The 144,179-nt window shown below is 44.3% G+C and overlaps 2 protein-coding genes and 1 pseudogene across 5 annotated transcripts; 1 reads left to right on the forward strand and 2 right to left on the reverse strand.

Moving 5' to 3' along the window:
• The first annotated feature begins 18,283 nt into the window (after positions 1–18,283).
• LOC143764417 (nicotinamide N-methyltransferase-like) lies at positions 18,284–114,820 on the forward strand. 4 transcript variants are annotated; one of them, XM_077249951.1, is made up of 5 exons: positions 18,325–18,396; positions 20,137–20,244; positions 102,677–102,847; positions 110,483–110,690; positions 113,209–114,820. In XM_077249951.1, the coding sequence occupies exons 3-5, from the start codon at positions 102,691–102,693 to the stop codon at positions 113,627–113,629; spliced, it is 786 nt and encodes a 261-aa protein (XP_077106066.1). In that variant the 5' UTR covers positions 18,325–18,396; positions 20,137–20,244; positions 102,677–102,690; the 3' UTR covers positions 113,630–114,820. The 4 variants fall into 4 exon arrangements, with proteins under 4 accessions (XP_077106067.1, XP_077106066.1, XP_077106065.1 ...); XM_077249952.1 differs by lacking the exon at positions 20,137–20,244 and having other exon boundaries at positions 18,284–18,396; XM_077249950.1 differs by lacking the exons at positions 18,325–18,396; positions 20,137–20,244 and adding an exon at positions 102,355–102,450.
• LOC143766991 (indolethylamine N-methyltransferase pseudogene) lies at positions 22,869–28,230 on the reverse strand (annotated as a pseudogene).
• LOC143764416 (indolethylamine N-methyltransferase-like) lies at positions 41,431–45,269 on the reverse strand. Its single transcript, XM_077249949.1, has 3 exons — positions 45,076–45,269; positions 43,411–43,618; positions 41,431–42,180 (listed from the first exon to the last, which is right to left on the reverse strand). The coding sequence occupies exons 1-3, from the start codon at positions 45,227–45,229 to the stop codon at positions 41,742–41,744; spliced, it is 801 nt and encodes a 266-aa protein (XP_077106064.1). The 5' UTR covers positions 45,230–45,269; the 3' UTR covers positions 41,431–41,741.
• Positions 114,821–144,179: the final 29,359 nt, after the last annotated feature.

Consider the following 144,179-nt stretch of genomic DNA (forward strand, 5'->3'; position numbering starts at 1 on the left):
TACCTGGCAGGTCCAAGCCTTTCGATAAGCTCATCAACGCGGGGCATGGGATAAGCGTCACACTTGGAGACCTCATTCAACTTCCGATAGTCGTTGCAAAACCTCCACTCTCCATCAGGTTTTGGGACCAGGACAATTGGGCTCGACCAACCACTCTTGGATTCCTCAATGACTCCAAGCTTCAACATACGCTCCACTTCCTTGGAGATAACTTCTCGTCGAGCCTCAGGAATACGATAGGGCTTCACGTTCACCCGCACATGTGGCTCTGTTAGGACCTCGTGCGCTATGACCTTCGTGTGTCCTGGCAACTCTGAAAACAGGTCCCTGTTTTTCTGGAGTAACTCCCGGCACTGTTGTTTCTGGGTCTTCGATAGTGTCTCCGCTATAGTAACCGCTCCAACCTCACCTTCTGGGTTGCTTAACAACGATGGAGTTACTGTCGGCTCTCTATCTTGCCACGGCTTGATGAGGTTGACATGGTATACTTGGAATGGTTTCCGTCTTCCTGGTTGGTGAATTTTATAATTTACTTCACCAAGTTTCTCGACAACCTCATATGGCCCTTGCCATTTGGCCAAGAACTTGCTTTCCACCGTCGGAACTAACACAAGAACTCGGTCTCCCGGATTGAACTGCCTCACTCTTGCAGACCGGTTGTAGATTCTGGCCTGAGCTTCTTGTGCCTGGAGGAGGTGTTCTTTCACGATAGGCATCACCTTTGCAATCCTCTGCTGCATCAGGGCCACATGCTCAATGATGCTTCTGTGGGGCGTGGCTTCGGCTTCCCAGGTTTCCTTGGCTACATCCAGGAGTCCTCGCGGATGTCGGCCATATAGAAGCTCAAACGGTGAGAACCCTGTGGAGGCCTGTGGAATTTCATGAATGGAAAACATCAGATAGGGTAAGAGACAATCCCAGTCTCTACCATCTTTCTCTATAGCCTTTCTCAGCATGCTCTTCAGTGTCTTGTTAAATCTCTCAACAAGACCATCTGACTGGGGATGGTACACCGAGGTCCTCAAATGGGAGATTTTCAGGGCTTTGCATAACTCCCTCATCACCTTGCTCATGAAAGGTGTCCCCTGGTCAGTCAGGATCTCTTTCAGCAGACCTGTCCGGGAAAAGACATGGACCAACTTGCAGGCTATACTCTTCGAGGAAGAATTTCTCAAGGGAATTGCCTCAGGATAGCGTGTGGCATAGTCCAGGATGACTAATATATACTGATGTCCCCGGGCTGATTTAACTAAGGGACCAACCAAGTCCATGGCAATTCTCTCGAACGGTACCTCAATAATGGGCAGTGGCACAAGGGGGTTCCGGAAATGAGGCGTGGGAGCAGTTAGCTGACATGTAGGGCAGGACCTGCAATAGTTCACTATTTCTCGGTGACACCCAGGCCAATAGAATCTCTGCACAACCCGTTCCTGCGTTTTTTCCACCCCTAGGTGTCCACCCAAGATGTGTGAATGGGCCATGTCCAACACCTTCCGTCTATATGGACCCGGTACTACCAACTGCTCTACCAACTCCTCCCTTATTTTCGTGACCCGGTACAACAACTCCCCACTCATCAGAAAATGGGGAAACCTTGTGTCTGCCCCCGGCTCCTGTACCACCCCGTCAATAACTGTGACATTATTAAAGGCTTCCCTCAGAGTGGGGTCCCTATGTTGGGCAGTCCCAAAATTTTCACCGGTTACCTCCAACTCCATAGTGTCAGATGCAGGAGACACTTCCTCCTCATCCCCAACCATTACACAAAAAGGAAACCTGTCTGTCTCTGGGTGTGGTGACACCCTTCCAGGGTTCACTGGTTCCCTACTCTTGCTAGGGAGCTCAGAACCTTTTCCCCACAAATCCCAAAACAAACAGAAATCCCGGCCAATAATTATAGGGTGCAACAAGTCCTGCACGACGCCGACTATGTGGGACTCAGTGCCACATGCCGTTTCAATGTCCACCCTAGCCACAGGGTAGTCCTTTGCATCACCATGGATGCACCGCACTCCGACCTTCTTTCCCGGGAGTAGGTGGAGAGGAAAAGTGGCCCTCACCAGGGTCACTAGGCTCCCCGAGTCTAACAGTGCCGTTACTGCTCGACTGTTCACCTTTACGGGACACGCTTGAGGTCCCTCGTTGGGCGGAGAGTTCCCACAGCAGGCTGGATACGCATAGTATGAACAACGGCGTCCCATGCTGCAGTCCATCTGCTCAGTGGTCTGGGAACAATGGGCAGCTATATGTCCTGGCCCGTGGCACCTCCAACAAATAATATCACCAGTAGGGACCTTGGGCACCACCTCCCCCGCCCTTTGTGACCTTGGACGCACCACCCCTTTTTGGGACTCCACTCTCTTCTGGGACCCCCAGAACGGCATGGGTTGTCTCCCGGAGGAGCCTTCCAACCCTTGGTATCTCTCGACCAGTCCGATCAGTTCGTCGGCATTCTGGGGATCACCCTTGGCCACCCAAGTCTGTATGGACCTCGGGAGGGAAAACACAAACCGATCCATCATCACTCGTTCTACCATCTGTGCAGGCGTAGAGGACTCTGGCTGCAGCCATTTCTGGAACAGGTGCAACAGGTCAAACATTTTTGAGCGAGGCGGTTTGTCCCGGTGATAAGCCCAGGAGTGAACTCGCTGTGCCCTAACAGTCAGTGTCACCCCCAAACATGTGAGAACCTCGGCTTTCAATTTGTCATACTCCTTGGCATCCTGCAAGGTCAAATCATAGTATGCCGTCTGAGGTTCCCATCAGGTAAGGTGCCAACACCTCTGCCCACTGCTCTGGCGGAAGTTTTTTCCTCTCAGCGACCCTCTCAAACACCGTCAGGAAGGCCTCAACATCATCCCCGGGAGTCATTTTCTGTAATGCGCATCTTACCGTCTTCCGGACGTGGGTGTCATCAGGCAAACCTGGGGTTGGGGCGCACGTCTTGCCCTGGATGGCGGTTGCCAGAAGCTGCATCTGCTGCCGTTGCTCCTGCTGGCTCTGCCGTTGCTCCTGCTGGCTCTGTTGTATCTGCTGCATCAACAGCCTGTTGGTCTCTTGCTGCTGTGACTGCAACAGCCTGTTGGTCTCTTGCTGTACCTGCTGCCGTTGCTCCTGCTGTGACTGCAACTGGACCAAGTGTTTCAGCAGTTCCTCCATTTTCCCCGGCTGGCTTACAACAGACTTGACCCAGGACATTCAATAACAGACTTTTCGTCTCCGCTGGAAACACTGCCCGCACGTCTACCACCAATTGTAGGGGTTTCACTCACTCAGGTGCGATGGCTGACACTTCAGGAGGCACGTTCCTTTAAAAAGTTCATAGGTTTATTACATCATAAACCATGTGGCAAAATAACAGCAAACAAATAGCCTTTAGTTCAGGAAAAGGAAAAACAAAGTGTCCAGTCCACCAGGCTCAGACCTGGAACTTTAACACACTCAGGAGCCTAGCAGCTCCACACATATCCACTGTGTTAAGTATTAGGCTTTCTTTTATAGGTCTAACCACACCCAGAACCCATCACATGATCAGGCATGTGGTTGTGACATCACCACAGGTCCTGACAGACATATAGGTAGCTATGGCTACATCACAGCGGCAAGCCATCTATGCGACACATATCTCCCGTCGATTAGACACCCTTTAGCCATGCTACAATAGATATATAGATATATATACACTGCTAAAAAAATAAAGGGAACACTTAATAAACAACAGAACATAACTCCAAGTAAATCAAACTTCTGTGAAATCAAACTGTCCACTTAGGAAGCAACACTGATTGACAATCAATTTCACATGCTGTTGTGCAAATGGAATAGACAATAGATGGAAATTATTGGCAATTATTAAGACATCCTCAATAAAGGAGTGGTTCTGCAGGTTAGACCACATATCAGTACCAATGCTTTCTGGCTGATGTTTTGGTCACTTTTGAATGTTGGTTGTGCTTTCACACTCGTGGTAGCATGAGACGGACTCTACAACCTACACAAGTGGCTCAGGTAGTGCAGCTCATCCAGGATGGCACATCAACGTGATCTGTGGCAAAAAAGTTTTCTGTGTCTATCAGCGTATTGTCCAGAGGCTGGAGGCGCTACCAGGAGACAGGCCAGTACACCAGGAGACGTGGAGGAGGCCGTAGGAGGGCTACAACCCAGCAGCAGGACCGCTACCTCAGCCTTTGTGCAAGGAGGAACAGGAGGAGCACTGCCAGAGCCCCACAAAATGACCTGCAGCAGGCCACAAATGTGTGTCGGGGTCGTAACGACAATATACCCTCATTCACCAGTCATTCCAAATTAAACTATCAGCATGTGGTACCGGGTAAGAATGAGTCAGACAGGTAGCTGGTTCAATCTCAGTGCATGCTCGTGCATCCACACACATGTGTGGAACAGTCACAGCAACTGACTTTTATTTTAGAATACACAATACTATATTGAGTGTTAGGGGAAGGCGTGCATTTGGCGGGGTTTAAGCTAGCATTCAGTCTTTCTGATTTGTTCTGACATCTTCTGGTGGATCCTCCTTTTCTTCACATTCCTTAAGTTTCGATTTCAAAAGAAATGAAACTTAACCCTTCAAACTCTAACCTAAAGTGAAGAATGAACACTGGCAGCCATCTTTAATACAGTTACATTTGCATTAGCAAGGGAAAACTTATTGTTTCACAGTATAAGATATATAAAAGTACAAAAGGTATATAAGAAAATATATTTTCACCTTGACAATCCCCCCTAAACACTAAGTTTTTCCCTTAAAGAAAGATCCTTTGAGACTGTCCATGTGATGGGAAAAGGGGAGGTGGATTTCTTCATCCAGACACCTCAGAAACTCTCCCCTAGCGAGAGGCCTCCAGGCAGCTGAACCCTTCACTAACCTCACATGGAGTTCTCCCACTGTCCCTAAACTAAATCTCTTGGCATCATCTGAGAATGGGGGGTTTTGTCTATTCTCTTGAGAGGAATATACTTCGGGATCTCCCCTGGATCAGTACCATTGTACTCTGGTGGATCTATTTCTTGATTGAGGAAGGCGCCAGTCGGAGTTGCTTTGGCAATAACCTTTTTATACAAGGGAATAACACAACAGAGAATTATCGATCCAACTATAAGGAGGGCAATTAGTACCAAACAAACTTATTGAAGGAATCCCTTGATCCCACCTAACCAATTGGAGAAGAAAGATGTGTCCACTCCAGCATACATGACACGTCATTTTATTGTCCTAATTTGTTCAACTTCTTTAGAAACCTTCAGGTCTTTCGGATCTACATTTCGCCATTCAGGTCTGGCTGTCTATATTTCGTCTCGTAAGTCTTTGGTCATACCGTCAATGAATGTATTTACCAATACTCTAACATCAAGTGGGTTTATGGGACTGTACTCCATGTCTTCCCATTTCAGCTATAACCGTCCAAAGTATAGCTCTACACTCTCTCCTTTGTCACATCTGTAGAAAATCTTAATTTGCGTCCTAGCACGTCACCTGTTTTTGTGCTCACTAACTACCTAGGCCTGCCTAGGTGCACTTATACGTCCATCATATGATCATTATTTGTCTGTAGAATGAGAAAGGTTGGTTCTCAGGGTCAGCCAATTATTTTGCATAGCTAGCTAGTCAGAGGGCCTCCAGGGATAATACTCCTGTATCTGTCTTACCCTACCTGATGTGGTTGGTTCTCTAGTGGTGGGGGCGTGACATGACATGCTGGTCTACAGCTCCTTCCCAAAAGGATTACTGTCAGCCTACTCCTAAAAGTTAATGTCCCCACTATCCACCAACCACAATCCTGTGTCAGCTTCTTATATCACTACATGTGATCTTGTCTGGACAGGATTCAGTGTAATTCTCTTAGGTCGGATTGCAGCACGGGTCATACAAGTGTTAGGGCTCAAACCCTCAACTATATCCTGAAAGGCATCTTGGCTAAAATTGACGAACCTTTGTTCCCTGTAATATATATAATTGATCCATTCAACATTTTTATTAATCTGCACCTGTGGGATTATAGAAGCAATGCCGGCATAAATCTGGTTCTGGGCTTTAAACTGGTCAGGCACCCCCCTTGGCACTCCAATGGCATCAATATATACTAGTGGATCTTCTTCATAACTCATATGGAGCTGATCAAGGCTTCTCCTCTTTCTGGTGGGTTCATCAGGTATCTTTGGATCCCAGGGTAAAATCTTGAACTGCATGGCTAGTTTAACAAGGGTGCATTGACCTGTCCAGGCATTAGGCAACCTGGGACGGAGCTTACCATCTCCACATAACCAATAAATATCGTACATACATTGTGTATGTTTGATTAGCAAGTCAATATCTAGAGAACTGTTCTCTTTGCAGAAACCTGTCTCGGAGATCTCTACTGGTGTACCTGTGGTGTCGTGGGAATTATAGCAGATGTAGTTGTCAGCTAATACGGTAACTTCTCCTGGGACCTTTAGTTTGGGTTTCTCATGAATTAGTGGGACGTAATCTGGGCAGTCAGTGGGCTTCAAACCTTTCAACAGATTCATGACACAGGCAGTGGTGTTGTCATCAGGAAAAAGCAATGCATGTGTGTAGAGATGTGTATTCGCAGCAGCACAAGCAATACATCCTACAGAGATATTCTGGACTCTTACATTGTATCTCACCCATTCTAACCATAGGTTTTTCCTTGGGGCTGTTTGTGTTTCTATGGAGAAAACTTCTCGCCAACTGAGACCTGGAATGGGGATCACTTCATTAACTACATTTCGCAAACGCTCACCTGGGCCTGTTTTAGGTGTACTGGTAACAGGGGCCTTGGTTGGTCTGAAACTAATATCCTGGAGCTGTATATGGCCTAAATTCTCATGATATCCACTACTAAATACATAATTAAAATGCCTTCCTAGTACAAACGTCTGCAGATCAGCAGATTGGGGGTTTTCAAGATTCAGGAGGAGGGGGTGACAACTTCTACCCCATTTACAGCCTCTAGGTGGTTGCGGAAAAGCTGTTAGATGCATTCTCCCACGATGACTCCTACCCGTCCCATCCTTAGGGAACGTGGCTTCGCTAGGTTTATATCCCCAATCATCTCCCGTATTCCAGGCAGCATCTGACCAATAATAACAGTTATTGTTGTCATTTCTGGTAACACATATATAAAACTGGATGATTCCCTCTACCACCCGTTCAGTCTCAAGGCCCTTGACTACATCACAGAAATCAAATCGCCAGATATTCACCAGGGCTGTCAGATTTACCCAGAGAATAGTGGGACCTTAGTATTTTCATTTACATTAGGGGCCGAAGAGGTAGGGGCGAGGATGGCCCCTATTTCCAGGATCAAAAAAACAGCAACATTTCCCTTCAGTCACTACTGTGACTAAACACTGGTTTGGTCTCTTTACAATATGAGGCGTGGATCCAGATGCTCTTTCCTTCAAGTTTTACTGCAGTGGGGGGTGACCAGGATCACTGTGTGAAGTCCTTCAAATCTCGGCTGGAGACAATCTCTGCGCACAAACTTTTTCACATACACCAGGTCTCCTGGCACAAAGGGATAGTGTCCAGGATCCTTGTCTGGGTCTGGAAGAGAACTGAAGACAGTTAAATGCACTTTGGCAAGGTGTCCATGTAAGGCCTGCACATAGCTAGTCAAGTCCTGGTACTTGAGTTGCAACTGTTGTGGAAACAAACATTCAAAATTGGGGCTCCTGCCAAACAGAATCTCATACGGTGACAGTCCTGTCTTCCTGTTTGGGGTATATCTTACTGAAAACAAAGCTAGAGGAAGGCATTCTGTCTATGGTTTACCAGTCTCTGTCATTGCCTTCTGGATTTTAAGCTTAAGAGTTCCATTTAGTCTCTCCACTTTTCCACTGTTCTGCGGATGGAGTATGCAATGCTTGACTTACCCCCAGTGCTGCCATTACCTCTGACATGATCTCTCCAGTAAAATGGGAACTCCGATCGCTTTCAATGACTTCAGGAACTCCATACCTGCATATGATCTCAGCCATCAGTTTCTTCGCTGTTGTCTTAGCCGTAGCTTTGGCAACTGGGTAGGCTTCTGGCCAACCTGAAAATAAATCAATGCAGACCAACACATACTCATACGTCCCTACCCTGGGTAACTGAATATAATCAATCTGCAGTCTCTGGAATTGGTTAAAGGGCCGGGGAGTGTGCTTGGATGGGGTTTTCACTGTCCTACTCTGATTATGTGTAGCACATATCATGCAGCTCTGTACCTGCCTTTCTGCGCAGGTGGAAAACCCCGGGGGCAATCCATTGTTTCTGTAGGGTGTCACACATGGCCGTCTTCGAGTGGTGCACATTCCCGTGCAGAACCTGTGCCATCATTGGGTACAGTACCTGTGGTAGGCAGACCTTTTCACCCCTCCCCCATAGTCCAGTGACGGTATCAGAGCAAGCCCCTATCTTTTGCCACCTATTTTTCTCCTCCTTACTTGCCTGTTCTTGTAACCGGGCTAAGATGTCTTTCAACACAAGTGGAGATGGTGGGGTGTCTAGGTGATGTACTCTAGAGGCTACAGGAGTGCTTGCTGCTTTCTTGGCAGCCTGGTCTGCCAGTGCGTTACCCTTTGTCCGTCCATCAGTGCCTTTGGTATGTGCCTTTACCTTTATGATGCCTGCTTGGGTGGGAAACTGTAGTGCATTCATAAGTTGCTGGACTGCCTCAGCATGTTTAAAGGGGTGGCCATTTGCTGTCAAGAAAGCCCTGGCTCTCCAGATAGGCCCATAACCGTGTGCAATGCCAAAAGCATACCTAGAATCAGTGTAGATATTTACAGTCTTACCTTCTGCTAGTTTGCACGCTTCTGTAAGCGCCTTGAGCTCTGCTTCTTGTGCAGACATATGAGCTGGCATTGACTCTGCCTTGATTACCTCATGTTCTGAGACCACAGCATATCTGGTACAGTAGCATCCTCGGTCATCTTGGTGATGGGATCCATCTACAAAAAGCTCAAAATCAGCATTAGAATAGGCACACTAGAGACCAGCCGTTTCCTGAGACATCAATTCTAGACAATCATATGGTTTGGAAACCTAATCTTGTTCCTCTGGATCCATTCTAGAAAGAAAAAGAGTGTCCTTGCTCATGTCACCTATTCCTCCCCCCTTTGGATCCAGGGGAACTAGGAGAAGAGTAGCGGGGTTTAGGACAGTGCACCTTTTCAAAGTCACATTAGTAGGCATGAGAATAGCACACTGAAGTCGCAGCTGTCCAGCCATGGACATGTGGCTAGATTGTACCTGGTCAAAGATACTATGTACATCGTGTGGGGTGTGGACCATCAGTGGGTAATCCAAAACAATCTCTGAAGATTTGTGTAGCAACAGCTGGACAGACAACACAGTCCAAACACATAAGGGACTTCCTCTTGCCACTGTATCCAGGCGGCCACTGTAATAAGCAACAGGTCTCTGTTTGTCTCCATAAAACTAAATCAGCACACCTGTAGCATGTCCTGCATAGGTGAGCTCTGTCTGCAAGGCAGTCTGCAATACTGTACGGCAGTGCTCGGGTGTCTTGGAATCATATACGGGGCCTGCAGTGTGTAACACTATATCACAGGGCAAATTCCCTCTTTGGGTGGACATAGCGTCTCCTGGATGCAAGGGGCCATAAGCGGCAAGGTAGGCCTGACACTCTTGGGCTATGGCTGGGCTTCCCTTTTCTAGCTATCTGCTGGGCCAAACCACCTCTATGTGACAGGGTAAAATTAGCTGGGTTCACTATGGCTCCTATCTGGTGGGTAATTATGTCCCCATACCCCACTGAGAAAAGAACCTGGGATTCCTGAGGTGTGATATAGTAGCGTGAATGACAGGGAACCAAACTTCAGATTCCTGGAAAATCTGGCCTTGTAAGTGTGAAGGTTTCACGGGAAGAGGAGATGTAGGAGCCTTTCCGGGCTGGGGGGTCTGCCATTTACACCGATTAAAACAAACTCTTAATCTGAAAATTGACATAACGACGCTAGGGAGGGACCATATTATCCAACAGGGAGCCCCCCTGTTGATCTTCAATTTGCTATATATAAGCAGGTAAATCTTTTACCAATCTTTCAATTACTTACAAGTTTTCCTCTAAGACTAGGCACAGGTCTATTTCACTTCCAATTTCATACAGTACTTATTGCTTTAAACATAAATCTCTCAGTGTGTACTAAACCAAGGACAGAGAAAACTTAGAATGCAATACATGGCCCCCCTTCCCTCTAGCCCACAGCACCGAGGGGAAACATTTCAAGCAGGTCGCGCAGGGATTCACTCACCCCCTCCCATCTAGTAACACGGAGATAAGAAAAATCACTGCATTCCACAGCGCACAAGGGAGAATACAAAAGCCCAGCTCTTTGCCCCCCTTTCTCTAAGTTCGTAGCACAGATGAGGAAAGAGGAGAAACCTCACAGCGGTCCGCTCCCTCCTCCCCTCTACTACACAGCACTGATACAAGGCTCCGTATCTTCTACACAGTCACAAATTGCAGCAGTTTTCAGACTTAATTTCTACAAAACTTTCCTATGATCCTCCGTGGTCTGGGCGGAGCCCCAAGGACGGCCCGTACACGCACACGCGGCAGGTCTCCACCCAGGTTGGATTCTGCACAACACAAACAGGACGCACCTACGCTTCTGGAAAGCTCATCCCGCCGCCATTACAGGGCGGTGGCTGGGACTGCATTCTCATCACCAGTGGCAGGCGGCCATTTTACAATCTGTAAAATCACAGTTCAAAGGCATTTTATAACCAAACACGGGTTCTACATTGTCTGATCCTCCCTCTCCATCAACCTATTTTCATCCTAATGAGACCCCTCCAGCAAAATATAGGTGGTCCCCTCACGGAACGTCTTAAGTTACCTATCTGGACAGGTGGTCCCCTCTCGGAACGCCTTAGTTACCTGTCAGCACAGGTGGTCCCCTCTCGGAACGTCTTAGTTACCTGTCAGCACAGGTGGTCCCCTCTCGGAACGTCTTAGTAACCTGTCAGCACAATATCACAGAGGCTGCGTCTCCTATCCCTTTCTCTAAGCTGCCCCACAATCTACAACTAGCTCAATCTTTCACTCCACTTCACTACTAGACAATAGTCACGGGTAGGGTGGTTGAACGGAGTACAATGACCGGTGGAGGAGGTGTGGTGTACATGAGGACGCGCCGGATGCGACGTCTCTCAGTTCCTGGTTCAGAGCGTGGCACACGATCGCATTCGATCTCACCACTCAACCGGTCACCTCCCGGACCCAAGGAGACCACAGACAAACCAATAACGGCTGAGACACTAGCAAGTGTGACATATACAGTGTATATGATCGCCACTTACCGTGTGCGGAGGGTGATCAGTCCTCGAGGTCAGCCACTACGGGTATCATCCACAGACATCCAGGCATGGGTCCAGGGGGTCTCGGATCGCTGTCCACGCCCCCTGTTGGGCTCCAAATTGTCGGGGTCGTAATGACAATATACCCTCATTCACCAGTCATTCCAAATTAAACTATAAGCATGTGGTACCGGGTAAGAATGAGTCAGACAGGTAGCTGGTTCAATCTCAGTGCATGCTCGTGCATCCACACACATGTGTGGAACGGTCACAGCAACTGACTTTTATTTTAGAATACACAATACTATATTGAGTGTTAGGGGAAGGCGTGCATTTGGCGGGGTTTAAGCTAGCATTCAGTCTTTCTGATTTGTTCTGACATCTTCTGGTGGATCCTCCTTTTCTTCACATTCCTTAAGTTTCGATTTCAAAAGAAATGAAACTTAACCCTTCAAACTCTAACCTAAAGTGAAGAATGAACACTGGCAGCCATCTTTAATACAGTTACATTTGCATTAGCAAGGGAAAACTTATTGTTTCACAGTATAAGATATATAAAAGTACAAAAGGTATATAAGAAAATATATTTTCACCTTGACATGTGCATGTGTCTGCACAAATTGTTAGAAACCGACTCCATGAGGATAGTTTGAGTGACCGACGTCCACAGATGGGGTTGCGCTCACAGCCCAACACCGTGAAGGATGCTTGGCATTTGCCACAGAACACCAGGATTGGCAAATTCACCACTGGTGCCCTGTGCTCTTCACAGATGAAAGCAGGTTCACACTGAGCACATGTGACAGACGTGACAGAGTGTGGAGACGCCGTGGAGAGCGATCTGCTGCCTGTAACATCCTTCAACATGAACGGTTTCGCTGTGGGTCAGTAATAGTGTAGGGTGGCATTTCTTTGGAGGGCCGCACAGCCCTCCATGTGCTCGCCACAGGTAGCCTGACTGCCATTAGGTACCGAGATGAGATCTTTAGACCCCTTGTGAGACCATATGCTGGTGTTTCGAGGTTTGCCAGATGCAGGAGTGCGTTTCGAAGTACGGCAGTCAAGGCAGCGCGTTTTGTGGTCCGGCAGCCGTGGCGGCATGTTTCTAGGTCTGACAGCCGCAGCAGCACATTTTGAGGTCCGGCAGGCGCGGTGGTGCGTTTTGAAGTTCGGCAGATGTAGTGGTGCGTTTCAAGGTTCGGCAGCAGCGGGGGTGCATTTCGAGGTCCGGCAGCCGCGGTGGCGCGTTTTGAGATTCGGCAGCCGCAGGCATGCGTTTTGATGTTTGGTAGACGCAGGGGTGCGTTTTGAGGTCCGGCAGCTGTGGCTGTGCGTTTCGAGGTCTGGCAGACGCGGGGGTGCATTTCGAGGTCCAGCAGACGCAGGGGTGCATTTCGAGGTACGACAGCCAAAAGGGCACATTTCGAGATTTGGCACACACGTGGGTGCATTTTGAGGTCCGGCAGCTGCGGTGGCACGTTTCTAGATTCGGCAGCCACAGGCATGCGTTTTGATGTTTAGCAGATGCAGGGGTGCGTTTTGAGGTCCGGCAGCTGCGGCTGTGCGTTTCGAGGTCTGGCAGACGTGGGGGTGTGTTTCGATGTTCAGCAGGCGCAGGGGTGCATTTCGAGGTACGACAGCCAAAAGGGCACGTTTCGAGATTTGGCACACACGTGGGTGCATTTTGAGGTCCGGCAGCTGTGGTGCATTTCGAGGTCTGGCGGCCGCGACGCGTTTTGAGTTTCAGCAGCCGCTGCAATGCGTTTCGAGGTTCGGCAGACGTAGGGGTGCGTTTCAAGGTTCAGCAGCAACAGGGGCGTGTTTCAAGCTTCGGCAGCCGCGGCGGCGCATTTCGAAGTCCGGCAGACGCGGAGGCGCGTATTGAGGTTCGGCAGCCGCGGGGGTGATTTTCAAGGTTAGGCAGCCACGGGGGTGATTTTTGAGGTTCTACAGCTGGGGGGATACGTTTCGAGGTTCGGCAGATGCAGGGGTGCATTTTGATGTATGACAGCCAAGGCGGCGCGTTTGGAGGTCCAGCAGCCGCCGCGGTGTGTTTCGAGGTCCGGGAGTCATGGCAGCGCATTTCTAGGTCCAGCAGCCACTGAGGCTCATTTCAAGGTCTGGCAGCAGTGGGGGCGCGTTTCAAGGTTCGGCAGCCACGGGGATGCTTTTCAAGGTTCAGCAGCCACGAGGGCGCATTTCAAGGTTCGGCATCCGCAGGTTGCGTTTTGAGGTTCAGCAGCCGTGGTATAGCATTGTGAGGTCTGGCAGCCGCGGTGGCACGTTTTGAGGTCCGGCATCCGTTGTGGCGCGCTTTAAGGTTTGGCAGCCTCGGAGACGCGCTTTAAGGTTCGGCAGCCGCGGAGGCGCGTTTTCAGGTTCAGCAGCCGCTGCAGTGCGTTTTGAGGTCGGGCAGACGTAGGGGTGTGTTTCCAGGTTCGGCAGCTACAGGGGTGTGTTTTGAGGTTCGGCAACTGCTGCGGTGCGTTTTGAGGTCCGGCAGACGGAGGGGTGCGTTTCGAGGTTTGGCAGCCACGGGGGTGGATTTCGAGGTTCGTCAACCTTGAGAGTGCATTTCGAGATTCGGCAGCTGCAGGGGTGCGTTTCAAGGTACTGCAGCCGCGGGCACGCGTTTTGAGGTCTGTCAGCTGCGGCGGTGCATTTTGAGGTTCGGCAGCCGCAGGGGCGTATTTCGAGGTTCGGCAGCCACTGGGCTATGTTTCGAAGTCCGGCAGCCATGGGGGTGCGTTTCAAGGTTTGGCAGCCGCAGTGGGGCATTTTGAGGTCAGGCAGCTGCGGGAGTGAGTTTCGAAATCTGTCAGTTGAGGGGGTGCGTTTTGAGGTACTGCAGCCGCAGGCACGCGTTTCGTGGTCCGTCAGCCGCGGTGGTGCATTTCGAGGTTCGGCAGCCACCGGGGCGTGTTTCGAAGTTTGGCAGCCACTGGGCTATGTTTCGAAGTCCGGCAGCTGGGGGGGCACGTTTTGAGGTCCGTCAGCCACAATGACGCGTTTCGAGGTCAGGCATCCGCGGAGATGCGTTTCGAGGCCCGGCGGCTGCGGGGGCATGTTTTGAGGTCCGTCAGTCGTGGTGATGCATTTCGAGGTCCGGCAGCCAAGGCGGCGTGTTTTGAGATGCAGCCATGGGGGTGCGTTTCGAGGTTTGGCAGCCACTGTGGGGCGTTTTGAGGTCCGGCCGCTGCAGAGGTGCGTTTCTAGGTGCGGCATCCTCTGCGGCGCATTTGGAGGTCTGGCATCCGCGAAGGGGGATGCGTTTCGAGGTCTGGCAGCCACGGGAGTGCGCTTCGAGGTTCGGCAGACACAGGGTTGCAATTCGAGGTCTGACAGCCAAGGAGGCCCGGCAACCGCGGGAATGCTTTTTAAGGTCCAACAGCAAATGCCGCGCATTTCGAGGTCCATCAGGAGCGGCGGCGTGTTTCGAGATCCGGCAGCCGCGTTGGCGCCTTTTGAGGTTTGGCAGCCGCAGAGGTGCATTTCGAGGTTCGCAGCCATGGGGGTGCGTTTCGAGGTTCGGCAGCCGGGGGGGCGCGTTTCGAGGTTCGGAAGCAGCGGGGGTGCGTTTCGAGGTCTGGCAGCCGCGGGGGTGAGTTTCGAGTTATGGCAGCTGCGACGGCGCATTTTGAGGTATGGCAGCCACAGCGGTGTGTTTCGAGGTCTGGCAGCCACAGCGGTGTGTTTCGAGGTCTGGCAGCCACGGCGGTGCGTTTCGAGGTCGGGAGGCACTTCGGTGCGTTTCAAGGTCAGGCAGCTGCGGGTGCACGTTTCAAGGTTCATCAGCCGCGAAGGCTCGTTTCGAGGTTTGGCAGCCATGGGGGTGAATTTTGAGGTTCAGCACACGCAGGGGTGCATTTCAAGGTCTAGCAGCCGCGGGGGTGCATTTTGAGGTTCGGCAGCCTTGGGGGTGCATTTTGAAGTTTGTCAGCCACTGGGCTACGTTTCGAAGTCCGGCAGCTGCGGGGGCACGTTTTGAGGTCCGTCAGCTGCAGCGACGTGTTTTCGAGGTCAGGCATCCGCGGAGATGCGTTTCGAGGCCCGGCAGCTGCGGGGGCACGTTTTGAGGTCGGTCAGCCAAGGCGGCGTGTTTTGAGATTCGGCAGCCATGGGGGTGCCTTTCGGGGTTCGGCAGCCAAGGCGGCGTGTTTTGAGATTCGGCAGCCGTGGGGGTGCGTTTCGAGGTTCGGCTGCCACTGTGGGGCGTTTTGAGGTCCGGCAGCCGCAGCAGCACGTTTCTAGGTCCGGCATTCTCGGTGGCGCATTTGAAGGTCTGGCATCTGCGGAGGTGCGTTTCGAGGTCTGGCAGCCACGGGGGTGCGCTTCAAAGTTCGGCAGACGCAGGGTTGCAATTCAAGGTCTGACAGCCAAGGAGGCCCGGCAGCCGTGGGAATGCTTTTTAAGGTCCAATAGCAGCATGTTTCGATATCCGGCAGCCGCGGTGGCGCCTTTCGAGGTTTGGCAGCTGCAGAGGTGCATTTCGAGGTTCGGCAGCCATGGGGGTGCGTTTTGATGTTCGGCAGCCACGGGGGGCGATTTGAGGTTCGGAAGCAGAGGGGGTGAGTTTCAAGGTATGGCAGCTGCGATGGCGCATTTCGAGGTACGGCAGCCGTGGGGGCACGTTTCGAGGTCTGGCAGCCACAGCGGTGTGTTTCGAGGTCCGGCAGCCACGGCGGTGCGTTTCGAGGTCGGGAGGCACTTCGGCGCGTTTTGAGGTCGGGCAGCTGCAGGTGCACGTTTCGAGGTTCGTCAGCTGCAAAGGCTCGTTTCGAGGTTTGGCAGCCATGGGGGTGTGTTTCGAGGTTCAGCACACGCAGGGGCGCGTTTCTAAGTCCGGCAGCCGCGGTGCGTTTCGAGGTCCAGCAGCCGCGGGGTGCATTTCGAGTTTTGGCAGCCGTGGGGGTGCGTTTTGAAGTCCAGCAGCCGCGGCAGCACGTTTTGAAGTCCGGCAGCCGTGGGGATGCGTTTTGAAGTCCGGCAGCCGTGGCGGTGTATTTCGAGGTTCGGCAGCCTCCTGGGTGCATTTCGAGTTCCGGCAGCCGCATCGGCGCGTTTCAAAGCTGTGGCTGCACGTTTCAAGGTCAGGCAGCCTCGGGGGTGCGTTTTGAGATCCGGCAGCCGCGGAGGCACGTTTTGAGGTCCGGCAGCCACGACGGAGCATTTCATGGTCTGGCAGCCGCGGCGGCACATTTTAGGTCCCGCAGCCGTTGGAGTGCGTTTTGAGGTTCGGCAGCCGGGGGGCCACGTTTTGAGGTTCATCAGCATTGGGGTCTGGCAGCTGCGAAGGTGTATTTCGAGGTCTGTCAGCTGCGGCATTGCGTTTTGAGGTCTGGCAGCCGCACACATGCGTTTCGAGGTCCGTCAGCCGCGGAGGTGCATTTCGAGGTCCGACAGCCGCGGTGGTGCGTTTCGAGGTCCAGCAGCCGCGGAGGTGCGCTTCGAGGTTCGGCAGCTGCTGAGGTGCGTTTCGAGGTCTGACAGCCACTGAGGTGCGTTTCGAGGTTCGTCAGCCCTGGAGGTGCATTTCGAGGACTGGCAGCCGCGGAGTGCAATGCTGGCACACTGATTTATTGCTGCCGTAGCTTCTGTGAAGAATACTTCAGCAGAGGACAGAGATAGAAGTAGTGAGTGATACCGCAGCCTCCCCCGGGTGATGAATTGGGCGGCAATGCAAGAAACTCTGCAACACTGCCCCATGTGATGTTTTGTTCCAGGAGGGTGGAAGGACGCTGCTGGGAGTACAGCCCCAGCTTCCTGTGTCATCACGCTTGAGACTTGTTTCAAATGAAATGTTATAGGAAGTACAATAAAAATACAAACACATTTACAGATTAGCTAGAAAGAGAAAAGTGTAAGGTGTTGTGAAATAGAGCAAATTACATAAGTGGTTAGGGTGTAAGGATAGATAGCTAGAAGATATATTTTAGTTGCTGAACCACCCCTTTAACTGCAATCAGTCACTATGTTTTCATCATCTAATCTTAGAGCAGCATGTGGAGACAGATAACCTGATTCCAGTGATGAGTCACTTCCTGGGCTCCTTCCTGCAATTTTGAATAAATTACAGTTTAATCTCCTGAAGATTTTCCATTTCTCTGAATACTGAGCCCCCATCACTGATTGGCAGTTTTCTGCCTATGAGTTCAGGCATAAGCCTTACTTTAATAAGAAATACATTTTCTAATAATTGTCGTATCTTACTAATTGACCCACTATTGAGGGAATTAGTTCTAAGGCCTAAGATTACATACATACAGCCCAAAGTAATATATTCCAATTCAAAAGGTAATACAAAATACTATGCTCTAACTCAACACGTTCACCATTAATAGGTTCATCAGGAGAGCATACAAAGGGATATATCCTTATAATAAGATGTCTACTTAGCTTTCAATATACTCAGAAGTGCCACTAGACAAAATGCATGTGCAGTATCCAAAGTGCTGCCATAGATCAGTGCAACTGTCACGCTGCTGCTATGCAGGTAGATGCAGCTCCACTAGATGGCAATAGAGTGGAGAGAGTACTGCACACAGCAGGAACAGACCTGCAGCACAGCAGTGAGGCCACCACCAGGTGGCAGCAGAATAGTAAACAAGCCGGGTCGATATTAGTCTGTAGTGCAGAACCAAAGGAATAATCAAGCACAGAGTCAGAAACAAGCCAAATGGGTCAATCAAGGCCGCCATCAGGGCATTACAGCCGTTACTACTGTATGGGGCCCGGTGATGAGGAGCAAAAAGGGGGGCCCGAAAACGCTGGCAGCTTGGGCCCCCCCATTTGCTTCTCCTCATCGAGCCCCTGGACGTTCTGTTCAAGGCTTCCAACCCCCTATGCATAACAGCACTGTGGTGTTTTAAAGATACACCTACAGTGCTGTTAATGCATCCGGCGAAAGGAAAGTGGCACTGTACCTTTAAAAGCTGCTGCCGGCCCAGGTGCATCATGGTCCTGCCTGATGTCACACTCTGCTCCACTTCCTCATCCCTGAGCAGAGAGAGCAGCGTGCTGTGTGTCACGCGGGGGCGGACTGCAGATGACGGACGAGCAGGGTGAGTCTCTCCGGTGATCCCATCTGCTGAGTTGCATCTAATCCTCTCCTATGTGATACTGTCTGCTGAGCTGTGTATCCATTCCTCTCCTGTGTGATACTGTCTGCTGAGCTGTGTATCCATTCCTCTCCTGTGTGATACTGTCTGCTAGGCTGTGTATCTAATCCTATCCTGTGTGATACTGACTACTGAGCCGTGTATCTAATCCTACCCTGTGTGATACTGTCTGCTGAGCCGTGTATCTAATCCTCTCCTGTGCGATACTGACTGCTGAGCCGTGTATCTAATCCTATCCTGTGATACCATCTGCTGAGCTGTGTATCTAATCCTATCCTGTGTGATACAGTCTGCTGAGCCGTGTATCTAATCCTATCCTGTGATACCATCTGCTGAGCTGTGTATCTAATCCTATCCTGTGTGATACAGTCTGCTGAGCCGTGTATCTAATCCTATCCTGTGATACCATCTGCTGAGCCGTGTATCTAATCCTATCCTGTGTGATACAGTCTGCTGAGCCGTGTATCTAATCCTATCCTGTGATACCATCTGCTGAGCCGTGTATCTAATCCTATCCTGTGTGATACCATCTGCTGATCTGTGTATCTAATCCTATCCTGTGTGATACTGACTGCTGAGCCGTGTATCTAATCTTATACGGTGTGATACTGACTACTGAGCCGTGTATCTAATCCTATGTGTTTCTGTCTGCTGAGTTGTATCTAATCCTCTCCTGTGTAATACTGTCTGCTGAGCTGTGTATATAATCCTATCCTGTGTGATACTGTCTGCTGAGCTGTATCTAATCCTCTCTTGTGTGATACTATCTGCTGAGCTGTGTATCTAATCCTATCCTGTGTGATACTGTCTGCTGAGCTGTGTATCTAATCCTATCCTGTGATACCATCTGCTGAGCTGTGTATCTAATCCTATCCTGTGATACCATCTGCTGAGCCGTGTATCTAATCCTATCCTGTGTGATACAGTCTGCTGAGCCGTGTATCTAATCCTATCCTGTGATACCATCTGCTGAGCCGTGTATCTAATCCTATCCTGTGTGATACCATCTGCTGATCTGTGTATCTAATCCTATCCTGTGTGATAATGACTGCTGAGCCGTGTATCTAATCTTATACGGTGTGATACTGACTACTGAGCCGTGTATCTAATCCTATGTGTTTCTGTCTGCTGAGTTGTATCTAATCCTCTCCTGTGTAATACTGTCTGCTGAGCTGTGTATATAATCCTATCCTGTGTGATACTGTCTGCTGAGCTGTATCTAATCCTCTCTTGTGTGATACTATCTGCTGAGCTGTGTATCTAATCCTATCCTGTGTGATACTGTCTGCTGAGCCGTGTATCTAATCCTATCCTGTGTGATAATTGTCTGCTGAGCTGTGTATCTAATCCTCTCCTGTGACACCTTCTGCTGATCTGTGTCTATTCCTATCCTGTGATACTGACTACTGAGCCGTGTATCTAATCCTATCCTGTGTGATACTGACTACTGAGACGTTTATCTAATCCTATCCTGTGATACTGACTACTGAGCCGTGTATCTAATCCTATCCTGTGTGATCCCGTCTGCTGAGATGTATCTAATCCTATCCTGTGTAATACTGTCTGCTGAGCTGTGCATCTAATCCTCTCCCGTGCAATCCCATGTGCTTAGCTGTATCTCATTCTCCCCTGTGTGACCCCATAAGGTGGGCACTGTGGTATAACCCCTTCTCGCTGTTTCAGGTTGGGTGGTCTTGGAGTTCTTCACTTCTGCAGTTCTGTTCTTCTGACTGGGGGCGGATAACGGACGAGCAGGTGGAGGGCAGATCAGGCAGAGAGCGGGAGAGCAGGGTGAGTCTCTCTAGTGAAAAGAGGCTTCAGGTGGCTCACAGTGGCTGTGTCTGTACTGGTATCATGTGGCTGATGAGGGAAGGCGAGTGGTGACTGGGGCCGCATCCAACAGGGTCCAGGGGGAGGCTAGTGGTGACTGGGGCCGCATCCAACAGGGTCCAGGGGGAGGCTAGTGGTGACTGGGGCCGCATCCAACAGGGTCCAGGGGGAGGCTAGTGGTGACTGGGGCCGCATCCAACAGGGTCCAGGGGGAGGCTAGTGGTGACTGGGGCTGCATCCAACAGGGTCCTGGGGAGGCTAGTGGGGACTGGGGCAGCATCCAACAGGGTCCAGGGGGAGGCTAGTGGGGACTGGGGGTCGCATCCAACAGGGTCCATGGGGGAGGCTAGTGGAATGTATAAGATGCTGGATGATCCAGAGCTGCTACAAAACCAAATGCCCAACTATAACATCAGGCAGCATCTCTGGATCATGCAGTAACTTATACGTTTTGGTTAAGGTTTGGAAAGGGGTGGGGAATTACTGAAGCAAGTTGGTATATATGATCGGAAACATCTTTATTATTATGACAGTGTAATTTTTGAAAGGGGGCTATCAGTCTGTGCTCCCACAGCAGTCCACGGACTGGGCGCCGATCTCCTGACCAGCATCCTCATACATGCTATGAGGCTGCAAATTTCAGATCTGGAGACCCGCGGCCGGTCCATGCACCACGGTCCAAGTGCAGACCGATATTCACCAGAAGTGGAGCTTTTCCAAGAGAGGGCGGAGGAGCTGTGGAGGGTTCGAGGGGTGGAGGTGTAACTGGGGGTGGAGCCTGGGCAGAGTTTCAAGGGGGCCCAAAAATTTTGACAGTATGGGGACCTGAAATTCCTAGTGGCAGCCCTGGGGTCAATACCGGTCAGAAGCAGAAATGCCAAAGACAAAAAGCAAAACAGCAGGTCAGAGTCCAAGCCAAGTCGGGTACCAGGGAATCCAAACAAGAAAAGGGGAACACAGAATGGGAACAGGAAGAGGGGAATAAACAGACACGGGTACAGGCTGAAAGCAGCAGGACGAATTAGGGTACGCAGAGTCAGCTACAAACGCCGTAGGCAGAAACTATAACTGACACTGCCTGCATGATGCAGCGGAGCTAAATAGCAAACCTGAACCCCGAATGAGGCAGAGCAAAGTTAACCATTGAAATGATCAGACCGGGAAAGAGATACAGGATACAAAACCACGCCTGGATCATGACAGCAATGTTATGCAATTTATGTAGTTGTGGTCCCATCAGACAGCATTTGGTCTTTTATATTGGCCATTCTATTAGAAAATACCACTTACACAGAATAACAGGGTTCTATTGGGCCAGTCTGCATTGAGTGGGGTTACCACTTGTGTTTTTTAGAGTGCCAACCTCCGGAGCTAGGTAGGCCTCAGAATAGAGGTGAATAGAGCAGTATCCCTTTGAAATGATATCCCACTCAGGCCTACACGACCCTACTTGTATCTGTTATCATTATTATATCTCTTTTTTGTTTAACAATGTGAGGTCTTTTTTGATCATTGGCCTTCTATTTTAACTGAACTAATAAAAATTATGTTTTATGTAGTGTAACTTCTGTGAACTAATTTGATATACTGTATTTGGACACTCTGCAGGTATCTGTCTAATGGGTCAAATTATGCTTGATCAACGAGAAAAACATGTTTTGTAATTATGTCTGGAAGTGCATTAGGGAGTGACGCTGCAGTTCTAGCTTCTCAGCCTTAGGCTGCCGTCACACGTTCAGTATTTGGTCAGTATTTTACATCAGTATTTGTAAGCCAAACCCAGGAGTGGGTGATAAATGCAGAAGTGGTGCATATGTTTCTATTATACTTTTCCTCTAATTGTTCCACTCCTGGTTTTGGCGTACAAATACTTATGTAAAATACTGACCAAATACTGTTTGTGTGATGGCAGCCTTACTCTGTATTTCTTACCTTACAGCACTCTTCTCTGGCTAATTGTCAGGTTGTTTGCCCTAGAACATGTCCAATGTCCTGTCAACCATCCAAAGCAGGGTTGTGCTTGATGAGAAATACATCATGAGGCTGAGAAGCTGTAAGTGCATCGTCACACCCCATACCCCATTGCACCTCCAGACACAACTGCAAAACCAGATTTCTTGCTACTGGATCAGTGCTTTGGGACAATAAAGGGATCAGCTGGCTCATTTCTAAAAAGGGTTACACAATCATATTAATGCTATAGGGGTTAAAAGTTTCTGAATGGTTCCCGTTAACATTTTCTGACATACTTTTATTAACAAAAAAATAAGTTTCATAAAGATGCATGCATTATTTGGGATCAGTAATAGATATAGATGCATGGTACAAAATAGTAATTTGCTTTTCTTAGTTCTTGTAAGATATGTGTAATTAGAAATGTGCATTTTATCTGTCTGTTAAAAGCCCTTTACTTGCTACTAAGCTTTGCTGCATTGGAATGAATGATTCTGAGCTGCTATACCACTTACAACCTGTGGTGGCGCTGTTTTTAGAGGAAAGTGACTATGCTTCTCTAATCATGTGTGTCAGTGAAAGTCTTTGCCCTGTGACTGATAATGTTATCTTAAAGGGGGGTTGTCTAAAGGGGGTTGTCTAAAAAAAAATGTCTACTTTAACAAACGTGTTGGAAGACATGTCTTTGTGGCACTTACTAAAATTTAGTTTTACAGATTCTCCTCTTCCTTCCTGAGAGGTTGCACAGCTCTTCTCTTCTCAAGTGGAGGAGGAACTTGTGATCAAACATGCCCATCAGTCTCCTTCATTAGAAAAATAGCTTCCTTATGTGAAGAGTTTTTCATTTGGACGAGGCTGATAAGCACGTATGGTCACATGTTTATGCTCTGCATACTATCATACAGGCGCTGAACACTACAGTAGAGGCACTGCTCAGTGCCGTAAAGTCTCCGTACACTGCAGTAGAGGCACTGCACATTGCCGTACTGTCTCCGCAAACTGCAGTAGAGGCACTGCACATTGCTGATTAGTTTCCGCACACTGCAGTAGAGGACTACCATACAGGCTCTAAGCTTTGGAGCCCTGAAGATGGTCAAACTTGTGATTCCCCCACATGCATGAGCACTTGAGTTTTCGATGGAGAGGGAGGAAAAATAATCTGCCACGTATCTCTGGTAGCAGATTATTTTCGCAGTCCGGTCCTTTTTTATCCATCAGCTGCAGGGAGAGAGTTTGAAGACCCATACACATCAGATAGTCTCATCTTATGTATATAAGAACCTTGGTCGGTGAAAACAAGTTATCATCTCTCCACAGAATTGATAACCTCTTGATCATTGGTGGTCTGACCGAACATCAGTGTATGTGTGACCACCGCACCACTCATTTTTTAATGAGCTGCCAGAAAAAGTTGAATGCAGAGCTCAGTAGCCCAATAGTGAATGAATGGAGCAGCAGTGTTTCATGTGCTCCACCCTAGTGGAGGTGAAAGTACCCCATTCTGCCAATTGGTAGGGGTCTTAGCAGTCGGTGCCCCATAAAAAGTTACTTTTTTTTACTTGACAACACCTTTAAGTTTTTCCTGTTTGAAAATTACATGTTTCAAGTTTGTAAATTTCCATAACTAAGCATCGATTAGAAATAAGCGAATATTCATAGGTCAGACTTTTTCTCTCTCCCCGACTCCCACTAAGGAGTTTTAACTTTACGAGCCAGAACAAACAAGCTGGAGTCGTGGTTGCCCAGCTCGTACTGGTCCTTGTCGTACTTTCTGGGGATGACTTCCAGATCTACGATCACGTATGCCGTCTCTGTGATAGCACTTCTCATAAATTCCTCTGTCAGCACCAGACAGGAGAACCTCTTACCCCCGGATAAGTACGTGCTGCAGTTAAGAATCTCCATTATAATTAAATGACCCCCTGGTTTTAACAAAGAAGAGACATTTTTAAGGACATTTCGATAAGTGTCCAGATCACTGCAGGCGCACTCCAAACAGCCGAGAGACATCACACAATCAACCTGGGGCAGCATCAGCGGTTCTAGTGGGTTGTCATTGAGGACATCACATTTCAGAGTTTTCTTTACGGTATCTCTAAGCTTTTTCTTCTTCTCTTCTACTGACATCCTGAAACGGAATCACAGATAATCTTAAAATCAATGATTTAATATCCTGTGACATGTCCCATTTTTGAAGAAGAATCATTTAAGTTAGGACACAATAGGTTTTAAGTCCAGAGTGTCATGACCCCCCTCACTGGAGCTAATAAGACGTGTGGGTATGATGGGGGTAATTACTACAAGACCACCTAATCTGTCTACAATGTTTACAGCCCCCCAATGTACAACTGATACTTACAAATAATCACTCACAATTGGCACCACTAAAATTTGGTTCAAGAACTAAAACTTCTCGGAAGCCTTCATGGATTAGTTTAAGAACGCAAGACAGAACTTATTAAAAGTAGTTTAACATGATGAAAGCAGTCACAGTGCCTAATAAATGCAAACAAAGAAGATAAAAAGAACACAAAAAAGTCTCTTAAAATAAATGGAAACAAACCAGAAACCTAACACTCATGTTTTGTGTATAGGACCCAGCGCCTGGAGAAGTCAGATATCGGGACAGCTCTTTCATTTGATTGACCCCCCAAAAATGCCCAACATCCAAAGTCTTACATTTTTAAAACCTGGTCTTTCTCGCTCATTCCCCTGTTGTGAATTTGGATTCTGGGCTCCCCCGGTGGCTACTGGTGGAATTGAACTGGTGTCTTCATCTTCTCTGTTCACCTGTTCCCATCAAGATGTGGGAGTCGCTATATAACCTTGCTGCTCTGTTAGTTGCTTGCCGGTCAACAATGTTATCAGAAGCCTCTCTGTGCTTGTTCCTGCTCCTAGACAACTACTAGATAAGTTGGACTCTTGTCCATGTTTGTTTTTGCATTTTTGTTCCAGTTCACAGCTGTAGTTTCGTTACTGTGTCTGGAAAGCTCTTGTGAACAGGAATTGCCACTCTGGTGTTATGAGTTAATGCCAGAGTTTTAAAGTAATTTCTGGATGGTGTTTTGATAGGGTTTTTAGCTGACCATGAAAGTGTCCTTTCTGTCTTCTGCTATGTAGTAAGTGGACCTCAAATTTGCTAAACCTATTTTCATACTACGTTTGTTATTTCATCTTGATTCACCGCCAATACATGTGGGGGGCCTCTGTCTCCTTTCGGGGTATTTCTCTAGAGGTGAGCTAGGACTAATATTTTCCTCTGCTAGCTTTATTTAGTCCTCCGGCTGGTGCTGGGCATCTAGAATCAACGTAGGCATGCTACCCGGCCACTGCTAGTTGTGCGTTAGGTTTAGTTCATGGTCAGCTCAGTTTCCATCTTCCAAGAGCTAGTTCCTATATATGCTGATGCTATGATCTCTTGCCATTGAGATCATGACATTCCCCCTTTCTTTGATATCACCTCCAGTCCTGGGTCAGTATAATTGCATTTTATGACTCTTATTGATGCCATCGTCATCTTCTCTTGGTTTTAATGGGTAACCTCAGAGACATGCAAATTACCCAACCCAATGGGATAAAAAGCAAACAAGCCGTCCACACTGGAAACTTTCACAATAAACCTATGACTTACAGTTAAACAACATTTTTATGACACCCATGTAATTTTTTACCTCTCACCTTCAACCAACTTTTAAAGACTAGAGTCATAAAATAAAGTCTAGACTTATAAAATAATGACACATGTATCACATTGGTCCAGTCGAACGTTCCAGCTTCATTTCTCAGGCCTCTTTCATAGTATTCTCGGTTGCGATCTGTGTAGTCGGCACCGATGATCTCATCAAAAGATTCACAAGCTGAGAGGTCCTGATAAATGGTCGGTCCATGGCCGATGTCAATCAGGGTTTTCCCCCTAACACCTCCTTTAAGGCAAAAAGGGTTTATACATGTTAATTCATTGAAGTTAGTAGTCCCAACCCGAACTGGTCGGACAAAAAGTATTTCAACACAGGAGAATATTGAAAGGGGTTGTTCAGGATTGGAAAAGGGGTCTAACGTGAACCATACACAGAACTTTTGTCCATGAGAGCCTGTAATTACAGCTCATCTCTGTTCTAGTCTTAGCACAACCCATGGATACAAGTGGTGCTTTTGGAATGAAAAATAGATCTTTTTTTCTAATTCTGGGCAGTGTTAAAAAATACAGTGACAACATAATCTGTAACTTTTTTGGATATAAATGGGCGATGATATCGGGCATCTTAGCACTTCCCACACGCCTAAGCAGTGTGCCAAGAGATTTCCTATACCATGTCTGTTAACATGGACTCCACTGACCCCGGGATTACTCCCACCCACTCGTTTTAACTCTTTTTGGTAATAACCATCTAGATGGATATAAAGTGAGAAATCATACCATCCTGCTTCCTCATTAGATATAGACTTTCTCAAAGGAAACCATTTGGTATTTGCTTAGATTGGGGAAAAGATAAAGGGGGTATTGTAGCCAAAACTAATATCAGTGATAAATATTTAATAATCGTTAGATTTGTGTCGGTCCCATAATGCCAGAACTAGGTTGTCCGATAATATTTGATTTCACGAAATCTTTAGATCGATGAAGAAATCCAGGAGCTGAAATGTGTAAGTAAAAGTTTAGATGTTTAAGCATAGTCAATATATTTGCATTAAAGATAAAATCTCGTTCTCTCCAAGTGTTGTGCAATTGACTGCATGATAAAACTCCCAGTCCGAAGTTTGTTCCCAGTCTGCTGCCAAATTCTCTATCCCTGCTGGCAAAGTACTAATAAATGATTGCTGTACTTGCAAAACAAATCAAAACGGGAAAACTGCAAATATTGAAAATAAAGAAAAATTATTTTTTAATTTTCACTTTTATTATTCAGCAAAGAATTCATATAAAGAGGAAACAACAAAGTGATATAATGCAATATCCTTGAGCTCAAAGTCAATGAAAACCATAAGGCTAGGGTCACATTGCGTTCTGTGACCGTGTTTAACGGACTACTTTACACCGCTGCATAACACGGTGTAACGTAGTTCGTTAACGCTGCCATTGCCTGTAATGGTGAACGCATAGCTAGTGCACGCCCACATTGGGCGTGCGCTAGCGATGTGCCATCATTTGAGTGACGGACCGCGAACGCTGCAAGCAGCATTCGCGGTCCGTTCCTCGCTAGCGCAGATCGGGGATCTGCGCTAGCGCAGATCGGGGATCTGCGCTAGCGGGATCGGCTAACGCGATCCCTTTTGGGACATTGCGTTAGTGCAGTCCGTAGCGCTAAACGGACTGCCCTAACGCAATGTGACCCTAGCCTAAGTTTACTAAATCAAGTGTCTTTCAGCTGCCAAATCTGTGTACGAGGGTTTAAAAGCACGAAAGGAATGGGATCCGTTAAGTATAATATGTCCATGGGAGAAAATATTCAGTGCTGCCATGTTACTACTCCTGTCACAACTGCAGTAGTTTGCACCTCCCGGTCTTGTCAGTGGCAGCACATCATTCGCCTTGGCTTTGATGCTTGATAGGTGGGAAAAAGCAGATCTGTAAATCAGGACTATCGCAATAGGTACATTTGAGTCACAAAACTTCCCTGCTTAAATAAGCTCTTATGTGACCTGAAACATTCAAATGTTTCCCCCTCTCAGTATGGCATCAATGGATGACTTTCACCACCACCACATGTGTGGATTCATGACCTGAACTACCAAAGCATGCAACAATGTCATAAAGGGAATCTGTCAGTAGGGTCAACCCTCCTACGCAGTCTAAATGGGCATGCAGGTCATAGAAAATTGAATAAAATGACACCTTCATATCTGTGATCTGATGTCTTATTTCAGAGTAATCTACATTTTTCTTAATATGTATATGAACTGTTCAGAACTACGTGCTGGACATAGATTTCCCTGAGACTTCACCTCCAGGGCTTATTATAAATTAATGAAGGCGTTACCAGTAGTGTTGAGCATTCCGATACCGCAAGTATCGGGTATCGGCCGATACTTGCGGGTATCGGAATTCCGATACCGAGATCCGATACTTTTGTGGTATCGGGTATCGGTATCGAAACAACATTAATGTGTAAAAGAAAGAATTAAAATAAAAAATATTGCTATACTCAACTCTCCGACGCAGCCTGGACCTCACCGAGGGAACCGGCAGCGTTCTTTTCTTAAAATGCGCGCTTTTCCTTCCTTCCGTGACGTCACGGCTTCTGATTGGTCGCGTGCCGCCCATGTGGCCGCGACGCGACCAATCACAGCAAGCCTTGACGTAATTTTCAGGTCCTTCTAGGCATTCAGTATTTTAAAATTACGTTCCGGCGTTGTGATTGGTCGCGTCGCGGTCACATGGGCGACGCGACCAATCACAAGCCGTGACGTCACGGGAGGCAGGAGACGCGCGCATTTTAAAATGCGCGCGTGTCCAGCCTCCCGTGACGTCACGGCTTGTGATTGGTCGCGTCGCGGTCACATGGGCGACGCGACCAATCACAACGCCGGAACGTAATTTTAAAATCCTGAAGGACCTGAAATTACGTCACGGCTTGCTGTGATTGGTTGCGTCGCGGCCACATGGGCGACGCGACCAATCACAAGCCGTGACGTCACGGGAGGCTGGACACGCGCGCATTTTAAAATGCGCGCGTGTCCAGCCTACCGTGACGTCACGGCTTGTGATTGGTCGCGTCGCCCATGTGACCGCGACGCGACCAATCACAACGCCGGAACGTAATTTTAAAATCCTGAAGGACCTGAAATTACGTCACGGCTTGCTGTGATTGGTCGCGTCACGGCCACATGGGCGGCGCGCGACCAATCACAAGCCGGGACTTCACGTAAGGAAGTTAAAGCGCGAATTTTAAACAAACAACGCTGCCGGTTCTCTCGGTGAGGTGCAGGCTGCGTCGGAGAGGTGAGTATAGCAATATTTTTTATTTTAATTCTTTATTTTACACATTAATATGGTTCCCAGGGCCTGAAGGAGAGTTTCCTCTCCTTCAGACCCTGGGAACCATCAGGAATACCGTCCGATACATGAGTCCCATTGACTTGTATTGGTATCGGATATCGGTATCGGATTAGAACCGATACTTTGCCGGTATCGGCCGATACTTTCCGATACCGATACTTTCAAGTATCGGACGGTATCGCTCAACACTAGTTACCAGTGGAGACATGTAATGAATGACATTCTGCTCTCCTGATCTACATGCCTCACACTGACAAAGGCTAACGCCGAAACGTGCGTTGGGGTAAGCATTATGTTGTCCAGGGTCCCCCTACCAGTAAGTTCTATCTGCACCATTGTTCTATCATTTTTCATTTTTTCCTTTGCACCTACTTGAGGTATACAAGTGAGTTACATAAAGTAGTATAGATTTACATCACATGTTGTGACGCCCGGGAGACCGAGGTACCCAGCACCAGATCAATGAGGTCCGTCTCTTGAGGGGGATGTCACTAGTGGCTTGACCCGGTGCTGTGGCCTCAGGCGATGCACAGTATAAGGGGTATCATGAAGGAACAGACACTTACTTGATCAGCAGCAGGTCCTCTCAGCTGTGATGACCCCGATCCTGGATTGATGGCTATTGTCCAAATGAAAGACTGAGGCGCTGAAACACTTAACAAGTTTACTTCAACAAAAAGGGATTTGTGACCAACACTGTCACCGGAGTCTGTATAAGAACTCTGAAATTACTTTGACCCTGTTAGGATTTCCACCTCCTATTATGCGCAGTTTCTGTATGGCCCTGCTGCTGTTTGTGAACTGGCTGCCGGAGCAATCTGTCTCTTCTATGCTCTGGTTCGACGGACAACCCGAGTCCTTTTTGTCGGCTTACCCCCTCTGGGAGTACCACTGAACTCTGTGTCTGTTGCTGCATCTTACCCTGGTGAAGCTGATATCACCTCACTTCCTTCCGGTTGCTGTATTATATATAATGAATATAGCTACGGATCCGGTATCCGTCTCTGCGCCTATTCTGGGTAGAGGTTATTGCTACCCGGTTCTCACAATGTCCTTTTTCTCTATTCCTCTTTTCCTACTATGGGTATTACGGGCCTATAATCCGTCATAGGGCTGTTAGGAGTTCAGTTATACGACCTCTCACTTTCAGCTCCTTAACCCAACTGCCAGTCTTTTTCTCAGACCAGAATAGATCAAGGGGAGTCTCTGGAGCTCCCCCTTCTGGCCGGAGATGGTAGTGCAGTCTTGCTATTCTAGTATTTGTATTTGGTGTCAATAACTATTTTTGTGGCAAATACCCCTAGGGGCGCCACATGTAACATACAGTATGTGCTGCATTTATCCTCTTGACTGTACAACGCAGTGTATATTGATAGCAAATATAATGTTTGTCTATTCTATGCAGCATTTGCAAACATGTATGGATTAATATCTATTTGTTATGGGATTCTCTTCTTTTATGGCTTTAAAATAAATTTATATTCACTGATACAATTTAGTATGTGTGCCTCTGCTTTGTTGTATGTTTGTTATCTTCTTGGTTCGCAAAAAAATACAATTTTAATATTTATATTTTGATTCTAGACTTTCCTTTTTCCTCCTTTTTGTCAGTTATTTTGCCAACTGACTAGCTTGCCGTCACTATCCCTCATAGCTTATCGTTTGACATATTTTATTCTAGCCACACAAGTGTGTTGTAATGACTATGTACACTGCTCAAAAAAATAAAGGGAACACTTAAACAGCAGAATATAACTCAGAGTAAATCAAACTTCTGTGAAATCAAACTGTCCACTTAGGAAGCAACACTGACAATTAATTTCACATGCTGTTGTGCAAATGGAATAGACAACAGATGGAAATTATTGGCAATTATCAAGACACCCTCAATAAAGAAGTGGTTCTGCAGGTGGGGACCACAGACCACATCTCAGTACCAATGCTTTCTGGCTGATGTTTTGGTCACTTTTGAATGTTTGTTGTGCTTTCACACTCGTGGTAGCATGAGACGGACTCTACAACCCACACAAGTGGCTCAGGTAGTGCAGCTCATCCAGGATGACACATCAATGCGAGCTGCAGCAAGAAGATTTGCTGTATCTGTCAGCGTAGTGTCCAGAGGCTGGAGGTACTACCAGGAGACAGGCCAGTACACCAGGAGACGTGGAGGGGGCCATAGGAGGGCAACAACCCAGCAGCAGGACCGCTACCTCAGCCGTTGTGCAAAAGAGGAAAAGGAGGAGCACTGCCAGAACCCTGCAAAATGACCTCCAGCAGGCCACAAATGTGCATGTGTCTGCACAAACGGTTAGAAACCGACTCCATGAGGATGGTCTGAGGGCCCGACATCCACAGATGGGGGTTGTGCTCACAGCCCAAAACCGTCCAGGACGCTTGGCATTTGCCACAGAACACCAGGATTGGCAAATTTGCCACTGGCGCCCTGTGCTATTCACAGATGAAAGCAGGTTCACACTGAACACATGTGACGTAACAGTATGGAGATGCTGTGGAGAGTGATCTGCTGCCTGCAACATCCTTGAGCATGACCGGTTTGGCAGTGGGTCAGTAATGGTGTGGGGTGGCATTTCTTTGGAGGGCAGCACAGCCCTCCGTGTGCTCGCCAGAGGTAGCCTGACTGCCATTAGGTACCGAGATGTGATCCTCTGACCCCTTGTAAGACCATATGCTGGTGTTGTTGGCCCTGGGTTCCTCCTAATACAGGACAATGCCAGACCTCATGTGGCTGGAGTGTGTCAGCAGTTCCCACAAGATGAAGGCATTGAAGCTATGGACTGGCCCGCCCGTTTCCCAGACCTGAATCCGATAGAACACATCTGGGACATCATGTCTCGCACCATCCACCAAAGTCACGTTGCACCACAGACTGTCCAGGAGTAGGAGGATGCTTTAGTCCAGGTCTGGGAGGAGATCCCTCAGGAGACCATCCGCCGCCTCATCAGGAGCATGCCCAGGCATTGTACAGTAGGGAGGTCATACAGGCACATGGAGGCCACACACAATACTGAGCATCTTTTCCTTGTCATGCCCCATTTCCACTGAAGTTGGATTAGCCTGTAATTTGATTTTCCACTTTGATTTTGAGTATCATTCCAAATCCAAACCTCCATGGGATATTAATTTTGATTTGCATTGATAATTGTTATGTTTTATTGTTCTGAACACATTCCACTATGCAATGAATAAAAATTTGCAACTGGAATATTTCATTCAGAGATATCCAGGATGTAGTATTTTAGTGTTCCCTTTATTTTTTTGAGCAGTGTATATTTTTATGCAATACTCCTTTGTGTTCCCTTGGTCTGAATTTATGTCTCACCCTAGTAACACCACCTTTCATGTGCAATATGTTCTGGAGGCAGATTCTTCGGGAGACCTATGTCCGGCCCATAGATCTGAGCATCTCTATTACGTTTTAAGAAAATCAAGGTATCATTTTATTCCATTTTCTATGACCTACATAACCATATAGACCATATAGGGATGATCCTACTGACAGATTTTCTTTAAGACATTGAGGTAAAATTTCGTAGTGTAGGTTGTGAATCCTCACATGGGGTAATGGGGAAAGTCATCCATTGGTGCCATGCGGGAGAAGGCAACATTTGAATGCTCTAAGTCCGATGGAAGCTAAACCAGGCAGGGGCATTTTGTAACTCCGATAAACCCATGACAGACTTGATATAAGGACACTGTTTTAGTAATTTTATTGTGCATGCACAGTATTGTATCATCGTTAAATAGTGTGCTGACACTGACCAGGCTGGGAGGTCCCAATTAGTTGTGACGGTAGTAAAAAAAAAAAAAGATATAAGGGAGCTGTGATTGGAGCTAAGTAGTGATGAGCGAGTGTACTCGTTGCTCGGGTTTTCCCGAGCACGCTCGGGTGGTCTCCAAGTATTTGTAAGTGCTCAGAGATTTAGTTTTTGTCGCTGCAGCTGAATGATTTACAGTTGATAGACAGACTGAATACATGTGGGGATTCCCTAGCAACCAGGCATCCCCCACATGTACTCAGGCTGGCTAGCAGACGTAAATCATGCAGCTGCGTCAACAAAAACTAAATCTCCGAGCAGTTATAAACACTCGGAGACCACCAGAGCATGCTCAGGAAAACTTAAGGCAACGAGAACATTCGCTCATCACTAGAGCTGAGGCATCCAGTCTTGTAAGCTGCAAGTAGGATCCTAGGGTGGAGGTGCCAGCCTTAAGGAGATACTGCTCAACATCCCTATAACAAGAAAGCACATTAGTAGTGCTGCTCTGCAATATGAAACTAAAATTGGAACCATTAGTCTTAAAGGGTACCTGTCAGCAGTATTATTCTCAGTAACGTACAGTCTGTGTCAGATTGGCGCCGTTATACTGATTACAATGATACCTTGGTTGATGAAATCCACCTTGTGGTTATTGGGTAATCTTTATTTGTAGTTTTCAGTTAATGAGATTCCTGTGCTTTGGGGCCGTCTGTGGGCGGGGCTCTGGGTGGGTCTGTGGGCAGCCTATGGGCGGGGCTTTATGTGGTGCTCTACTTACATATGCATCTGGCTTATGACAGGTCACTGATCCCTTATTGACCTGCCCCATATTTTACATACTGAATATATGTTTTGAAAAAAAAAAATACACATTTCACAGACAGCCGCTGGCGCTCCAGCATGGTCACATCTATAATGTCCATTTAATTATTTTATTTTGTGACATAAATTTATTCAGAAAAAAATTCTCTCTCTAAATGGTGCATGGTGCGCCGGCGCAGTAGTATCTATCGGCGATCTGATAGATGCTACTGCGTAGGTGCCACCAGTGCCATCTTGGTGTAGACAATTTTTTTTTCTTCTAGGAAAATGGCGCTGGCAGCGATAGATGCTACTGCACAGTTGCTTCCAGGCGGCCGGTGACATTTTGAGACATCATTTTTTTTGCTTCTGAATAAATTTATATAATCAAATAAAATAATTAAATGGACATTATAGATGCTATCATGTTACAGCACAGGCACCGCCGCCGGTGCCTTCATGATGAAATTCATCCGGAATTATTCAGTAATTGTGAAACCCCTTACTGACATGACAAAGAAGGGGTTTGACTTTTCCAAATGGTCGAACGCTGCCCTGCAGGATTTTCCTCCATAAAGGGCTGTTTCGCCACTTCTACTATTCTTAGTCAACCCGAAGTTTCCCAACATTTTGTAGTTATGGTTGACGAGTCAGAGGCAGGGGTTGGGGATGTGTTGTCTCATGGTCCGTCCCCTTGTAAATGGCGTCCATGCTCCTTTTTTTTCGTAAAAATTTTCTTCGGCTGAGAGAAATTATGACGTGGGTAATAGGGATCTTTTGTCAATCAAGTTGGCATTTGAAGAATGGCAACATTGGTTGGAGGGGGATGTCCATCCTATTGCTGTTATCACTGACCATAAGAACTTATATCTTCAATTGGCTAAACGCTCAACCTTAGGCAAGCTAAATGGTCCCTGTTTTTTACTAGGTTCCATTTTGTGGTCACTGTAATGTCCACACTTTGTAAGTAATCCACACTAGTAAATCTTCATTATCTTTATTTCTCTTTAGCAGGTTGCATAAGCTTGTCTCTGCATGCATGACAAAGTGCAAGTAACTTCTCCCCCTCCTCTCTGTAACTACCCACAATTCTCTACATCTCATCTTTCTTAAAGAGACAAGGTACAAGATTTAATTAATGCATATTACAACATCCCCCTTTTTTTTTTTTTTTAAACGAATAAAGCTAAAATAAAATAACATGAACTAATGATGCAACAAGAAAAATGTCCAAGAAAACGTATGTCCATTTTGCCCTGTTAAAGAAAAGAAGTCACGCTTCTTCAATAAGTCTGGATGGAGCCCTTCTCTCTCTTGATGGATAACGTCTGGGCTCAGCGATGGTGTCCATTAATGAAGAACTTGTTGCCTCCTGGTGATTCTCTCCACTGTTGAGTGCCGAATCTTCCCCCAGAGAATGTCCATTGTCATTATTTTGAGGAATAATTTTGAAATGTGAAGAGTTTCGAGTTATGAAGTGTCCATCCCTCTCAGCCGTGACCATGCTGCCTTTCTTGTCAATAACGTTATATTTTGCGGGACAATATGCAGCTGAAGTCTTGTTGGTTGGTCTCTGACGCACCACAACGACGTCACCTCTTTTGATAGCATTTGGCTGTGCCCTTCGCCTTCTGTCTGCATAGTGTTTCATGGTTTGTTTGTTGGAAGAGTCTGCTAAGCGCACAGAGGAGTCACTTGGTACAGGACGACTGACTATGTCAGGGATTCGTATATGCAGAGTTCTGCCAAACATTAGATGCGCTGGAGCAGCATTGGTAGTAGAATGTGGCGTATTGCGGTAATTGCGCATGAATTTGTACAATGACTGTTTCAGTGGGGTGTGCTCCAGGCTAGCTGCCTTGATTCGTTTCCCCATGGTGCGCATGAAGCGTTCGACTATTCCATTTGCTTGCGGCCAGCACGGTGTGATTTTTCTGTGACTGAACCCCAAGTATTCAGCAAATTGTGTGAACACGTGTCCATTGAATGGAGGTCCATTGTCCGTTTTGACCACTCTTGGAATGCCATATGCTGAAAATATGTTATCCAGTTCTGGTATCACACTAGTAGCAGATGTTGAAGAGATAAAAGAAATGACAGGGTATCTGGAATATTCGTCAATTGTTACTAGAATGTATTGGCCATTTGGTAACGGTCCATATATATCGACTGCCACCTCCTCCCAGACAGCAGTGGGTAGAGGTGACATTTGTAAAGGCTCCAGCTGTGATGATGGAGTGATAACTTGGCAGGTGGAACAGTGTTTAACCTTCTCTTCCACCAATTGATCCATGTTTGGGAACCACACTTTTTCTCTGAGTAATTTCTTTGTGCCAACAATTCCCAGATGACCTTCATGCGCTATCTGTATTACTAAGCTGCGCAGAGTCTTAGGTACAACCAATTTGGTACCTCGAAGGATGAGGCATTCCTCAGTGACAGATAGTTCATACCGTACACTTGAGAATAGTTTTAATTCTGTCAGATCAATCTCAGGATCGGGAAATTTTTCTCTTTGAATTTCATGCCACCTTCGATTTCGGATGATTTGTATTAAAGCACGTAGTGTCTTGTCACTTGTTGTGGCGTTCACAAAGTGATCAATGGAAAGAGCTTTTGGTACTGCATGGGCTGTAATGAAGCATATGTATTCTTCAATGGCGGAATGCTCAGGTAGATCATCAGTCATCGGATGTCTTGACAGATAGTCAGCGGGATTGCTGAATTTTCCAGGCTTGTGGACAATTTTGTAGTTGTAGTCCTGTAGACGTAGACCCCACCGTTCTATGCGTGCAGGCATTTTAGCTCTGGGATTTCCAAAGATCGTAAGGAGTGCTTGATGATCTGTGACAACAGTGAAGGGAGCTCCATACAGAAATAAGTGAAAATGTTCGCATCCCCAGACAACTGCCAAGCTTTCTTTTTCAGGTTGTGAATATTTCCGTTCCGTGCTTGTTAAGCTTTTACTTGCATAAGAAATAATCTGAGGATTTTGATTGTTATCTTTATATTGTGCTAAGATGGCACCCAGCCCCACGGGACTGGCGTCCACAATTAGCTCAGTTTGGAGAGCTGGATCAAAATAGGCCATTGTGGTTGTTGAGCAAAGTTCAGTTTTAATTGTTTCAAATGCATTTTGACAGTCTGGAGACCATTGAAAAACACAACTCTGTTTTGTAAGTTCCCTTAATGGACTGTTAATTGTTGAGAAGTTTGGAATGTATCTAGCACAATAACTGGCCATTCCAAGAAACGAGCGTACTTCACTGGCATCTTGTGGAATTGAGGCTGATTTAATGGATTCCACTTTCTTGGGATCAGGTTGTACCCCTTTTGCCGAAAAAATATGACCGTAAAACTCTAATGAATTTTTATCAAATTCACATTTTTCCTTGTTTAAGGTGAGTCCAGCAGAGAGGAGGCATTCAAAGACGGCATATAGAGCACGATTGTGTTCAGCTTGAGTTTTGCCAAACACCAGTATGTCATCACTGTAATTAAAGGCATTTGGAATGTTCTGAATAACGCCCCTTATTGCATCCTGAAAAATTTCCGCTGCAGAGCAGACCCCAAAAGTCAATCTTTTATATCTTCTGAGGCCCACATGTGTGGAAAATGTTGTCAAATATCTGGATTCTGGACTCAGCTCTAACTGGTGATAGCCCTTATTGAGATCGAGTTTTGAAAAGACGGTCGCTCCATTTAACACATGAATGATGTCATCAATTGTGGGTGAGATATGTCTTTCTCTCTGAATGGCAGTGTTGGGTAGGCGCATGTCAACACACAATCTCACCTGGTCAGGAGCCTTTGGTTTAGGAACTACCACCAGTGGTGAGACCCAGGGAGTGGGCCCAGTAACGGTTTCGATAACGTCCTCGTCCATGAGGAATTGGAGTTCTTTTTCTACTTTCCTTCTCAGGTGAAATGGAATGCGCCTATGTGACTGGGCCACTGGGCGAACACTATCGTCCACATGAAGATGTACTTGAGAGTCTTTTAGTTTCCCCAAGCCACTAAATAGGGAGGGAAAATTATTCACCATGGTTTGTATATCCATGTCCGCAGGATCAGTTATGGTATGGATAATTTGGATGAGACCTAGCTTCAAGGCAGTGTGATAGCTGAGAAGACAGCCTCCTGATCCTTGTAACGCATGAAAGGTAGTTTTCTGCTTATTGTCTTTATAGCTCAGTTCAACATCAAACTGCCCTCTGGTAGTTAGAGGTATTTTAGATCCATATGGGAAGATTTTAGTATGTACTTGCTGCAAAACTGGCTTTGTCTTCAATTGCTCATAGGTAGTGCTGTCTATGATGTCCACTGACGCTCCCGTATCTATTGTAAACGTGATATTGGTGTCGCAGATTGGGAGTGTGATACAGGGGGACTGTACAGAGCCAGTGGCAGAGGTGGTGAACACATAGTTTTCTGCTCCAGATGCTTCTTCTGTATCCTGATTTACCATTTTTACATCTGCAGGCCGTGTCATAGGCAGAGAAGGCTTGTATTGTGCTGATCTGCAGACAGCTGCCAAATGGTTCCCTTTTCCACACTTATTGCATGTCTGTCCTATAGCTGGACATCTGTCCAGGCGGTGAGGGAACTCCTGTCCACATCTATAGCATTTTTTCTGTTTCGGGGTTTGCTTGTCTTGTGTATTTTTATGCACGAGATTATGTACCTGTGACTTTTCCCCATTCTCCATTGTAGTAGCCTGATGATCTGCTATTTCCGTAGCACGGGCTATTTTGAGTAATTCATGTAAAGAGAGATCTTGCTGCAGAGCTTTGCGCCTTATTTTGTTAGATGAGCAGGTGACGATTACCTGAGTTAGGATTTCATCATCTATATCTGTGAATGCACATCCATGTGCCAGCTCCCTCAGTCGTGTGACATAGGTGTCTATGGATTCTTCGGGAAGCTGCTTAGCAATTCTGAATTTGTATCTCTCATATCTGATGTTTTGTTTGGGATTGAAGTAATCAGTGAGAGCTTTGCTGCAATCGCTGTATGTATCTGTCTCAGATGCAGGTAATGTGCAGTAGATATCATAGACTCCTGTGCCTGCACAATGTAAAAGTAATGCTTTCTTTCTTTTCTCCTCTTTTATATCTATGGCTTCTAGAAAGTTCTCAAATCTGCTCAACCATTTTCTCCAGTTATGGGAGAGATTAGTGACATCAGTCATATCAAACTGTGGGAAACTGTGTAAGTATTCAGCCATGATGAAGTTTTTCAGTGGTGCAGCCGTGTGGATCAGTAAAATAGGGATTAGTACTCACTGCAGCAGAAGATTTTCGATCCCATCCTCGTCGCCAGTTGTAATGTCCACACTTTGTAAGTAATCCACACTAGTAAATCTTCATTATCTTTATTTCTCTTTAGCAGGTTGCATAAGCTTGTCTCTGCATGCATGACAAAGTGCAAGTAACTTCTCCCCCTCCTCTCTGTAACTACCCACAATTCTCTACATCTCATCTTTCTTAAAGAGACAAGGTACAAGATTTAATTAATGCATATTACAGTCACTTTCTGTCCAGGGGTCAAAAATGTCCCAGAGTTTCCCTGGTGGTGGTGACCATGAGGACCCTGCCCTGATTTTGCAGAAGGGGGGTACGGCTTTGTATCCTGAGTTGGAGGGTGAGGTGTTGGAGGCCCAGGGGGATGTCCCTGCCTCCTGCTTCAGGAAGGTTATTTGTACCACCAAATCTGCACCGCAAAGTAATAAGGGAACATCAAAACTTTGCGCTTGCTGGTCATTCAGTTGGTAAGGCAATCGTGGACCTCCTTTCTCATCGTTTTGTCCATGGATTTTATTACTGTCCTCCTGATGTCTGCAGACAAGACTGTGGTTATGGTGGTTGTAGATAGGTTCAGTAAAATGGTTCATTTTATTGCATTACAGGCACTTCCGAATGCTGAGACTCTTGCTCAGGTGTTTATAAATGAGATCATGAAGTTTCCTCCGATGAGGTATCAGATTGGGGGACCCAATTTGTTTCCAAGTTCTGGAGGGCTTTCTGTTCTTGACTGGCGGTGCAGCAGTCCTTTTCCTATACCTTCCATCCCCAGTCGAATAGACAGACCGAGTGTGTTAACTAGAATTTGGAGACCAACCTTAGGTGTTTTGTCGCCAAAAAATCAGGAGGATTGGGTATCCTACTTACCGCTGGCAGAATTTGCTATCAATAATCACTGCCAGGAATTTACTGGCAGGTCATCATTCTTTGGTGCACGCGGCTACCATTCACAGTTTGGTACTTTTAGTGGGAGAAGGGTTTTGGGAATTCCGGAGGAGGAACGCTTTGCTTTGTTTCTCTCCTCAGTGTGGTGGGGGGTTCTGAGTAATTTGAAGGTTATGGGAGACAGGTACAAACGTATTGCCGACAGAAAACGCGTGCCAGGTCCGGATCTGAGTGTGAATGACTTTGTGTGCTTGTCTACCAAGAATATCGGGTTGAAGGTTCCTTCCTGGAAGTTGGGACCTACATTCACTGGTCCCTATAAAATAATTGCCATAATTAGTCCAACAGTGTTTCGTCTTGAGCTACCTCAGGCTCTTAAAATCCACAATGTCTTCCACAGGTCTTTGCTCAAGAAATATGTGGAACCTCTTGAACCCTCACCCCTACCACCTTCCCCAATAATGGTTGATGGAAATCTGGAGCTTCAGATTTTGAGGATTGTAGATTCTCGCCTCCAACGTCGTTCCCTACAATACTTGGTGCATTGGAAGGGTTATGGCCCAAAGGAAAGGATGTGGGTATCGGCATCAGAGGTGAATGCCCCCAGGCTGGTTCATTCATTTCACACCTCTAGTCCCGAGAAGCGTAGTCCTGAGTGTCCGGAGGCCACTCGTAAAAGGGGGGTACTGTCATGGGTGTGTCAGAGGCTGCTGACACTGTGTTTTGGGGTACTGCCCTAACACTTTGCACTGACGAGGGGCAGTACCTCGAAACACAGTGTCTGCAAATTGAGATTCTGGTTTTGGCTTTTATCCTAAATCATGTGACAAGACTCGTTAAAGGGTCGACATTTAGGATTGCTACTTCCTATAGGTGGCACTAGAGTTCTAGTCCTCTTCTTCTCTGAAGAGATAATTTGCATATTTCCCAGAGGAGCATTGAGGCTTTAAATCTCCTCATCTCAGCATGCTTAACGTGTCACTCTCCACAAGGAGAAATGTTACCCCTTGGCTACAAGGAAAATAAATTTCTGTCTAGACAAATATAAAAGCTAGCTTTGAGGAAACATGTCAGTACTGTTTTATATATGAAAGAAGCGTTACAGCTGTATAGACTCTCGTTTCCGGATGAAAATTTTTTATCGAGAGCCGATGTGTCAGTCATAAGACGTATAGCATGGAAGTCATGTGCAAATCAGGCTGGAAGTGCATTGGAGCGTGCCAATGCACATAGGAGAACCCATCCAAGTGCACTTCCAGTGGCTTTCTCAAGATTTTTCATGCCAAAGACATTGGATCTCTGAAAAAAAAAAAGATAGTTTTTAGTTAGGGGCTGAGGTGAGGGTGAGCTTTTATACAGTCATACCACTACTGCCCTAAAAACTTGCTGAAATAATTAATGGTAATAGTGTTAAAGACCCTATAATTCTATGCGTGGAGTCTTTTTAATAAGCTTCAAAATAAAACTACAAACATCCCATAAAATCCATTTAGTGATATAAGCAATATCACTTGACAATTACAAAGAAAGAAAAATATATTTTATTGATTTTCAAATTTAATAACATAAAATGAGAGATTTATCACTTTTAAATTATACTTTTAAAACTTCTTCTAAATTTAAGGTTTGAATTTAGGCATCATAAGCATTGTGCTGATGCCCCCTACTGGTACTTGGGCAGTAATACATGCACTATTTTGAGTATTATACTGCCTAGGTATTTATAGAATTTTACTCATTTTACACATCTTTGACTTTTCTTGCCAGGATAAAAATGCCAGAGGTGTGATTGCAGATATCAAACATGGGCTTATCAAATTCTCGAGGGAGAACTTCCAAGTCTTCAATGACAAATCCTGTATCTGTTATGACTTTTCTAAGGAATTGATCGCTAAGGTTAATGAGAGAGAATTGCTTGTTTCCACATCGGAAAATGGTGCTCCCTAATATGCTACCAATGATCAAGTGACCCCCCACTTTCAGCAAGGAAGAGAGATTTTTGATGACATTGCCATAAGACGCTTCATCTTTGGAGGCGCATTCAAGGCAGCCTACGGTCAGGACACAATCGGCTTTGGGTAAGACGAGCGGGTGAAGAGGATTGCTCTTGGTGACGTCACATGGCACCACTCTTTTCAGTGTCTTCCTCAGTTTATCTTCCTTCTCGGCTATTTTACCGCTGAAACAGAAATAGAAAGTCTTAAAATTTATTTTTTTAATTGAAATCTTCACTGTGTTTCCATTTAAAGAGATCTTTCAATACTATTTTGCTAATCAAACTTTTGGTATGGCTGTATAGGTCGTAGAACAACATTAAAAACGATACCTGTCTTGTAGCAATCCGATATCCTAGTGCTGAGAAATGGAGCATAGAAGCCACATGAAAATTAGCCAGGAAGTATATTGACATGCAACCAGGCTAATTTGCATGTGGTTTCAAAGCTCAATTTCTCCGCTCTAGAACATCAGATTACTACAAGACAAGTATCATTTTTATTATGTTATTTAGATCTATACAGCCATACCAATAGTTTTTACAGTAAAATCATAATGATAACTTTCCCTTTAGGCTATGTGCACACGTTCAGGATTTATTGCAGAAAATTCCTGAGAAAAACCTGAAATTTTCTGCAAAAAATCTGCATGCGTTTTTGCGCATTTTTTCTGCGTTTTTGGTGCGTTTTTTTCCAGACATTTCCCAATGCATTTTATAGTGGGAAATCCGCAAAAAAAACCCCGCAAAATTAATGAACATGCTGCGTTTTTTACCGCAATGCGTTTTTTTCGCGGGAAAAAAACGCATCATGTGCACAAAAATTGCGGAATTAATTCTAAATGATGGGATGCTTAATGTATGGTTTTTTTTGCGGTTTTATAGCGTTTTTATAGCAAAAAAAACACAAAAAAAACGCGAAAAATCAGCAACGTGTGCACACAGCCTTAAGGTTCTACCCTTTGGGCATGATTCACCATTTGAGACTGTTCTTTCTTCCAAATTCTTCAAAACGGCACACCAAGTTCATGAATTTTGCGCAAACTAATAACTGTTCTTTATTTTTGTCTTTTACCTTTTTCAGAGCAAAAAGTTGTGAGAGCCTTTAAAACTTCACACACAACTCTAACATTTGTACAACTGAGTGCAAAAAAAACCAAAACACAATAGTATATTTAAATAAAAATGTTGCCACTTTTTTTAAAAAGTTGCAAATAAAGAATCGGCACCAAACATGTGGATTATAATAAAAAAAAAAAACAATCCTAGAATGACGAACGGAGAAAAAAGAAAGATGAACAAGTGGAAAATAGACTTCAGAATTGGAGCAAATTTAAAGAAAAATTTGTCAAAAAAGAGGTGCAACTGCGATAACGAAGGGGACCCTTTGTCTATATTTGAGGTTTTAGCTCTGACCTACGGCCTTCTAAGTCGCAGACTAATTTTAGAGAAGGTGTCCAGTCAAACAATCCAGGTTCGTTCCTTCTCCATTTCTCCAGATATTCCCTGTTCCGATCTGTAAAATCTGCAGCAGTAATTTCCTTGAAGGCCTCACATGCCGACAATTCCTGATATATGGCAGGACCAGGGCCGATGTCAATCAGCAAGTCTCCTTTTACGCCCCCTAATAAAATAGAACACAGGTGCAAATGTAACACAGCATTAATATAACATCATCAACCCCAATGTTACACTTCACCATCCATTTCTGTCATTGCACCTTGTGCTGCTGTCATCGCACCTTGTGCTACTGTCATCACACGGGTCCAACACGCGGCAGAAATCAGAAATAGATGGTCAACATTAATATTGAGGTCCCGAGTCATTTTGAAGATGGTTCAAAATATTTGGATTTGTTTCTTATCCTTGTGGATCGGATCAGTTTTTGTTTTTTGGGGGCAGAAATATGGAGTTTTGATTTTTGTGACACATGTTGCAGCACTTTCTAGCTCCACATTCTCTTCATCCAGACATCGTTATATTTCTGGAATTGGCAAATATGTTTACAAGGGTGTCCCCCATACAATGGCTTGATCAGACATTGAATTAGCTATGGTACGTGCCGGGATAGTATGTAAAAAAAAAAAAAACAGACCGATTTTCATCAGTGTGATGGATCTGATTTTGATACATGCATCCATTTTTCCATCCTTGTGTCAACCATTTTTGTTTAATGAAGAAATTTAACAAAACTCAAACATGTCTAATTTTTTCTCCAAACTATCAGCGTGGAGAGAAAAAATAGATGCATGAAAAATGCCATAAAATATCATTTCTGTGTTATTTGATAAAAAAAGGATAGATAGATAGATAGATAGTAGATAACAGATAGATAGATAATGGATGATAGATAGATAACAGATAGATGATAAATAGATAGATAATAGATGATAGATAATAGCTGATATATAGATAGATAATTGATAAATAATAGACAGATAAATGATAGATAGAAGATAGATGATCGATAGATAATAGATAGATGATAGATAGATGACAGATAATACATGGATGAATAGATAATAGATAGATAGAAGATAGATGATCGATAAATGATCGATAGATAATAGATGATAGATAGATAACACATAGATTAATAGGTAATAGATAGATAGATAGATGATAGATAGATAAATAGATAGATGATAGATAATACATAGATTAATAGATAATAGATAGATGGATAGATAATAGATAGATGATATATAATAGATGGATAGATAATAGATAGATGATAGATGGATAATAGATCGATAAATAATAGATAGATAGATAATAGATAGATAGATAACAGATAGATGATAGATAATAGGATAGATAGATAATAGAAAGATAATATATGGATAGATAATAGATGGATAGATAGATAATAGATTGATAAATGATTAATAAATAATAGATAGATATATGATAGATAATATATGAGATAGATAATAGATAATAATAGATAGATAATAGATAGTTAATAGATAGATAATATATAAATAATAGATAGATAGAAAGATAATAGATCGTCAACAGATAGAGACAGTCCATCATTTATAAATCTCTGCATTATTAGATTTGTTCTCGGGCTGTTACCTGATGTAAAAGCTTTGTGCAGCTTCTTCAGGATGAAGTCTAGATATCCATCCTTAATGAAGACTCCAGTCACAGCCCCATAATATGTATCTAGATAAATCTGGGGATCAAAATTATCTTGGTAGACCTTTGGGACAGTGAAAGTAGTTGCCATCTTGGTTGTCCTGTCCTGTATGTGACACCGGGACGCATCCAGCCCCGCCTCCACCCCAAGAACCTTCCACAGTCCCACATTAACAGTTCCCATCGATCACCATATCACATACATAGCCATCAGCTTTTATTATGGCCAAAAGAATTTTCTAAGCCGCCACCATGACAATGTAGACAATTTTGTTCGGGCCCTACTCTACTCTATCCTATGAAACATTCCTTAAAATATCCAATACTCTTTTTAGGTATATTTTTATTTATTTTTATTTAAGGGAATGTGTCACATACATTTTTTTTTTTAAATGACCAATAATACCACATATAAGGGACAAATATGTCACACTATGACTAGACCTCATATTACCACCACATAGTGATGGAACAATACCACAAACAATGGACAAATACTCTCACCATGACCAGATCACATATTACCACTCTTTAGTGACGAATAATACCATATACAAGGACCAAATACCGCCACATCATGACCAAACCATATAGTGACCGAATACTACAATACAGAGCATGAATTAAAAAACACAATGCTAATATTACCATAAGTGCCATTATACACAGGAGCTCTGAACATAGTATACAGTGTATAATGTCAGTGTACAGGTAATAAAGTGATCACCAGTGATATTATACACAAGAGCTCTGTATATAGTGTACAGGTAATACAGGGATCACCAGTGACATTATACACAGGAGCTCTGTATAGTGTGTCAGTATACAGGTAATACGGTGGTCACCAGTGACATTATACACAGGAGCTCTGTATATAGTGTCAGTGTACAGGTAATACAGTGATCACCAGATACATTATAAGCAGGAGCTCTGTATGTAGTGTCAGTGTACAGGTAATACAGTGATCACCAGTGACATTATACACAGGAGATCTGTATATAGTGTTCAGCTACTACAGTGATCACCAGTGACATTATACACAGGAGCTCTGTATATAGTGTACAGGTACTACAGTGATCACCATTGATATTATACACAGGAGCTCTGTATATAGTGTACAGGTCATACAGTAATCACCTGTGAAATTATACACAGGAAATCTATATATAATGTACAGGTAATACAGTGATCACCTGTGAAATTATACATAGGAGCTTTGTATGTAGTGTACAGGTAATACAGTGATCAGCAGTGACATTATACACAGGAGCTCTGTATGTAGTGTCGGTGTGCAGGTAACATAGTGATCACCAGTGACAATATACATAGGAGTTCTGCATATAGTGTACAGGTAATACAGTGATCATTGGTGACTATATTCACAGGAGCTCTGTGTATAGTGTCAGTGTACAGGTAATACAGTGATCACCAGTGACATTATACATAGGAACTCTATATATAGTATACAGTGTATAGTGTGTTTATTACAGGTAATACATTGACTCACTAGTGATATCTGTAGTTCAATTCCTTCATCTTCACTTTTCTTTTTCATCCAGAGCAGACCACCATCACTTCTTCCAGCCAGCATACAAATATCTAGAGCCCCGCTTCTAGAGCACTTTCACAATTTTTCCCCAACTTCTACACCATGCAGCTGAATACAGATGTGCACCCACCATTCCAAATATATATTATAATCCTATATGAAAAGAGGTTGCGCTGAAGGCACTTACAATTTGAAGTGTAGTCCTATGTAGAAAATGTCCGTATAATACAGCAAAAACCTCTTCTCCACTATTCAGTGGTACTTAGCAATGGGAGCGTCCTCCCCGTGATTGCAGTCCCCCGAACAATACCCACCGCTGTGTAACAGCGGTAGCCTCGGCCGATGGCGCCGCTGTAGCGTGGCGAGGTTAGCGGGGGGCGTGGTGTGTTGGTGACGTCACCTGTCCGTAATTGACGGACGTGTGCAAGGGCCAATCCCGACGCGTTTCGAGGGAGCCGTCCCTCTTCCTCAAGGTACCTTACGGACAGGTGACGTCACCAACACACCACGCCCCCCGCTAACCTCGCCACGCTACAGCGGCGCCATCGGCCGAGGCTACCGCTGTTACACAGCGGCGGGTATTGTTCGGGGGACTGCAATCACGGGGAGGACGCTCCCATTGCTAAGTACCACTGAATAGTGGAGAAGAGGTTTTTGCTGTATTAAACGGACATTTTCTACATAGGACTACACTTCAAATTGTAAGTGCCTTCAGCGCGGCAACCTCTTTTCATATATGCTTATTACCTTCTGACAGTTTCACACACCTTACTGGCTGGTTTGCCTGCTGCTGTTCCTTTCTAGGCACACGTGTTCAGCGCCTTTGTGATTTTCAGTGTTTCTTGCATATATTATAATCCACTAATGGACTGGCACACACTACTTTATTATACCCTGGGACATGAGTGGGGGCCCAGACAGCAAGGACAGTAATGCCCTGATGGCGGCCCTGCTGTAATCACTTGGTTCTGTGTATGGAACATTTGCATTTACATTTTATAAAGCAAAATTATCTCCATTATGAGCATTTGGAACATATTTTATTATTTATTTCAAAATCTATTTGCCCAGTTTTATACAAATTTACTGTCAGACAGATTGCACATCTCTGTGTCCTTCACAGACACCAAACCTTCCAAGATCAACAAAATCTAATTTATTTTAGCTTCTTTCTTCACACATAACATGAGCTGTCATCACACAAATCCAAAGGTTTATGGGAGAATAATGTGGCAGTTACTCACATTACATAACCCGTGCCTGAGTAATGCTGAGTTGGCTTGAGCAGTTTTGCTTTTCTAAAGTCCAACAGAACACTAAATACATACTGTATATCCCCCCAGTGTGCCTTTTTATTCATTTTTGCTTGTGCCCCCGAAAGTTTGCTTAATTTTACTAGAGCAAAGTCCACAGTCTAGTAGAGTTATTGAACTCGTAATTTTTTTTTCTCTCCTCCTGAACTCTTCTAAACTAATTACGACCATTAGAAAGTAAGATATTGATTTGGTCATGAATATGCTTAGAAGGTTGCTCAGGAGAGGAGAAATAAGAGTTGCCTGCCATCAAAATGAGATTACTGAAGGATTCACTGATAGCTCTTTCTGCAGTCTTCAATGTACTGTGATACATAGAGGCTGTAGAAACCAAATGGCGCACAAAACTTTAACGAAACCCTACTGAAAATATGCTTTTGGCCAAAATATTTAGATAAAAAACATAATAGGTAAATTTAAGCAGTAGTGTGTTGTTATTCTATTGGTCCACACTAGTTTACGAGGATGCATAACATTTCCAAGTACGGTATTGGTTATGGAAATAGCCATAATTCTTACCAAAATAATTAAATCATTCATAAACTTTCTTGGCACAGATGGTATTTATATTTCCCTTTTATAATTCTGAGTCTTTGATCTGTTACTACAAAGTCATAACTTCTAAGTTGCCGCTGCTTATCTGCAGGCTGTAAACTTTGTAGATGGTCATATAATAAACATTTTTACAATCAACTGGAAACATGAAAGAAACAAAAAAATCAAACTAAAAGTTTTTTTGCGGCTCCTTAAGGCGCATCAGTGCTAAAGAGTAATTAAATTATATAACGAAAGATCAAGAATGGATATGTTAGGACTCTCTAATGCCAGGCCGAAATATGAGATAGCTGTTTTGCATATAGTGTTCTCTCACAACTTCCCCAAACACATGACCATTTTCTTGGCTGAGCATTCATGTGGAGAGAGGAGAAATCAGTGTATGTCTCCAGAAAACAAAAGTATCAGCCGTTGAAATTCCAAATGTCCGATCCTTTTTTTTTCTTCCAACATCATCTGTCATTGGTGGATCGGGAGGCCTCCATATTTGTGAGATGGTTGGCCAGTCCTACCGAAATCAGCAGCTTTGACATTGAATGTGTATGGGGATCTAAAAGTCAATATCGGCCCCTTATACTTATGCATCCACTTACGTATAAGGCTTAAGGCTGCTGCAGGGGATAAATTCATAGAACTGGAAAACAAATTGGTTATTTTATTCTGCACTGCCAGGGAATCTCACATGAACATACAGGGAGGACTGTGATATATGAAGAATTTAGAGCAGAGGGGAAATGGGCAGAGGTGAGTATTTTTTTAATGTGGGGCCATTATACTCTATGGAGCACCATGTGGGGCCATTATACTGTTTGGAACACTGTGGGGCCATTATACTGTATGGAGCACTATGTGGGGCCATTATATGTTATGGAACACTATGGGGCCATTATACTGCATGAAACACTGTGTGGCCTTTATACAGTATAGAGCAATATGTGGGGCCATTATACTGTATGGAGCACCATGTGGGGCCATTATACTGTATGGAGCACTATGTGGGGCCATTATACTGTTTGGAACACTGTGGGGCCATTATACTGTATGGAGCACTATGTGGGGCCATTATATGTTATGGAACACTATGGGGCCATTATACTGCATGAAACACTGTGTGGCCTTTATACAGTATAGAGCAATATGTGGGGCCATTATACTGTATGGAGCACCATGTGGGGCCATTATACTGTATGGAGCACCTTGTGGGGCCATTATACTGTATGGAACACTATGGGGCCATTATACTGCATGAAACACTGTGTGGCCTTTATACATTATAGAGCAATATGTGGGGCCATTATACTGTATGGAGCACCATGTGGGGCAATTATATTGTATGGATCACTTTTTGTGGCTATTATACTGTATGAACACTGTGGGGCCATTATACTGCATGAACCACTGTGGGGCCATTATACTGTATGGAGCACCATGTGGGGCCATAATACTGTATGGAGTACTTTTTGTGGCCATTATACTGTATGTAACACTGTGGGGCCATTACACTGTATGGAGCACCATGTGGGGCCATTATACTGTATGGAGCACCATGTGGGTCCATTAAACTGTATGGTACACTTTTTGTGGCCATTATACTATATGGAACACTGTGGGGCTATTATACTGTATGGAGTACTATGTGAGACCATTATACTGTATGGAACACTGTGGGGCCATTAAACTGTATGGAGCACCATGTGGGGCCATTATACTGGGTGGTGTATCGTGTGGGGCCATTATACTCTGTGGAGTATCATGTGGGGCCATTATACTGTGTGGAGCACTTTTTGTGGCCATTATGCTGTAGGGAGGGCTGTGGTGGGATTACAGTTGGAGAATTATACTGTGATGGAGTTCACAATTCTTTGTTGGGGAGATTGAAGGAGGGGTACAGTAGGGTCATCAATCATATCATGCATCTGGAAAATACTGTGGATGAGTTCACTGTGGGGGCATTATACTGTGTTTGGGGGTACTTTTGTTTCCATCATACTTTATTATCTGTATTGTTCGAGGGTTTTTTTATCCCTTGTTATTACATATTTAACTTGGGTCATTGGGCCATTTGCTTTTTACTGCTCTTACATAATCTATTACATTATTTCAATATAATTCCAAAAGTTCATTGTTTTATTTGATAAGGAAACACTTTCTCAATTGTAGACACTTTTAAACAAATGCAAAGGTTGATCCGCAACTTTGTCCAAGCTTTGAATTTTGGCCCTCTGGGTATTTGAGTTTGACATCCCTAGCTTAAAGGGAACCTGTCACCCCCAAAATGGCTGGTGAGGTAAGCTCACTGGCATCAGGGGCTTATCTACAGCATTCTGTAATGCTGTAGATAAGCCCCCGATGTTACCTGAAAGAGGAGAAAAAGACGTTAGATTATACTCACCCAGGGGCGGTCCCGGTGCGGTCTGGTCAAATGGGTGTCTCCGGTCCGCTCCGGCGCCTCCCATCTTCATTCCATGACGTCCTCTTCGGGTCTTTACGCTGCGGCCCCGGCGCAGGCGTACTTTGCCCTGTTCAGGGCAGAGCAAAGTACTGCAGTGCGCAGGCGCCGGGCCTCTCTGACTTTTCCGGCGCCTGCGCACTGCAGTACTTTGCTCTACCCTCAACAGGGCAGAGAAAGTACGCCTGCGCCGGAGCCGCGGCGTAAAGACCCGAAGAGGACGTCATGGAATGAAGATGGGAGGCGTCGGAGCGGACTGGAGACACCCATCCGACCTGACCGCACCGGGACCGCCCCTGGGTGAGTATAATCTAACGTCTTTTTCTCCTTTCAGGTAACATCGGGGGCTTATCTACAGCATTACAGAATGCTGTAGATAAGCCCCTGATGCCGGTGAGCTTACCTCACCAGCCATTTTGGGGGTGACAGGTTCCCTTTAAAGGGTTATTCTCATCATGATAAAGGGTTACAATTACAAAGATGGTCTAAAAACAAAAAAGTTTGGAATTTTACTTTTGATTAAACCTCGTCTCCATTCTCAAGAGCAGAGTTCCACTACAATCAGTGGCTAGCATCTTGAGCTTGGAGTGCAGCGCCTACAAGCTCTTTGCTAGAGACTATATCACATATCACTCATGTGCAAGTTGTTTTTCTAAACAAAAACCTCAGTATTCAGAATATATTAGTGTTTTGTCACTTTGCGATAAATAAGTGGGTTTTGGACTGTACTTTGGGCACTCGGTCTATAAACGTTCGCCGCCACTGCCCTGGATGGTCTTGTCAGCCCACCTAATTTCATCTAATATGTAAAGAGGACTTCAATCCTATGTATATGACCACCACAGACATCAGATTGTCAACAGTTTTTCCAAATTTTCTAATTATCTCCCCAACATGAAGATCTCATGTCCTGGATAAGCTTCTATTCTTCCCTCTATTTTGTCAGGCTTCCCTAACTCAAGGACTATGAAAACTGAAGCTTCTATGACCAGATAATGGATTTTTTTAATTGTAAGGCTGCAAACTACCTGTTGGATGACTTTATGCACATTTCTTGTTGTCCTTGTTTCACTCATTCATTAAATCGATTCAGGGTAATGTCAAATAGAAAATAATCTCAACACAATGCACTGAATTAATACAAAATGGTGACAAGTGCTCTACTTTGTTGGTCTAAAGACACATTAATTATTGAATTTTTTTACATTTAACTTTTTTTTGTATTTTGGACTTTACTAAGGATAAACCAAGGATATAAATCACGTGACACCAGTCCTCATAGATCTCGTATATGAAGGACTGAAGGAGCAGTGAAGGTAGGGGTCCACCCCATGAATCCACCAATTTGACCCCTGTTAATTTAGGTAGATCTTAGGAAAAGTTAACATCGTGGCAGCATGGCAATCAAGTATCCAGCAAGGCAAAAACTGCTCCCACTAAAATCAAAGTGAAAATTGAACTTTCAATTATAAAATCATATTCTGGATTTTTTTTTCAAATTATTTATTTAAACAATAGTTTATTTTTCATCCTTGATAAGATTTCTAGCTATGTCATCTGTTGTATGTTTTTGTAATTGGCTAATAGACCACTGGAACTTTTAGATCATTATAATGCCCCTAAAGAACCTCTTACCTTAACTTTCAAAGGTTTAGTTTCAACATGAAAAACCCCTTGTATATTGACAATGTCCTGAAGAATCATCTGTTCACTGCAGGTCTGTGATCACCAAGGGAAGCTTTGGGAAGGCATGCCTATTTCTTACAAAGAATGTTGGAGGGAAAATGTAGTTTATTGTAAGAAAAAAAAGGCTGTCGGCCAAGTCTGCCAAGATGGAAGTTGGGTCCTGGGTTGGGGGACGAATCTCTAAAATGCCAATGTGCCCTAACAAGACAGTTGGACAGTGGTTGTCATAATGAGACACCACTTAAATATCACAGATGTGATCTGGAATATCATAAAGGCAGCAATTAAAAAAACAATAATGCCCCGTCACTCAATGAAATGAGCTTAAATGACATTAGTTATGGGATTGTGCACACACTGAACGCTAAGGATTTATACTGCCAATGGCATGAATAGAGGGCAGGGATTAATAGCTGCGGACTTAGCTCCTCGGATGCAGGTTACACCTGACGCGTAATTAACCTGCAAACCACATGAAACATTGAAAAGAAGGAATTTACAATAAAACATCTGCTCCCATCAGATCGGCAAGGTGTTAACTATGAGAACAGAAATCTGAGATGTTAAAGACGTTAGCTTCTATAGATCCAGAAGTTTTAGGTCTTGGTTAAGCAGATGGTTTCTGCCACTATACTGTGGCAGTATAGATTATATATATATAGAGAGAGTTGTATTCAAAAGTTTACATACCCCGGCTGAATTTTTGCTTTCTTGGCCTTTTTCAGAGAATATGAATAACACCAAAACTTTTTCTCCACTCATGGTTAGTGGTTGGGTGAAGCCATTTATCAAACTACTGTGATTTCTCTTTTTAAATCATAATGACAACCCAAAACATCCAACTGACCCTCATCAAAAGTTCACATACCCCATTTCTTAATACCGTGTATTGCCCCCTCTAACATCAATGACAGCTTGAAGTTTTTTTTGTGGTAATTGTGGTTGAGGTTCTTTATTCTCTCAAATGGTAAAGCTGAATGTGAAACTTTTTCACATTTTTTCATATTACTCCCACAAACTTAAAGATTTTATTTCCATTTTATGTGACATATGAACACAACGTAGCAACTATTTATGAAAAGGAAATGATACATGGTTTTGGGGTCTGTCTCTACCAGCTTTGCACATCTAGAGGTGGCATTTTGCCCCTTCTCCTTTACACACCTTCTCTCGATCAGTGAGATTAGATGGAGACGTATCTAAACAGCAATTGTCACAGATTTTTAATGGGATTTAGGTCTGGACTATGACTGAGCCATTCACACACATCAATATGCTTTGATCTAAACCATCCATTGGAGCTCTGGCAGGAAGTTTAGGGTCGTTGTCCTGCTGGAAGGTGAACTTACGTCCCAGTCGTCTCAAGTCTTTTGCAGCTTCTAACTAGATTTCCTACAGAATTGCCCAGTATTTAGCTTCATCCATCTTCGCATTAACTCTAACCAGCTTCCCTGCCCCTGCTGAAAAAAAGCATCCTCACAGCATGATGCTTGTGTAGGGGGAGTGGACTGGACTGTTGTGTTCCTGAAGACACCAATTGCATTGTGTGTAATGTGTTATGTATTTTTTGTGTATATATTGAGTTATGAGATATGTTATTGTGTGATGCAGTAATTTTGGTAATGTACAGTGTAGGACATAGTGTACAATATAGGGTAAGACATACTGTAGTTTAAGGTTGAGGACAAAAGGCAGGTAGTATAAGAAAAGTGACATTAGGGTAAGGATATAGTTAATGTTTGGGACAAGCACATATTTGGAGGGGCTTAGTGTTAGGCCAAGTGACTGCATCCTGGAAATTGTTAGTGTTTGGAGAGTGAAGCATACAGTTCATTAATTGAGGTGATCCACAGTAAAGAGGAGACTTAGTACCAGAGTTAGCGAGATCAAGAAAGAGAGGTGACTGTCTAGTCACAGTGGACTTCCGCATGAGACATCCATAGATAAGAGCCAGGTCATAAAACCCTGAGCTTGCTAATTGCCAAAGGTAATGGACCTAAACAGGACTGAGTTCATGTGACTAATGGGGGTCCCAAGCAGTAGATCCAGGGCACCAGTAGCGTAAGAAATAGAATGCGGAACTGCTGAGCAGGTAGAGAGACTTGTGGCGACAAGCTGGGCTGTGGCGATGTAGAACGAAAGAGACAAACTGCAGAGTCCTGGAGTAGAACTACAGAGGAAGGATACGATGTGAGGTAAAATGCTTTATACTGTAGAGTAGGGTTGAGCAACTTTTACTTTTTTGGGATTGAGTCGGGTTTCTCGAAACCCGACTTTGTGAAAAGTCTGGTCGGGTGAAATCGGCCGATTATTGCAAAAAGTCGGGGGCCGACTGAAACACGAAACCCAATGCAAGTCAATGGGGAATCAAAGTCAGCAGAAAGTAGAGGACAGGAAAACACCTACAGTGCCCATTTTAATGCCAAAAACATCAATTCTTATTACTGAAGCTTGTCAATCTTAATTTACTTTATAATAATAGTTAGGCATTGAAAACTGGGGGTCATTTGGCTAAAGTTGTGGGGGAGTAGGGCTGGCTCAAGTTTTTTGTGGGCCCAGGAAACGGAATACGTCACGGCGGTGGAGCAGGGAGAGGTAGGTATTTCAACGTTGCAAGTGCTGTGATCCTGAGCAAGCAGGGGGGGCCCACTCGTTCGCATTGGCACTGGCACAGGGCCCCTCAAAGTACGGCGGTGTGTTTGACGGCGGTGGCGCCTCCCACCGGCAGAGGCACTTTTGCGTACTATGAGGGGCCCTGTGCCATTGACGTCGCCAACGAGTATGCCCCCCCACCTGATGAAGGAACCTGCACTTTCATCTGCACCTTCCTCTTTGTCCCCGTGTGAGGTGGTATAGTATGCGGGAAGGGGAACCTGACTTTCAGCAGGGTCAGATTCTGGCTGTGTAGTGCAAGGGGAATGTAGTGGTCTGGGTCAATGTACCGGCAGAGTCATCTAGCAGTGGCTGGGCAATGGGCAGGATGAGGAGGAAACACAGATATATGCCCAAATAATAAAGTAGGCTAAATGCAGTTCAAAACTGGTAACAGGACTAAACTGGCGGCATAGCTTTGTGCAGTGGAGGACAACTGTAATGGGAGGCAGACACAGTTAGTAGCCCTAAATAAGTAGGCTAAATGCAGTTCAAACCTGGTAAAAGGACTAAACAGGCGGCAAAGCTTTGTGCAGTGGAGGACAACTGTAATGGGAGGCAGACACAGTTTGTAGGCCTAAATAAGTAGGCTAAATGCAGTTCCAAACTGGTAAAAGGACTAAACAGGCGGCATAGCTTTGTGCAGTGGAGGACAACTGTAATGGGAGGCAGACACAGTTAGTAGGCCTAAATAAGTAGGCTAAATGCAGTTCCAAACTGGTAAAAGGACTAAACAGGCGGCATAGCTTTGTGCAGTGGAGGACAACTGTAATAGGAGGCAGACAGTAAGTAGGCCTAAATAAGTAGGCCTAAATAAGTAGGCTAAAAGCAGTTCAAATTTGGTAACAGGACTAAACTGGCGGCGTTGCTTCGTTCAGCAGAGGACAATTGTAAGGAGTGGCTGACACAGTGAGTAGGCCCAAATAAGTAAGTAGGCTAAATGCAGTTCAAAATTGGTAACATGAATAACCAGTCGGCATTGCTTGGTTCAGCGGAGGACAATTGTAAGGAGTGGCTGACACAGTGAGTAGGCCCAAATAAGTAAGTAGGCTAAATGCAGTTCAAAATTGGTAACAGGAATAACCAGGCGGCATTGCTTGGTTCAGCGGAGGACAATTGTAAGGAGTGGCTGACACAGTGAGTAGGCCCAAATAAGTAAGTAGGCTAAAAGCAGTTCAAATTTGGTAACAGGACTAAACTGGCGGCGTTGCTTCGTTCAGCAGAGGACAATTGTAAGGAGTGGCTGACACAGTGAGTAGGCCAAAATAAGTAAGTAGGCTAAATGCAGTTCAAAATTGGTAACAGGACTAAACTGGCGGTGTTGCTTTGTTCAGCGGAGGACAATTGTAAGGAGTGGCTGACACAGTGAGTAGGCCCTAATAATAAAGTAGGCTAAATGTCTGCCAAAAAATTTTTCAGAAATAACCTGGTGGCATAGCTAGGTACAGGGGTGGGCTCCTCTGCTGAGTAGCAGACAGTGGTAGTAGGCACAACGTATTAACTGGTCTAAATGGAGGCCAGGGCCCCTGTATATTTTAACTATCATCTATCATTTCAACAAATTTGTATTGGCAGTGCCATTGAAGGATTTAACAGCACAGACTACACAGCGGTGGAGCAGGGAGAGGTAAGTATTGCAAGTGGTAGAGCACTGTTCGAGCTGGAGGGGAACACTCCTTCATGGGCTGCGGTACTGGCACAGGGCCCCTCATATTACGATGGTGTGTCTGACGTTGGTTGTGCACCACCACCGTCAGAGACACTTCATTGTACTGTGAGGGACCCTGTGCCAGTGCCGTCGCCCAAGAGTGGGCACACCTACCTGTCCAGGCAAACGGCACTCGCACGGGTGCTTGCACCAGGTGGTGACCACGGCCCTGTGGGGGGAGTCAGCCCATTTAGGGAGGTATAAAAATGGCCTATGGTGGACATTCAGCAGCTGCAAATGGAGGAATTGGAGAAGTCAGTAAGAGGAGGCCAAAAGCAAGACATTTTTCAGGCAAGCTACGTGTCAGCAGGGGAAGGTGGGGCCAAATAATTTGAAATCCATGATTGGTTCATTTTAATGAAGGTTAGATCATCAACATTTCGGGTAGCCAGACGTGTGCTTTTTTCGGTCAGTATTGAACCAGCAGCACTGAATACTCTTTCTGATAGCACACTAGCAGTAGGGCATGCGAGCTCCTGTAATGCATATTCTGCCAATTCAGGCCAGGTGTCCATTTTAGATGCCCAGTAATCAAAGGGGAATAACCTGTGAGGGAGAACATCGATAAGGGTGGAAAAGTAGTTCGTAACCATACTGGAAAAATGCTGTCTCCTGTCACTTTGAATTGATGCAGCAGTACCTGTCGTATCAGCGGTCATTGCGAAATCACTCCACAACCTGGTCATAAAACCCTTCTGTCCAACGCCACTTCGGATTTGTGCACCTCTAACACCACTGTCATGTTGCCCACTACAGCTCGTGTGAGAACCATCACCGCCGCTGTGTGCTGGGAATGCCTGAACCAAACGGTCTACAAAAGTTGCATGTTTGGTAGCCAATATTTGCTCAAGGTTCTCATGTGGCATGATATTTCGTAATGTTCCTTTATATCGTGGATCCAGGAGGCAGGCCAACCAGTAATCGTCATCGGTCATCATTTTGATAATGCTGGGGTCTTTTTTTAGGATACGCAAGGCATACTCAGCCATGTGGGCCAATGTTCCAGGTGTCAATTCACTGCTTGTGCTGGGTTGAGGAGCACTTTCTTGCAAATCAACATCACTTCTGTCCTGCAAAAACCCTGTACCTGACCTTGCAACGCCACCAGTTTCTATTGCCCCCTGAGAAGCATCCTCCTCCCATAAATATTCATCCCCATCATCCTCCTCCTCCTCTTCGTCCGCCACCTCGTCCAGGAGAGTTCCCTGAGCTGACAATGGCTGACTGTCATCAAGGCTTCCCTCCTCTTTGGCTGCAGACGCCTGCTCCTTAATGTGCCTCAAACTTTGCATCAGCAGACGCATTAGTGGGATGCTCATGCTTATGATGGCGTCGTCTGCACTTACCAGCCATTTGCATTCCTCAAAACACTGAAGGACTTGACAGAGGTCTTGTAGCTTCGACCACTGCACACCATTCAACTCCATGTCTGCCATCCAAGTGCCTGCCCATGTATGTGTGTCCTCCCACAAATAAATTACAGCACGCCTCTGTTCGCACAGCCTCTGAAGCATGTGCAGTGTGGAGTTCCACCTTGTTGCAACATCGATTATTAGGCGGTGCTGGGGAAGATTCAGCGATCGCTGATGGTTCAGCGTACGGCTCGAGTGTACGGGCGACCGGCGGATGTGCGAGCAAAGTCTTCGCACCTTCAGGAGCAGGGCTGGTAACCCCGGATAATTTTTCAGGAAGCTTGCACCACCAGGTTCAAGGTGTGAGCCAGGCAAGGTATGTGTTTCAGTTCTGAAAGGGCTATGGCAGCCATAAAATTCCTTACGTTATCACTGACTACTTTGCCTGCCTCAAGATGTACACTGCCCGGCCATGACTGAGTTTCTTGCTGCAAATACTCGGCCAGTACTTCCACGGTGTGTCTGTTGTTGCCCAAACACTTCATTTGCAACACAGCCTGCTGACGCTTACCACTAGCTGTTCGATAATGGGACACCTCATGTGCAACACTGGCAGCAGCGGATGGAGTGGTTGTGTGACTGCGCTCTGTAGACGACCTTTCGCTTATGGAGGAGGAGGAGGAGGAGGGGTGGCGAACGCCTACAGCCAATTGTTTCCTAGACCGTGGGCTAGGCAGAACTGTCCCACTATGGCTGTCCCCAGTGGACCCTGCATCCACCACATTAACCCAGTGCGCCGTGATGGACACGTAACGTCCCTGTCCATGCCTACTAGTCCATGCATCTGTTGTGAGGTGCACCTTTCCACTGACTGATTGCCTCAGTGCATGGACAATGCGGTCTTTGACATGCTGGTGGAGGGCTGGGATGGCTTTTCTCGCAAAGAAGTGCCAACTGGGTAGGTCATAGCGCGGTACTGCGTAGGCCATCAGGTCTTTGAAAGCGTCGCTTTCAACCAACCGGTAGGGCATCATCTCTAACGAGATTAGTCTAGTAATGTGGGCGTTCAAACCCTGTGTACGTGGATGAGAGGAGGAGTACTTTCTTTTCCTAACGAGAGTCTCTTGTAGGGTGAGCTGTACTGGAGAGCTGCATATGGTGGAACTAGCGGTGGTGGGGGTGGACATGGCGGATTGAGAGAGGGTTGGTGATGGTATTCTTGATGTTGGCCTACATACAGTGTTTCCTACCAATAACCTTGTGATTCCCTGACTGCTTAGGCCTTGCGACGATACCTCCATATTTGCTGCTGGTGGTGTCCTAACCGGTGGGCTTACAGTGAGGGAAGCAATGTAGCGTTGCTGACTACCTTCATTCTGAGCAGGTGCACCAACGGTACGTGACGTTTGGTAGTTAGTCCAGGCTTGCAAGTGCATGCTGGTTAAGTGTCTACGCATGCACGTTGTATTTAAATTTTGAAGATTCTTCCCTCTGCTAAAGGTCTTTGAGCATTTCTTACAGATAACTTTGCACTGATCATTCGGATCTTGGTTAAAAAATTGCCAGACTGCACTCTTCTTACTATCGAATACCTTTTCAGGCATTGCACGCTGTGCTACTTTCACCGGATGGCCACGCTGTCCTAAAACTGTTTTTGGTTTTGACACACGTTTTTGGCCTGATACGGGCCTGCCAGATGACAGCTGTTGCGATGTAAATGGCTGCTGCGGATCATCCTCCTCCGCTTCTGAGCTACTGGCAGCAGCACCCTCTTCCCCCAATGGCTGCCAATCTGGGTCAACAACTGGGTCATCTATCACCTCCTCTTCAATGTCATGTGCACCTTCCTCTGTGTCACCGTGTAAGGTGCTATAGCGTTCGGGAAGGGGCACCATAGTCTCATCAGGGTCAGCTTCTGGCTCAGTACACTGCGAGGGCAATGTAGTGATCTGGGTCAATGGAGCAGCATAATAATCTAGCTGTGGCTGTGCATCAGTGCACTCCATGTCCGATTCATCTTGTAATGGGCAGTTAACAATTTCCCTTTCTAACCCAGGCACGGTATGTGTAAAGAGCTCCATGGAGTAACCTGTAGTGTTGCCTGACACATCCTGCACTTTTGGTTTGGGTGAAGGACACGAGGAAACGTCTTGTTCCTGACCGGGAGCATCCACTGACGACTCGCTGCTTTTATATTTGGAACTTTCTGAAGAGGAGGCGAAAGAGCTAGAGGCTGAGTCAGCAATGAAAGCCAAAACTTTTTCCTGCTGCTCCGGCTTTAAAAGCTGTTTTCCTACTCCCAGATAAGGGAGCCTTCGAGGCCTTGTGTAGCCAGATGATGACGCTGGCTCAACACCTCCAGCCTTAGGTGCTATTGTGCTTTTCCCACTACCACCAGATGCACCACCACCACCATCAGTACCAGCTGGCAACCTACGCCCACGGCCTCTCCAACCAGACTTCCTCATTTTTTGGGAAAATGCAACCAAAATAACAACCGTTATATGGTACAGTAAAACAAGGTAGAAGGTGTATATAAACTTGTTGAGAATTTAAATCTCCCTTTTTATTTTGGGGAGAGAGCACCACAACTCAGGCCCAGTGTATAACACAACACAATGTAAGTGGCAGAACGTGGCTGGCTGATACACGACAAACTAAAGGTACCTTCACACTAAGCGACGCTGCAGCAATACAGACAACGATGCCGATCGCTGCAGCGTCGCTGTTTAGTCGTTGTGTGGTCGCTGGAGAGCTGTCACACAGACGGCTCTCCAGCGACCAACGATGCCGAAGTCCCCTGGTAACCAGGGTAAACATCGGGTTACTAAGCGCAGGGCCGCGCTTAGTAACCCGATGTTTACCCTGGTTACCATTGTAAAAGTTAAAAAAAAACCACATACTCACATTCCGGTGCCCGGCGTCCGCTTCCCTGCACTCCTCCTGCATCCTGTGTCAGCGCCGAACATCTCCGGCATCTCCCACAGAGCACAGCGGTGACGTCACTGCTCTGCTTTACGGCCGGCACTTACACAGGATGCAGGAGGAGTGCAGGGAAGCGGACGCCGGGCACCGGAATGTGAGTATGTGTTTTTTTTTTTTACTTTTACAATGGTAACCAGGGTAAACATCGGGTTACTAAGCGCGGCCCTGCGCTTAGTAACCCGATGTTTACCCTGGTTACCAGTGAAGAGATCGCTGGATCGGTGTCACACACACCGATTCAGCGATGTCAGCGGGTGAACCAGCGATGAAATAAAGTTCTGGACTTTCAGCAACGACCAGTGATCTCACAGCGGGATCCTGATCGCTGCTGCCTGTCAAACACAACGATATCGCTAGCCAGGACACTGCAACGTCACGGATCGCTAGCGATATCGTTTAGTGTGAAGGTACCTTAAGAGGACTGAGGTATATCCACTTTGTGAGAATTTGAATCTCACTTTTTATTTTGGGGAGACAGCACCACAACTCCGGCCCAGTGTATAACACAACACAATGTAAGTGGCAGAACGTGGCTGGCTGATACACCACAAACTGAGAGGACTGAGGTATATCCACTTTGTGAAAATTTGAATCTCACTTTTTTGCGGGGGGACAGCACCACAACTCAGGCCCAGTGTATTTTACAACGCAATGTGAGTGGCAGCAAGTGGCTGGCTGATACACGAGAAACTAAGAGGACTGAGGTATATCCACTTTGTGAGAATTTGAATCTCACTTTTTTGGGGGGGAGACTGAACTCAAACTCAGGCCCAGTGTATTTTACAACACATTGTAAGTGGCAGAACGTGGCTGGCTGATATACGACAAACTAACAGAACTGACATATATCCACTTTGTGACAATTTGAATCTCCCTTTTTTGGGGGGGAGACAGCACCACAACTCAGGCCCAGTGTGTAACACAACACAGTGTAAGTGGCAGAAAGTGGCTGGAAGATATTTGAAAAAATGCAAGGACTGTAGTACAATTTCAGTCTCCCTACAATGATCTCAGGACAAGTATGGCAGCAACAAAAAGGACTGCTGCACACAAGTGTGGACAAGTAAACAAGATAACTGCAGAAAATAGCAACAGGATTTTTGCTTTTAAAAAAGCAGTTGGTTTGCACAGCAGCCGTGCAAACAGCAATGCAGCTATCAGGGAGCCTTATAAGCTACACAGCTGATGCACAAAGATATAGCCTCCACTGTCCCTGCAAAACAAAGGTGGTGTTGGACAGTGGAAATCACTACAGCACAAGTGGTTTGGGGGTTAATCTTCCCTCCCTAACTATATCCCTGCTTCTGACGAAGCTGCAGCAACCTCTCCCTATGCTCGGCAGATCGGCAGAGGTAAAATGGCGGTTGGCGTGCACGCCCCTTTATAGCCCCTGTGACGCCGCAGAAAGCAAGCCAATCACTGTCATGCCCTTCTCTAAGATGGTGGGGACCGAGACCTATGTCTTCACGCTGCCCACACTCTGCGTCCTCCTTCATTGGCTGAGAAATGGCGCTGAACGCGTCATATGAAACGCGACTTTGGCGCGAAGATCACCGACCTCATGGCTGATCCCACACTGGGATCGGGTCGGGTTTCATGAAACCTGACTTTGCCGAAAGTCGGCGATTTTTGAATTTGTCCGATCCGTTTCGCTCAACCCTACTGTAGAGGAAACATCAATAAGACTATGTGCCCGCTATTCCTTGTATATATTATTTGCCAAGATATCGTTCAGTAAAAACTGAACTGTTTGAAAGACAGTCTCCTTTATTGAACTATTAAACCTGTGGTCCTGTACAGCCCACACCACTGTCGACAGGCAATGCAACGCAAGGCCCTCACAGCACCAACACCCAGCCAGAATCCACTCTTTCATGTAGTCCACCAGAGCCTAACAGGAGAAAATGAGTGCCTCACCCGTGAATACCACCCTGCGCTGTGAATGTTGTTTTCAGGATGATGTGCAGCATTTGTTTTCTGCCATGCATAGCATTTTGCAATCAGCCCTAAAAATTCTACTTTAGTCTGATCTGACCAGAGCACCTTCTTCTATAGATGAAACTAAAGTAGAGCTTTTGGGGCTAAATGCAAAATGCTATGTGTGGCGGAAAGCTAACACTGCACATCACCCTGAAAACTCCATCCCCACTGTCAAACATAGTGGACACTGAAGAGAGGGAAAAAAATAAAATGGGAGAAGGAGTAAAAAGATATTAGAAAATCCTATGGACCTAAAAAAAATAGTAAATGTTACAGCTTGCAGAGCACAAAACAAGCCCTCAGACAACTATATTAGCAGTAGTGTTGAGCATTCCGATACTGCAAATATCGGGTATCGGACGATATTTGCTGTATCGGAATTCCGATACCGAGTTCCGATATTTTTGCGATATCGGAATCGGAAGTGTGCGGTGCGTATTGTTCCCAGGGTCTGGAGGAGAGGAGACTCTCCTTCAGGCCCTAGGATCCATATTCATGTATAAAATAAAGAATAAAAATATTGATATACTCACCCCTCCGGCGGACCCTGGCTCTTAGCGGTGCCTCCGTTCCTAAGAATGAAGGGAGTGAAGGACCTTCAATGACATCGCGGCTTGTGATTGGTCGCGTGAGCGGTCACATGAGCGGTCACACGACCAATCACAAGCCGCAATGTCTTCGAAGGTCCTTCACTCTGCATTCTTAGGAACAGAGGCAGACGCTTGGACCGGTGAGAGCCGGGGCCGCCGGAGGGATGAGTATATCAATATTTTTTATTTGTATTCTCTATTTTATTCATGAATATGGATCCCAGGGCCTGAAGGAGAGTTTCCTCTCCTTCAGACCCTGGGAACCATTCCGATATTTTGTGTCCCATTGATATGCATTGGTATCGGGTATCGGTATCGGCGATATCCGATATTTTTTGGATATCGGCCGATCCAATCCGATACCGATACCTTTGCATATAGGGAAGGTATCGCTCAACACTAATTAGCAGAAAAAAAATAAAAGGTTAAAGCTGTTGGAATCAAAGAAGAGCCCACTGAGTCTTTGTCACTGGGTCCTTCCAGCTGCCCCTGTATGCTGCCTTTACCAATATGAAAAGAAAGTTATAGTTTTCTAACAGAAAATATATACAGAACTTTTTCTGCAAGAGACAAAAAAGACTAAATGCAAAGGTGAGTGTTACCTGCTGCCCATACTTTACTTATTTCATTACTCATTTCATAGGTTTTATTACTTGTACCTGTAGCTCAGTATTAAATAGTGACATTGTGCTGTCCTCTAGTGGATAAATGTTGTGCACAGTAATAATAGCTACAGTATGTTATCATACATTGTTGCTATGGATAGTGGAGCTGTTTTCAACCACAATAGTTGGAAATTGCAATGACAATTCCCTAAAATATATTTGATCGTCCTTTGAAACCATTCAGATTTTTTTCAAAAAGTTCAATCTTGACTGTCTAGAAGTGAGGCTAAACACAGGGAGACTCGTCAAGAACTAGGTAGGGAATAATGCTGGAACTTCATACATATTATTGTACTTGTTTTTATTATGTATACCCCTCCTCACATGTAAAGCGCAATGGAATAAATGGCGCTATAACAATAAATAATAATAATAATACAGAAAGATCGAAAGCTGATATTTTTATCTAAATCCCCTCCAGGAAGTGGCCAATTTTTTAATTTTTGCAATTTTACCTAACCTTTCTTACAAAAAAACAGAACTTTCTATTTTTCTGTCTATAGAGGTAGTTTTTTGCATGACAAGCTGTAGTTTTCAACAGTACCATTTTGTGGTACATATGTTTTGATCACTTATTATTGGGTCGTATGTGGGTGGTGCGATGACCAAAAAATGACAATTCTTTTTTTATGGAGTTTTCCGTGTGTGATAAATAATTTTAGATTTTATTAGATCGGACTTTTATGGATTTGGCAACATTAACTATTAGAGATGAGTGGAAAGACTCCAGCCTCCAGTTTTACAAATCTATTTGCGAGGATCACACAAAAAATTTTCAAAGCTATGTCATGCACTAAACAAACACAAAAAAACAGGCTGAAACAGCCGTAGCCAGCTCACCGATCATTTGCAGGTGCACGGAGCTCGTCTCGGATTCAGACGGGGGAATGTCCAATGGAAAAAAGGAAGAAGGTGCTCCAGCTCCATAAAAAATGTATAAATTTTATTAGTTCATTAAAAATATAAAGCAGTAAGAATCCTTGCCTATGAACAAAAGCCCAGGTGCGGAGCACATGCGACGCATTTCGATCGCTCTCGATCTTAATCAATGCATGGTCTTTCCAATGCTGCGGTAATTCTCATATACTACTATTGGACCAATCAATTGAATGACTCAAATCACATGACTATTGCCACAGGTCCTGTAAGAAGAGAAAACCCCGCTCCAACTATACAGATTAAATACATATAAAATCAATGTGAATTACGCAGAGAATAAAATCCAAATAATATGCATCATAGAAAAACATAGAAATTATTCATAAGAAAGGGTTATGAATAATGGTACATAATTTCATTTTTACGATTCAAACCACCGGGGTATCTTGTTTGCAAATTGTATACCCAGAAAGCTTCCCTTGTGAGAAGCCGTCTCTGTTATGGTTCTCAATGGCAAGAGAACATAGCCCAGCAAACATAAGTACTAGCTCTTGGAAGGATGGAAACTAAACTGACCATGAACTAAACCTGCCGCACAACTAACAGTAGCCGGGTAGCGTTGCCTACGTTTTTTATCCCTAGACGCCCAGCGCCGGCCGGAGGACTAACTAATCCTGGCAGAGGAAAATATAGTCCTGGCTCACCTCTAGAGAAATTTCCCCGATAGGCAGACAGAGGCCCCCACATATATTGGCGGTGATTTTAGATGAAATGACAAACGTAGTATGAAAATAGGTTTAGCAAAATTGAGGTCCGCTTACTAGATAGCAGGAAGACAGAAAGGGCACTTTCATGGTCAGCTGAAAACCCTATCAAAATACCATCCTGAAATTACTTTAAGACTCTAGTATTAACTCATAACATCAGAGTGGCAATTTCAGATCACAAGAGCTTTCCAGACACAGAAACGAAACTACAGCTGTGAACTGGAACAAAATGCAAAAACAAACGAGGACTAAAGTCCAACTTAGCTGGGAGTTGTCTAGCAGCAGGAACATGCACAGAAAGGCTTCTGATTACAATGTTGACCGGCATGGAAGTGACAGAGGAGCAAGGTTAAATAGCGACTCCCACATCCTGATGGAAACAGGTGAACAGAGGGGATGATGCACACCAGTTCAATTCCACCAGTGGCCACCGGGGGAGCCCAAAATCCAATTTCACAACAGTACCCCCCCCTCAAGGAGGGGGCACCGAACCCTCACCAGAACCACCAGGGCGATCAGGATGAGCCCTATGAAAGGCACGGACCAGATCGGAGGCATGAACATCAGAGGCAGTCACCCAAGAATTATCCTCCTGACCGTATCCCTTCCATTTGACCAGATACTGGAGTTTCCGTCTGGAAACACGGGAGTCCAAGATTTTTTCCACAACGTACTCCAACTCGCCCTCAACCAACACCGGAGCAGGAGGCTCAACGGAAGGCACAACCGGTACCTCATACCTGCGCAACAATGATCGATGAAAAACATTATGAATAGAAAAAGATGCAGGGAGGTCCAAACGGAAGGACACAGGGTTAAGAATCTCCAATATCCTGTACGGGCCGATGAACCGAGGCTTAAACTTAGGAGAAGAAACCCTCATAGGGACAAAACGAGAAGACAACCACACCAAGTCCCCAACACAAAGCCGAGGACCAACCCGACGCCGGCGGTTGGCAAAAAGCTGAGTCTTCTCCTGGGACAACTTCAAATTGTCCACTACCTGCCCCCAAATCTGATGCAACCTCTCCACCACAGCATCCACTCCAGGACAATCCGAAGATTCCACCTGACCAGAAGAAAATCGAGGATGAAACCCCGAATTACAGAAAAAAGGAGACACCAAGGTGGCAGAGCTGGCCCGATTATTGAGGGCAAACTCCGCTAAAGGCAAAAAAGCAACCCAATCATCCTGATCTGCAGACACAAAACACCTCAAATATGTCTCCAAGGTCTGATTCGTCCGCTCGGTCTGGCCATTAGTCTGAGGATGGAAAGCAGACGAGAAAGACAAATCTATGCCCATCCTAGCACAGAATGCTCGCCAAAATCTAGACACGAATTGGGTTCCTCTGTCAGAAACGATATTCTCCGGAATACCATGCAAACGGACCACATTTTGAAAAAACAGAGGAACCAACTCGGAAGAAGAAGGCAACTTAGGCAGGGGAACCAAATGGACCATCTTAGAGAAACGGTCACACACCACCCAGATGACAGACATCTTCTGAGAAACAGGAAGATCCGAAATAAAATCCATCGAGATGTGCGTCCAGGGCCTCTTCGGGATAGGCAAGGGCAACAACAATCCACTAGCCCGAGAACAACAAGGCTTGGCCCGAGCACAAACGTCACAAGACTGCACGAAGCCTCGCACATCTCGTGACAGGGAAGGCCACCAGAAGGACCTTGCCACCAAATCCCTGGTACCAAAGATTCCAGGATGACCTGTCAACGCAGAAGAATGAACCTCAGAAATGACTTTACTGGTCCAATCATCAGGAACAAACAGTCTACCAGGTGGGCAACGATCAGGTCTATCCGCCTGAAACTCCTGCAAGGCCCGCCACAGGTCTGGAGAAACGGCAGACAATATCACTCCATCCTTAAGGATACCTGTAGGTTCAGAGTTACCAGGGGAGTCAGGCTCAAAACTCCTAGAAAGGGCATCCGCCTTAACATTCTTAGAACCCGGCAGGTAGGACACCACAAAATTAAACCGAGAGAAAAACAACGACCAGCGCGCCTGTCTAGGATTCAGGCGTCTGGCGGACTCAAGATAAATTAGATTTTTGTGGTCAGTCAATACCACCACCTGATGTCTAGCCCCCTCAAGCCAATGACGCCACTCCTCAAAAGCCCACTTCATGGCCAAAAGCTCCCGATTCCCAACATCATAATTCCGCTCGGCGGGCGAAAATTTACGCGAGAAAAAGGCACAAGGTCTCATCACGGAACAATCGGAACTTCTCTGCGACAAAACTGCCCCAGCTCCGATTTCAGAAGCGTCGACCTCAACCTGAAAAGGAAGAGCAACATCAGGCTGACGCAACACAGGGGCGGAAGAAAAGCGGCGCTTAAGCTCCCGAAAGGCCTCCACAGCAGCAGGGGACCAATCAGCAACATCAGCACCCTTCTTAGTCAAATCAGTCAATGGTTTAACAACATCAGAAAAACCAGCAATAAATCGACGATAAAAGTTAGCAAAGCCCAAAAATTTCTGAAGACTCTTAAGAGAAGAGGGTTGTGTCCAATCACAAATAGCCTGAACCTTGACAGGATCCATCTCGATGGAAGAGGGGGAAAAAATATATCCCAAAAAGGAAATCTTTTGAACCCCAAAAACGCACTTAGAACCCTTCACACACAAGGAATTAGACCGCAAAACCTGAAAAACCCTCCTGACCTGCTGGACATGAGAGTCCCAGTCATCCGAAAAAATCAAAATATCATCCAGATACACAATCATAAATTTATCCAAATAATCACGGAAAATGTCATGCATAAAGGACTGAAAGACTGAAGGGGCATTTGAAAGACCAAAAGGCATCACCAAATACTCAAAGTGGCCCTCGGGCGTATTAAATGCGGTCTTCCACTCATCCCCCTGCTTAATTCGCACCAAATTATACGCCCCACGGAGATCTATCTTAGAGAACCACTTGGCCCCCTTTATGCGAGCAAACAAATCAGTCAGCAGTGGCAACGGATATTGATATTTAACCGTGATTTTATTCAAAAGCCGATAATCAATACACGGTCTCAAAGAGCCATCTTTCTTAGCCACAAAGAAAAAAACGGCTCCTAAGGGAGATGACGAAGGACGAATATGTCCCTTTTCCAAGGACTCCTTTATATATTCTCGCATAGCAGCATGTTCAGGCACAGACAGATTAAATAAACGACCCTTAGGGTATTTACTACCCGGAATCAAATCTATGGCACAATCGCACTCCCGGTGCGGAGGTAATGAACCAAGCTTAGGTTCTTCAAAAACGTCACGATATTCAGTCAAGAATTCAGGAATCTCAGAGGGAATAGATGATGAAATGGAAACCACAGGTACGTCCCCATGCGTCCCCTTACATCCCCAGCTTAACACAGACATAGCTTTCCAGTCAAGGACTGGGTTATGAGATTGCAGCCATGGCAATCCAAGCACCAACACATCATGTAGGTTATACAGCACAAGAAAGCGAATAATCTCCTGATGATCCGGATTAATCCGCATAGTTACTTGTGTCCAGTATTGTGGTTTATTACTAGCCAATGGGGTGGAGTCAATCCCCTTCAGGGGTATAGGAGTTTCAAGAGGCTCCAAATCATACCCACAGCGTTTGGCAAAGGACCAATCCATAAGACTCAAAGCGGCGCCAGAGTCGACATAGGCATCCGCGGTAATAGATGATAAAGAACAAATCAGGGTCACAGATAGAATAAACTTAGACTGTAAAGTGCCAATTGAAACAGACTTATCAAGCTTCTTAGTACGCTTAGAGCATGCTGATATAACATGAGTTGAATCACCGCAATAGAAGCACAACCCATTTTTTCGTCTTAAATTCTGCCGTTCACTTCTGGACAGAATTCTATCACATTGCATATTCTCTGGCGTCTTCTCAGTAGACACCGCCAAATGGTGCACAGGTTTGCGCTCCCGCAGACGCCTATCGATCTGGATAGCCATTGTCATGGACTCATTCAGACCCGCAGGCACAGGGAACCCCACCATAACATCCTTAATAGCATCAGAGAGACCCTCTCTGAAATTCGCCGCCAGGGCGCACTCATTCCACTGAGTAAGCACAGCCCATTTACGGAATTTCTGGCAGTATATTTCAGCTTCGTCTTGCCCCTGAGATAGGGACATCAAGGCCTTTTCCGCCTGAAGCTCTAACTGAGGTTCCTCATAAAGCAACCCCAAGGCCAGAAAAAACGCATCCACATTGAGCAACGCAGGATCCCCTGGAGCCAATGCAAAAGCCCAATCCTGAGGGTCGCCCCGGAGCAAGGAAATCACAATCCTGACCTGCTGAGCAGGATCTCCAGCAGAGCGAGATCTCAGGGACAAAAACAACTTGCAATTATTTTTGAAATTTTGAAAGCAAGATCTATTCCCCGAGAAAAATTCAGGCAAAGGAATTCTAGGTTCAGATATAGGAACATGAACAACAAAATCTTGTAAATTTTGAACTTTCGTTGTGAGATTATTCAAACCTGCAGCTAAACTCTGAATATCCATTTTAAACAGGTGAACACAGAGCCATTCCAGGATTAGAAGGAGAGAGAGAGAGAGAAAGGCTGCAATATAGGCAGACTTGCAAGAAATTCAATTACAAGCACACTCAGAACTGAAGGGAAGGAAAAAAAAAAAAATCTTCAGCAGACGTCTCTTTTCTCTCCTTTCTCTGTCAATTAATTTAACCCTTTTTGGCCGGTCAAACTGTTATGGTTCTCAATGGCAAGAGAACATAGCCCAGCAAACATAAGTACTAGCTCTTGGAAGGATGGAAACTAAACTGACCATGAACTAAACCTGCCGCACAACTAACAGTAGCCGGGTAGCGTTGCCTACGTTTTTTATCCCTAGACGCCCAGCGCCGGCCGGAGGACTAACTAATCCTGGCAGAGGAAAATATAGTCCTGGCTCACCTCTAGAGAAATTTCCCCGATAGGCAGACAGAGGCCCCCACATATATTGGCGGTGATTTTAGATGAAATGACAAACGTAGTATGAAAATAGGTTTAGCAAAATTGAGGTCTGCTTACTAGATAGCAGGAAGACAGAAAGGGCACTTTCATGGTCAGCTGAAAACCCTATCAAAATACCATCCTGAAATTACTTTAAGACTCTAGTATTAACTCATAACATCAGAGTGGCAATTTCAGATCACAAGAGCTTTCCAGACACAGAAACGAAACTACAGCTGTGAACTGGAACAAAATGCAAAAACAAACGAGGACTAAAGTCCAACTTAGCTGGGAGTTGTCTAGCAGCAGGAACATGCACAGAAAGGCTTCTGATTACAATGTTGACCGGCATGGAAGTGACAGAGGAGCAAGGTTAAATAGCGACTCCCACATCCTGATGGAAACAGGTGAACAGAGGGGATGATGCACACCAGTTCAATTCCACCAGTGGCCACCGGGGGAGCCCAAAATCCAATTTCACAACACGTCTCCTAACATCTCCTCCCCGTTGTGGTGAAATAACCCTTTCTATGCCCTGAATAGTCATCATTGATACGTCTCCAGCATGGCATGTAAGAAAATGTTTAGCAACAGCTGACATATTCCTATTTGTGGTATTTCTATTTGTTAGATCTCTCAGATGTTCTGTTACCCTTGTTTTTAACTTTCTCATAGTGCACCCTATATACGACATATTACATGTGGTACAATCGATTTTATAGACCACATTGTTTGTGTGACAACTGATAAAATCTTTAATATAATATGTTTTAGTTTTTTCTTTATTCTGAAAACTATTTTTAATTAGTGCACTACGGCAAGTACTGCAAGCAGTAACACCGCACCTGAAAAAACCTTTACATTCCAACCACGTTCTCGAGACTGATTGAGATGAAAAGAAACTTGGAGACAAAGAGCTGCCAATAGTTGGCGCTCTTCTAGCCACCACATTAAGCCCATCTTTGAGAATTTCTGAGAGCACATCATCTTCTAATAAGATGGGTAACCTGCTTTGTATGATTTTTTAAATTTCATTGAATTGAGTACTGAATTGAAAGCAGATATATGGCTTTTTTCTCTTCCCCTCTTTTTTCCTTTTATTTTCTGGATCTGATACCAAAAGACTTTCCCTTGGTTTATTTTCAACAATTCTTTGTGCTCTTTCTAATGTCCAATTGGGGTATTTTCTATCTTTCAATTTCATTTTTAAACAATCAAATTCATTAAACCTAGTTTGTTCCTCACTGCAGTTCCTTTTAAGTCTAATAAATTCCCCAACTGGGATAGACTTGGTAGTGTGTCTGGGATGACTGCTTTTTGCGTGTAAAACTGTATTCCCACTTAGGGGTTTGATATGTGTTTTACTTTTAATTGTTTTATTCTCCGATCCCATAAGGACCAGATCCAAAAAAGATATTTCATTGTGATCCCATTTATGGGTAAATTTGATCCCAAACTCGTTATTGTTGATATATTCTATAAAGTTTGGTACGGCAGACACATTACCCCCCCAGATGATCAGGGTGTCGTCTATGTATCTGCCGTACCAAACCAGGGACTCACAAAAAGGATTATCGGTGCAGTAAATGTATTTCTGCTCCCAATAGGCCATCGTTAAATTCGCCAAAGAAGGGGAGTATTTGGCCCCCATCGGAACTCCGGTTTTTTGTTCATATGTTGTATTCTCAAAAGAAAAAAAGTTGTGCTTAAGGAGAAAAAACGTGACTTGAAGGACAAAATTAATGAGATCCTGGGTGCATGAACTATGATTTTCAAGATGGAATTGAAGTGCTTCCATGGCTAAGGTGTGTGGTATGCAGGTGTAAAGTGACACCACATCACAACAAAGCCATGAAAAATTACTCTGCCATATTTTATTAGAGAAAGTTTTTAAAACCTCTCTGGAATCTTTTATGTGTCCTGGCAGTTTAGTTACAATTGGTTGTAGGATGGAGTCTATCCACTCACATAGGTGTTCATTCATAGAACCAATGCCTGACACAATCGGTCTCATTGCTGGTAAACCTGTCCCCTTATGTACTTTGGGTAAACCATATAATATTGGCATTTTAGGGTAGGGTACATATAGATAATCTGCTTGTTTTTTGTTGAGAACTCCCAAACTCACTCCATCATTAATTAATGTAAGAATTTCTCTATTATACTCTTTAGAGGGATTTCCCTTTAATTTTCCATATGTTTTATCATCCATCAATAGTTCTAACATTTTGTCCCTATAATCTTTTTTATTTAGAATCACTATCATGCCCCCTTTATCACTTTTTTTACAGATAATATATTTCATATCTTTTAACTCCTTAAGGGCTTTTCTTTGTTTCTGGGTCAAATTATTAGGATTATTCTTATTATTTGCACCTTTATCCTTTAAAATTTTCAGGTCCTTCTCTATCATTTCTTGGAATTTGTCCATACATTCTGCCCTAGATTGTATGGGGTAGAAATAAGGATTTTTTGTACTAAAAGCCACAGACTGATTATTCTGAGTGCCACCCACTGCACCTGAAGCAGAAAGATCTTGTAAACATAGGAGCGCTAATTGTTCCTTAACCCCTTCCCGACATTTGACGTACTATCCCGTCGAGGTGGGGTGGGCCCCCATGACCACGGACGGGATAGTACGTCATACGCGATCGGCCGCGCTCACGGGGGGAGCGCGGCCGATCGCGGCCGGGTGTCAGCTGCATATCGCAGCTGACATCCGGCACTATGTGCCAGGAGCGGTCACGGACCGCCCCCGGCACATTAACCCCCGGCACACCGCGATCAAACATGATCGCGATGTGCCGGCGGTGCAGGGAAGCATCGCACAGGGAGGGGGCTCCCTGCGGGCTTCCCTGAGACCCCCGGAGCAACGCGATGTGATCGCGTTGCTGCGAGGGTCTTACCTACCTCCCTGCCTGCTCCAGACCCGGATCCAAGATGGCCGCGGATCCGGGTCCTGCAGGGAGGGAGGTGGCTTCACAGAAGCCTGCTCAGAGCAGGCACTGTGAAGCAGCCTGCACTTCTCGCAGATCGGTGTTCTGTCAGAGTGCTATGCAAACTGATAGATCACCGATCTGTATTGTCCCCCCCTGGGGCAAAGTAAAAAAGTAAAAAAAAAAAATTCCAAATGTGTAAAAAAAAATAAAAAAAAATATTCCAAAATAATGAAAAAAAAAAAAAATATTATTCCCATAAATACATTTCTTTATCTAAATATATATAAAAAAACAATAAAAGTACACATATTTAGTATCACCACGTCCGTAACGACCCGACCTATAAAACTGGCCCACTAGTTAACCCCTTCAGTAAACACCGTAAGAAAAAAAAAAAAAAACGAGGCAAAAAACAACGCTTTATTATCATACTGCCGAACAAAAAGTGGAATAACACGCGATCAAAAAGACAGATATAAATAAACATGGTACCGCTGAAAGCGTCATCTTGTCCCGCAAATAACGAGCCACCATACAGCATCATCAGAAAAAAAAAAAAAGTTATAGTCCTGAGAATAAAGCGATGCAAAAATAATTATTTTTTCAATAAAATAGTTTTTATCGTATAAAAGCGCCAAAACATAAAAAAATGAGATAAATGAGGTATCGCTGTAATCGTACTGACCCGAAGAATAAAACTGCTTTATCAATTTTACCAAACGCGGAACGGTATAAACGCCTCCCCCAAAAGAAATTCATGAATAGCTGGTTTTTGGTCATTCTGCCTCACAAAAATCGGAATAAAAAGCGATCAAAAAATGTGACGTGCCCAAAAATGTTACCAATAAAAACGTCAACTCGTCCCGCAAAAGACAAGACCTCACATGACTGTGGACCAAAATATGGAAAATTTATAGCTCTCAAAATGTGGTAACGCAAAAAATATTTTTTGCAATAAAAAGCGTCTTTCAGTGTGTGACGGCTGCCAATCATAAAAATCCGCTAAAAAACCCGCTATAAAAGTAAATCAAACACCCCTTCATCACCCCCTTAGTTAGGGAAAAATAAAAAAAAAGTATTTATTTCCATTTTCCCATTAGGGCTAGGGTTGGGGCTAGGGTTAAGGCTACAGTTAGGGTTGGGGCTAAAGTTAGGGTTAGGGTTTGGATTACATTTACGGTTGGGAATAGGGTTGGGATTAGGGTTAGGGGTGTGTCAGGGTTAGAGGTGTGGTTAGGGTTACTGTTGGGATTAGGGTTAGGGGTGTGTTTGGATTAGGGTTTCAGTTATAATTGGGGGGGTTTCCACTGTTTCGGCACATCAGGGGCTCTCCAAACGCGACATGGCGTCCGATCTCAATTCCAGCCAATTCTGCGTTGAAAAAGTAAAACAGTGCTCCTTCCCTTCCGAGCTCTCCCGTGTGCCCAAACAGGGGTTTACCCCAACATATGGGGTATCAGCGTACTCAGGACAAATTGGACAGCAACCTTTGGGGTCCAATTTCTCCTGTTACCCCTGGGAAAATACAAAACTGGGGGCTAAAAAATAATTTTTGTGGGAAAAACAAAGATTTTTTATTTTCACAGCTCTGCGTTATAAACTGTAGTGAAACACTTGGGGGTTCAAAGTTCTTACAACACATCTAGATAAGTTCCTTGGGGGGTCTAGTTTCCAAAATGGGGTCACTTGTGTGGGGCTTCTACTGTTTAGGTACATTAGGGGCTCTGCAAACGCAATGTGACGCCTGCAGACCATTCCATCTAAGTCTGCAATCCAAATGGCGCTCCTTCCCTTCCGAGCCCTCCCATGCATCCAAACGGTGGTTCCCCCCACATATGGGGTATCAGCGCACTCAGGACAAATTGGACAACAACTTTTGGGGTCCAATTTCTCCTGTTACCCTCGGGAAAATACAAAACCGGGGGCTGAAAAATATTTTATGTGGGAAAAATTTTTATTTTTATTTTTACGGCTCTGCATTATAAACTTCTGTGAAGCCCTTGGTGGGTCAAAGCGCTCACCACACATCTAGATAAGTTCCTTAGGCGGTCTACTTTCCAACATGGTGTCACTTGTGGGGGGTTTCTACTGTTTAGATACATTAGGGGCTCTGCAAACGCAATGTGACGCCTGCAGACCATTCCATCTAAGTCTGCATTCCAAATGGCGCTCCTTCACTTCCGAGCCCGTCCATGCGTCCAAACGGTGGTTCCCCCCCACATATGGGGTATCAGCGCACTCAGGACAAATTGGACAACAACATTTGGGGTCCAATTTCTCCTGTTACCCTCGGGAAAATACAAAACTGGGGGCTAAAAAATAATTTTTGTGGGAAAAAATTTTTGTTTTATTTTTATGGCTCTGCATTATAAACTTCTGTGAAGCCCTTGGTGGGTCAAAGTGCTCACCACACATCTAGATAAGTTCCTTAGGGGGGTCTACTTTCCAACATGGTGTCACTTGTGGGGGGTTTCAATGTTTAGGCACATCAGTGGCTCTCCAAACGCAACATGGCGTCCCATCTCAATTCCTGTCAATTTTGCATTGAAAAGTCAAACGGTGCTACTTCCTTTCCGAGCTCTCCCATGCGCCCAAACAGTGGTTTACCCCCACATATGGGGTATCAGCGTACTCAGGACAAATTGTACAACAACTTTTGGGGTCCAATTTCTCCTGCTACCCTTGGAAAAATACAAAACTGGGGGCCAAAAAATAAGTTTTGTGGGAAAAAAAAGATTTTTTATTTTCACGGCTCTGCGTTGTAAACTGTAGTGAAACACTTGGGGGTTCAAAGTTCTCACAACACATCTAGATAAGTTCCTTGGGGGGTCTAGTTTCCAATATGGGGTCACTTGTGGGGGGTTTGTACTGTTTGGGTACATCAGGGGCTCTGCAAATGCAACGTGACGCCTGTAGACCAATCCATTTAAGTCTGCATTCCAAATGGCGCTCCTTCCCTTCTGAGCTCTGTCATGCGCCCAAACAGTGGTTCCCCCCCACATATGGGGTATCAGCATACTCAGGACAAATTGGACAACAACTTTTGAGGTCCAATTTATCCTGATACCCTTGTGAAAATACAAAACTGGGGGCTAAAAAATCATTTTTGTGAAAAAAAAAAAGGAATTTTTATTTTTACGGCTCTGCATTATAAACTTCTGTGAAGCACTTGTTGGGTCAAAGTGCTCACCACACATCTAGATAAGTTCCTTAGGGGGTCTACTTTCCAAAATGGTGTCACTTGTGGGGGGTTTCAATGTTTAGGCACATCAGGGGCTCTGCAAACGCAACATGGCATCCCATCTTAATTCCAGTCAATTTTGCATTGAAAAGTAAAATAGCGCTCCTTCCCTTCCGAGCTCTGCTATGCGCCCAAACAGTGGTTTACCCCCACATATGGGGTATCGTCGTACTCAGGACAAATTGCACAACAACTTTTGTGGTCTAATTTCTTCTCTTACCCTTGGGGAAATAAAAAAATGGGGGCGAAAAGATCATTTTTGTGAAAAAATATGATTTTTTATTTTTACGGCTCTGCATTATAAACTTCTGTGAAGCACTTGTTGGGTCAAAGTGCTCACCACACATCTAGATAAGTTCCTTAGGGGGTCTACTTTCCAAAATGGTGTCACTTGTGGGGGGTTTCAATGTTTAGGCACATCAGGGGCTCTCCAAATGCAACTTGGCGTCCCATCTCAATTCCAGTCAATTTTGCATTGAAAAGTCAAATGGCGCTCCTTTCCTTCCGAGCTCTGCCATGCGCTCAAACAGTGGATTAACCCCACATATGGGGTATCAGCGTACTCAGGACAAATTGTACAACAAATTTTGGGGTCTATTTTCTCCTGTTACCCTTGGTAAAATAAAACAAATTGGATCTGAAATAAATTTTGTGTGAAAAAAAGTTAAATGTTCATTTTTATTTAAACATTCCAAAAATTCCTGTGAAACACCTGAAGGGTTAATAAACTTCTTGAAAGTGGTTTTGAGTACCTTGAGGGGTGCAGTTTTTAGAATGGTGTCACACTTGGGTATTTTCTGTCATATAGACCCCTCAAAATGACTTCAAATGAGATGTGGTCCCTAAAAAAAAATGGTGTTGTAAAAATGAGAAATTGCTGGTCAACTTTTAACCCTTATAACTCCGTCACAAAAAAAAATTTTGGTTCCAAAATTGTGCTGATGTAAAGTAGACATGTGGGAAATGTTACTTATTAAGTATTTTGCGTGACATATGTCTGTGATTTAAGGGCATAAAAATTAAAAGTTGGAAAATTGCGAAATTTTCAAAATTTTCGCCAAATATTCGTTTTTTTCACAAATAAATGCAAGTTATATCGAAGAAATTTTACCACTATCATGAAGTACAATATGTCACGAGAAAACATTGTCAGAATCGCCAAGATCCGTTGAAGCGTTCCAGAGTTATAACCTCATAAAGGGACAGTGGTCAGAATTGTAAAAATTGGCCCGGTCATTAACGTGCAAACCACCCTTGGTGGTGAAGGGGTTAAAGTCCATATTAGCAAATTCATTAATTTCTTGTGTCATATGATCCGGAATTAATTCTTCTTCATTATTTACAAAATGTTTTTTTATAGTGAGATTCCGGATAAATTTATTTACATCTAATATTGTCATAAATAGATTAAACTCTGAATCAGGAACAAAATTCAATCCCAAGGATAAGACATCTAATTGATCATCTGTCAGGACTTGCGATGAAAGATTGACTACATTGCATTTTTTTATTTCTTCTGTTTGCCCTTGTATCTGGTTGACATTCTTGGGAGATTTTTTGTGTTTTCTCCCGCCCCCTCTTTTCCGTTTTTTGGCGGTCTATACGTTTTCCTCCTTTTTTCCCACGTATTGCTGTCCATAGAAACGTCTGACGTGCTGGCATATACATCTGAAGACTCCGCATCCGATGAAAAAAATCCCACCTGCGTTTTATTGATCGATTTATCGTGAGCTGAACCAGTTTTTAAAATAGATTTCGGAGATTTATACAGTTTATTCCACTGGCCCCAGTCATACACTTTATCTGAGGCATAATCTTTGAGGTCCCTCTCAAATTTGCGTTTCTTCCGATCCATAATTTCAGTTTCCAATGACCCTACATTTTCTTTCATTGTCTTCATGGTCATTTCAAAATGAGATAGTGTTACTGCTTGCAGTACTTGCCGTAGTGCACTAATTAAAAATAGTTTTCAGAATAAAGAAAAAACTAAAACATATTATATTAAAGATTTTATCAATTGTCACACAAACAATGTGGTCTATAAAATCGATTGTACCACATGTAATATGTCGTATATAGGGTGCACTACGAGAAAGTTAAAAACAAGGGTAACAGAACATCTGAGAGATCTAACAAATAGAAATACCACAAATAGGAATATGTCTGCTGTTGCTAAACATTTTCTTACATGCCATGCTGGAGACGTATCAATGATGACTATTCAGGGCATAGAAAGGGTTATTTCACCACAACGGGGAGGAGATGTTAGGAGACGGCTTCTCACAAGGGAAGCTTTCTGGGTATACAATTTGCAAACAAGATACCCCGGTGGTTTGAATCGTAAAAATGAAATTATGTACCATTATTCATAACCCTTTCTTATGAATAATTTCTATGTTTTTCTGTTATGCATATTATTTGGATTTTATTCTCTGCGTAATTCACATTGATTTTATATGTATTTAATCTGTATAGTTGGAGCGGGGTTTTCTCTTCTTACAGGACCTGTGGCAATAGTCATGTGATTTGAGTCATTCAATTAATTGGTCCAATAGTAGTATATGAGAATTACCGCAGCATTGGAAAGACCATGCATTGATTAAGATCGAGAGCGATCGAAACGCGTCGCATGTGCTCCGCACCTGGGCTTTTGTTCATAGGCAAGGATTCTCACTGCTTTATATTTTTAATGAACTAATAAAATTTATACATTTTTTATGGAGCTGGAGCACCTTCTTCCTTTTTTCCATATGTCATGCACTGCTAAAGGCTGTAGCAATCAAAGACTCGGTTCATGACGTCAGGCGCTGCAGCGCAAGTTTCTCCATAATGCGCTGTCTGTGGTTATCACCTCATATGGTCTAATGCAGCCAAAGGAAGTATCACAGCCAGTATAAAAGATGAGGGCAAGGAAGGCAGCACCAGTTTAGGATTTTACAGCATTGGTATAGAAGATCAAAGCACACAGCTCATAACACATGGGGATAGAAAAAGTCCTAATCTGTTGTTTCATTTATAGGGAGGCGCAGGACTGCAGTATACTTATGTTACTATTCTTCACACACTACAACCAAGGAGGGCAGTATTAAACCCCTCTGTCCTAATTTTGATACTGAATAAAAATCCTGAACAAGACTTGTGTGTCAGAGAAAGTGCACTTCCTGCATAATGAGGCATTCAAACTTTATACTATCTGTCTATCTATCTATCATCTACCTATCTATTATCTATCTATCTATCTATCTATCTATCTACACTGCTCAAAAAAATAAAGGGAACACTAAAATCCCACATCCTATATATCACTGAATGAAATATTCCAGTTGTAAATCTTTATTTATTACATAATGGAATGTGTTCAGAACAAAAAAGCCTAAAAATTATCAACGTAAATCACAACTAATATCCCACGAAGGTCTGGAGTTGGAATGATGCTCAAAATCATAGTGGAAAATGAAGTTACAGGCTGATTCAACTTCAGTGGAAATGCGTCAAGCCAAGGAAAGGATGCTCAGTAGTGTGTGTGGCCTCCACATGCCTCTATGACCTCCCTACAACGCATGTGCATGCTCCTGATGAGGCGGTGGATAGTTTCCTGAGTGATCTCCTCCCAGACCTGAACTAAAGCATCCTCCAACTCCTGGACAGTCTGTGGTGCAACGTGACGTTGGTGGATGGTGCGAGACATGATGTCCCAGATGTGTTTAATCGGATTCAGGTCTGGGGAACAGGCGGGCCAGTCCATAGCTTCAATGCCTTCATCTCGCAGGAACTGCTGACACACTCCAGCCACATGAGGTCTGGCATTGTCCTGCATTAGGAGGAACCCAGGGCCAACCGCACCAGCATATGGTCTCACAAGGGGTCTGGGGATCTCATCTTGGTATCTAATGGCAGTCAGGCTACCTCTGGCGAGCACATGGACGGCTGTGCTGCCCTCCAAAGAAATGCCATCCCACACCATTACTGACCCACTGTCAAACCAGTCATGCTGAATGATGTTGCAGATAACAGCTTATAGAACTAGTCACCATGGTAACACATAATAAAACGACCATCCGTACCAATAGTGACAAGAGACCCTTCGGGCCTATCATCAATTACATAAACCACATAAAAGAAAACGATGAAATAACGGTCCAACTCAAAATATACACATATATAAACTTTATTGATACTCAATATGACCAAAGTGCAAGGAGGGAAAGTGACACTAACAAAATAATGCTGGAAAAAGCAGGATGCGCGTGCCCAGGACCATGTCTACAAAACAATTATTACCTAATACATAGGTTTTTGCCATGAAAAAACTAAGAAAAAAATGCAAAATAACCAATAAAAAATAAAGAAACACAACGCAAAAACCGAGTACTGATTAGTACAAATGTAGTGCGGCAATGAAACAGATGGTCTGCAGCAATCAATAGACCATCATAATTATGATGATACACAGAGGCGGCTGAATGTAATGCAAAAAATAATGATAGCTGGCCATGTATACGGCACTTTTTAACCATACAATCCTTCCTGTAACATGCCAACAACTGTGATCACTAAGATAACTTACCGCACTTAGAGACAATGGTACCTGGGACCGCGCCTCCGCCCCTAGGGGCGGAGGCGCGGTCCCAGGTACCATTGTCTCTAAGTGCGGTAAGTTATCTTAGTGATCACAGTTGTTGGCATGTTACAGGAAGGATTGTATGGTTAAAAAGTGCCGTATACATGGCCAGCTATCATTATTTTTTGCATTACATTCAGCCGCCTCTGTGTATCATCATAATTATGATGGTCTATTGATTGCTGCAGACCATCTGTTTCATTGCCGCACTACATTTGTACTAATCAGTACTCGGTTTTTGCGTTGTGTTTCTTTATTTTTTATTGGTTATTTTGCATTTTTTTCTTAGTTTTTTCATGGCAAAAACCTATGTATTAGGTAATAATTGTTTTGTAGACATGGTCCTGGGCACGCGCCTCCTGCTTTTTCCAGCATTATTTTGTTAGTGTCACTTTCCCTCCTTGCACTTTGGTCATATTGAGTATCAATAAAGTTTATATATGTGTATATTTTGAGTTGGACCGTTATTTCATCGTTTTCTTTTATGTGGTGAATGATGTTGCAGGCAGCAGATCGCTCTTCACGGCGTCTCCAGACTCTGTCACGTTTATCACATGTGTTCAGTGTGAACCTGCTTTCATCTGTGAAGAGCACAGGGTGCCAGTGGTGAATTTGCCAATCCTGGTGTTTTGTGGCAAATGCCAAGAGTCCTGCAAGGTATCGGGCTGTGAGCACAACCTCCATCTGTGGACGTCGGGCACTCAGACCATCCTCATGGAGTCGGTTTCTAACCGTTTGTGCAGACACATGCACATTTGTGGCCTGCTGGAGGTCATTTAGCAGGGCTCTGGCAGTGCTTCTCCTGTTCCTCCTTTCACAAAGGCTGAGGTAGTGGTCCGGCTGCTGGGTTGTTGCCCTCCTACGGCCCCCTCCACATTTCCTGGTGTACTGGCCTGTCTCCTGTTAGCACCTCCAGCCTCTAGACACTACGCTGATAGACAGCAAACCTTCTTGCCCCAGCTCGCATTGATGTGCCATCCTGTATGAGCTGCACTACCTGAGCCACTTGTGTGGGTTGTAGAGTCCGTCTCATGCTACCACGAGTGTGAAAGCACAACCAACATTCAAAAGTGACCAAAACATCAGCCAGAAAGCATTGGTACTGAGATGTGGTCTGTGGTCCCCACCTGCAGAACCACTCCTTTATTGAGTTTGTCTTGATAATTGCCAATAATTTCCATCTATTGTCTATTCCATTTGCACAACAGCATGTGAAATTGATTGTCAAACAGTGTTGCTTCCTAAAGGTACTGTTACACTAAACAACTTACCAATGATCACGACCAGCGATACGACCTGGCCATGATCGTTGGTAAGTCGTTGTGTGGTCGCTGGGGAGCTGTCACACAGAGAGCTCTCTCCAGCGACCAACGATCAGGGGAACGACTTTGGCATCGTTGAAACTGTCTTCAACGATGCCGAAGTCCCCCTGCAGCACCCGGGTAACCAGGGTAAACATCGGGTTACTAAGTGCAGGGCCGCGCTTAGTAACCCGATATTTACCCTGGTTACCATTGTAAAAGTTAAAAAAAAAAAACAGTACATACTCACATTCTGATGTCTGTCACGTCCCCCGGCGTCCACAGGGTTAAAACTGCTTTCGGCAGGAGCGCTGGTAATGCACGCGCTGCTGCCGAGAGCTTCCCTGCACTGAATGTGTCAGCGCCGGCCATAAAGCAGAGCACAGCGGTGACGTCACCGCTGTGCTCTGCTTTACGGCCGGCGCTGACACAGTCAACCCTGTGGACGCCGGGGACGTGACAGACATCAGAATGTGAGTATGTACTGTTTTTTTTTTTTTTTAACTTTTACAATGGTAACCAGGGTAAATATCGGGTTACTAAGCGCGGCCCTGCACTTAGTAACCCGATATTTACCCTGGTTACAAGTGAACACATCGCTGGATCGGCGTCACACATGACGATCCAGCGATGACAGCGGGTGATCAGCGACCAAAAAAAGGTCCTGATCATTCCCATCGACCAACGATCTTCCAGCAGGGGCCTGATCGTTGGTCGCTGTCACACATAACGAGATCGTTAGCGGGATCGTTGCTTACGTCACCAAAAGCGTGACGTTGCAACAATATCGTTAACGATATCGTTATGTGTGACTCAGCCTTTAGTGGACAGTTTGTTTTCACAGAAGTTTGATTTACTTGGAGTTATATTCTGTTGTTTAAGTGTTCCCTTTATGAAAAAATAAAGGAATGCAGAGTGAATATACACTGCTCAAAAAAGAGCAGTGTATATTCACTCTGCATTCCAGCAATTTTTAACACAACTGTCTACCTCACAAAGTGTGTGTGTTGTAAAAAAAAAATACATTGTTTTCACACTTCCACTTCATAATAGTCCAATATTAGAAAAGTTCAAGCCACATGGATACAGCAGTCTGCTGCAAGTGATTTCATTTGGCATGTGAACCTACCTAGCTTTTCTTGTCCTTTCTTTTTGGTAAAGGCCAGGGGTATCATTTTTATTTATTTTCTTTCAAAAGTGACACATTTTTAGTTTTTGAACATCTGTTTTAATAGTCTAATTTAGCAACCGTGCATTCCACAACTGTGCTGCATGCCATTGTAGCATGCACGATTCCGGACGTGAACGTATGTGTAGAAGTATAGCATTTTAGCTTGTCTGTTGCATTGTTGATCAAGCAGGGATGATTAAAAAAAAAGTCAAAAGTTTTTCAATTGTTTTACTTCAGCTGGAAAAAAAGGTGAAAGTTATTGGAATTTGTATAGTTTTTTTATTTTAACTTTATTCTTTATCTTTTAGTTCTCCTAGGGAAATCACCACAGTATTGCATTACATTGTTAAAATACAGATATCCTAGAACGCAGGAGTATAACACAGGAGTGCCAAGATGTTTGCGATGGATCGGATCGTGGTCTTCAGAAGGTCCCTGGTGGCCATTGCAACCTATTAGCACTCTGCAATCACCTGACGGGAAGGCTGATCAGAGCCCAAATGGATGACCGGCCAGGATCGCTCAAAATTTGACAGCGACATTTATGGAATTTTACAGCAGCGATTGGAGCCAGCTCTGATCACTGCTGTTAGCGGCAGATGCCAGTTGTATAACACAGAGCGCACTCTATGCACCCTCCCCTGCTCTGTGACATACTGGTATGTCATTGTGCTATAAGGGGTTAAAATCAGCAGTTGCTGTAGTATTCTTCTGTCTCTATAAATTAGGGCTCTCTTTAGCCTGCAGGCTGCTTCATTACATAGCAGTTCTCCGTAATACCTGCCACGTGGTTCTCTCGATGCGCGCTCCTCCAGGCTCTGACATTTTCTACACATTGCATGCTCGCTGGGACCTGCAGCCATCTGTGACCGGCTTCGTGCATTGGATGCCTTTTTTTTATAAAATCTAACATTACAAATTGCCTACAGTAGATTACCGGACATGAGACGTTGATGCAGGGATTTATCCTGATCGCCGTATTTAGAGATGAAAAGGAATTTTTCTTCCTTATGAGGTTTTTGCCTTTTTCTGGATCAGCGTATAAGGATAGTAGGACGGATTTGTGTCTTTTTTCCAACCTTATCCACTACGAAATCAGAGTTACACCCAGACCTCAGATTGGGGAGATGGCTGGTCCTAACGCCTGTCAGCTTGCACATTCATACAGACCCCTTTACACCTCCTGATCAGACCAAGGAATATTGTAACGGATTCATCTATTAACTACAACCCTATAATAAATCAAATTTTTGAAATTCAAATTTGCCAATTTTGTCCTGTGAATTGCAAGTTCTGCCGTGCCTCCAGATGCCCTGAAATGATGTGTGTAACACTCTGAGGCCTCCTAGGGCTGTATCCATCTCCTTTTAAGCTCTTTAATGCAAACACAACCTTAGTTTGTCAGAGTGACCTCAGCATACTGTACATAGCTATAGGTAAAGGGATGGTAATCGTTCTTCACTGCTGTGCTGTCACACATGATCTGTACATTTTATTCTGGTGTCTTATGGTTTTGTCTTCCTAATTCCATGAATAAGTTCCAAGCTTTGAAGTACTCTTGCTAAACAGATTAATCCCAAAATGACTGCTGCATTCCCTGCCTCAGCTTTTATACAGTCTACAACATACTGTACTGCAATACTATATGACGTGTAGTACTATACAGACTATTATAGTCCCTCCTGATTGGCTGTGCTGTACCATAATATGTAATGGCTGCAATGCAGTATGAGGCCGCGCCTAAGGTCCTGTGATCCTTCTCTGCCCGAAGCAACCTTCTGCAGTGTGTGGTGGCAGCAATTTTAGGAAACTGTAATCTCAAAATAAATTAGATTCTAGTTGAATTTTTGGGCCAAATTCAATCAATGGGCTGAATTCAGATTACAGGAGATGTGATCCCATTCACAATCAAGACTCTTACAAGCTATAGTAATGCTGACATAATAGGACCTATTTTTACCCATTTACAACCCTTGATGATCACGCTATGCACAGATTGTGATGAATGACTGGATTCTCTCCTGCGCATTCAGTCCTCCACTCCTTTATGTTATTTGATCATAGCCAGGAATTGCCCTCAGGTGAAAAATACTTAAGCAGATGTTCTTAAAAAAATATTGAATAACTACCAGTTTTCTCGTCTGTTCATTTACTTACACAAATGTATCACAGATTGGCTCTTTTTTTGTACAGTTATTAAAATGATTAAAAATGTAGATCAAATTATGCTAAAACTACCAAAGCCCAGGGAAAGAAATATGACTCAGCGTAACAGAAGCACCAATTACTCTGTGCAATGAGAGAAAGGAAAGTGCTAATGCCCAATGGCACCGAAATAGCAACCGTGATCGGGCAGGAAGGTGAGGTGGCATCTATGGACAGGCACTGCTTTCAATATTAACCTTGTCCTTATGATGTGAATAAAGTTGAAAACTGCGGCAGAGCAGAGAGCCATCGGCTCCCTGCTCCACTATTGCTTTAGGTCTGTGGCCTGCAGGGAGTCTAACAGGCAGGGCAATGACATTACATCATGGCGCTGTCTTTGCCAGGCAGACTACAGAAGAAGGAAGGACTGCGGTGGGAAGTAGTATCCATCACCAGGGGAGGAGTGGGGTGAGTTGAGTTTCATTGTACTATGTATATATACACATACAAATATATAATATTAAAATCACAGATGTACTGTAAATTACCCTAATAAAATATACAACAGTAAAATATATATATATATATATATATATATATATACACATTTATATGTGTGTATATATGTGTATAGAACAATAAAACGTGGTACCAGTGCTCTGTGAAACAATGGGTGAGTACTACCCAGCAAAGAGCACAGCCCAAACAACCAGACAATAGATCCACAGAGAAACATCAAAAAGGGAATAAATTATAAAATGCCTTTATTATATAAAACTGGCAACAATATTAAACATACGTGCGCATGATAGGACTAGGAGCCGACTTATATGCTCCAATATACAACGTAATGACAACCCTGTTTATGTATGATAAATCCCTCAAAGGTGCAAGTAAAAAAAGTGCAACTGTGCAAAAAAAATATAGATCCTAAATACAAAAAAAGTGTGTTTTATATATGGGCCAAAGTGCCTTGTGCCTCAACACATTTTAGTGTAACAAAAACAATCATATACCAGGATTCAATTAAAGTGCAAAGTGCTATCAAAAAAAGAGGGTGTAAACAAGGGAATATATCCAGAGTATTACCTTCCAGGGTCACCACGTCCTATTAAACGCACCATATATATATTATTTTTTTGTTTCCCAAGAGGGCATGGAAGTACTATTCTATAGGGGCACCAAAGGCTGAAATGAGACCCCTAGCTTTGTTTGCAGATTGCGGATTGCACAGGTATGCTTTACTCTCATCTATTCCGTTAAAGGGAACTTGTCAGGTCCCCCATACCCTCTAACGCAGCAGCATTCACATACATATGACAATTCTTTTCATGTTATCATGCAAATCTCGTTCATGTCCAGAAGTTTAAAAGACCTAACTTCAGATCTGAACTTCCGGTCATGCGCAGCGCGCCTTTGGAGCCGGGAAGCGTACACCCAGCTGTGGAGGCGCAGTGATGCTGCCGAAATGAGGGAGCGAATTTGCGAGATTTGCATGATGCCAGCTCGTGCAAATTATGTTATCATGCCCACAGGGGTGTGATAACTTGGAAAAAGGGTCTGACTACTGTAGTCTGGGGAAACTAACGCCCCCCATCGACTAGTCAAAGCCCTTATAAGCATAGGAAAAGCAAAGGTTATAAATGCTTTTTTTAAACATTAATTAAACTGTATAACATTATTCAGGGCTGGTTAGGCAAGGAATTTAGTCATATGTAGGTGAATGCTGCTGGGTTGGAGGCATGGGGAACCTGGCATTTCCCTTTAAGCAATGTACTATGTATGTAGATATACAGTATATATATCTTCAGTTCTACGAGTCTTTTCCTGCACTGCTGTTTGCCTTTTTTTACATTTAGCCATTTACTATAATTGAATAATGGGATAATTGTGTGATACCGGCTCTTAGGAACTGGTTTGGTGGGTGATAATGATGGGCTCGCTGTGTACTCCATCACAACTGTCTGACACATACACCACCATACCTGGGACACCCAAATACTTCCATAGTGATGTATGTTGTTGTGATACATGTACATCTATATACCCAATACAATAATTTGCATAAGAGTCCTGCCATAATCCCTTATCTCCATTACTACCTGCTCCTAGTCACATCATATACTACCGAATATTTGCCATTATAAACCTTGTACAGTTTGAACCTTTGATGCATAGTAACATCTGTGAGGTAGTGACAGGTGTTATATGCGAGGGACGGTATGTATCCCCCAGGATGCACATAGAAATGTATTAAGACTGCTGCAGTGCATTGCAGTCACAGATATAGCTGTGATTGCAGTGCAAAATAAAAATAAGTTTGGTCTTCGGCAAGCTATTTGCCCAAGGCAGATTTTTTAAAAACCCGGCATGGGCTTTTATTTTTGGAGCGAACTACAGGATGTTAGTGGTGCCCTCACCTTCCTCCAGGCCTACGGCCACAGATTCCATTTTGAAAACCCTGTAGCAAAGGGTTGGGTGTGTCAGTCTTGGTTTGCAAACTTGCAGAGCAGATGGCTCTGCAGAGCTCAACCGGTGTAAAGTAACAGTGTAGTACTGTGGTGCAGTTGCCCACGGCAACCAGTCCCGGATACGTACTGTTTTGATTTCCGGCTGTGATCCAGAGGATACCATTTGTTTTCTGTTTGTGAGTGCGTTGGACATTAAAGAGACTTTGTTTTGAACTTTTCCTGTAGTCACTGCCTGCCTGTCACACTGCACCAACCCCACTGGACTACACGTCCCACACAGGTATTTCCAGACTAACTGTGGAAAAGGCAGAAATGTCATAGGAGATTAGTAACGTGTGAGTAACATGCAGCCAAACCAGTCCCACCTACAGGAGGTGTGTGGGAGAGAGTGGACCATTGATACAGTTTATGCACATGCAGTCTTTCATATCCTTTGACCAGACTGTGGATAATCAGTCTTAAAACCATACAAAACTTTTGGGATTCCTTTACAATGCTCCAACAATTACAAATGAATTGATCTGGCGAAATTTGAATTCAAATTTCAGCAAATTTGATTATTTGATGACATTTGCTATTAAAAACCTTCAAACATTTTGAATATACACTGCTCAAAAAATACAGGGAACACTAAAGTACCACTTCCTAGATATCACTGAATGAAATATCTCAGTTGCAAATCTTTTTTCATTACATAGTGGAATGTGTTGAGAACAATAAAACATAAAAATGATCAATGTAAATCACAACTAATATCTCATGGAGGTCTGGATTTGGAATGATACTCAAAATCAAAACCGAAAATCAAATTACTGGCTGACCCAACTTCAGTGGAAATACATCAAGACAAGAAAATGATGCTCAGTAGTGTGTGTGGCCTCCACATGCCTGTATGACCTCCCTACAACTCCTTGGCATGCTCCTGATGAGGCGGCGGATGTTCTCCTGAGGGATCTCCTCCCAGACCTGGATTAAACCATCCGCCAACTCCTGGACAGTCTGTGGTGCAACGTGACATTGGTGGATGGTGCGAGACATGATGTCCCAGATGTGTTCAATCGAATTCAGGTCTAGGGAATTGGTGGGCCAGTCCATAGCTTCAATGCCTTCATCTTGCAGGAACTGCTGACACACTCCAGCCACATGAGGTCTGGCATTATCCTGCATTAGGAGGAACCCAGGGCCAACTGCACCAGCATATGGTCTCACAAGAGGTCTGAGGATCTAATCTCGGTACCTAATAGCAGTCAGGCTACCTCTGGCGAGCACATGGAGGGCTGTGCGGCCCTCCAAAGAAATGTCACCCCACACCATTACTGACCCACTGCCAAACTGGTCATGATGAAGGATGCTGCAGGCAGCAGATCGCTCTTCACGGCATCTCCAGACTCTGTCACGTCTGTCACATGTGCTCAGTGTGAATCTGACCACTCTGACCATCCTCATGGAGTCGGTTTCTAACCGTTTGTGCAGACACATGCACATTTGTGGCCTGCTGGAGGTCATTTTGCAGCGCTCTGGCAGTGCTCCTCCTGTTCCTCCTTTCACAAAGGCTGAGGTAGCGGTCCTGCTGCTGGGTGGTTGCCCTCCTACGGCCCCCTCCACATCTCGTGGTGTACTGGCCTGTCTCCTGGTAGCGCCTCCAGCCTCTGGACACTACGCTGACAGACACAGCAAACCTTCTTGCCACATCTTGCATGATGTGCCATCCTGGATGAGCTGCACTACCTGAGCCACTTGTATGGGTTGTAGAGTTCGTCTCATGCTACCACAAGTGTGAAAGCACAACCAACATTCAAAAGTGACCAAAATATCAGCCAGAAAGCATTGGTACTGAGATGTGGTCTGTGGTCCCCATCTGCAGAACCACTCCTTTATTGAGTGTGTCTTGATAATTGCCAATAATTTCCATCTGTTGTCTATTCCATTTTCACAACAGCATGTGAAATTGATTGTCAAACAGTGCTGCTTCCTAAGTGGACAGTTTGATTTCACAGAAGTTTGATTTACTTGGAGTCATATTCTGTTGTTTAAGTGTTCCCTTTATTTTTTTGAGCAGTGTATAATACTCACCTTGCATAATCATTGCATAGGTGTAATATCCCAAGTCTTGTGCATGATAGCAGTGCATTTAGATTTTGATATGCATGTTTCAGATAAACAGAGTTTTGGTTATCAAATTAAATGAAATGGTTTATGACTTTAGTGTTACCATCAATCAATTTTTGTTGCCTAAGATATGCCAGGCATACACTACATGTGCTGCATGCAGAGACTCAAAAATATATAAAATGTTGCTAATTGATTAATAATCATCCTGAGCATAATCTATATATATAATTGTCTAAGGGTTTTTCTGTCTGTCTGTCCTGGAAATCCCGCGTCTCTGATTGGTCGAGGCCGCCAGGCGACGGGCACAGCATGGCGACGATGATGTCATAAAGGTTGCCTCGACCAATCAGCGACGGGCACAGTCTGCCGCGAATTCGCCTCGACCAATCAGCGACGGGCACAGTATCGACGTAGATGTCATAATGGTTGCCATGGCGACGATGTCATAAAGGTTGCCTTGACCAATCAGCGACGGGCACAGTCTGCCGTGAATTCTGGAATCATCATTGTCCATATACTACGGGGACATGCATATTCTAGAATACCCGATGCGTTAGAATCGGGCCACAATCTAGTGATATATAGGCATCATTTGTGAAAGCATTTTTGTGGGAAGCCCAATTACTTAGACTTGAACTGGGCAGGATTACATGCAATTGCAACATTGTATCATTAAGTGACAGTTTGAAATCTGCACATTATTCAAATTTGAAAACCATTGATAGCAGCTACAGTTGCATTCTGGAATTTCTATTGGATGAGGCTTATCCTTCAGGTATGAGGGTATAGTTACACTTGCATGCAACTGTATGCATTGCAGGAATAAGCATCAGCAATATATCCCAGATTTGGGACCATGTTTAATCAGTTGGGCATTTTAGCAACAGCACTCATTGCCTGTGCGGGAGCTGCTCCGTCCTCAAAGACGTTTTGCCATCAATTATTGTGTCATGCTGCTGTCAGCAAAACGGTTCTACCTTTGTCTTCTCTATCTTGAGGCCTGACTGATTATTTTGTAGGTACCGTAATGGGTGCACAATTTATGCAACAAACTAAATAATTACAATAATTTCATACACTGATTGTTGTTAAAAATGTGGGATGATATATTGCTGCTGAAAACTTGAGCAACAACATAGTAAGTGTGTACACAACTAGGCCAACAACCAATTTCCATTGAAGAAGGGATCAGTTTGATCTACAGACAGTGTTGTTCACTGTAACCAAGCATTAATATGTGTGTGTAAATAAACTCTTGTTTGGCCATTTTGTGTGCCATGGCTCATATATGTTGGGAGACAAACACAACTGACCTTCTATTGTATTTCACAATGTAAACTAAACAGAAACTATTTTTTAAAATTAATCCAAAAACAATAGCTTATCATGACACATAAAACAGGAAATAGATTAGGTAAGTGCACATAAATGTTATTTTAGACATTTTACATGGTTAATTGAACCCTACAGTTAAATAAGTCCTCCTGTAATGAATAAGTAGAATCACTTGTAGGTTGTGGGTTTTGGATTGAGGTTTGAATGGCTGTTTGGGAGGGGGTGGTGTTGTGAATTTGGATTCTGGGCTCCCCCGGTGGCTACTGGTGGAATTGAACTTGTGACATCATCTTCCCTGTTCACCTGTTCTGATTAGATCTGGGTGTCGCTATATAACCTGGCTTCTCTGTTAGATGCTTGCCGGTCAACAATGTTATCAGAAGCCTCTCTGTGCTTGTTCCTGCTCCCAGACATCTACTAGATAAGTTGGACATTCGTCCATGTTTTGTTTTTGTATTTTGGTTCCAGTTCACAGCTGCAGTTTCGTTACTGTGTCTGGAAAGCTCTTGTTGATCAGGAATTGCCACTCTGGTATTATGAGTTAATGCCAGAGTCCTAAAGTAATTTCTGGATGTGTTTTGTTAGGGTTTTCTACTGACCATGAAAGTATGCTTTCTGTCTTCTGCTATCTAGAAAGCGGACCTCAAATTTGCTAAAACTATTTTCCTGCTGCGTTTGTTGTTTCATCTCATATCACCGCCAATATATGTGGGGGGCCTCTGTCTCCTTTTTGGGCATTTCTCTAGAGGTGAGTCAGGTCTTATATTTCCCTCTGCTAGCATTATTTAGTTCTCCGGCCGGCGCTGGGCATATAGGGATAAAAAGTAGGACATGCTACCTGGCTACTTCTAGATGATGCGGTAGGTTTAGTTCATGGTCAGTATAGTTACATCTTCCAAGAGCTTGTTCCTATTGAGGCTTATGCTAGTTCTCTGGCCATGGAGATCATGACAGTTTGACCGGCCCTCTAAAGGGTTAAAATCCTTGGCTGAGAAAGGAGAGAAATAAGAAGTCTGCTGAAAATTTTTTTTTTTTTTTTTTTTTCTCTAGTAGTTAGTGTGCTCTTAATTGGATCACTTGCCAGTCTGTCTATGCTGCAGTCTTTCTTTTTTTTCTCTCTCCTTCTAATCTTTGAATGGCTCTATGTTCACCTGTCTATAATGGATCTACAGAGTGTAACTGCAGGTTTGAATAATCTCGCCACGAAAGTGCAAAGTTTGCAGGATTTTGTTGTTCATGCTCCGGTATCAGAGCCGAGAATTCCTTTGCCGGAATTCTTCTCAGGGAATAGATCTAGCTTTCAGAATTTTAGAAATAATTGTAAGTTATTTTTGTCCCTGAAATCTCGTTCTGCTGGAGACCCTGCACAGCAGGTTGGGATTGTGATTTCCTTGCTCCGCGGCGACCCTCAAGATTGGGCTTTTGCATTGGCACCAGGGGATCCTGCGTTGCGCAATGTGGATGCGTTTTTTCTGGCCTTGGGCTTGCTGTATGAGGAACCTCATTTGGAACTTCAGGCAGAAAAAACTTTGATGTCCCTATCGCAGGGGCAAGATGAAGCTGAAATTTACTGCCAAAAATTCCGTAAATGGTCTGTGCTTACTCAGTGGAATGAGTGTGCCTTGGCGGCTACTTTCAGAGAGGGTCTTTCTGATGCCATTAAGGATGTTATGGTGGGGTTCCCTGTGCCTGCAAGTCTGAATGAGTCCATGACAATGGCCATTCAGATCGATAGGCGTCTGCGGGAGCGCAAACCAGTGCACCATCTGGCGGTGTCCACTGAGAAGACGCCAGAAAACATGCAGTGTGATAGAATTCTGTCCAGAAGCGAGCGGCAGAATTTTAGACGGAAAAATGGGTTGTGTTTCTATTGTGGGGATGAGTGGAAAACCGCATTTAATACGCCCGAGGGCCACTTTGAGTATTTGGTGATGCCTTTTGGTCTTTCTAATGCCCCTTCAGTCTTCCAGTCCTTTATGCATGATATTTTCCGCGATTTTTTGGATAAATTTATGATAGTGTATCTGGATGATATTCTGATTTTTTCGGATGATTGGGACTCTCATGTCTGGCAAGTTAAGAGGGTTTTTCAGGTTTTGCGGTCTAATTCTCTGTGTGTCAAGGGTTCTAAGTGCGTTTTTGGGGTTCAGAGAATTTCCTTTTTGGGATATATTTTTTCTCCCTCTTCCATTGAGATGGATCCTGTCAAGGTTCAAGCTATTTGTGATTGGACGCAGCCCTCTTCTCTTAAAAGTCTTCAGAAATTTTTGGGCTTTGCCAACTTTTATCGTCGATTTATTTCTGGTTTTTCGGATGTCGTTAAGCCATTGACCGATTTGACTAGACAGGGTGCTGATGTTGCTAATTGGTCCCCTGATGCTGTGGAGGCCTTTCAGGAGCTTAAGCGCCGTTTTTCTTCTGCCCCTGTGTTGCGTCAGCCTGATGTGACTCTTCCTTTTCAGGTTGAGGTCGACGCTTCTGAGATCGGGGCTGGGGCAGTGTTGTCGCAGAAAAGTTCTGACTGCGCCGTGATGAGGCCTTGTGCCTTCTTTTCCCGTAAATTTTCGCCCGCTGAGCGGAATTATGATGTTGGGAATCGGGAGCTTTTGGCCATGAAGTGGGCGTTTGAGGAGTGGCGCCATTGGCTCGAGGGGGCCAGACATCAGGTGGTGGTATTGACTGACCACAAAAATTTGATCTATCTTGAGACCGCCAGGCGCCTGAATCCTAGACAGGCGCGCTGGTCATTATTTTTCTCTCGGTTTAATTTTGTGGTATCGTACCTACCGGGTTCTAAGAATGTTAAGGCGGATGCCCTTTCTAGGAGTTTTGAGCCTGATTCACCCGGCAACTCTGACCCCACAGGTATTCTTAAGGAGGGAGTTATCTTGTCAGCCGTTTCTCCAGACCTGCGGCGGGCCTTGCAGGAGTTTCAGGCGGATAGACCGGATCGTTGTCCGCCTGATAGGTTGTTTGTTCCTGATGATTGGACTAGTAGAGTCATCTCTGAGGTACATTCTTCTGCATTGGCAGGTCATCCTGGAATTTTTGGTACCAGGGATTTGGTGGCAAGATCCTTCTGGTGGCCTTCCCTGTCACGAGATGTGCGAGGCTTTGTGCAGTCTTGTGACGTTTGTGCTCGGGCCAAGCCTTGTTGTTCTCGGGCTAGTGGATTATTGTTGCCCTTGCCTATTCCTAAGAGGCCTTGGACACACATCTCGATGGATTTTATTTCAGATCTGCCTGTTTCTCAGAAGATGTCTGTCATCTGGGTGGTGTGTGACCGTTTTTCTAAGATGGTCCATTTGGTTCCCCTGCCCAAATTGCCTTCTTCTTCCGAGTTGGTGCCCCTGTTTTTTCAAAATGTTGTTCGTTTGCATGGTATTCCTGAGAATATCGTTTCTGACAGAGGAACCCAATTTGTGTCTAGATTTTGGCGGGCATTCTGTGCTAGGATGGGCATAGATTTGTCTTTTTCGTCTGCTTTTCACCCTCAGACTAATGGCCAGACCGAGCGGACTAATCAGACCCTGGAGACATATCTGAGGTGTTTTGTGTCTGCTGACCAGGATGATTGGGTTGCTTTTTTGCCATTGGCGGAGTTCGCCCTCAATAATCGGGCCAGCTCTGCCACTTTGGTGTCCCCGTTTTTCTGTAATTCGGGGTTCCACCCTCGATTTTCCTCCGGTCAGATGGAATCCTCGGATTGTCCTGGAGTGGATGCGGTGGTGGAGAGATTGCATCATATCTGGGGGCAGGTGATGGACAATTTAAAGTTGTCCCAGGAGAAGACTCAGCTTTTTGCCAACCGTCACCGTATTGTGTTGGTCCTCGGCTTTGTGTTGGAGATTTGGTGTGGTTGTCTTCTCGTTTTGTCCCTATGAGGGTCTCATCTCCTAAGTTTAAGCCTCGGTTCATCGGTCCATATAAAATATTGGAGATTCTTAACCCTGTTTCCTTCCGTTTGGACCTCCCTGCATCCTTTTCTATTCATAACGTTTTTCATCGGTCGTTATTGCGCAGGTATGAGGCACCGGTTGTGCCTTCCGTTGAGCCTCCTGCTCCGGTGTTGGTTGAGGGTGAGTTGGAGTACGTTGTGGAAAAAATCCTAGACTCCCGTGTTTCCAGACGGAGACTCCAGTATCTGGTCAAGTGGAAGGGATACGGCCAGGAGGATAATTCTTGGGTCACTGCATCTGATGTTCATGCCTCTGATCTGGTTCGTGCCTTTCATAGGGCCCATCCTGATCGCCCTGGTGGTTCTGGTGAGGGTTCGGTGCCCCCTCCTTGAGGGGGGGGTACTGTTGTGAATTTGGATTCTGGGCTCCCCCGGTGGCTACTGGTGGAATTGAACTTGTGACATCATCTTCCCTGTTCACCTGTTCTGATTAGATCTGGGTGTCGCTATATAACCTGGCTTCTCTGTTAGATGCTTGCCGGTCAACAATGTTATCAGAAGCCTCTCTGTGCTTGTTCCTGCTCCCAGACATCTACTAGATAAGTTGGACATTCGTCCATGTTTTGTTTTTGTATTTTGGTTCCAGTTCACAGCTGCAGTTTCGTTACTGTGTCTGGAAAGCTCTTGTTGATCAGGAATTGCCACTCTGGTATTATGAGTTAATGCCAGAGTCCTAAAGTAATTTCTGGATGTGTTTTGTTAGGGTTTTCTACTGACCATGAAAGTATGCTTTCTGTCTTCTGCTATCTAGAAAGCGGACCTCAAATTTGCTAAAACTATTTTCCTGCTGCGTTTGTTGTTTCATCTCATATCACCGCCAATATATGTGGGGGGCCTCTGTCTCCTTTTTGGGCATTTCTCTAGAGGTGAGTCAGGTCTTATATTTCCCTCTGCTAGCATTATTTAGTTCTCCGGCCGGCGCTGGGCATATAGGGATAAAAAGTAGGACATGCTACCTGGCTACTTCTAGATGATGCGGTAGGTTTAGTTCATGGTCAGTATAGTTACATCTTCCAAGAGCTTGTTCCTATTGAGGCTTATGCTAGTTCTCTGGCCATGGAGATCATGACAGGGTGGGTAGGACATATGAGTGGCCCTGAGGGTGTGGCACAGTCTCAGCATTAGTGTCTAAACTTTGGTGCCCATAACTGCGTGTGGCAGTCAATGGTGTCCATATTAATAACTCATGTGAACCTAAAATATGTCTGATGTTTCTGTGGAGGTGGATGTGGCTGTTAGTAAGGAGAGTTATACCTTCCATATGGGGGCACATTGCCATGTGGTGCCAAGGGATTGTATGACTCATACACACTGTGTAATTTTACAATGCAGCCAAGGAGGGGCATACAGTCGTTAGGGAGTGTGGCGGTTTCCAATATGCTCATCATGGCACAGTGCACAAGTATTTGCATTGTGCAGGGTACTTGGCGCAAGAATAAGGCAAAAGATTTGAGAAATTACTCAAAATCATCCTTGCAGGTGGTATTTCCTAATTTAACACCCACACCTTCCGATCTATTTCTTGGGCAAATTGCTCTTCAGGCTTGCTGCTCCTCCTTCAGTGCTTGCATGCACTGACACAGCTAGACAGTTGGTTCTTAAGTTGTTTCTCTCTCAGTTTGGAGGTTAGAAGCAGGATCTGAATTGGGACCAACTTGCCTCCCCAAGGAGGTATCCCTTGCAGACATTTGCTGCAAGCTTGAGGGGCCGGCAACAAGCTCCTCATCCACATCTTCATCGAGATTGTCATCTGTTCTGTTGATAAATCAATAGATGGTTTGAGTTCAACAAATAGAGTGAAAACTATTAGTTAAAAGAAAATATTTTTTGACATTGCCATAGTCATTCTTAATGGTTGCTCTGCTAATAAGTACTTCTGGATTGCACATAATGTTTGTGTGCAACCAACACATGGCCAGTGTCTTCAAACTAATTCATGGAGGTTGTTCCAGAGGTGTTTACAGTCCTCATACTTCAGATCAAGAGGCAGTGGTTAATATGTGCACACTGCGAAGGGCCACTCATTTACCAATGGGTTGTGGAAGTCTCGCATTTCACATGCATAGGAAATGAAGAAGAAAATGGCAAATCAGCAGTGTGGTTTGACGCTAGGTAGTCGTGCGGTACAAGCACCATCGCTGTTTGTGCATTTATTTTCCTCATATACAAGTGAGAAATGGATGTGAATGTATCTCCAAAAAACACTATGGGGACAAAAAAACAGTATATACAATATGCTTTAATGCAGTCTACCAGAGGCAAAGACCTAAACAGGTGTCGTAAAGTAACATTTAATATGGGTGGTCTTCAATAAAAGTTTTACTAAAACATTACTAACAGTACTTACTAACTAACAGTACGAAAACATTCCTTATTAGCTTTTCTACATAGAACTGATGCAAATGAGTCCATTCTGTACACATAGCTGCACTAGTGGCATGATGTATAGCGCTGTAGAATTGATGGCGTTATGTAAGTGAATAAAATAAATGAATATACTGGTACATTTAAAAGCTAAACATTTTCCAAAAAGCATATCACAATACTCATTAAATACAGCATAGTTTCAAGATTTCAAATAATATGGAGCGCCCCCACTGCCGCAGGGCCGAGGGGTACCCGGTACCGGGCCTCTGAGTCTCTGCTCTGGGGTTGTCACGGTGGCTAGACCCGGTCCGTGACCCTGCTGAGGGGCGTCCAATGAAAAGTGGTGGTAAATGGTGGTGATGTTGCGGTGCAGTGTAGGTCGTAGTAAATAACGAGGACACCAGGTTGCAGTCTCTTTACCTCTTTACTGAAGGTTTTAGAGTCCTCAGTCCAGAGCGCTGTCAACAGGGCTGTCAGAGACCGGCCGGTCCAAAGGCACATCAGGAGTTCCCTTTACAGGTGGGAATCAGTGTCTACCTTCTAGCGCTGGGTGTTGTAGTTCTTCCCTGCTGAGCTCCCGGGATAGTCCTCACAACTGATTCTGCCTGTCTCTGATGTTCGTTCTCTCCGTCCCCCCTGTGATATGGTAGGACGCACCCGTATGACGGGGTAGGCCTGGAGTTCTTCCGGGACCCTAGAGTCGCCCCTCTCCCACAAGTGCCTCCGTTGTCTGCTTAGGTGTTAAGTGAGGCAGCCAACCTATAATTGGCTGCCCTGCCGTGGTTTGAAGTAATACTTAGAGTCTCTTACTTGCTCGGCGTTCCGGCCACCGACTATTTGCGCCTCAGAAGGATGTTGCCTCGGTCTAACAGCACGACTCCTTCTGGTCCTAATTCCTCTTTACTGTATTCCCGTTGTTCACTGGTTAGTTCTGCTCTTAGGAGTCTGCCAGGATCTCATCCCTGACAGGTCCTCTCACTAGCTCTTCCCAGTTACTTCTCCCTCTGTCTTCCTGTCCAACCCCCAGTTTTACCAGAGTGTGAGGAGTGGCCTAATAGATAGAACCACCCCCCCTGGTGGCCGTAGTGTGAAGTGTAGTGTGAGTGTTACCTGGTCAGAGAAACTCCTTTAGTGCAATCAGACGTAACATCACTCCCCTTAGTGGCAGAGCGACATCACTGCAACGACCAGGACTCTGGGGCGCTGCAAATACACATACTGAATCTTCTTTGTACCATAGCCACACCGCTAGGGGTGTTGCTCCCCCAGGATTGGTCCGCACATCTCCGCCAGTGCAGCTTTACAAAATGGACTGTATACAACATACAAACTGTGTCAATATTGCAAATATGAGAACATTTTTTGTATCACAATCCTAAGCCAAAAGTAAGCAAGCCGCACTCGTACATGGTGTAGCCAAATATACATAGAGTACCCTCAACAATAGGGACTAAATAACTTACACATGACTCAATCCTGTTTATAAATCATTAAAAACACACAACAAAAAATAATCAAACATCTGAAAAAAATAGAGGTCGATAACAGAAAATTCAAGAGACAAGAAAAATAGTCAGTGACAGATGGCAAATAACACCCCAAATATTTGTAAGTAAAAAAAAGAAAAGATGCCAAAAACACAGACACACAAGACACAACAGGGACAAAAACAAATTAAAGAAGGTGTATGTTGGCAACTACTGTTGTCACTACTACTGCGTCATCCCAATCGCCAGGAAAACTCCCTCTATTGATATCAATTAAGGTCCAATCATGGTAGCCCTGACACTTGTTATCCCAAAGTTTGGGATGACCCTTCACCAGTGATATCATGGGCTCTACATCTAATGAGGGCATGGCAATGTTTCTGTGCCATAGAGAGGCAAACAAAGGCAGTAACCTGTTCCAGCCAATTTCCTGAAGTGAAAACATGTGGATTCTAGTAGGGCATCTCCCAGACATCTCAGAACAACAGGAAAGTCAAATCGGACAGCATTCACGGATGGCATCTAAGTGATATCCAACTTATTCACCGACCCATAGACTTGCATTGGAGATCTTGATCTGACACTTGCCTTAATATCGGACAAGTTTCCATGCTTTTGTATGGACTACTCAGTCCAAGTAAAAATTGGACATTTGTACTACTTCATAGAGTGTTCTTCAATTCCAGTACTCAAGAGCCACCAACCGGTCATTTTTTCAGGATTTCCTTAGTATTTCACAGGTGAGGATTGCATGACATGCACAGCCAATAATTCCTCACCAGGGCAATACTTTGGAAACATGGTCAGGACTGGAGTTGGGAACACTGAAATAGACTATCTTCCATGAAAAAATGGAGAGTACTCATAAGAGACAAACTGATGTTGGGGAAGCGAGACTATTGGTACGCGAAACATGCGGCGGCGTTTGTGGCCATGGTTGGAACGTGAATTGGACACACTCATGGGTAATTATTACCCTTATTAAAATGCATATATATAAGAATGATGGGCATGTGAAGCAACTTACATGGTGGTGTTGTCATTTAAGCAGGAGCAACGGTGGTTGCAATCTGTTACATTGTATTGACTAGGCACATAATCACCTGTTTAGATCTGCTATATGGAATACAGATGCTCAGCGTTCTGCCTCGCACGTTCCTTTCCTTGGTCATTTAAATACATATTTTGGATTTATTCACAGATGTACTGTATGAGACCCATGTAATTAATAATGATATGATTATATTTGAGTATTTAATAAAAAAAACTTTTTTGCTTAATTTTTTTGTATTTTTGACTCTATGTCCTCCTTTATTTAAATTGATGTCTGAATGAGCATGAAATGTAACAGATTTCACTCCTAAAAATCACTTGCAGGTGCCGACTGTTGCAAAGAGCCATCACCCAGCTTCTACTTTTAGCAATCACTTGCAGGTGCCGACTGTTGCAAAGAGCCATCACCCAGTATCTACTTCAATCAATCACTTGCAGGTGCCGACTGTTGCAAAGAGCCATCACCCCGCTTCTATGGCCCAAATCAGAGAAAATTTAGATCCCTGTCATTTAGCACCTTAGATGCAGTGGTCAATGATATCTATGGTATCAAAGTGGTTAGCTAGAAGGGGTAGGCTAGCTCTTGTACCCCCTAACAGCTAAACCAAAAAAAAAATTGAAAAGGTTATGACTTTCACATTATAACAACACAAAAAATATTATTTTTTTAAAGTTTTTAAATTGCGCAAAAGCAGTATAAAAAAATATAAAATTGGTCCCAGCAAGATCTTACTGATCCATAAAATAAAGTAATTAATTATTTACAAAATAAGATAAACATTAGTAAAAAAAGAAAGAAAGAAAGAAAGAAAATAATGATATAATTTGGTGAGGCCAGTGATGATGATGAGGCAGGTTTTTCTGGACTGGGCTGGTCTGTTACCATAACTCACATGAAAGTTGTGAGGTTTCTGATTACAGCTCTGTAAGGAAGGAGGATTCTTACAAAAGTGGATCAGGTTGCAAGGTAAAGCCTGTTTAGCAATTCACAAGCGGAGGATCTGCTGAAGGTAAGGAGATCATCTAATCCCTTTTCCAACACTATGTGTAAAGAAAATGATACTTGTAGATAAAGGTAAGATTCTTAGATGCAGATTACTTAGGAAGATGCAGCTGTCTGTCTGGTCCTGGATCCATTGAGAGGTCTGTGCAGGAGTTGTGGTTCAGCATAGTCTGTACAGTACAGTGTCAGGTAATGAGAAGCAATAAATGGATCTTCTCACCTTTCACCAACAGGTTTGTAACAAAGGATGGAGATTGTGCCCACGTCTCATAACCATGTTTATGATAATAAGTTTAATGCAAAGAAATATCTGGATACCTTCTATGCAGTGGACCCCGAAACCCAGGAAATCGATAAAGAGTCAACATTCTTGCTGACATTTCTGAATAATATTTTCTCTTCAGGTATGTAAGACTCCAACCAGCCGTGCGGATGTTCACAGAATATACTGTCAAGGTTCAATGGGGTTTCTAACCGTAGAAAGTTTGCAGTGTTATATAAGTGTGTAGTATGTGTACATTACATTATTATTATGTATACTAGGTGTACATTACATTACTATTATGTGTAATAAGTAGTGTTGAGCATTCCGATACCGCAAGTATCGGGTATCGGCCGATATTTGCTGTATCGGAATTCCGATACCGAGATCCGATACTTTTGTGGTATCGGGAATCGGTATCGGGATCGATATTAATGTGTAAAATAAAGAATAAAAATAAAAAATATTGATATACTCACCCTCTGACGCGCCCTGGTTGTAACCGCCAGCCTCCGTTCATAAGAATGAGCGCTTGAAAGACCTTAGATGATGTCGCGGCTTGTGATTGGCCGCGTTGCGGTCACGTGACCGCTCCGCGACCAATCACAGGCCGCGACGTCATCTAAGGACTTTCAAGCGCTCATTCTTATGAACGGAGGCTGGCGGTTACAACCAGGGCGCGTCAGAGGGTGAGTATATCAATATTTTTTATTTTTATTCTTTATTTTACACATTAATATGGATCCCAGGGCCTGAAGGGGAGTTTCCTCTACTTCAGACCCTGGGAACCATCAGGATACCTTCCGATACTTGGTGTCCCATTGACTTGTATTGGTATCGGGTATCGGTATCGGCGATATCCGATACTTTTCGGGTATCGGCCGATACTATCCGATACCGATACTTTCAAGTATCGGACGGTATCGCTCAACACTAGTAATAAGTGTACATTACATTACATAACTATGTGTAATAAGTGCACATTACATTACTACTATATGTCATAATTGTACATTACATCAGGGGTGGACAATGACAGCTTGGGGCCCCTGTGCAAGAAATGTGTCTAGGCCCTCCTCCATTTATGGCAACAAAGCTATATTATATTATACATATATATATATATATATATATATATATATACATATATATATATATATATATATATATATATATAATCACACACACACATACATGTACAGTATATATTACATAGTCTCCTTTATTATGTATATTACCGTCCCTTATCACACAGTGCCCTCTCTTGTTTTGTACAGCACCATCCTTTACATATCAGATTATATAGAGCCCTGTCTTTATTATATACCATCCTCTTTTGTTAGATATATAATGCAATGATGGCTGATGGAGCATGGGAAAGCCTCTTTTCTCATGGAGGAGCTGATGGACTGGTCGTCTGGTCACCGGCTGCTCCATCAGCAGTCATTTTATATCTAACAAGAGAGGGGACTATGTAATAAAAGAGGGTGCCGTGAATAACAAAAATAACAAGAATGCACAATGTAAGAGACAGCACTGTACATAACAGCAGAGGAAGCTATTGTATATAATAAGGGACGGCACCATATATAACTAGAGAGGATGGTATCCAATAAGGGATGGTGTTATACATAATAAAAGATGAAACTATGTAACTAAGGACTGTGTTATACATAATAAGTGAGTACACTATATACTAAGGGACTGTGATATACATAAGTGAGTACACTATATACTAAGGGACTGTGCTATACATAATAAGTGAGTACACTATACACTAAGGGACTGTACTCTACATAATAAGTGAGTACACTATATACTAAGACTGTGCTATACAGAATAAATGAGTACACTATACACTAAGAGACTGTGCTATACATAAGTGAGTACACTATATACTAAGAGGCTGTGTTATACATAACTGAGTGCACTATATACTAAGTGTGCTATACACAATAAGTGAGTACATATATACTAAGGGACTTTGCTGTACATAAGTGAGTACACTATATACTAAGGGACTGTGCTATATATAATAAGTGTACTATATACTAAGGGACTGTGCTATAGATAATAAGTGAGTGCACTATATACTAAGGGACTGTGCTACACATAAGGCTACATTCCTGTATACGTGTGCAGTGTTGGTGTGCTGCCTGCTTTTACAGACGCATTGAGTATGTCCTATCCTGATCCTCAAAGTCAGATCAGAACAGAACATTCTCTGACCCTCACAGATCTCATTCTCAGATCCATAATTTTCATGTATGTGTGAATAGACCTATAAAACTTTATGAGCCCGTTTCACATAAATGTGAGAATGTAGAATAAGGGATTTAAAAAACAAACAAAAACATTATCACTCCAAATCACACAGTGGAGATACAGAATTATATTTATATCCAGGAAAGATATATATCTTGGTACCGTGTTAGCCAGTAGATAGAAAAATATTCTATTTATATCCAGGCACTTACCGCTCATGTCTCGTCTGGTTAGAGTCGCTTTCACCTGTTTCTTCTCCATCTGGTTAGACCTTCATGTTGACATCTCCTAGTCATGACTCGTCTTGTCACAACGATCTTCACAGCCCTGAAAATAACAAGGTCACATTGTATACATACATGTGTCTCCCCCCGAATACAAATATGTACCCCACCATTAATATACTATTAGCCACGCACCACACACATTAGGACATACAGCAGAATTTTCTCCTGCAAATCCTGAACGTGTGCACATAGCTTTAGTCCCTGTCCTGTGCCCCACCTCATTCATTGTAAGCCCTTAATAGCATCATAATGAATTTGGGGGTGGGAGAAGACACTATCAGGTACTGAGCATCCTCTGCCACCTCCCAATCCATTACAAGTCCCTGACAGCGTCTTCTCCCACCTTTCAGTTCATTATGAAGGGTCCTGTCCACCTTGTCCCCTCCTCTCCCACTCTCCCAATAAATTTTAGGTTCTCAATACCATCACAATGAATTGTGAGATTGGTGGATGGACGCTATCAGAGGCTTAGCACCTGCCTCCACGACCCAATTCATTTTACATCCATATCTAATGTCCTCCTCCCCCTGTTCGTAAATCCATTCAAAGGTTCCCCTTCCTCCCATTCCAATCCCCCGCACCAGTCATTGTGTTCTCCCCCCTGCATCCCATCATTGTCCTCTCCCCACGTCCATCATTGCTCTATCCCACACTCCCTTCATTGCCCTCTCCCCTACTCCAATCATTGCTCTCCCCATCACCTCCATCAATATCCTCTCCACCACCACCATTGCCCTCCCCATAACCTCCAACATTGCCCTCCTCACCACCTCCATCATTACCCTATCCACCACCTCAATCATTGTTCTCCCCCTCCACCCCCATTATTGTCCTCTCCACTACTTCCTTCATTGCCTTCACCCCACTAACCCCATCATTGCCCTTTCCACCACCTCTATCATTGCTTTCTCCCCACCAACCCTATCATTGACCTCTCCACCACCTCTATCATTGCTTTCTCCCCACTACCCCATCTTTGCCCTTTCCATCATCTCCATCATTGCCCTCTCCATCGCTTCCATCATTGTCTTTTCCCCCACCACCCCATCATTGCCCTTTCCACCTCCTCCATTATTGTCTTGTCCCCCACCACCTCCATCATTGCCCTTGTCACCACCTCCATCATTGCCTTCTGCCCCACAACCCCATCATTGCCCTTTCCGTGACCTCCTTCATTGCCTTCTCCCCCACCACCCTCATGATTGCCCTTTCCACCACCTCCATCATTGCCTTCTCCCCCACAACCTCCATCATTGCCCTTTCCACCATCTGTCATTGCTTTCTCCCCCCACCACCCCCATCATTGCCCTCTCCACCACCTACACACACCACTCACCTCTCCACAAGTCACACAAACACACACACAAGCACAGCACCACTCACTTCTCTGCACATTCCCCGCAGCATTATCGTTGCCAGCAGCTTTCTCTCTGACACAAAAGCGTGCTGAATTTTGACGTCATCCAGCCGCACTACTGTGTCAGACAGGAAGCACGGGCAGAAGGACGTGGAGGACGGATCTCTGCAGCTCCGCTCCGCTTACTAATATGTGCAATAAGTGTACATGACATTACTATGTGTAATAAGTGCACATTACATTATGTGTAATAATTGTACATCACTATGTGTAATAAGTACACATTACATTACTACTATGTGCAATAATTGTACATTACATTGCTACTAATATTATATTCTAATATTTATTATATATTATTATATAATATTTATCATACTGTAATATATTGTACATATGTGCAATAATTGTACATTACATTACTATTATGTATACTATGTGTACATTACATTACTACTATGTGTACGTTACATTACTAATATGTGTAATAAGTGCACATTATATTACTATGTGCAATAATTGTACATTACATTACTACTATGTGCAATAATTGTACATTACATTACTACTATGTGCAATAAGTGCACATTACATTACTACTATGTATACTAAGTGTACATTACATTACGACTATGTGTAATAAGTGTACGTTGCATTACTAATATGTGTAATAAGTGCACATTACATTACTATGTGCAATAATTGTACATTACATTACTACTATGTGTATTAAGTGTACATTACATTACTACTATGTGTAATAAGTGTACATTACATTACTACTACGTGTATTAAGTGTACATTACATTGTTACTATGTATACTAAGTGTACATTACATTACTACTATGTGTAATAGTATACATTAGATTACTAGTATGTGTAATACGTGAACATTACATTACTACTATGTGTAATAAGTGTACATTACATTACTACTATGTGTAATAAGTGTACATTACATTACTACTATGTATGCTAAGTGTACATTACTTCTATATGTAATAAGTGTACATTACATTACTAGTATGTGTAATATGTGAACATTACATTACTACTATGTGTAATAAGTGTACATTACATTACTAATATGTGTAATAAGTGTACATTACATTACTATGTGTAATAAGTGTACATTATATTACTACTATGTGCAATAATTGTACATTACTACTGTGTAATAAGTGTTCATTACATTGCTATGTGTAATACGTGTACATTACATTACTACTATGTGTAACACGTGTACATTACATTACTACTATGTGTAATACGTGTACATTACATTACTACTATGTGTAATAACTGTACATTACATTACTACTATGTATAATAAATGTACATTACATTACTACTATGTGTAATAAGTGTACATTACATTGCTACTATGTGCAATAATTGTACATTGCATTGCTACTATTATATTATAATATTTATTATATATTATTATATAATATTTATCATACTATAATATATTGTACATATGTGCAATAATTGTACATTACATTACTATTATGTATACTGTGTGCATTACATTACTACTATGTGTACGTTACATTACTAATATGTGTAATAAGTGCACATTATATTACTATGTGCAATAATTGTACATTACATTACTACTATGTGCAATAAGTGCACATTACATTACTACTATGTATACTAAGTGTACATTACATTACCACTATGTGTAATAAGTGTACGTTGCATTACTAATATGTGTAATAAGTGCACATTACATTACTATGTGCAGTAATTGTACATTACATTACTACTATGTGTATTAAGTGTACATTACATTACTACTACGTGTATTAAGTGTACATTACATTGTTACTATGTATACTAAGTGTACATTACATTACTAAAATGTGTAATAGTGTACATTACATTACTAGTATGTGTAATACGTGAACATTACATTACTACTATGTGTAATAAGTGTACATTACATTACTCTGTGTAATAAGTATACATTACATTACTACTATGTGTAATAAGTGTACATTACATTACTCTGTGTAATAAGTATACATTACATTACTACTATGTGCAATAATTGTACATTACTACTGTGTAATAAGTGTTCATTACATTGCTATGTGTAATAAGTGTACATTACATTACATAGTGTAATACGTGTACATTACATTACTACTATGTGTAACACGTGTACATTACATTACTACTATATGTAATAAGTGTACATTACATTACTACTATGAGTAATAAGTGTACATTACAATTCTACTATGTGTAATAAGTGTACATTACATTACTACGTGTAACACGTGTACATTACATTACTAATATGTGTAATAAGTGTACATTACATTACTACTATGTGTAATAAGTGTGAGTTACATTACTACTATGTGTAATAAGTGTACATTACTACTATGTGTAATAAGTGTACATTACTACTATGTGTAATAAGTGTACATTACATAACTAGTATGTGTAATAAGTGAACATTACATTGCTACTATGAGTAATAAGTGTACATTACATTACTACGTGTAATAAGTGTACATTACATTACTAGTATGTGTAATAAGTGTACATTACATTACTAATATGTGTAATAAGTGTACATTACATTACTACGTGTAATAAGTGTACATTACATTACTAGTATGTGTAATAAGTGTACATTACATTACTACTATGTGTAATACGTGTACATTACATTACTATGTGTAATAAGTGTACATTACATTACTACTATGTGTAATAAGTGTACATTACATTACTACTATGTGTAATAAGTGTACATTACATTACTACTATGTGCAATAATTGTACATTACTACTGTATAATAAGTGTTCATTACATTGCTATGTGTAATAAGTGTACATTAGATTACTACTATGTGTAATAAGTGTACATTACTACTATGTGTAATAAGTGTTCATCACATTGCTATGTGTAATAAGTGTATATTTCATTACTACTATGTGTAATAAGTGTACATTACATTACAACTATGTATAATAAGTGTACATTACATTACTACTATGTGTAATAAGTGTATATTACATTACTACTATGTGTAATAAGTGTACATTACATTACTACTGTGTAATAAGTGTATTACATTACTACTATGTGTAATAAGTGTACATTGCATTCCTACTATGTGTAATAAGTGTACATTACATTACTACTATGTGTAACACATGTACATTACATTTTTATTATGTGTAATAAGTGTACATTACATTACTACTGTGTAATAAGTGTGCGTTATATTACTACTATGTGTAATAAGTGTACATTACGTTACTAATATGTGTAATAATGTACATTACATTACTATTATGTGTGCTAGTTGCCCATTACATTACTACTACGAGTACTAAGGGTGCATTATTTTACTATTATCTTTTCTAAGTGTACAGTATATCACTACTATGTGTACTACTATACCACATATTCTCCGCCTGTAGGCTTCAGCAGCTGATGGACAGTCAGTGTATAAACCCTTGTTATTACTCCTTTTACTATAAGTGTTTGGCTACAAACATTCCCAACTGAGAAGCCCTAAGAGAAGGACAGTAGTTGGGGCAAAGGTGAAGGAAGAAACCTTCACCATATCTAATATACCTACATGTGACTTTATTTTCTGATCCTCGGCTACACCACTGGAAGGATAAAGGCAATGGAGGCTATAATAATGGGGTTAGGGTCCTGTGTAGGATTAGCCCCTTCACAGTTGGGGGTTCCAGGAGGATGGGGGACTTTGATCTTTTCAAAACATATGGCATTTCCTCTTGATAGTTACCCCACTATTTATGAAATGTTTACTGGATCATTTGCAGTGATTTAATTTGCAACTCCGTAAATGAGATCTTCATTTTTTCCATCAGGTCGCGCTAAAGGACAAAGTCTCATCGAGATCGGTGCCGGTCCCTGTATATGTTACTCCATTTCTGCATGTGAAATCTTTGAAAAGATCTATCTGACTGATTATTTCCAAGGGAACCTAGACGAAACGAAGAAATGGCTGAATAGTGAAAAGGATGCTTTTGATTGGTCTCCCTATATCCGATTTGTATGTGACCTTGAGAATAACGGGTAAGTAATGCACAATGGTAAAGGGGCAAAAGAAAAGCCCGCTTCCCCCTGTATGTTCTGCTGAGATGTAGAGATATCACAATTATAATGGAGTCCAAACATATCCCTGGATGTATCTTCTTCTAACTTTGGTACAATGCCTTCATAAGCACGGACCATTATATAGACTTAGATATGTGGAGAAAAGTATTAGGACGCCTCCATATTATACCTTCTGCTTTCATTACATCCCTATCTAAATCTATAGACTCTGATGACCTTCTTGACAGGAGGCCGGGATTACAATCTCCATTATAGGATGGGGTGGAGGTCCGGGCTCTGTGCTCATGTTCCACCCTCCATGTCTGTATGGACCTCGTGCACTGGGCACAATCATGGGGGGCAGAAAAGGGCGAATCCCAAACAGTTCCCATAAAGCTGAAGATACAATTGTCTAAAATGTCTTGTGGTGAAGCATTAAGATTTCTCTTCACTGAACTAAAGGGCAGAGGCCGTACCCTGATAACAGCCCATAGTGTTATCATCCTCCACAACACTGTACAGGGGGCACAGTGCAGTCAGCGGGTAACGTCCTCCTGGAATCACCAAACCCAGACTCCTCCATCAGATGCAGATAGAGTCCAGTGGTGACGTTTTTATACCACTTCATCCGACACTCGGCATTGTGCTTGGTGATGTACGGCTGCATGCAGCTGGTCGGCCATGAATCTCCCAGCGGGGGCGCAGTGTTTGTGCTGATGTTAATACCTGAGGAGGTCTGCAGTTATGGGGTTGAGAGGCTGGAGGTTATAAAACGGGGACTATGGGGCTGGATGTAAAACAGTGGGAGACGATAGGGCCAGATAATATATACTGGGGCCAAGGATTTGGATGTTATATACTGTGTGGAGAAGAAATGAAACCAGATGTTATACATTGGGGCAATGGGGCTGGACAAATGGACAAGCGATCAGCGCTACAATCCCCTGACAAGCAATTATTCCTTATTTATGAGATGATCGCCGGCCATGTTTACACAGACAATGATGGGAAACAAGCACTACTATGAAGATTCTTTCCCATTTATTGGCCCATGTTTATGGAGCGCCTCCAAGGGCTAGGGGCTACTCGGTACCGGGTCCTTCGGTTCTCAAGGGGGATGTCACGGTGGCTGACCCGGTCCGTGGCCCTTGGGACGTCCGTGTAAAAGGGAAAGGTCTTTAAAGGGATATGTTCATGACGCCACCTGTGGTATTCAGTCAGGGTGACCGACGCTGTTTTAAGGGGTCCGCTGGCGTGATGTTATGGCAGCTAGATGGTATACCTTCCCACAGGTGAAGTACCGTATATCCCCAGGGCTTCCCAGTGTGTAGATGGTGGATGGTGAGAGGCGCAGTGAAGAACGAGGACACAAGGGTGCATTCTCTTTACCTTTTACTGAAGGCTTCAGGGTCCACAGTCCAGAGCACCAGACCACAGGGCAGGCAGAGTCCAGCTGGTTTGGAGGCAAATCCAAAGTCCCTTTATCCAGGTAGAAATCAGTAGCCTTCCTCTAGCGCCTGGGTGTTGTAGTACCTTAATGCTAATCCTCACATAAGGTCCTCACAGATGTTGTTGATGTTATCTCTCTCTCTCTGTCCCCCAGATGGATAGGACAAACCCGTATGACCGGTGGCTTGAGGCTTTTTACAGGGACTCTATCATGCCCCGGCCTCTCGTGGGTGCCACTTTGCCTCCTGGGTATAGGGCGGATCAGTAACTTGCAATTAGCTGTCCTGCCAGTCTCTGGAGCAAGGCATAAAGGACTGTTGCTCCCTCGGTGTTCCACCTACCGGGATCCTGCGCCTCAGAAGGAGGCAGCCTGTGCAGGGCAGAACTCCTTCTGGTATCCACTCCTTTGCTATGACTTCTTCTCCCTCTCTACAATACAATTCTCTTTTCGTGTCCTTTCTTAGGAACTGCCGCACTTAGGGCAGGCACAGCCCCGTATCCTTCTGTCCAGGCCTCTGACAGGCTCCCACCCCTGTCAGGGACCAACTAGCTGAGCAAAGCTCAGCCAGCAACTGACTAACTTCCTCTCCAGGCAACCAGTTTTACCTAAGTGTGAGGAGTGCCCTAATAAATAGGAGCATAGCTCCCCCTGGTGGACTGGAGTATGAAATGTGTTGTATGTTTGTGATACCTGGTAAATAGATCTCCTTCATTGCCTCCAGATGTAACATCACTCCCCCCTAGAGGAGAATGATATTACTGCAACGACCAGGACCCTGGGGTGCTGCACTTAAGCATCTTTTCACTAAATTATTACAATTCCCCAGTAGGGACAAAATTGGGACTAGGAGATCACATATTGACCAAGGTTATCAGATATCTGACAGCAGTTGATTTCCTGCTCCCCAATAATAGAAGCACCCAATTCCAGACAAAGCCCATGGATGATGAATGTGCATAAACTTGTATTGGTGAAGTCGGATAAGATAAATTGATACAATGGTTTTTTCACCCAACTGCTAAAGTATTCTCCAACTTTCCATTCCAGGTCAACCCCTGAAGGAAAGGAAGACAAGATACGACGCAACGTCTCTCTGATGAAGTGTGATGTCACCTTGAGTAACCCATTGCAACCCAATTCCCTTCCATTGTCAGACTGCGTTTTAAATATGAGCTGTCTTATATGCGCTTGCAAAACTTTAGTAGACTTTAAAATTGGCCTTAAGAACATTGTATCTCTGGTCAAACCAGGAGGACATCTGGTCATGACTGACTACTTAGGAGCGTCACATTACTTGGTTGGAGAGGAAAGGTTTACACTTTTGTCAATTGATGAAGACTTTGTCCGAGAAGCGGTGACTGAAAGCGGCTGCAAAATTGAAGAGTTTCAAATATTTCATGATATTACCATTCCAAAGGAGCTGTTCGAATGCAAAAGTGTGTTCTGCCTGCTTGCCCAAAAAGTTTAGAGCATCTGGAAGGACGGAGGTAGAAATTTGGTGTTCGATTTACCTTATGTATCTAGGAAAACACATTTATTAATTTAACAATTTATTCCCAACATTAAAAGTCCAGAGGATAGAAAATCCTGAGAATGGGGCTGCAAAATGCCCCATCGGATTGGTGGCGCAACTCATTGATTGTCTTTGGGACTGTCGGAAACTTTTTTCCAGCAGTCCCAAAGACAATGAATAAAGAAGAGGTGAAGACGTGCAGCTTCCATTGAATTCTAGTTGGGCCATTTAGGTTGGTGCAGGTCCCATCTGCCGAACCCCCCCTGAGATGTAAGTTATTATTACCCATCCTTTACGTTGTGATACTTTTTTTTTTTTTGTTGGGAGCCGCCCTTTACAGTTATGTTTATTGATCTACCAATGTAGCAAACTCCAATTTTTCAGCCCGTTGGGATTATATTGTAGACAGCAATCTCGATAGTGTCCCAACTGAAAAAGGAGTATCAACAAGTGGACCCCAAAGGCTGCAAATTACATAAAATAAGAGACTTCTCGCTACTGCTCCGGTCTCAGTGTACTGGCTGCAGCGTTTTCCTCACTTTGATGATGCACATCATCGCTGCAGCCAGTCAGCTTAGCTCCTGTGCCACGGTAGATGACACGAGCCACCGAGCTCAAAGATTGGCTACAGCGGTGATGTGCACCGTCCATGTGATGTCACTAGACATGAGCGGATCAGGAAAAATTTGAATTCACCCACTCGCGCGGATTTGATTCGCAGAGGAGTTATTTTCCGCCAGTTGACTGTCTATTACTATACTCTGGAGTCTCTGCAGACACCAGAGCATAATAAACATAAGATGTAAAACAATACTTATACTCACCTTACCGCTCCTGTCTCCGGCCCCCCTCACCGCATCATCTTACCAGCGCACTCAATCTCCAACGACATGATATTCTTGGGGTCCATTTTCCTAAAACCCATTAAATCCATCAAGTATTGTAATACCAGGTGTAACCTCATGGTGCGCTGTTTGGAGGAATAAATGTGCAAACTGACAAATTTCAAAATGAATACTCTGCTGGTGGAAAGGTTTTAGGGCAATAATGGACATTTCTGCTGTGCTAAATATTGTACAATGTGGTCTTTTTCTCTGCTAGGTCCAAAACGAAAAAAATAAATGGAACATCCAGATTTGTTTTTAATTTGAAGCAAATAAGTGTGTATTATGTGTATGAATAGAAACTCATCCCTATTGAGCTTTTTCATGCTACATTTGCTGGATGAGTCACATGAGGTCTCTCGGTACTTCTTATTGCCTAAGTGACCTAATCAAATTGTAAGTATAATGTATAACGTGGATGAGGATTGCAACACAATGCTCGGACTGGCCGCCGACTATCCCCACCAAAGTGTGAAAGCATTAGTGATGAGCGAACGTCGTGGGATAAGGTGTTATCTGAGCATGCTTGGGTGCTAACTGAGTATCTTCGGCGTGCTTGAATATTATGTTCAAGTCCCCATGGCTGCATTTCTCCCGGCTGTTTGGCAGCCGAAACACATGCAGGAACTGCCTAACAAACAGGAAATCCCTGCATGTGTTGCAGCTGTTGAAGAGCCGCGAGACATGCAGTCGCGGGGACTTGAACATATTAATCGAGCACGCCGAAGATACTCAGTTAGCACACGAGCATGCTCAGATAACACCCTATCCCAGCACGTTCGCTCATCACTAGACAGCATGTATTTTTGTGCACTGTCACGGTCAGGTTGGAAGAGCCGACGGCCAGTCCAAGCATTGCATTGCGATCCTCGTCCAAGTTATACGGCCATGTGACTTCTCCCTAAGGCTGGGGCTGCACCTCTGGGACTTTGGGTGGAACACAAGGTGCATTACCTGCATTATACTGCAATGAAGCAGCGGAACATAGCGAACCCTGGCGACGCAGAGTGTTAGCCCTTGTGAAAGGGAGACTTAGCGATGTGGCGCACAACACTAAAATTGCACGGTCACATATCAATATGGCATCTAATGATTTCCTAATGATACAAGAATGTTTGGTCAGAGCAAAGGACCGGAACGTGACATTCTTTCCAAAGACCATACAAAGCACCAGGAGCCATTCCGGCATCTACATAGGAAAGGGTTCTTTACAGTTAGAGCAGTCAGACTGTGGAATGCCCGACCATAAGATTTAGCAATATTGATAATTATAAAAGGGCCGGACGCTTTTCCCATAACTTATGGGCTATAAATAATCTGCTGTGTTTTATTTATTTTGGGGTGCAATTAAGGTACTACTTATACTTTTGTGAAATTCTGAAAGATTTTAGAATCTCCCGATGCGCTCGAGTTTTTTTTTTTCCAGGATTTTTTGGACTAGATCTTTTCCAAAATCCTCCTCCAAACACTATTTCTATTGAGTCTATGGGAACCCCACTTTGCTGTTCAAATGAGGAATTTTTTTTGTTTTTTTAAGACGTTTTGAATAACACCTGGTGGTAGAAAAAAAGGTTTATGCCACTTCTTTGAAGAAAACCTCTCCATATTAGAACATTGCAATGAACATTATAGGAAAAATGAAAACTTTTCCCAAACTTTTAAGGAAAAGGGAAAAATCCTCATAAAACTTTCCAATAAAGAACATTTTGTGGAGTTGTTTTTGCTTGGGAAACAATGTTTTTAAAAGCCTGAAAAAATAAAAATAAAAAATAAATAAATTCACGTGAACACAACCATAAGGTTACTGTAAACAATTTAAAGATTTCAAACCACTATATGGATAATGTGCACTGCGCCCTTATGCCTGCTACTAAGCAGAACACAGATATTAGTTTTATTTTGAGCATTCCTATGCCACATAGTTTTAGCTGTAACTAAAGTTTTCCGCTTCACCACTTGATGTCAGTGTATTTCCACTATGAAATAACAAAAACGTGCTCAGCGCTAGTATCCTCATCTCCCACAAAATGGCGCTCACACATTTTTTATTCTCCCGTGTTGTAATTAAGTGTTTGGGAATTTGGCGTATTTTTTTATTTTTTTTATTTATGTGAATGAAATAATATAATTTTAAAAGGTTCACATACTTATGGCATAAAATGTCATTATTTTTGTTATATACATATTACACCAATTCTGCATTGTATATTTGGAAGATGGAAATAATTCACGATAAGGTTTTTCTTTTTACCCTTCGTCTGCTGTACCTCTTGGAAATGAGCAAATTGGTTCAAATTTGCCTTGAATCTCCCCAGATATTGGATAGTTGGGAAGTGGTAAAAAAAAACTGTTTCACTGGCCCAGACCGTAATGTACCGCCACGTAACCCTGCTCCAATCTTGTCGTCTTCTCCTATCTGGTCACCAGTGCGGTCTCCTAGGTCATAAATGGAGATAAACCAGAAGCGACGACGATGTCTATGAAGTGACCGTACAGGGGACCAGAGAGAATAACATGAACAGACCGGGTGGGACAAGAGAGGGCCGGGTGATTATAATTAATTTTATATTGTTATTATGCCTGGAGAGATCAGACAACATAATAACGCACATATAAATTGCATCAAATAGATTTTAATATCGTCATATCCGCTTCTAAGTAGAAAAATGAAGAAGGAAAAGAACTGAATTGCTGACCTTGTAAATAATACCGCCATTTCATTCACTTAAACAATACTACCATGCATAACACCAATAATCTCACCAACACTAGTTATTTCACTAACACAAGAAAAATATCTATCAGTATATATAGTACGCACTATATTATGGGTTACAGTAGCCAGGACAATACAGTATGTTATGACACTATCAGAACACAGCGATGAAACTAAATCTAATATCCATGCAGCGTTCTATTATATACACTGTCCTTAATGTTCTTATTATCTAGCAGGTAAACTACTGTTAATGCCTTTATGTCTCATTTTAACAGGCGCCACTCTCAGTACTAGGCCCGTCCCCATCGTAGTCTCTGTAAGCTCCTTTGATTGTTAAACTGGTCCTACCCGGGGTCACCAGTATTTCCCGCTAGGCCGCAAGACATGTAAGTCACTGGGTATACAGTGTGCGTATCACACTGGCCGTCTCCATTCCCTAAAGTATGGCCCCAACTCACACCCTGTACCGTTCATCTAAGCTGGAAGTTATGGCCGACAGGAACGGTCCTCTGCTACAGCTGGATCATCTCCCCAGCCTGGTTCAGATATGGTCACAGTCTTCTACTTGCGCTGCTCACGCTCTTCTACTGGCACTCCTTATGCTCTTCTACTGGCACTGCTTATGCTCTTCTACTGGCACTGCTTATGCTCTTCTACTTATGCTGCTGACATTCTTCTACTGGCGCTGCTTATGCTTTTTTACTTGCGCTGCTTACACTCTTCTACTGGCATTGCTTATGCTCTACTGGCACTGCTTCTGCTCTTCTACTGGTGTAAGCAGTGCCAGTAGAAGAGCGTAAGCAGCGCACATAAAAGAGAGTAAGCAGCGCATGTAAAAGAGTATAAGTAGTGCACGACAAAGAGCGTAAGCAGCGCACATGAAAGAGCGTCAGCAGAGCAAGTATAAGAGCCACATCAGCGCCAGTAGAAGAGCGTAAGCAGTGCCAGTAGAAGAACATAAGCAGCGCCGGTAAAAGAGCGTAAGCAGCGCCAGTAGAAGAACGTAAGCAGCATCAGAAGAAGAGCATCAGAGGACCAATAGAAGAGTGTAAGCAGTGCCAGTAGAAGAGTGCAAGCAGCGCCAGTAGAAGAGCGTAAGCAGCGCCAGTAGAAGAGCATAAGCAGTGCACGTAAAAGAGCATAAGCAGGAACCCCAAGAGTGGAAGTGCATGTTCCCGGGGAAGAGACTGAAGACGACACCTAGTTATAAAATACCAGGCCAGGTAAAGAATGGAAGAGTTGGTGCCAGAACCTGACCAGGCAGGTTGTGTGGCTACGAAGAGGCCTTACAGCCACGTTCACCACAGAAGGCTCTGAGAGTGGTCAGATGCTGGAGAAGGCCTTAGCTGTGAGGAAGATCCATGCCCAGTGCCAGTAGAAGAGCGTAAGCAGCGCCAGTAGAAGAGCGGAAGCAGTACCAGTAGAAGAGTGTAAGCAGTTCCAGTAGAAGACTGTAAGCAGTGCCAGTAGAAGAGTGTAAGCTGCACCAGTAGAAGAGTGTAAGCTGCGCCAGTAGAAGAGCATAAGCAGCGCCAGTAGAAGAGTGTAAGCAGTGCCAGTAGAAGAGTGTAAGCTGCACCAGTAGAAGAGTGTAAGCTGCGCCAGTAGAAGAGCGTAAGCAGCGCCAGTAGAAGAGTGTAAGCAGCGCCAGTAGGAGAGTGTAAGCAGTGCACGTAAAAGAGCGTAAGCAGGAACCCCAAGAGTGGAAGTGTATGTTCCCGGGGAAGAGACTGAAGACGACACCTAGTTATAAAAGACCAGGCCAGGTAAAGAATGGAAGAGTTGGTGCCAGAACCTGACCAGGTAGGTTGTGTGGCCACGAAGAGGCCTTACAGCCACAATCGCCACAGAAGGCTCTGAGAGTGGTCAGATGCTGGAGAAGGCCTTAGCTGTTAGGAAGATCCATGCCCAGAGCCAGTAGAAGAGCATAAACAGTGCCAGTAGAAGAGCGGAAGCAGTGCCAGTACAAGAGTGTAAGCAGCACCAATAGAAGAGCATAAGCAGTGCCAGTAGAAGAGCATAAGCAGTGCCAGAAGGAAGAGCATAAATAGCGACAGTAAAAGAACATAAGCAGTGCCAGTAGAAGTGCAGCGCCCCAGAGTCCTGGTCGTTGCAGTACTGTGGCTCCGCCGCTAAGGGGAGCTATGGTACGTCTGATGGCACTGAAGGAGTTCATCTGATCAGGTATCACAGACACCAATACATTTCACAGTCGGGCCTCCGGGGGGAGCTAAGGGTTCTATTCACTAGGCCACTCCTGTTGTGAATTAGACTTTTTTGGCTCCCTCTTGTGGTCACTAGTGGTATGACTCTGAGATTGTCTTTCCCTAGTTTGGCACCCACCTGGGTCGTTAGTCCAGGGGTGTTGCTATATGAACTTCCTGAATTCTTAGTCTGGTGCCTGGCATCGTTGTAATCAGTCCTTTCTGTTTGCTCCTGTCTGCTGGTCCTGGTTCATGCAAAATTAAGCTAAGTCCTGCTTCCTTGTTTTTTTGGTTATTTGTATTACTCTTATTTTTTGTCCAGCTTGTACTAAATGTGATTCCTGATTTTGCTGGAGGCTCTAGGGGGCTGGTATTCTCCCCCCGGGCCGTTAGACGGTTCGGGGGTTCTTGAATATCCAGCGTGGATATTTTTGATAGGGTTTTTGCTGACCGTATAAGTCATCTTACTATATTCTGCTATTAGTCAGTGGGCCTCTCTTTGCTAAATACCTAGTTCATTCTTACGTTTGTCTTTTCTTCTTACCTCACCGTTATTATTTGTTGGGGGCTTGTATCCAACTTTTGGGGTCTTTTCTCTGGAGGCAAGAAAGGTCTATCTTTTCCCTTCTAGGGTTAGTTAGTTCTCCGGCTGGCGCGAGACGTCTAGAACAAACGTAGGCACGTTCCCCGGCTGCTGCTATTTGTGGTGCTAGGATTAGCTATACGGTCAGCCCAGTTACCACTGCCCTATGAGCTGGTTTTTTGTGTTTGCAGACTTGGTATTTATTGCAGAGACCCTCTGCCATTGGGGTCATAACACACTCCCCACCTTAGTGGGTAAACTGGGGGTCAGGCAGGAAGTTAGATCAGAAAGCTGACTGGGTTGGAACCAGGCAACACCTTGTGGCAGAGGGTGTTGTGGGGGAAGATACAGTAGGGTTTCTGTCAGGGGTGGGATCCTAACAGAGGCTTGGCAACTTGAACGAACGTAACGGGACCGTGCCTGTTCGGCATAGCGGCGGTGCCCAAGGAAGGATTAGAAGCGAGATAGATTGTGCTGAGTGAGAAACGAGATCACGCAAAAGGAGAAATGCCAGTAGGAGTCGTGCTGTAAGACCGAAGCAACATCCTACTGAGGCGCACTACCGGTGGCCGGAACGCCGAGGGAGTATCATAACATTCAGCTTCAAGCAATACTCCAAACAGTGGCAGGACAGTCAGTCTAAGGCGGGCTGTCTAACTTAAATCACCTATGCAGTCTTGGGGGGCAACCTGTGGAGAGGGGCGACTCTAGGGTCCCGGAAGAGCTCCGAGCCTACCCGTCAAACGGGTGCCTGTCATGATCTCCATGGCCAGAGAACTAGCATAAGCCTATATAGGAACAAGCTCTTGGAAGATGGTAACTGTACTGACCATGAACTAAACCTTACCGCACAACTAGAAGTAGCCAGGTAGCATGTCCTACTTTTTATCCCTATATGCCCAGCGCCGGCCGGAGAACTAAATAATGCTAGCAGAGGGAAATATAAGACCTGACTCACCTCTAGAGAAATGCCCAAAAAGGAGACAGAGGCCCCCCACATATATTGGCGGTGATTTTAGATGAAATAACAAACGCAGCAGGAAAATAGTTTTAGCAAATTTGAGGTCCGCTTTCTAGATAGCAGAAGACAGAAAGCACACTTTCATGGTCAGTAGAAAACCCTAACAAAACACCATCCAGAAATTACTTTAGGACTCTGGCATTAACTCATAATACCAGAGTGGCAATTCCTGATCAACAAGAGCTTTCCAGACACAGTAACGAAACTGCAGCTGTGAACTGGAACCAAAAAACAAAAACAAACAAGGACGAAAGTCCAACTTATCTAGTAGATGTCTGGGAGCAGGAACAAGCACAGAGAGGCTTCTGATAACATTGTTGACCGGCAAGCAACTAACAGAGAAGCCAGGTTATATAGCGACACCCAGATCTGATGAGAACAGGTGAACAGGAAAGATGATGACACAAGTTCAATTCCACCAGTAGCCACCGGGGGAGCCCAGAATCCAAATTCACAACAGTACCCCCCCCTCAAGGAGGGGGCACCGAACCCTCACCAGAACCACCAGGGCGATCAGGATGGGCCCTATGAAAGGCACGAACCAGATCGGAGGCATGAACATCAGATGCAGTGACCCAAGAATTATCCTCCTGGCCGTATCCCTTCCACTTGACCAGATACTGGAGTCTCCGTCTGGAAACACGGGAGTCTAGGATTTTCTCCACAACGTACTCCAACTCACCCTCAACCAACACCGGAGCAGGAGGCTCAACGGAAGGCACAACCGGTGCCTCATACCTGCGCAATAACGACCGATGAAAAACGTTATGAATAGAAAAGGATGCAGGGAGGTCTAAACGGAAGGAAACAGGGTTAAGAATCTCCAATATTTTATACGGACCGATGAACCGAGGCTTAAACTTAGGAGAGGAGACCCTCATAGGGACAAAACGAGAAGACAACCACACCAAATCTCCAACACAAAGCCGAGGACCAACACGACGGTGACGGTTGGCAAAAAGCTGAGTCTTCTCCTGGGACAACTTCAAATTGTCCATCACCTGCCCCCAGATATGATGCAATCTCTCCATCACCGCATCCACTCCAGGACAATCCGAGGATTCCACCTGACCGGAGGAAAATCGAGGATGGAACCCCGAATTACAGAAAAACGGGGACACCAAGGTGGCAGAGCTGGCCCGATTATTGAGGGCGAACTCCGCCAATGGCAAAAAAGCAACCCAATCATCCTGGTCAGCAGACACAAAACACCTCAGATATGTCTCCAGGGTCTGATTAGTCCGCTCGGTCTGGCCATTAGTCTGAGGGTGAAAAGCAGACGAAAAAGACAAATCTATGCCCATCCTAGCACAGAATGCCCGCCAAAATCTAGACACAAATTGGGTTCCTCTGTCAGAAACGATATTCTCAGGAATACCATGCAAACGAACAACATTTTGAAAAAACAGGGGAACCAACTCGGAAGAAGAAGGCAATTTGGGCAGGGGAACCAAATGGACCATCTTAGAAAAACGGTCACACACCACCCAGATGACAGACATCTTCTGGGAAACAGGCAGATCTGAAATAAAATCCATCGAGATGTGCGTCCAAGGCCTCTTAGGAATAGGCAAGGGCAACAATAATCCACTAGCCCGAGAACAACAAGGCTTGGCCCGAGCACAAACGTCACAAGACTGCACAAAGCCTCGCACATCTCGTGACAGGGAAGGCCACCAGAAGGATCTTGCCACCAAATCCCTGGTACCAAAAATTCCAGGATGACCTGCCAATGCAGAAGAATGCACCTCAGAGATGACTCTACTGGTCCAATCATCAGGAACAAACAGCCTATCAGGCGGACAACGATCCGGTCTATCCGCCTGAAACTCCTGCAAGGCCCGCCGCAGGTCTGGAGAAACGGCTGACAAAATAACTCCATCCTTAAGGATACCTGTGGGCTCAGAGTTGCCGGGTGAATCAGGCTCAAAACTCCTAGAAAGGGCATCCGCCTTAACATTCTTAGAACCCGGTAGGTATGACACCACAAAATTAAACCGAGAAAAAAATAATGACCAGCGCACCTGTCTAGGATTCAGGCGCCTGGCGGTCTCAAGATAAATCAAATTTTTGTGGTCAGTCAATACCACCACCTGATGTCTGGCCCCCTCAAGCCAATGGCGCCACTCCTCAAACGCCCACTTCATGGCCAAAAGCTCCCGATTCCCAACATCATAATTCCGCTCAGCGGGCGAAAATTTACGGGAAAAGAAGGCACAAGGCCTCATCACGGAGCAGTCAGAACTTTTCTGCGACAACACTGCCCCAGCTCCGATCTCAGAAGCGTCGACCTCAACCTGAAAAGGAAGAGCCACATCAGGCTGACGCAACACAGGGGCAGAAGAAAAACGGCGCTTAAGCTCCTGAAAGGCCTCCACAGCATCAGGGGACCAATTAGCAACATCAGCACCCTGTCTAGTCAAATCGGTCAATGGCTTAACGACATCCGAAAAACCAGAAATAAATCGACGATAAAAGTTGGCAAAGCCCAAAAATTTCTGAAGACTTTTAAGAGAAGAGGGCTGCGTCCAATCACAAATAGCTTGAACCTTGACAGGATCCATCTCAATGGAAGAGGGAGAAAAAATATATCCCAAAAAGGAAATTCTCTGAACCCCAAATACGCACTTAGAACCCTTGACACACAGAGAATTAGACCGCAAAACCTGAAAAACCCTCTTAACTTGCTGGACATGAGAGTCCCAGTCATCCGAAAAAATCAGAATATCATCCAGATACACTATCATAAATTTATCCAAAAAATCGCGGAAAATATCATGCATAAAGGACTGGAAGACTGAAGGGGCATTAGAAAGACCAAAAGGCATCACCAAATACTCAAAGTGGCCCTCGGGCGTATTAAATGCGGTTTTCCACTCATCCCCCTGCCTGATCCGCACCAAATTATACGCCCCACGGAGATCAATCTTAGAGAACCACTTGGCCCCCTTTATGCGAGCAAACAAATCAGTCAGCAACGGCAATGGGTATTGATATTTAACCGTGATTTTATTCAAAAGCCGATAATCAATACATGGTCTCAAAGAGCCGTCTTTTTTTGACACAAAGAAAAAACCGGCTCCTAAGGGAGATGACGATGGACGAATATGTCCCCTTTCCAAGGACTCCTTTATATATTCTCGCATAGCAGCATGTTCAGGCACAGACAGATTAAATAAACGACCCTTTGGGTATTTACTACCCGGAATTAAATCTATAGCACAATCGCACTCACGGTGCGGAGGTAGTGAACCCAGCTTGGGTTCTTCAAAGACGTCACGATAATCAGACAGGAACTCAGGGATTTCAGAGGGAATAGATGATGAAATGGAAACCAAAGGTACGTCCCCATGAGTCCCCCTACATCCCCAGCTCAACACAGACATAGCTCTCCAGTCAAGGACTGGGTTGTGAGACTGCAGCCATGGCAATCCTAGCACCAAATCATCATGTAGATTATACAGCACCAGAAAACGAATAGTCTCCTGGTGATCCGGATTAATACGCATAGTTACTTGTGTCCAGTATTGTGGTTTATTATTAGCCAATGGGGTGGAGTCAATCCCCTTCAGAGGAATAAGAGTCTCCAAAGGCTCTAAATCATACCCACAACGATTGGCAAAGGACCAATCCATAAGACTCAAAGCGGCGCCAGAGTCGATATAGGCGTCCGTGGTAATAGATGACAAAGAGCAAATCAGGGTCACAGACAAAATAAATTTAGACTGTAAAGTGCCAATGGAAACGGATTTATCAAGCTTTTTAGTACGCTTAGAGCATGCTGATATAACATGAGTAGAATCCCCACAATAGAAACACAACCCATTTTTCCGTCTAAAATTCTGCCGCTCGCTTCTGGACAGAATTCTATCACACTGCATGCTTTCTGGCGTCTTCTCAGTGGACACCGCCAGATGGTGCACTGGTTTGCGCTCCCGCAGACGCCTATCGATCTGAATGGCCATTGTCATGGACTCATTCAGACCCGCAGGCACAGGGAACCCCACCATAACATCCTTAATGGCATCAGAGAGACCCTCTCTGAAAGTAGCCGCCAAGGCACACTCATTCCACTGAGTAAGCACAGACCATTTACGGAATCTTTGGCAGTAAATTTCAGCTTCATCTTGCCCCTGCGATAGGGACATCAAAGTTTTTTCTGCCTGAAGTTCCAAATGAGGTTCCTCATAGAGCAACCCCAAGGCCAGAAAAAACGCATCCACATTGCGCAACGCAGGATCCCCTGGTGCCAATGAAAAAGCCCAGTCTTGAGGGTCGCCGCGGAGCAAGGAAATCACAATCCCAACCTGCTGTGCAGGGTCTCCAGCAGAACGAGATTGCAGGGACAAAAATAACTTGCAATTATTTCTAAAATTCTGAAAGCCAGATCTATTCCCTGAGAAGAATTCCGGCAAAGGAATTCTCGGCTCTGATACCGGAGCATGAACAACAAAATCTTGCAAACTTTGTACTTTCGTGGCGAGATTATTCAAACCTGCAGTTACACTCTGAAGATCCATTATAGACAGGTGCACACAGAGCCATTCAAAGATTAGAAGGAGAGAGAAAAAAAAGAAAGACTGCAGCATAGACAGACTGGCAAGTGATCCAATTAAGAGCACAAAAAAAAAAAAAAAAAAAACTCTCAGCAGACTTCTTATTTCTCTCCTTTCTCAGCCAAGGATTTTAACCCTTTAGTGGGCCGGTCAAACTGTCATGATCTCCATGGCCAGAGAACTAGCATAAGCCTATATAGGAACAAGCTCTTGGAAGATGGTAACTGTACTGACCATGAACTAAACCTTACCGCACAACTAGAAGTAGCCAGGTAGCATGTCCTACTTTTTATCCCTATATGCCCAGCGCCGGCCGGAGAACTAAATAATGCTAGCAGAGGGAAATATAAGACCTGACTCACCTCTAGAGAAATGCCCAAAAAGGAGACAGAGGCCCCCCACATATATTGGCGGTGATTTTAGATGAAATAACAAACGCAGCAGGAAAATAGTTTTAGCAAATTTGAGGTCCGCTTTCTAGATAGCAGAAGACAGAAAGCACACTTTCATGGTCAGTAGAAAACCCTAACAAAACACCATCCAGAAATTACTTTAGGACTCTGGCATTAACTCATAATACCAGAGTGGCAATTCCTGATCAACAAGAGCTTTCCAGACACAGTAACGAAACTGCAGCTGTGAACTGGAACCAAAAAACAAAAACAAACAAGGACGAAAGTCCAACTTATCTAGTAGATGTCTGGGAGCAGGAACAAGCACAGAGAGGCTTCTGATAACATTGTTGACCGGCAAGCAACTAACAGAGAAGCCAGGTTATATAGCGACACCCAGATCTGATGAGAACAGGTGAACAGGAAAGATGATGACACAAGTTCAATTCCACCAGTAGCCACCGGGGGAGCCCAGAATCCAAATTCACAACAGGTGCCGTCCCAACCAGAACACCAGGGAGGGACGGAGGATTAGCAGAACATCATCTAATCGAGTTGTGAGGGAACTTAAGAAACAGACACAACAGTTGTGGGGACTTTCTGTAAGCACAGCAGGGAAGGACCGCAACACATAGCGCTAGAAGGAAGGCACAGATTTCCACCTGCTAGGAGAACTCTGGAGGTGCCATTGGACCGGCCGGTCTTGCGCAGCCTGGTTATCCGGATTCCGGACTGAGGACCCAGAGATCTTCAGTAAAGAGGTAAAGAGACTGCAACCTGGTGTCCTCGTTATTTACTGCACTGCACCACCAACATTCATCTATCCACTTCATTCACTGTGCGCCCCTCGGCAGGGTCACGGACCGGGGCCTAGCCACCGTGACAACCCCAGAGCAGAGACTCACAGGCCCGGTACCGGGTACCCCTCGGCCCTGCGGCAGTGGGGGCGCTACAAACTTGGCGTCACGAACAGGATCTACTTAAGCCTGAAGAATCAGGTCATGTGTGCCTTAGAACTGTGATTTGTTGTGCTTAGACTGTACTTTATTGCAAAGACTGTGCTGTGCCGTTTGCCGCCAAAGGTTCCCGCCAAAAACCGCCGCCATTGCCACGCCAAAGAAGAAGGGGGGCGTGCCATAGGAGGAGACTACCAAAGTGGCGCCAGAAGCGGTGACCGCCCCCTGCACCTCTTGTTGCAAAGCGGAGACCTGCCTCAAAGCAGAGGAGAACCGCCCCCTGACTTGCAACGGCGGGAACGAGGTGAAGAAGGAGCCCGACCTCGGAGAAGTGGCGGAGCCAGGTGCATGCGTTGCCGCCGAATGCCAGACAGCGACGATGAGCAGCAAGTGCCCGAGCAACGGCGAGGTGATCCCGGCTTGCCCTCACCCATCAGAGGCGGACCCACGTCCACCGCCGGTGAGGGACCGGAACCCCTTGGAGCCGCCAGTGGAGGAGCCGAGCCTACCTATCCCAGCCACGGAACCATGGAAGGCGGAGCTACATCAAGAGGTGACTCCGGAGGAGCCGCAGTCCGGGCTGCCACCGATTCCAGTGTCCTTGTCAATGGACCGGAGCGACATCGGTGGAATCACATCAGGCGCAGGTATGGACGGCATCCCTACTCCCCTGGTCGATTCTGCTCTCCAGACCGATCCGGCTCCCCTGACCGATCCCGCTCCTGTGACCGTTCCTCACCCCAGCAATGATCGTTCCTTCTTGGTGGAGCGGGTCATCCTCACCTCTAATGCGATGGGAAAGCTAGTGCCTCCGCTACCAACCAAGATGGGAGAACCCATAGATGTGGGCCTAGATGGGGTGATCCTCCGGTGGGACACCCCCTGGACCGGGCCGGATGGGACCCGGGAGGATGGCCTCACCCTTGCGGTACTTACCTGGGAACAGTATAAGCAATGTCTAATACAACACTGGAAAGATCGAGACGAGACCGAACAACATGACACACAACGTAAGAAGTCTGCGCCCGGCAGGAAAGACGTGGTAAAGCGGGGAACTGTGCTGGCCTACCACCCGAAGAGGGGATGGGGCTCCATACAGGAACCGGGGCTACCAACTGATGTCTTTGTTACTAGCTATAACGTGAAAACCCCCTGCTGCAGTCGAGATGGTTATCCATTACAAAGGGGGGGATCAGGTGACCTACACCCGTCATCGGAACGCACAAGGATGGTGTGCCCGGAACGTTTGACGGTGTGAACCTCAGAGAGCGCCCCCTATCGCCCCGTTCATGACTGATCCCGATTTGCCAGATCTTGTTCCTATCACTACCGTACGCCTTGTAGCGGCTACTGAACTTGCAAGCAGGATTAGCCTTCAAATCCAGACACCGGCTGAGCTGATGGCGCCTGAGAGACCAACTACCAGCATGGGTGCTGCCTCAGCCAGGGGTGGGAAACCACCTTCTCTACCGAAAAATGAGTGAGCATGAATGCTTTATATATATATATATATATATGTAAATAGTTACTGTTCTCTTTTGTTGCTGCTAGACCCGTCCAGGGTTAACTCTAAAGGGGATCCTTTTGTTGACCCGGGATCCCTATTGTTTTGTTTGATTTTTCTAAAGTTTTGCACAAAGTTTCCAGAACTGCCGCAATCATGAACAGTGCATGATACAAACTCTTTGCACATAGTTTGCACCTTATTAAAGGTGCTCCCTACTGGTTTTACTTAAAGAAGGACTCTTTGTGAAGATACCACACTGGAACCTTTGCTGAGTATGGACTGGTAGCTTGAGAAGACGTGCTACCTCATAGAGACTTGGTCCCCTCTTAAAGGGGATGTTCATTTGTCGCACTTAAACGGTGATATTGCTTTAAGACCGGTAGCAATAATGTTTTGACAAAAGAAAGTGATGATACTGTTTGTATGAGAAAGTTATATGTATCCAACTAGTTAATTGTACAGAAATGCTGATAATGTTCCCTGAAAGAAAGTGAAAGCTAGAAGAAGGATGCAGTGGGCCCGTAGGGGTAGACGTAGTGTTCTGCATACGTGTTAGTAAGAAGGTTTAATGTTATGTAAAGAAAATGTTTGATAATGTTGATAGACAATGGGGATAGAAGGTGAACCCTGAGTCCTCCTAGGAGCCATATAGAAATGGCTCGGTGCTCTTAAACTGAAAGTAATGTTATGTTCTATACTGTGTATAGTAGTTGAAAAGGCAGTAGGCCCGGGCTGAACGGGGCGGTCCTGTAACAGAAAGGAGAGGCAGTAGGTCTGGTGCCGTTAGGACAGGCGGTCCTGCAGATTTTAAGAAGGAGAATGTAAAAGTTAAATTGCCTTATAATGTGATTATAAGAAGGTCTTTAGCGGATTCAGAGTGTACATCCTTAAAGGCGATGTTAAATTATTGTTCAACAATTTTGCACTTAGTAGAATACCCGGTTGGGTAAAAGAAAGTTAGTTATAGCATGTTGCTATGATATTTAACCATGTTTGTAACGTTCAAGCGTCCTCACCTCCCATAAAGGGAAGCTCTGTTTAAATATGCTTATTGTTATTGCACTCAACAAAACTGTATGTCTTTTTGCTAACTTGTATTGTTGTTTTCTTCCCAGTCCCGGAGTACTGTGTTTAACCAGGGGGGAGTGCAGCGCCCCAGAGTCCTGGTCATTGCAGTACTGTGGCTCCGCCGCTAAGGGGAGCTATGGTACGTCTGATGGCACTGAAGGAGTTCATCTGATCAGGTATCACAGACACCAATACATTTCACAGTCGGGCCTCCGGGGGGAGCTAAGGGTTCTATTCACTAGGCCACTCCCCACCATAGTGGGTAAACTGGGGGTCAGGCAGGAAGTTAGATCAGAAAGCTGACTGGGTTGGAACCAGGCAACACCTTGTGGCAGAGGGTGTTGTGGGGGAAGATACAGTAGGGTCTCTGTCAGGGGTGGGATCCTGACAGAGGCTTGGCAACTTGAACGAACGTAACGGGACCGTGCCTGTTCGGCATAGCGGCGGTGCCCAAGGAAGGATTAGAAGCGAGATAGATTGTGCTGAGTGAAAAACGAGATCACGCAAAAGGAGAAATGCCAGTAGGAGTCGTGCTGTAAGACCGAAGCAACATCCTACTGAGGCGCACTACCGGTGGCCGGAACGCCGAGGGAGTATCATAACATTCAGCTTCAAGCAATACTCCAAACAGCGGCAGGACAGTCAGTCTAAGGCGGGCTGTCTAACTTAAATCACCTATGCAGTCTTGGGGGGCAACCTGTGGAGAGGGGCGACTCTAGGGTCCCGGAAGAGCTCCGAGCCTACCCGTCAAACGGGTGCCGTCCCAACCAGAACACCAGGGAGGGACGGAGGATTAGCAGAACATCATCTAATCGAGTTGTGAGGGAACTTAAGAAACAGACACAACAGTTGTGGGGACTTTCTGTAAGCACAGCAGGGAAGGACCGCAACACATAGCGCTAGAAGGAAGGCACAGATTTCCACCTGCTAGGAGAACTCTGGAGGTGCCATTGGACCGGCCGGTCTTGCGCAGCCTGGTTATCCGGATTCCGGACTGAGGACCCAGAGATCTTCAGTAAAGAGGTAAAGAGACTGCAACCTGGTGTCCTCGTTATTTACTGCACTGCACCACCAACATTCATCTATCCACTTCATTCACTGTGCGCCCCTCGGCAGGGTCACGGACCGGGGCCTAGCCACCGTGACAACCCCAGAGCAGAGACTCACAGGCCCGGTACCGGGTACCCCTCGGCCCTGCGGCAGTGGGGGCGCTACAGAAGAGCTTAAGCAGTGCCAGTAGAAGAGTGTAAGCAGCGCCAGTAGAAGAGTGTAAGCAGTGCCCGTAGAAGAGCGTAAGCAACGCAAGTGGAAGCTTGAGAAGTGCCAGTAGAAGAGCGTAAGCTGTGCCAGTAGAAGAGCATCAGCAGCGCCAGTAGAAGAGCGTCAGAGCACCAGTAGAAGAGCATAAGAAGTGCACGTAAAAGAGCGTAAGCAGGAACCCAAAGAGTGGAAGTGCATGTTCCCGGGGAAGAGACTGAAGACGACACCTGTTCAGGTGACACCTGTGTTGCAATTACTAGTTATAAAAGACCAGGCCGGGTAAAGAATGGAAGAGTTGGTGCCAGAACCTGACCAGGCATGTTGTGTGGCCACGAAGAGGTCTTACAGCCACGATCGCTACAGAAGGCTCTGAGAGTGGTCAGATGCTGGAGAAGGCCTTAGCTGTGAGGAAGATCCATGCCCAGTGCCAGTAGAAGAGCATAAGCATTGCCAGTAGCAGAGCATAATTAGTGCCAGTAGAATAGCGTGAGCAGTGCCAGTAGAATAGCGTAAGCAGCGCAAATAGAAGAGCGTAAGCAGCGCCAGTAGAAGAGCGTGAGCAGCGCTATTAGAAGAGAATAAGCAGTGCAAGTAGAAGAGTGTAAGCAGCGCCACTATAAGAGCATAAGCAGTGCCAGTAGAAGAGTGTAAGCAGTGCCAGTAGAGCGTCAGGAGCACCAGTAGAAGAGCATAAGCAGCACCAGTATAAGAGCATAAGCAGTGCCAGTAGAAGAGCATGAGCAGCGCCAGTAGAAGAGTGTAAGCAGCACCAGTAGAAGAGCTTAAGCAGTGCCAGTAGAAGAGTGTAAGCAGCGCCATTAGAAGAGCATGAGCAGCGCCAGTAGAATAGCGTGAGCAGCGCCATTAGAAGAGCATAAGCAGTGCCAGTAGAAGAGCGTAAGCAGCGCCAGTAGAAGAGCATAAGCAGCACTGCTTACACTCCTCTACTGGCACTGCTTACGTTGTTCTACTGGCGCTGCTTATGCTCTTCTAATGGTGCTGCTCACACTATTCTACTGGCACTGCTCATGCTACCAACTCTTCCTGCTACTATAATTAGTTTTTTACTTTCACTTTTGCCTTTGACCAGCAGATGGTGGTGTTCGCTTGCAGTTACTCAGCTAAGCAAAAACTGTACTCGACTTCTCTCTTGTCCATCTCCTTACATTATATCTATTTTTTTTAAAATAACATTGTAAATGAAAAGTAGAAATCTTGAAATTCTCACAATAGCAACCAGGACAATCTTAAACTCATACTGCCTGTCCTTATAGCTTTCAACATTTTCATTTCCATCAGAGGGAGGATCGCAATGACTGATAGCACCTCTATATGCAGTGGATAACAAAGGATCCACCATTCACAATAGGTGATGTCACAGCTCACCTCCTCCTCCTGTACAATGACTGATAACACCTCCATATACAGTAGATAACTGTTATGATTTTCCCAATGGCAGGGAAATCAAAAATAACAAACGGACTAGCTCTCGGGTGATGGAAACTAAAGTGACCGTGACCTGAACCTGACACAACACTGGAAGTAGCCGGGGAGTGTTTCCTACGATGCCCTAGACACCACGCGCCAGCCGGAGATCTAACTACCCCTATCAGAGGAATATACAGGCCTGCCTTACCTCCAGAGATGAACCCCAAAAGGAGATAGCAGGCCCCCACAAATATTGACGGTGAGTCAAGAGGAAAAGACATACGTAGGATGAACAGCAGATTTAGCACAGTGAGGTCCGCTTACTAGATAGCAGAAGTACAGGAAAGAGTTACTTCACGGTCAACTTCAAAACACTACTCAAAAACACCATCCTGAAATTACTTTAAAACTCCAGTGACAACTCATGCCACTGGAGTGGCAATTTCAGTCCACGAGAGCTTCCAGCTGCAGAGAGTCACATTGCAGATAGCTGGACAAAAAATAACATTAACTAGGAACAAAATTCAACTTAGCTGAACTGGAACTTGAGGCAGGAGAATGCAACAGAATGCTACTGATACATTGTTGGCCGGCATCGGACCAGCAGCCAAGCAGCCTTAAATAGGAAACTCCCCTAATGGGTGTCAACAGGTGATCAAGGATAGAAGAAGGCAAATAAGTGGCAATACCATAAAACACCACCGGGGGAGCCCACAAACAGAATTCACAACAGTACCCCCCCCTTAAGGAGGGGGCACCGAACCCTCACCAGAACCACCAGGGCGATCTGGATGAGCACTATGGAATGCACGAACCAAATCAGGAGCATGAACATCAGATGCTGTCACCCAAGAATTATCCTCCTGACCATAGCCTTTCCACTTAACCAGATACTGAAGTTTCCGTCTGGAAACACGGGAGTCCAAGATCTTTTCTACCACATACTCCAACTCACCCTCAACCAGCACAGGAGCAGGAGGATCAGCAGACGGAACAACCGGCACCTCATACCTCCGCAATAATGACCGATGAAAAACATTATGAATAGTAAAAGATGCTGGGAGGTCCAAACGAAAGGACACAGGATTGAGAACCTCCAGAATCCTATAAGGGCCGATAAACCAAGGCTTAAACTTAGGAGACGAGACCTTCATAGGAACAAATCGAGAAGACAACCAAACCAGGTCCCCAACACAAAGACGAGGACCGACACGCCGATGACGATTAGTGAACTGTTGAGTCTTCTCCTGGGACAACTTCAGATTGTCCACAACCTGTCCCCAAATCTGATGCATTCTATCAACCACAGCATCTACTCCAGGACAATCCGAAGATTCCAATTGACCGGACGAAAAGCGAGGGTGAAACCCTGAATTACAAAAAAATGGAGAAACCAAAGTGGCAGAACTGGCCCGATTGTTAAGGGCAAACTCTGCCAATGGCAAAAAATCAAGCCAATCGTCCTGATCAGCGGACACAAAACACCTCAAGTAAGTCTCCAAGGTCTGATTAGTACGCTCAGTCTGGCCATTAGTCTGAGGATGGAATGCAGACGAAAACGACAAGTCGATGCCCATCCTGGCACAGAACGCCCGCCAAAATCTAGACACAAACTTAGTACCCCTGTCAGAAACTATATTCTCAGGAATACCATGCAAACGCACAACATTCTGAAAAAATAGAGGGACCAGCTCAGAGGAGGAGGGCAATTTGGGCAAACGTACCAAGTGAACCATCTTGGAAAAACGGTCACACACCACCCAGATGACGGACATCCTACGAGAAACAGGAAGGTCAGAAATAAAGTCCATAGAGATGTGCGTCCAAGGCCTCTTAGGAATAGGCAAGGGCAACAACAACCCGCTGGCCCGGGAACAGCAGGGCTTAGCCCGAGCACAAACATCACAAGACTGCACAAAAATACGTACATCTCGAGACAAGGAAGGCCACCAGAAGGACCTAGACACCAGATCCCTGGTGCCAAAAATTCCAGGATGACCTGCCAACGCGGAAGAGTGAACCTCCGAAATAACTCTACTGGTCCAGTCATCAGGGACAAACAGTCTACCAGGCGGACAGCGATCAGGCCTATCCACCTGAAACTCCTGCAAAGAGCGCCGCAGGTCTGGGGAGACAGCTGACAATATCACCCCATCCTTCAGGATACCAGTAGGTTCGGAATCACCAGGCGAGTCAGGCTCAAAACTCCTAGAGAGGGCATCCGCCCTCACATTCTTAGACCCAGGCAGATATGAGACCACAAAGTTAAATCGAGAGAAAAACAACGACCAGAGCGCCTGTCTAGGATTCAGACGCCTGGCTGACTCAAGATAAATTAGATTTTTGTGGTCAGTCAAGACCACCACCTGGTGTCTAGCACCCTCAAGCCAATGACGCCACTCCTCAAATGCCCACTTCATGGCCAAGAGCTCCCGATTTCCAACATCATAATTTCGCTCAGCGGGCGAAAACTTTCGAGAGAAAAACGCACATGGTCTCATCACTGAGCAGTCAGGACCTTTCTGCGACAAAACTGCACCTGCTCCGATCTCGGAAGCATCTACTTCAACCTGGAACGGGAGCGAAACATCAGGCTGGCGCAACACAGGAGCAGAAGAAAAGCGGCGCTTAAGCTCCCGAAAGGCCTCCACAGCCGCAGAGGACCAATTAGCAACATCAGCACCCTTCTTGGTCAAATCAGTCAAAGGTTTAGCAATGGCAGAAAAACCCGCTATGAATCGGCGATAGAAATTAGCAAATCCCAAGAATTTCTGAAGACTCTTTAGAGAAATAGGTTGTATCCAATCACAAATAGCCTGAACCTTAACAGGGTCCATCTCCATAGATGAAGGGGAAAAAATATATCCCAGAAAGGAAATTCTCTGAACCCCAAAAATACACTTTGAGCCCTTCACAAATAGAGAATTAGCTCGTAAAACCTGAAAAACTCTCCTGACCTGTTGAACATGAGATTCCCAGTCCTCCGAAAAAATCAAAATATCATCCAAATACACAATCATAAATTTATCCAGATATTCACGGAAAATATCGTGCATAAAGGACTGAAAAACGGAAGGGGCATTCGCGAGACCGAAAGGCATTACCAAATACTCAAAATGGCCTTCAGGCGTATTAAATGCGGTCTTCCACTCATCCCCCTGCTTAATCCGCACCAAATTATACGCACCACGTAGATCGATCTTAGTGAACCACTTCGCCCCCTTTATGCGAGCAAAAAGATCAGTCAGTAAAGGTAACGGGTACTGGTATTTAACAGTAATCTTATTCAGAAGTCGATAGTCGATACAAGGTCTCAATGAACCATCCTTTTTACCCACAAAGAAAAACCCTGCCCCCAATGGAGACAAAGAGGGGCGAATATGACCCTTTTCTAAAGATTCTCTGATATACTCCCGCATAGCAGTATGTTCAGGTACAGACAAATTAAACAAGCGACCCTTAGGAAATTTACTACCGGGAATCAACTCAATAGCGCAGTCACACTCTCTGTGAGGGGGGAGAGAATCAGTTTTAGGCTCCTGAAAGACATCATAAAAATCTGACAGAAATGCTGGGATCTCAGAGGGAGTAGATGAAGAAATGGGAACCAAAGGTGCATCCCCATGAATCCCCCGACATCCCCAACTCAGCACAGACATTGATCTCCAGTCCAAGACTGGATTATGAATTTGTAACCATGGTAATCCAAGTACTAATACGTCATGTAGATTATATAACACAAGGAAACGAATAATCTCCTGATGGTCTGGGGAAAGATGCATAGTCACTTGTGTCCAATATTGTGGTTTATTGCTAGCCAAAGGTGTAGAATCAATACCCTTTAAGGGAATAGAAACCTCCAGAGGCTCTAAATCAAACCCACAACGCTTGGCAAAGGACCAATCCATGAGACTCAGAGCGGCGCCAGAATCCACATAAGCATCCACAGTAACAGATGATAAAGTACAAATCAATGTCACGGACAAAAGGAATTTAGACTGCAAGGTACCCATAGAAAAAGATTTATCAACCTTTTTATCAACCTTCTTTATGCGTTTAGAGCATGCTGATATAACATGAGCTGGATCTCCACAATAGAAGCACAACCCATTTTTGCGCCTGTAATTCTGTCGTTCGCCTCTAGACAATACACTATCGCATTGCATATACTCTGGTGCCTTTTCAGAGGTCACCGCCAAATGATGCACAGGTTTTTGCTCAGAAGATACCGCCATATGGTGCACAGGTTTTTGCTCAGAAGATACCGCCATATGGTGCACAGGTTTTTGCTCAAAAGATACCGCCATATGGTGCACAGATTTTTGCTCAGAAGATACCGCCATATGGTGCACAGATTTGCGCTCCCGTAAACGCCGATCAATCTGGATAGCCAATTTCATGGCATCATTCAGACCTGTAGGCACAGGGAACCCCACCATGACATCCTTCACGGCATCAGAGAGACCTTCTCTGAAATTAGCTGCTAGAGCGCACTCATTCCATTTAGTAAGTACCGACCATTTACGAAATTTCTGGCAGTATATCTCAGCTTCATCTTGCCCTTGGGAAAGAGCTATCAAGGCTTTCTCAGCCAAAATCTCTAAATTAGGTTCTTCATAAAGCAACCCCAAAGCCAGAAAAAACGCATCTACATTTAATAACGCAGGATCCCCTGGCGACAATGCAAATGCCCAACTTTGTGGGTCACCCCGCAATAGAGAAATAACAATTTTAACCTGTTGCGCAGGATCACCAGCAGAGTGAGATTTCAGAGACAAAAACAATTTACAATTCTCTCTGAAATTCAAAAAACGGGATCTGTCTCCGGTAAAAAATTCAGGCATAGGGATCTTAGGTTCAGACATTGGAGCACGTATAACAAAATCTTGTAAGTTCTGGACCTTTGAAGCCAGGTTATTCAGACCTGCAACCAAACTCTGTGGATCCATGATTCAAACAGGTGTAACCAAAGCCATTCAAAGATTAAGAGGAGAGAGAAAAAAAAAAAAGGCTGAAAACTGCAGTTTAAGCAAGGAGTACAAATAAGCACTAAGGTGCACTTTCCAAACACAGAAGGAAAAAAAAAAAAACCTTTTCATATCCTTTCCTGCTTTAGTGCATAGTTTTAACACATGTGGCCGGCCAAACTGTTATGATTTTCCCAATGGCAGGGAAATCAAAAATAACAAACGGACTAGCTCTCGGGTGATGGAAACTAAAGTGACCGTGACCTGAACCTGACACAACACTGGAAGTAGCCGGGGAGTGTTTCCTACGATGCCCTAGACACCACGCGCCAGCCGGAGATCTAACTACCCCTATCAGAGGAATATACAGGCCTGCCTTACCTCCAGAGATGAACCCCAAAAGGAGATAGCAGGCCCCCACAAATATTGACGGTGAGTCAAGAGGAAAAGACATACGTAGGATGAACAGCAGATTTAGCACAGTGAGGTCCGCTTACTAGATAGCAGAAGTACAGGAAAGAGTTACTTCACGGTCAACTTCAAAACACTACTCAAAAACACCATCCTGAAATTACTTTAAAACTCCAGTGACAACTCATGCCACTGGAGTGGCAATTTCAGTCCACGAGAGCTTCCAGCTGCAGAGAGTCACATTGCAGATAGCTGGACAAAAAATAACATTAACTAGGAACAAAATTCAACTTAGCTGAACTGGAACTTGAGGCAGGAGAATGCAACAGAATGCTACTGATACATTGTTGGCCGGCATCGGACCAGCAGCCAAGCAGCCTTAAATAGGAAACTCCCCTAATGGGTGTCAACAGGTGATCAAGGATAGAAGAAGGCAAATAAGTGGCAATACCATAAAACACCACCGGGGGAGCCCACAAACAGAATTCACAACAGATAACACAGGATCCACCATTCACAATAGGTGATATCACAGCTCACCTCCTCCTCCTGTACAATGACTGATAACACCTCTATATACAGTAGATAACACAGGATCCACCATTCACAATAGGTGATGTCACAGCTGACCTCCTCCTCCTGTACAATGACTGATAACACCTCTATATACAGTAGATCACAAAGGATCTACCATTCACAATATGCAATGTCACAGCTCACCTCCTCCTCCTGTACAATGACTGATAACACCTCTATATACAGTAGATAACACAGGATCCACCATTCACAATAGGTGATGTCACAGCTCACCTCCTCCTACTGTACAATGACTGATAACACCTCTATATACAGTAGATAACACAGGATCCACCATTCACAATAGCCAATGTCACAGCTCACTTCCTCCTCCTGTACAATGACTGATAACACCTCTATATACACCAGATAACACAGGATCCACCATTCAGAATAGGTGATGTCACAGCTCACCTCCTCCCACTGTACAATTACTGATAACACCTCTATATACAGTAGATAACACAGGATCCACCATTCACAATAGGCAATGTCACAGCTCACCTTCTCCTCCACCTGTACAATGACTGATAACACCTCTATATACACCAGATAACACAGGATCCACCATTCACAGTAAGTGATGTCACAGCTCACCTCCTCCTCCTGTACAATGACTGATAACACCTCTATATACAGTAGATAACACAGGATCCACCATTCGCAATAGGTGATGTCACAGCTCACCTCCTCCTCCTGTACAATGACTGATAACACCTCTATGTACAGTAGATAACACAGGATCCACCATTCACAGTAAGTGATGCCACAGCTCACCTCCTCCTCCTGTACAATGAACTTTTCACACTCTCATTACATGTTTTGTTACAAAATGTTTGGGCAAAGTCATTCTATTGCTGCTAATGTACATGTGGATTTCCTGAAATAACAGGAAGTTAGAGTCTAAAGAGCCCTAGTGGCCAATTTGAGTATTGCAAGATTTCTAATTTATTCATTTTAATACAGAGTTTGATATGAAATTTGTAAATAAATACACTGCATGCAAAAAACCTGATTTAATCAATAAAGCTTTGCTTTATCAAAATAACTAATTGCGCCTTATAAACAGTGTTAGGACAAAGGTGTTCGTCTTGCAAGAAATGCAGAGTCAAGTCATCTGTGGGCTCTTTATAAGCTGCATATCCCAGTATTTATCATATCATATTGTCATCTAATGGTAAACTGATTTTTGCTGCATCCACGGAATGAAGAGTCTATAATCGTTAAGTCATTTTTTGTAATATGTAGATATTTTGCTAGTAGTATTTTATCTTTGTACTATATATATTAGCAACTTGCGAGGCTGTGAATGTGAAAGAAATAGCTAGGTCTTTCTTGGAAATCTCTGTGACATTTTTATGTGTCGCTATCACTGTTGTCTTGCATGACTGCTGCTCTTACAGTAAAGAATCTGCACCTGTGATTATGGTGTAGCCATTTTTTCTCTAGACATAGAGTATACTCCCTTGTCATTGTTGCAAGCTGTCCCCATCAGTGTGAAAGAGATGGCTAGGTCTTTCCTCTAAGCTTCTGTAGCATTTTTCGGAGCATATCAGTGGCCATCACTGTTGTCTTGCAGCACTGGGATCTTGAGCACAAATCCAGCCAAGGACAAAATTGGAAAATGCCGCTCTTACAGTAAAGAATCCTCATCTGTGATGATGGTGAAACCGTTCTTAACCTAGACATAGAGGATCCATGTCAATGTTGCAGGCTTAGATGTAAAAAAAAGAACACATCACTGTACAGTCCAATTATAAATTATAATGTACGATGTTTGTATATCACTCCTAAATCATCTTCTTTTCCAAACTGAACTTCTTTTTGTTAACTTGTCTTGCCACCACAATCCATCCATTGCCTTAAAGCGCCACTCCAGAGTTTTGTTTTCTTTCAGAGGTGGAGTGGAGCTTTAAACATAATCCCCCTGACCCCGTTCTTATACTCACCTTCTGGACCTTTACCTCTACCTGACGCCGCTCCAGTCCAGTGGCGCCTTCTTGCGTCAGTAGTCAAAAGTTGCGTGACAAGCTCTCAAAATCCAGAATCCATAGACTTGTACTGAAAAGTGTATTAAGTAAATACCCTGCAGTAAATAAATAAACAAAAATAATATAGGGTACTTAGTTAACAAAATTTTGATTTAAAAAAATGCAAAAACCATCCCACCACTTCACGGTGACCCTATTGGGACGGTCCTACTCTAATACTAAAACCTTACCGTTTGTCAAGTGACATGCATGTGGATAATGGGTGAGACGGACTGAGACCACCTTTTTTTTAATCAAAATTATGTTAACTAAGTACCCTATATTACTTTTGTTTATTTACTGCAGGGTATTTACTTATTATGTTTCTGTCTTTGGTTTTCTCTGTTCAGTGTCCAGTGTGAACGTGCGCTTGCATGCTGCATGCACACCACTTTGTATCCAAGTTCATTTCTTTAGGTTTTCTTTTCAGTCTGTTTGCACCAAGTGCATATAAAGGTGTGACCTGCGTTTTGTTTGAGCTGGACATTATATTGATGTGGTTCCCCATGCGCTTACAAGCACACCAGTTTGTATCCCAGTTCATTTCTTTAGGTATTTTTTTGTATTGAAAAGTGACCTCCGACGCGCTCCAGCAGGTCACTTATCGCCGCAGAAAGACTGGAGCGACGCTGGAAAAGAATGAAGTGGACTTTAGGTGAGTATGAGACATGGGGCATTGGAGTTACATTTAAAGCACCACTCTGGCAATGCAATAAAAAAAATGATGGAGTGGTGCTTTAATAACATTGGCTTCCCTCTTCTGCACCTCCTCTATTACCTATGTATTGGTACATATTGTACATGGCAAATTGTACACGGTTTCCGAGTACTGTCTGAGTAGTGATTTGTTGTTTACATCTATGCCCATTTTGATGCATTCAACGACTTTATTTGACTTGGCATCTGATGATTTTATGGGCTTTGGCAGCAGCTGCTTGGCGCTAGTTGCAAAAGTTCAATTTACTGTCCACCGATATCTTTTATTTGGTGTTTTGGTATAAAATACATAGTTGTGAAATTCTGTTTTCGTGGACAACCTTGAATGTATTCACATTAACCGTTACTTTCCATTTCTGTACCCAAACCTACTGTATTTCTACATACTCCTTTACTTTGAAATATAAAAATTGTCATTCATATGGTCATTCATAAGAGGTGTGATAGATTGACTCACTCGGCTTTTCAGAGGTAGACACAGGAACGCTTCTTGGGTTAAGCTTTTGCCGGTTTATTAAAACACGACATAAACCGTTGCAAGATTTAACAAAAGTAGAGTCCATGTGCCTTCGGGATTCACCCGTTCAGAATACAGTAAGGCTGTGTGCGCACGTTCAGGATTTTTTGCGTTTTTTCGCTATAAAACCGCAAAAAAATTCATACATTAAACATCCTATTATTAGAATGCAATCCGCAATTTTTGTGCAAATGTTGCATTTTTTTCCGCCGCGGAACGACATTCCGGAAAAAAACGCAGCATGTTCATTCTTTGTGCGGAATCGCGGGGATTCCGCACACATAGGAATGCATTGATCTGCTTACTTTCCGCATGTGGCTATGCCCACCATGCGGGAAGTAAGCGGATCATGTGCGGAAGGTACTCAGGGTGGAGGAGAGGAGACTGTCCTCTAGGCCCTGGGAACCATATACCTGTAAAAAAAAAAAAGAATTAAAATAAAAAATCGTCATATTCTCACCTTACTGTCGGTCTGGATCGCAAATTCTTTGCTGAAGTCCGGTGGGACCAGGACCGGATGTTTACACAGAGCCCGCTTCAGCTACTGTAATGTCTTCTCTGTGTCAGCAGTACATTCGGGCATCATCTATTTGGTACATTTAAGGAGATCCATCAGTGGTGCAGAAATTATCGCGAAATTTGGGATAAACCGCCCACAATTCCAAGAAATGCCCTCACCTGCTTCTTGGAAAGCAGTTGTGGCCAGTCCACTTCTGAATTGCCTCAACCTCATTTATCTATGGCTTGATTTAGTCTCTCCTGGCAATATAGTCTAAGTACTTGTCCTCCTCCTTCCCTATGGCACATTTTCTCAGATTTATGGTAAACCCTGCTTTTCCCAGAGCATCCAGAATCGCCTGTACCTTTGGTAAATGACTACTCCAGTCTGGACATTCCGGTGTATTGAAAACACCCATCAGGTGTCAAGAAAGCCGTCTTCTCCTTGGCACTCTTTCACATGGCCAGTAACCTTCGAGGGGTGTAATGTTCCTCACGGGTCCAAGTCTCTCAATGAGTTCATCAACACGGGGCATCAGATACGCATTAAAACTGGACATCTCATTCAACCTGCGGTAGTTGTTACAAAACTGCAACTCCCCGTTGGGCTTCAGTACAAGGATGATAGTACTTGACCATTCACTTTTTGACTCCTCTATCATGCCAAGGTCTAGCATTCATTTGATATTACCTCACAACATGCTTTGGGAATTCTATAGGGCTTAAGGTTCACCCTTACATGCAGATCTGTAAAAACGCCATGCTCCATCACCTGTGAATGCTTTGGCAACTTCGAGAACAGGTAACGGTTCTGCTGCAGCAGTTTGCGACACTGTTGTTTGTGGGCCAGTGATAGTCTCTGCAGTTGTGGCATCCTCCACTTTGGCTTTGGAACGGGCTCCAAGGCAAGGAGCTTCAAGTGACTCCCGATCTCACCACGACTTGAGCACGTTCACGTGGTATACTTGATGCGGCTCTCTTTGTCCTGGCTGGTGTACCTTGTAATTATCCTTGCCCAGTTCTTCCACCACCTAGTATGGGCCTTGCCACTTGGCTAGGAACTAGTTGCTATCAACCATGGGGATACGCAACAGCATGTGTTCCCAAGGCTGGAACTGCCTCAGATTTGCTGATCAATAGTGTTGAGCATTCCGATACCGCAAGTATCAGGTATCGGCCGATATTCGCGGTATCGGAATTCCGATACCGAGTTCCGATACTTTCAGCATATCGGATACTGGAATTGGAAGTTCCCATAATGCAAAGAGCCAGTTTCATTTAATTCAGCCAATGAGGAATCATTAGTACCTGAAGACCCACCTCTTCCGACAAGCCTACAACCTGCAGTAACCACCAATCGACCAAACTGCAGCACGACCAGCTCTATCCTCACCTACTGTATCCTCACCCATCCTTTGTAGATTGTGAGCCCTCGCGGGCAGGGTCCTCTCTCCTCCTGTTCCAGTTGTGACTTGTATTGTTCAAGATTATTGTACTTGTTTTTATTATGTACACCCCTCCTCACATGTAAAGCGCCATGGAAAAAATGGCGCTATAATAATAAATAATAATAATAAATAATAAAAAAGTGTGGGCACATCCTGTTCTGCATGTTAGGCATGTAACTACTGGCATGGCTGTGATTGGCTGCTGAAATGATGTCATGATGCACTATAAAAGTTGCCGCCGCCATTTTAGGTTCACTCTACTGTGAATTCAGTTAGGGACAGGACACTGTGTTCTGACTGAGGGCCAGTTTTGAGATAGCGATTTGCTTCATTGTGCTTTACCCAGGCTAATTTAGCAACTGCTGTGTGAGAACCTTGTTTTTGGTTTGCAGCGCTGTTCACGGCTGTCTGCAAGGTCTGTGTGTGAGTACAGCTCACTCTGTAGTCTGGTCTGCAGCCACCACTGGTTGTAGTCAGCTCAGGGTGCGTCACTGCCTCATACTGTTCCATTGACCTTTTTTCAATTAGTGCAGCCTGCTGCACATTTTTCCTGATTTATCCTATTAGTGGCTTTCCATCCATTTCCTGCTAGATTGTGGAAAAACACTATATAGGAGTACATAGAGGAGCTTTTTTGCTGCTGAGGATGATGAAGAAGAAAGTGTGGGAGAAGTTAAAAAGAAGGTGAAGAGCATGGAAGTAGTGAAACATAAATATCTGACAAAATATAAAAAATCTTAACATAGTCAATATCTTTGTAACT

Source organism: Ranitomeya variabilis, chromosome 4 (assembly GCF_051348905.1).
Source record: "Ranitomeya variabilis isolate aRanVar5 chromosome 4, aRanVar5.hap1, whole genome shotgun sequence".
Classification (NCBI taxonomy): domain Eukaryota; kingdom Metazoa; phylum Chordata; class Amphibia; order Anura; family Dendrobatidae; genus Ranitomeya; species Ranitomeya variabilis.

Excerpts from the sequence above, each read along its gene's own strand:
- LOC143764417 (XM_077249952.1), top strand. The coding sequence starts at position 102,691 with ATGGAGATTGTGCCCACGTCTCATAACCATGTTTATGATAATAAGTTT. Across the intron at positions 102,848-110,482 it reads GAATAATATTTTCTCTTCAG|GTCGCGCTAAAGGACAAAGT; the intron begins GTATGTAAGACT and ends TTTTTCCATCAG. Across the intron at positions 110,691-113,208 it reads TGTGACCTTGAGAATAACGG|GTCAACCCCTGAAGGAAAGG; the intron begins GTAAGTAATGCA and ends TTTCCATTCCAG.
- LOC143764416 (XM_077249949.1), bottom strand. The coding sequence starts at position 45,229 with ATGGCAACTACTTTCACTGTCCCAAAGGTCTACCAAGATAATTTTGAT. Across the intron at positions 43,619-45,075 it reads GCACAAAGCTTTTACATCAG|GGGGCGTAAAAGGAGACTTG; the intron begins GTAACAGCCCGA and ends CTATTTTATTAG. Across the intron at positions 42,181-43,410 it reads TGCGACTTAGAAGGCCGTAG|CGGTAAAATAGCCGAGAAGG; the intron begins GTCAGAGCTAAA and ends TTTCTGTTTCAG.